General features: G+C 44.6%; 3 protein-coding genes across 6 annotated transcripts; 1 reads left to right on the top strand and 2 right to left on the bottom strand.

Annotated features, from left to right (window-relative positions):
• Positions 1 to 864: 864 nt before the first annotated feature.
• Positions 865 to 45,358, top strand: DDAH2 (DDAH family member 2, ADMA-independent). 3 transcript variants are annotated; one of them, XM_073598961.1, is made up of 7 exons: positions 865 to 955; positions 16,699 to 17,157; positions 29,583 to 29,682; positions 30,958 to 31,031; positions 35,189 to 35,308; positions 36,352 to 36,495; positions 40,950 to 45,358. In XM_073598961.1, exons 2-7 carry the CDS (start codon positions 16,894 to 16,896, stop codon positions 41,064 to 41,066), a joined length of 819 nt encoding a protein of 272 aa, XP_073455062.1. In that variant the 5' UTR covers positions 865 to 955; positions 16,699 to 16,893; the 3' UTR covers positions 41,067 to 45,358. The 3 variants fall into 3 exon arrangements, with proteins under 3 accessions (XP_073455062.1, XP_073455061.1, XP_073455060.1); XM_073598960.1 differs by lacking the exon at positions 865 to 955 and adding an exon at positions 7,418 to 7,600; XM_073598959.1 differs by lacking the exon at positions 865 to 955 and adding an exon at positions 10,161 to 10,316.
• Positions 45,359 to 49,055: 3,697 nt separating this feature from the next.
• Positions 49,056 to 65,163, bottom strand: LOC141107902 (uncharacterized). The gene is made up of 6 exons (XM_073598962.1): positions 64,236 to 65,163; positions 63,191 to 63,505; positions 62,283 to 62,421; positions 57,496 to 57,527; positions 52,531 to 52,604; positions 49,056 to 52,450 (listed from the first exon to the last, which is right to left on the bottom strand). Exons 1-6 carry the CDS (start codon positions 64,309 to 64,311, stop codon positions 52,352 to 52,354), a joined length of 735 nt encoding a protein of 244 aa, XP_073455063.1. The 5' UTR covers positions 64,312 to 65,163; the 3' UTR covers positions 49,056 to 52,351.
• Positions 65,164 to 78,378: 13,215 nt separating this feature from the next.
• Positions 78,379 to 90,633, bottom strand: LOC141107900 (uncharacterized). 2 transcript variants are annotated; one of them, XM_073598956.1, is made up of 4 exons: positions 90,477 to 90,633; positions 85,439 to 86,197; positions 82,519 to 82,613; positions 78,379 to 78,628 (listed from the first exon to the last, which is right to left on the bottom strand). In XM_073598956.1, the coding sequence occupies exons 1-3, from the start codon at positions 90,523 to 90,525 to the stop codon at positions 82,555 to 82,557; spliced, it is 867 nt and encodes a 288-aa protein (XP_073455057.1). In that variant the 5' UTR covers positions 90,526 to 90,633; the 3' UTR covers positions 78,379 to 78,628; positions 82,519 to 82,554. The 2 variants fall into 2 exon arrangements, with proteins under 2 accessions (XP_073455057.1, XP_073455058.1); XM_073598957.1 differs by having other exon boundaries at positions 85,439 to 86,194.
• Positions 90,634 to 117,685: the final 27,052 nt, after the last annotated feature.

Below are 117,685 nucleotides of genomic sequence, written 5' to 3'. Positions count from 1 at the left end.
GATAATTCCTGCACAAGGGACCAGTAAGTCGGAGCCTGCAGGTATGCATGACCAGACCTGGCATTGTGATGTCAACGCATTTCCCCAATGGGTGTATATCTATCAGCTTCGTCAGGACCCCAATTCTATTTTAATTAGGGTAGAAAACGTTGTTTAGGGTAGAAGATGAATGTGGTCTATTTTGTGTTCTTGCTCAAATCCACTTTTATTATTGCATTTTACTACACAATAAAAAGTATCCATTTTATATTTCCTGGTATATCGCATTAGCCCCTTCTGGTAACCGCTTTCTAGTGTGAACCTTCTTGGTCACAAATTCTATTTATTTTTTGCCAAGCTATTTTGGGTTACATGAGACCACACCATTTTGGTGTGGACTGATACCAGGCTCTATATAGCTCCTTTTTTTCTATTAAACTTATTTTATAATAGAGAAATGACCACGCTTTACTCTCATGCCTAGTGTGGTCAACATTTGATAGGAAGGCAAAAGAACTGTCAGGAACACTAGGGATTCCACACAAAGGAAGCAATACAAAGAGAACGGGATACTTTTTCATACAAGCATGGTACAGCAGGCACATATCAGGAATATGGAATGTTGGGTTTACAATATTCTTTAACTTTCAAAAAGTATTATACTGCATTAAACCTTTCCTGCAACCTCTTGCATGTAGTGGTGAGAAAAGCACTAGTGAGTTTAAGCAATCATTTTTTGTGGCCCCCATAATTGTGGGCATAATAGGAGGATGTCCACCTACATACTTTGTGCTATCTTAATGCCATCTCAGTTTGGAGGTATATAGGATATGACTGACAGAGAGCTGGCGATGAATAGGTTAAGGCATGAGGCTCCTCCCTAATGACAGCCCAGGAATGGGGTTATAGGATAAATCAGCAATCTGATCTTTTCCTGGGCAGATCTGTTTAGAAGGCAGGTGATGGTGTTTGTTGTGTGAGTACGTTTAGCCATTGATGTGTCTTTTGCTGTGTTTTCCTGCATGGATTTTAACTGCTCATACTGAATACAACAAATACTAAATAATCTCTGTTTGCAAGTCATATGATTTACTCTGTGGTTCATTTCAGTTAAAAGGGGATAAAAAAGGCGTGCTGGCTGATCCTATGACAAAATGTGATAAATAAGCAGCACTAACTTATTTATCTGATGAGGCCTTTATAAGGAATCCTGAATGTTTGTAAAAAAAAAACAAAAACAAATGCTTCTGTTTGCAAACATTTATTAAACTATGATCTGCTGTTGTCCAATTTAATGAACTGCAGGGGAAGAGCATACCTGTTTGTTATTTGTGGCAACACACATTCAATGTATTGGCGTGATGTGTGCCATTTGTTATAATCATCACATTACCACAATGTACAGTACTGCAGCAGTGTGTGTGTGTGTGTGTGTGTGTGTGTGTGTGTGTGTGTGTGTGTGATGATGGATTGAGGTGTCATTTTTGAATGGCGCCCCAAAACTATGGATCTGTGTTGTAGTGCACCCCAATACACAGATGGCTATACACAGTTAGAAAATTGTGTGAAAAAGCATTTAATATGCTTGAGCATACGACTTCCGAAACGTTAGTGGGCTACTGTTGATTCTGGACATGCATGACTTTCTGGCAAAAAAAAAATGGTGTGGGGTGATTTTTTTTTTTTTTGCGCTGAAATGAACGATCTTAGTAGTGGCATCTATTTGAAAACTGTTTGAACAAATCTATAGGGCACACGCGTGTTAAAATGTAACTCCGATGCTGAAGAAGTGTATGTTGTAGTTATGGTGTGTAGCCCGGTTGGGCTTTTGCTGTACTGTTTTATCTGTAATTGTTACAAAACTTGATCAATAAAATATTTAAATAATCTAACCCCAGATCGTGTGATCGATAACATAAATGGTAGATGATCGATCGATAATTGGGTGACATCAATTGATTACAATGATAGTGTTATCACGTGCACTTCGACAGCTCTTTAGAACTCCCCACTTTATTATTATTATTTTTTTTTTTTTTTCAAACCGAGTATGGCCAGCATTCTACACTACACATTTCGGGTACAATTTTAGGTGCTCTGAAGTGTTCTGACAGCCTACATGGTAAATGACTCCCCAAAATGCCTGCTGATTGACTTGCACTGCAGCGCATGCAGAATTTTTTTATTTATATTTTTTTTTTTGACAGTGCACTGTATAAAATGTTAGTGTGTTGCAACGCACGTCTGATTGCAGGTGCTTTTGGGATGACATTCATAATAGATGGCTTTGCACCACACCGATGCATTGCCACAAATAGATCATATTTATTTTGTGGTACAAACAGTTGGCACTTTATAATTCCTGTATAATAATATAAACGGGCCCTAAGGTGTGTGTGTGTGTGGTGTTGTGGTTGTTTTGTGTGGTTTTTTTTTTTTTTTTCCCATCAAACTATCCACCCACTGACAGAATTACAAAATCCCCGCCCCCCGCACTGACCCTATCTCATGGGCAGAATGGTGGGAGGGGGCTTCTCTCCAGGTTGCAGTCTGCTTGTTTTGCTGCTCAGTTCCCCTGCGTGCGTCTTCTCCCTCCCCTCCTCCGTGCGTCTCATGCCGCCCAACCCGATTGGATCTCTTTTTCAGCCAATCGGGTGACTGGTCTCATGACCCACTTCCTGATTGAACAGGAGGAGATTCAGTGTTACAATAGCAAATTAATATTCACTATTGTAACATAACTGGGTTGGCTCGGAGCGCAGTGCTCTGCGCCCCAAGCCCATCCTTTTTTGAATCCTATTAGAGCCTCTGGCTCTAATCACGTGTTTCAAAACCCACCCCCCTTGGAATCCATGGTCCGGTGTCCCTATATGTAGATCAGGGGGCTGGACCCATGGATAGGGGGGACGGGCTGCCACTGCTTCCTGCATTTATTTTATCTCTGAAGTATAGTGTTTACTTATCAGTTTGTAAGTTTAGATGTTCCATCAAGACTTTTCTCTCCAAGTCATGTGTTTCCATGCAGTTAACGTGTTCAGAATATCTAATCTGCCTCAGACACACAAATTTCTAGTTTTCTTTAAAAAAACAAAAAAACAAAAAAAGTATTTTGTTGTGTGTGTGTGTGTGTGTTATACCATTTAAAATCATTCAATGCATTTATATTCCATTACAAATGTCCTATGAATGCATATGTCATTATATGTGAATGTTGACAATTTTCAGTTCAGTAAATCTCCTAGAATCCTCTGGCTGACCTCATCCTAGGATAGGAGAGGCAGTTTTCGGAAAGGAAGGAAAGCTGGATGAAAACAGGAACCGCTTGAACTTGAGCTGTGTGTGTGAGCCGGTCAATTAAAGAGCCAACAAAGTATTAAAGTAACTATAAACCCTAACTGAACGCCATTCCGATTTAAATGGTGTGTATCCTCAACCATTTGCTACTTATTTTTCAATAAAATATTTAGGGCTCGTTCTCACGTGGGGGCAGTAAAATCCCAAAGTTGAGCTGCAGTGTTTTACTGCCTCCTAGCCCCCCCCCCCCCCCCCCCTTTAGCTGCAGTGGCCTTGATGCTTTGCAATCATAACACGAATTCTACCCCCCGGCCACTTTCAGGGGGTGCTATGCTATTGCCCACCAATCGTGACCCTGGCAAGTGAATGCAGTTGCATTGCATTAGTGTGGGGTCCAAGGGCTTAAAGCGGACAGTGCCCCTACCTGTCAAATGCTCTCTGAAGAGTGATCTGAACATCACCTTATTACAGGAAATGCCTGAACAAGAAACCTTCAAAAGTCATTTTCAATTGGTATAGCTAAAAATTAACTGCACAAGGGATGTTGCTTACTTTCAGTAGGCTGTGTCCTTTGTGGTGCTGTCTTCCTTAGATAACTGCTGCCATTGTCATCTTCTGGTGTGGCAGGGGTTAATAAAGCTGGCAGTCACAGGCTTTCTTCAAGAGACCCTGACTTTGTCCCCCCCCCCCCCCCCCCCCCATTCCACCCAGCTGTTCTATTCATAAAAGCCGCACTACAGCCTCTATGAATGTAGGGGACAGACCTGTCATCACCCTCCCATCCTCCATTCTTCACTCCTGGGTCATTCATAGATGTAGTACAGCTTCAATGAATGGACCAGCTGGGAGTAAAGGGTGGGCATAGTTGGGGTCTCTTGAGAGCCTTTGGCCCCTTAGCTGTATGTAATGTTCTTCTCCCCTTTAGTTTTATTTTTCTCCTCTCAGGCTTTCCTCACATTAATTGCATGATGTGGCTGCCATGAAGGTCCTTGTGCAGGTACATACTGTTTATATAGGGACAATGGTCTGGCCCCGTTTCCCAATTGTGCTCCCGTGTGACACCATGGGCTTCTAAAGGTGTGTAGCGTTTTAACACATTACACAGGCACAGTCCTTTTTTATTGTTCACCATCAGGAAATCCACCCTGAGGAATGTCCTACAACCATTGCTAAAGCACATGCAGACAGGAAATGGCTGCAAAGAGGCTGCTGAAGATATGCTGGACTGAGCTCAAACAAACAATGGTAAGAAAAAATTAAAAGCACTTAAGAGGGGGGGGGGGGGGGACACATGGCTATTTTATTCACAGCACCTCCCCAAACTAAATGCCATTCAGTTAGGGTTAACCGCCTACTTTAATTGTTAAGAGCAGTGTTGTAGTATGAATGTAAGAATTTGATCACTGTTTTTTTTTTTGTTTTTTTTTCTCTAGTTGTATGCGACTAATCACTACTGCATCCTGCTGGTTACACCATAGTGACCGATTGTTAGTCTTAATGGGGTGCTAGTAAACAGCTGGTACTTTGATTAATTAATAATGGTGGCAATAATGAACTTGCAAAAATTATCTACACTACATAGTATTGGGACAACTGCCTTTACACGCACATGAACTTTAATGGTATCCCAGTCTTAGGCTGGCCATACACTATACAATTCTCTTCATCTATCCTTTTTAGCTTTGCCAAAACCATATAATATGAGGTCAAACCTAAGCCCTTTCAATTTGTATGCAAGCCCTTGCACTACATTGTTGAAGGCAAATCTAAAGGAAATTTAAATAAGAAAATGTATATAGTGTATGGTCAGCCTAAGTTCAATATTGAGTTGGCCCACTCTTTGCAGCTGTAACGGCTTCAACTCTTCTGGGAAGGCTGTCCACAAGGTTTAGGAGTGTCTATGGGAATGTTTGACCATTTTTCCAGAAGCGCATTTGTGAGGTCAGGCGCTGAGGTTGGATGAGAAGGCCTGGCTCGCGGTCTTTGCTCTAAGAACACCTTTGCGATGAATATCAGGTTGAGGTCAGGACTCTGTGCAAGCCAGTCAAGTGCCTCTGCCCCAAACTCGATCATCCGTGTATTTATGGACCTTGCTTTGTGCACTGGTCCAAATCATTTGGTGGAGGGGGGGGGGGGGTTGTGTGGTGTGTTTTTTTTTTTTTTTCAAGGAGTTGGGCTGGGCCCCTTAGTTCTAGTGAAGGAAACTCTTAAGGCGTCAACATACCAAGACATTTTGGACAACTTCATGCTCCCAACTTTGTGAGAACAATTTGGGGATGGCCACTTCCTGTTCCAACATGACTGCTCACCAGTGCACAAACAAGGTCCATGAAGACATGGATGAGCGAGTTTGGGGTGGAGGAACTTGACTGGCCTTCAGAGTCCTGACCTCAACCCGATAGAACACCTTTGGGATGAATTAGAGTGGAGACTGTGAGCCAGGACTTCTCGTCCAACATCAGCGCCTGACCTCACAAATGTGCTTCTGGAAGAATGGTCAAACATTCCCATAGACACAATCCTAAACCTTGTGGACAGCTTTCCCAGAAGAGTTGAAGCTGTTATAGCTACAAAGGGTGGGCCAACTCAATATTGAACTCTACGGACTTGGGCCCCTTTCACGCTACTGCGACTTCAAAGTTGTGAGATTTTACCGCAATTTTGACGCAATTTCAGGGCATGCCTATGTAAACTATGGACCTCAACTCGCATGAAAGTCGGACCAAAGTAGTACAGGGGCTATTTTGAAGTTGGCACGACTTGAAGTCGCACAGATATGAATGGTCATCATTGGAAATCATGGGGAAAGTCTTGTCATGCGACTTTGCAGTAACAAGTCGCAGGACAAGTTGCAGAAATTTAAAAGGGGCCTAAGACTGGGATGCCATTAAGGTTCGTGTGTGTGTGAAGGCAAGCGTCCCAATGCTTTTGGCAATATAGTGAGTGTATGTAGCTTTAGTCACGGAATGAGTTCCTGCAAAAGGTAAACGCCCTTCTGTTTAGGGAATAGAGGTTATCACTGCTATTTAGTGATGTCGCTCCAGTAAAGAATTCATTCTGGAATGTAATGTCATCACCTCTATCTGGACAACTGCCTGGGTAACGTGAGTGATCAGAGGTCTGATCAAGTTTATAACTGGAGAAGGTCAGGCATGCCTCATATAAATCACTTTTCGCAGTCTAATCTGTATTCTAATTGGCTTGTACGGGCAAAATGTGTGTGTGTGTGTGTGTGTGTGTGTTGTGTGTGGTGTTTTTTTTTTTTTTCTCTTCAACACTAGAACGCCTGAAGTTCCTTTTATAAAGCCATCATCCTCTCTCTACATAGTGCTGACAATTTACACAGCGCTTTACATGTTTTGTACATTCACATCAGTTCCTGCCCTCAAGGAGCTTACAATCTAAGGTCCACTAATGCCTACATACATACTGGAGCCAAGTAACCTACCAGCATAGCTTTGGTAAAAGTATGACGTCACTGTTCAGTGAATAATTTTCCACCCGGTTTGACATCAGTCAAGCTTGAAGGGCCACCGTGCATTCCTGAGATTTATACAGCTCTGCCACATAGTGCAGCTTTGTCTGACAAGGCATGGCCTGATTTTTTTTTTTTCCATGCTACAGTTCAGTAACACTGGCAGGTCTTATGCCTTCCCCCGTCCTGTGACTGGACAGTGAAAGGAGAAGCAGCAGACCTGATGAGTTAATCTCCCTCACTTTGCTTTCTCCTCCTCTCAGTATCACAACGTAGGCATGAGCATGGCTGTAAGGCTTGTGCTACTTCTACCACCTCCTTCCTTCTTTTTTTTTTTTTTTTTTTTTTTCCTGAGATCTGCTGTACAAGAACTGCAAGGGGTCAATGCCAAGTCAAATTTAGATCCTTGCACTTCTTGAATAAAAAGAAAATTGCATTCAATGATGTATAAATGATTGATTCGTATCTGCCTGGTCTCCTGTGACCCTAAGGTCCCATGGGCACAAATCCTGCTGGACATGGGATGATGAATGCAGCACCTGACTGGGTTGGCAGGGCCTCCCCTGTGATTAAATGGCGATATGGTGCCAGGAATTTTCTGGCTTGTTTTGAAGATTCCTCATACAATGTGATCATGTATAAAATCAGATCAGATCATGTATAAACAGGGTGATTGTCTGCTACTACTGCTCCCATTTTGGCAGGAGAGACCCACAGCTTAGAAAACTAGGTGTGATTTGTACATCTGTGGAAGGAAAGGGTGGAACGAAATATTAGAGGGCTTGGAGCTGAAACCATGTCCCTCTGATCTGCGTATTAGGAGGCTGGTGGCAGCACTGTAATGTGTATAAGGTGAGTAGTGTCCCTGTTCTGTGTATTAGGAGGTAATGCAGAGGACAGGGTCCTGATCAGGAGAGGACATGATCTCCCTTTCCTTTGTATTAGGAGACCTGGTCCCTCTGTCCTGTATATTGGGAGGAGACCCAGTCCTCCTTAGAAGGGGGACCTCATTTTCTGCCCTGTGTATTAAGAGGCATACATTGGACCTTCTGTCCTGTGTATTAGGGGGCACATGGGTCCTCTGCCCTTTGTATAAGAAGAGCATCCCATACCCTGTGTCCTAAGATTGACTGACTGCAAACTCTCTATGGTGTGTGTGTGTGTGTGTGTGTGTGTGTGTGTACGTACCCTGTACTGTGTATGAGTCATGGCCTGCATCCCATATCTCAGGATTGGCTGTGTCCTCCATCCTGTGTATTAGGAGGTGTACAGACCCTCTGTCGTATGTAGATGGAGGCAAGCGTCCCATGTCCTGCATTTTCATGTCATAGAATGTACTGCAGGCCCTGCATCCTGTGTATTAGGAGGTGAGCATCCCATGTCCTAGAATTGGCTGCGGACCCTTCATCCACCCTGTGCATTTGGACCCTCTGTCCTGTGTATTAGAAGGCAAATATTCAATTTTCTAGGCTTTGCTGTAGACCTTCCATCCTGTGTATTAGGAGGTGAGGGTCCCATTACCCTGTGTATAAGGCAAGCATGGCATGTACTGCATCCTATGGGGGTTATTTACGAAAGGCATATCCACTTTGCACTAAAAGTGCAAAGTGCACTTGAAATTGCACTGGAAGTGCAGTCTAATTAAATCTGAGGGGTAGACCTGAAATGAGGGGAAGCTCTGCTGATTTTATCATCCAATCATGTACAAGCTAAAATGCTATTTTTATTTTCCTTGCATGTCCCCCTCAGATCTACAGCGACTGCACTTCCAAGTGCACTTTGCACTTGTAGTGCAAAGTGGATTTGCTTTTTGTAAATAACCACATCTTTTGGTGAGGTGCCAGACCCTCTGTCCTGTGTACTAGGAGGTGAGCATCCCATATTTTAGGATTGTCTGTAAACCCTCCATCCTTTGTATTAGAAGGTATGAGGACCCTCTGTCCGGTGTATGAGGAGACAAGCATCCTAGGTTTCAGGATTGGCTGAGGACCCTCCATCCTATGTATTAGGAGGTGCAGGGACCCTTTGTCCTGTGTATTAAAGTGTTTGCATTCCATGTTCTTGTAATGGCTGAGGACCCTCTGTCCTGTGAATTAGAAGGTGAGAAGACCCTTCATCCTGTGTATTAGAAATCAAGCATCCCATGTCCTAGAATTGTCTGAGGATCCTCATCCTGTGTATTGGAAGTGTGGGGGCCCTCCATCCCTTGTGTGAGAAGGTGAGCATCCAATGTTTTAGGGTTGGCTGTAGTCCCTCCATCCTGTGTATTAGGCGGTATGGGGACCTTCTCTCCTGTGTATGAAAAGATGTGGGGACACTCTTATCAGATGAGCATCCCAGGCCTTTGGATGAGGTGTGGGGACCCTCTGCCCTGTGTATAAGGAGGCAAAGATCCCATGTCCTAGGATTGCATGAGGACCCTCTATTCTGTGTAATAGGAGACAAGCTTCCCGAGTCCTTCATCTCATGTCATAGGATTGTTTGTGGACCCTCTACCCTGTGTATTAATGGGTACGGGACCTTCTGACCTGTGTATTAGGAAGTGAGCATCCCATGTTTTAGGATTGGCTGAGTACCCTCATACTGTGTATTTGGGGTATGGTGACCCTCTGACCTTTTTGTATTAGTAAGCAAGCATCCCATGTCATAGAATTGGCTGAGGACCCTCATCTTGTGCATTTTGAGGTGAATATCCCATGGCTTGCATCCCGTGTCATAGGATTGGCTGAGGACCCTTATCCATTGAATGAGGAGGTGTGGGGGACCCTTCATCCTGTGTATAAGGAGGCGAGCATCCCATGTCATAGGATTGGCTGAGGTCCCTCATCCTGTGTATTAGGGGGGATGGGGACCCTCTGACCTGTGTATTAGGAAGTGTGCATCCCATGTCCTCCATCCCATGTCCTAGGATTGGCCAAGGACCCTCATCCTGTGTAATAGAGGGTATGGGGACTTTCTGACCTGTGTTTTAGGAGGCAAGCATCCCATGTCCTGCATCCTGTGTCCTGTCCTAAGATTGGCTCAGAACCCTTCATCCTGTGTATAAGGTGTGGGGACCCTTCATCCCATGTATAAGGAGGCGAGCATCCCAAGTCCTAAGATTGGCTCAGAACCCTTCATCCTGTGTATAAGGAAATAAGCATCCCAAGTCCTAGGATTGGCTGAGGAGCCTTCATCCATTGTATGAGGAGGTTTGGGGACCCTTCTTCCTGTGTATAAGGAGGTGAGCATCCTAAATCCTAGGATTGGCTGAGGAGCCTTCATCCATTGTATGAGGAGGTTTGGGGACCCTTCTTCCTGTGTATAAGGAGGTGAGCATCCCAAATCCTAGGATTGGCTGAGGAGCCTGCTGTATGGATTTGCAGATCCTGTAGGAGGAGAGCATGGAGCTGCTGGAAGGAGGGAGGGATGGAGAGGGAGGAGAGATAATGGGGGGAGATGTGGAGAGAGGGGAGGGATAGGGGGGAGGCAGCAGGGACGGTCTGGACTGGATGACCCCCAGTGTTCTGCGGTTTGGGGACAAGGGACAAGGACTTATCACGTGCCTGGAGCCTCTCCTCCCTGTGTGGTGAGTGGATTGTGTTTCCCTGGTTCTGGGCCCTACTCCTCAGCCTCGCCCTGTCTGTCACATTCCTCCTGTCAGAATGTGTGCTCCTTCAGCCTGCTTGCACATTGTGTCCCCTCCTGTCTGTCCCTGTGTCACCGCAGGACCCCAGGGTCCCCCCATCCTAAGTCCCTTCCTCCTCTGTCCATCCTGTACACCAGGCCTGATCTCCCTGGGAACCTATGGGGCCCTGCCTGCAGACTGCAAGCTTTTCTGCCCAGGCTCCTGCTAGCTTGGCTAGCTTCCCACGGCTGTCATATACAAAGCAATATAATGTAGTGCAGCTCTAGAAGCTTAAAGCCTGGGGTTAGGATAATGAGTTAACCCCGTCTGCACCAGGAAAATCCTATCATTACAATCCTGGTCCTTCAGCTTTTAAGAACTACAAGACCCAGCATGCTGTGGCTGCAAATACCAGAAACTACAAGTCTCAGCATGTCTGGCTGGGTCTTCAGGTAGCAGAAGTCTAGGCAATGGCATGCAGAAATTTGTTCACATTTGTGATTAGAAGGGTTGAGCAAAAAATTCTATGCACAGCGTCTCATTATAGTCTGTTATGCTCACAAATTCTGCAACAAAATTCAGTTTTCAACACATGCAAATGCTTTTTATTTGTCAACTTTAAAAATGATGGCAATGGTTTGCATTTCATTAATCAGCTTCTGAAAGCTAATACATTCAAGTGTATGTAAGCCCCAAAAATGAATCTTTCTGCTGTATTTGCTTCCTTTTATTGTTAGCAAAATACTTGCAGTGATATATTTACCAATCTGTTCAATAAGTGCACAGGAAAAAGTTGACCCTGCCAGAAATTCAGTGAGTGTGCGCAGCTTCCTGTAGTGTGCTGACAATTGTGCTCTGAATTTTTATCGCCACCTACCTGAGTTTTTACTGTGAACTACAGAACACCTCCCAACTATGTTGGATAAAAGAGAAGGAGGTTGTCCTTACATTCCCTGTCTTGGGCCTCATTCGCGCTGGTACTGTTAAACCTGTGTTTAGAAGACATTTCTCAATGCATGTAATGAAATTTTTTTTTTTTTTTTTTTTTTTTTTTTTTTTAGTGGTGCTATACACACTGTGTTTTAGATGTGGTCAGATTAGCGGTATCGGGGGAGAAAATAGAATTCTGTGCTTTCACATTTATATGCAGCTAAAGCTAAAACATCTGAACAGAAGAAAAAGTGATCTGGGAGGCAAAAAAAGTTGTTTGTACTGGCCAGATGACTTCTGCATTTAATAAAAGCTAAATGGAGTGCCAGAGTGAAGGAAGCCTTCGGGCCCATACACACTTGGCATTTAGCCCCAGTGCATAGAGTTCTGGTGTTTAGCTGCAGATGAAGGGCACTGGTGCACTGGCAGCCTGTCAAACTGACCTCTGCTGTGGCTGGACTGTGCACCTAATGGAGTATGTATGTTTTGGGCAGTATGTGGGCGGGGTCCTCTGTGCACGTGGGGTAACTCTCAATGCCCGGGACCAGGCAAAGACTCTGGTCATGTAAACAATCAAACCTTTAGTTCCCTGAATTGGAGATGAGCCTTTTGTGTGCAGTAATAAAGTGCAGAGTTCCTCTAAAAAGCAATTTGTCCCATGTCACTACACCATACCTCCCAACTTTTGTAAACTTCAGAATGAGGGACACTTGAGGAAGGAAGTAACCTTGTATAGTGCACTGCGGCAAATGTGGGTGTGGTCAAACTTCTGACAGTGGAAGGGGCGTCGTTTAAAAAAAAAAAAAAAACATCCTTGTACCTATAAAATATGCTTTTATTATGCCACAAGCAAGAGTCTCATGGATACAAACAAACCCCAGCACATTCATTAAAAAAAAAAAGGATAAAAGCCTGCATTGTTTGGAGTGCATTAAGTACAGGGTGCGGGGTTCTTGGATGAGCTGTGTACAGGGTGCAGCAGAGGTGTAATTAGAACCTTCAGGGCCCTGATGCAAGAAACCATGAAGAGCCCTCTGACCTCCAACCTGGGCCATTTCCTCCAAGCCCAGAGCCCTTCCCACTGATCCCACCACCCTTCATGGTCCCACAGGAAATCCCTTTCATATGTTGCGCAGTCTTGGGCCCTGCCATGGTGGCAGAAGACCAGGGCCCAGTCGCAAGTGCAACCTTTGCTGGTAGTTCCGCCAATGGTGTCAGTAGGGCAGTGGACGGGATCAGTCGTTTTTAATTGTTTTATTTTTTACCATTATATTTTATTTTACAAAATGTTATTTTTTTTTCAATGGGAGGTGGAGGGCAGTATGATGGGAGGGGGTGGTAGTTGAGGGCAGTATGGGGGGGACTGTACAGCATGACTGGAGGGGGGCAGTGTATGGGAGGGAGCAGAGTGACCATGAGCGTCCTCAGGGCAGTGCAGGGAGCATTTCTCCTACAGTACCTTTCTTCCAGCGGCAGGAACAGCCTTCAGGGAAGACCAGGAGCCAGGGACGGAGCTTAGGCGCGAGGAGGAGGAATCCTCCTTCGGCTCCACTCTCGTGCTTGTTGTGATGTCACTGGTTGTTAGACACCAGGCTGGCCGTGTCTAACAACCAGTGTTGGCAGTGAGCCAGGCAGCATCTGGGGTGAAATAAAGTGGTTCTTGGCCAGAACTAGTACAGTGGGCAGTGAGGGACAGTGGTGATGCGGCGTATTTTTTTTTAGGGGCTATCAGATCGGCCAAGGGGGCAATTCCGGGACATTGTATTGTCCTAAAATGAAGGTGCCTGGGACGCTGGACAGACCTTTCATGGGCAATTCGGGGCTGTTGGGAGGTAAGCTACACACTAACTTTTATCTTGCATTAGGAGGGACATCCTGGGCCTGTGCCCAGTCCAGCAGACCTCTGTTACCCACAATGAGGCCCCATCGAGCAACTAGTGTGGACCTCATGCGTGTTCTCGCTTAACACTTTTCTTCCCATACCATGTGACCAGGACATAGATCTGTGGCGCTAGTCTGCTCCTGGCTGTTATGGGAGGTGGACTGTTGGGGAGGAAGCCAGAACACCTACCTCCCTCACTACTGGAGGACCTGTCATCCTACCGGGCACCACGCCTATGGACTGGTTGCTTGTATCTTGTTCTTTCACTCTGTTACCCATAGCAACTACAACCCTCTTCCTTGTCTTACTCAGTTGACCATTTTTTGCAGTGTTGCTCATACCCCTTAGTGCATTACAGACCGGAGTTCTTCGGAATACGCCAGAGCCAGCATGCACCCCTTGAATAACTTCAGTCCTTGATCTGAACTACCAAAATGAAGGTGTCCAGGCATACCTCCTGAGGTGAGAGTCCCTATAGGAAAGGTCCATGACTTGGAAGCTGTCCATGACTCCTGGTATCTTCACTGCTGCCCTTGTGCTCGCAGGTGGGTCTACCCATGTTCTGTTCTCCATCTGCCAGCCAGCCCCTGATCTCAGCTGTTCCCCTTTTTTATATAACAGATTGGTTCTCAAGAACCAAACGCCCGAGATCAGAGCTGAAAATGTTTAACGCTTTCCCCAGCCTGGGCTGGCTGCTAACTACACATGCATTTCAACCTGTCCAAGTATGCACCCAGGGATGAATTCCCAGAATGTAAGGAGTCTGCATTCCAGGCGTTGCGTTTCTGTCAGTATAAGCACCCAGGAACCAAGTACCGTTGCGTGAACCACCCAGCCCCATGCAGCCGCATCAGCTGTCACACTCTCATAGACTTTGACAGGCCTCCAACAGCGGGGCTGGATAGTGTGCCTATGTCCGGTGCCCATAGCAAAACCCCATGCACCAGGGCTAAACACCCAGTGAGCATGATGGGGCCTTAGAGTGGCATTCCCCAGTGAGTAAATGTTGTCATCCTAGGACAGGAAGTGTTACTGGCAGGATTTACTGGTGAAAAGTGTGTGTGTGTGTGTGTGGGGGGGGGGCTTACAACAATCATCTAACACTGCCCACCCATTCAGATTAACAATGCTGCTGTCTAAAGGTACTGCTGTGCTCCTTCATCCAGAGTGGGGGCACTCTAATACGGGAAGTGTTACTGGTCAGATTATCAGGTGAAAATAGGGAAAAGCCTAAAGGAAACTAATGCACCCGCCACATCGACTGATTAGTAAGCTGCAATATATTTTTGTTTTTTGGATTGAATACCCCTTTAAAGTATAGCTAAAGGCAAAACTCCTTTGTCTGTTTTTAAACAGTGGAGAGCGATTCAAACCCCCTCCCCGTCAGTTTGTATTGCTGTCTGTGCTCCTGTAAAGGAGATTTACCCTCTGTTTATCCTATTTACCATTACTGAACATAAAAGAAAATCCCACATTTTTGGGGTTGTCCCCAGAAAAGTAAGAGGGGAAATTTTGTGAATGTGAAGGTACAAACCGCAATAATTTGTGACGTTCTCCTCCATAATGAAATGTTTTGGTCGGTGTCCACCTTGCAGAATTTTCTCATTTTCTTTTCCTGACAAATAGAGACGATGATTCTCCCTAATAGGGACAGCAATTAAGTCCTGACAAAGGCTCTAACCCTTCCCTGCAGGTTCTCTGGCTGAGCTGCCTGCCCACCCATATGCAGGAAAACTGTAAACCGTGATGGAATCTCGGGTACAGGGTGTGATAACACGGAAAGTTGTTTCCTGTCGGTCATGCAGCTTTTGTTTTTTCCGTTATTAGGTCTTCAGGGTCAAGAAAAGGATTTATGCATACAAACTACTTAAAACCATTTATTATGTATTTAGAATTCTCAGACAGGAAATGTGTCCTTCATTAAGTTTTCTACTGTAAAACCTTCACAACGCCATCCCTACAATTAAAATGATGCATTAACGGACTAATCGAACTCTCCATTAGATTTACCTAATGCTGTTTACTTTGGTAACCCCTCTGGGGACTGTACTTGCTTTTAGGACCAAACATTCATCTGCTGCATCGTATGGGGTGGCCAGATGTGCAGGAATGACTTCTTAGTAATTGCTGACCCTTCCCATGTGACCACACAAGGGGCCTCACATTTAAGAGTTGGAGAGGAACATTTTTTTTTTTTTCTTTTTTCTCTAGAAATGACTGCTGGGAGCTGGCTGAAAATAGTGCATTGTTGTCCAGTGATAACCGATTCTACTTTCATTTTCATAACCTATAAAAACAGTTTAGGGAGAGGCGCCATTGGTCCATCCACTCCATAAACTTCTAGGAATTTAAAGCCACTGGGGAGTATGTATGTATGTAATCACAATGAGATATATATATATATATATATATATATATATATATATATATATATATATATATATATATATATATATATATATATATATATATATATACAGAAATCTGCAAACAAATAGATTAAAACTGTACTGAATGACTGACCTCCCCCCCCAAGAGACCTGTGCATCAAAGGTGAGGTTGAAAAAAGACACACGTCCAGCATGTTAATGGTTATGTGAAATTTTATTGATTGGTTTCTATTGGATCTACTTTAAAGTGACCAGTCGGCACAGGGTCACATGTATATACAACGGCATACCTGTTGAGGGCCCTATTCACACAGGTGCATTGGGATAAAATGCATTTTGTTAGGGCAGCCCATTCATTAGAATTAACTGGCAATGCTGCAAAACGGATCAACAATTGGAAATGTGATTTTTTTTTTTTTTTTTTTTTTTTTTTTTTTTTTCTCTTTGGTGCATAACACTGTACCAAAATGCATGGTAGTACCCTAAAATGCATTATGCTATGTCTAAACACATGTGCATTGGAGTGCCATTGAAAATGAATGGCATCACAATGCACTAATGCATACTCCTGCCCCATCCCTGAGAGGTGTGAAAGGGCCCTGAATATGGTTGCCATTCTGTCAGCACGTCTTGAAATGTCACTGCTTTGCCACCTCCTGTCTGCTGCAAAAATTCAACACTTCAGGAGTGTGGAATATCTGCTTCCCTGCTGCACACTGTGGTGTCTCCTGTTGGGTCTCATTGCTACAGGACTATGAGCCGCAGGAGGAACCACAGCGTGTAAAGAAGGTAATGGGTATTCAACCCTCCTCCTAGAAGTCCGCTATTAGAAGGCACTGGCTGCTAGAAAGGAAAGTCTATTTGAATAATGTATTTATTTATTTATTTTGGGTATGGGGTTTATTTGATATTAAAAGTAGTATTTTATTTAATACAAGTGACCCTGTGGTGACAAGTCCACTTTAAATCTCATCGCTGGAAACAACATTCTTGCACGGAAGAGTCAAAGCGACAGCAAAAAAAATGTAAAGCCACTTGTGAAATCTGTTCTTTTCCCATGAAACTGTTAATTTTTGTCATTGCTGAGTGTTTACATCAAATATGTATGTTGTGAAGATACTTTTCATTCCTTCTCTTGCAGGATGTGAAGCCAGGAAGGAAGCGGGAGACGGCAGGAAAGGGGAATCCATCCAGACTGGAGGAGAAGACAATCGGACCGCTTGACGGTGCAGGACAGTAACAGAGGCAGGAGGCCCCACCAGGACACCATCTGCTGGCCACAAGTGACAGTTCTCCCAATAAGTTGACTTGTACTTCCTAACCCTCTGCTTTAAACATGAGTGGTAGATACACCCACGCAGTTGTAAGAGGGGTCCCTGCCTCCCTGGCGCAAGAAGCTGATGGGCAAGTGGACCTTGCAAGGGCTCAACGTGAGAGTGGTGTGTACTCTGGAATCCTCAGGCAGAAACTCGGCCTCCAAGTGATGGAGTTGCCCGCCAGCGAAGACCTTCCACAAGGGCAGCTGATTGGTGATACAGCAGTAGTGATATCTGATACAGCTTTGATCACCCGTCCAGCCATCCCCGCTAGGAGGAAAGAGGTAAGATCTGCCTCTGATCATGCATGCCACAGGTTCAAGGGATCCTCTGCATGGTAGCCAACAGGTTTAAGGGACTCTGTGCTCATGTGCCAATTCACTAAGTGACCCCCTCAAACACCCCCCCCCCCCCCCTTTTTTTTTTTTTTTTTTTTTTTTTTTTAACGCTAAAGCACCTGAAAAACGCCCCAGTGTGAAAGGGGTCTGAAAGTGGCTGCGACTCATTGGATGCAGCCACTGTTCAGCTGACCACTTTCCACCTGGCTCCATTTTTCAACAGATGCCATGCGGGAAGTGGTCGACAGGGCCAACACTTGTCTTCAGCCAGTTCATCAGGAACTTCGTTTTGTATGGCCAGTTTTAAGAGACTGAAGAGTGAAGGAATGAGACAGACGACTCAGATCACCACACAGGTGAGTATAAAAACCCCTTCTATTGCAAGGATCTGCCATTTACTATATCTGTCAGTCACTTGAAAAAAAAATCTAGAGTGTAATTGTATCCAAATTAGATTAGACTAGGGAAGAGTTACAACTCTAAATGGGGTTTTTTATATTTTTCCATCTGATCTTTTTGGGTAGATTGCTCCATCACTAAGGCCCCTTTCACACTGGGGCGGTAGGGGGCGTCGGCGGTAAAACAGCGCTATATTTAGCTGTGTTTTACCGCGGTATTCGGCCGCTAGCGGTGCGGTTTTAACCCCCCTGCTGGTGGCCAAAAAAGGGTTAAAACCCCTCATATAGCGCGGCTATATCCGCGGTATAGCCGCGCTGTCCCATTGATTTCAAAGGGCAGGAGCGGTGAATACACCGCTCCTTCACCGCTCCAAAGAAGCGGCTGACAGGAGATTTTTTCTTCTCCTGCCAGCGCACCGCTTCAGTGTGAAAGCCCTCGGGCTTTCACACTGAACAAACAGCGGAGGCTGTTTAGGGGCAGTTTGCAGGCGCTATTTTTAGCGCAATAACTCCTGCAAACCGCCCCAGTGTGAAAGGGGTCTTACTGTCCTTTAGAAAAGTGAGAGAAAAAATCTCTACAAAGTGAGGGGAATATTCCCTTGATTTCTGTTTGACAACTCCAGATTTTCCCTGACTTTAGTCCTGGTGACAGCGCTCATCAGTACAGTTTTGGTAAACCTCCTTAACGGGCAGAGACAGCACTAAAATCTGATGGGTCCTAATCCCTCTTCACTCATCCAAAACAAAAAAATAAAAATTTGCCTTTTTAGTTATACTTTAAATCAGCTGCTGAAGGTGCTTAAAAACTGCGGGTTTACCCACTTCAACTCCAGAAAATTTACCCCCTTTCATGACCAGGCCATTTTTTGCGATAGGGCACTGCGTTACTTTGACTGACAATTGCGCAGGGGTGCGACACTACCCAAATTATGTCACCGCCCCCCCCCCCCCCCCCCCAAAATAGACCTTTCTTTTGGCGGGATTGGATCACCTCTGCATTTCTTTTTTTTTTTTTTTTTTTTGTTTGTGCTATAAACAAAACAGACCGACAATTTTGTAAAAAAAAATATATATTTTTTTACTTTTCTGCTAAAAAACATCCAATAACGTAAAAAATCTAATTTCTTCACCAATTTAGGCTAATATGTACAGTATGCTATATATATTTTGTTAAAAAAAAAAAGTCCAATAAGCGTTTGACTTGCGCAAAAGATTCATAGCACCTAAAGACTGGAGAAAATATAGATAGATGATGGTTGTGGTGTGTGGGTTTTTTTTTTTTTTTGTAGCTGGGCTACGATATTGCTGTAGACAGTTGGGACACTGACACTTTTTGGGGACCAGTGACACCAATACAGTGATCCCTGCTTAAAAATATGCACGGTCACTGTAGTAATTATTGATTTTTTTTTTTACTATGCGGTTGAGGCCCTTTCACACTTAAAATGGAAGTTTAGGCAAAAACTAACTCTAATCCTACTCTGCCATATTCGAAGACAAATCTAGCCCTGTAAAGCAAAAATCGTTGTACTTGCCTTGTTCTGCAGCCGATCTGGTCCCACGCTCAGGCCCGGATTTACTCCCTTTGCCGCCCCAAGGCCGGGCCCTTCAATGCCGCGCCCCCCCCCCCCCCCCCCCCCACACACCACCAGAAAGAGCCCCCAGACATAATACGGTCAAAGACTGCAGACATGATACAAGAGATGGTCAGAGACTGCAATCATAGTACAGGAGATGGTCAGAGACGGCAGACATGATACAGGAGATGGTCAGAGACTGCAGTTCCTATGGACATTAGTAGATAATGGCCAATCGGCCCTCTCACCTGACCCAGTGATACAGCAATGCTTCCCCTGATCAGGAGTCAGCTCACTCTGAATTGCCCGTGGCGACTCCGTTGGGTAGCACCCAGATCTGTATTCCTGCAATGACTCCATTCCTTTCTCCACCAGGGATGGCGCCAGGCTGTGTGGCTTTCCCTCTGGTGGCGCAGGGCAGTGGGGTTCTCTCTCTCTGATGGTGTTCCCTCAGCACTGCCCTCTCCCTCTGGAGCCCTGGGTGTACTTTCCTGGGTGTAGACCCCCCCAGGACAAACTACCCCCTTCCATTAGTACAGACCCCCCCAGGACAAACTACCCCCTTCCCTTAGTATAGACCCCCCAGGACAAACCCACCCCCCTCCCTTAGTACAGACCCCCCCAGGACAAACCCACCTCCCTTCATTAGTACAAACGCCCCTCTATTAGTACAACCCCCCCAGGACAACCCCCCTCCATTAGCACAAACCCCCCCAGGTCTACCCCTCTCCATTAGTACAACCCCCCCCCCAGGTCAACCCCTACCCCCTCCATTAGCACAGACCCCCCAAGGACAAAACCGCCCCCCTTCATTAGTACAGACCCCCCAGGACAAAACCGCCCCCCCTTCATTAGTACAGACCCCCCAGGACAAAACCCCCCCCTTCATTAGTATAAACCCCCCAGGACAAACCCCCCCCCCCCCCCTTCACTAGTACAGACATCCCAGGACAACCCCCTCTCCATTAGTACAACCCCCCCCCCCAGGTCAACCCCCACCCCCTCCATTAGCACAGACCCCCCCAAGGACAAACCGCCCCTCCCTTCATTAGTACAAACCCCCCAGGACAAACCGCCCCTTCACTAGTACAGACATCCCAGGACAACCCCCCTCCATTAGTACAAACCCCCCCAGGAAAACCCCCTCTCCATTAGTACAAACCCCCTCTCCATTAGTACAACCCCCCCTCCATTAGCACAGACCCCCCCAAGGACAAACCCCCCAGGACAAACCCCCCCCTTCACTAGTACAGACATCCCAGGACAACCCCCTCTCCATTAGTACAACCCCCCCCAGGTCAACCCCCACCCCCTCCATTAGCACAGACCCCCCAAGGACAAACCGCCCCTCCCTTCATTAGTACAAACCCCCCAGGACAAACCGCCCCTTCACTAGTACAGACATCCCAGGACAACCCCCCTCTCCATTAGTACAACCCCCCCCCCCAGGTCAACCCCCACCCCCTCCATTAGCACAGACCCCCCAAGGACAAACCGCCCCTCCCTTCATTAGTACAAACCCCCCAGGACAAACCCCCCCCCCCCCCTCCATTAGTACAACCCCTCAGGATAACCTCCCCTCCAAGTGTGTACAATAGATAGAACAGATGGAGACCGGCACAGGCTTGGGCGGGACTCGGGAGTGAGAGACAGAGGAGAACACGCCCCCCCCGCCGCACAGAGACCAGCCTCTCCGATCTTCGGCGGCTGCTCTCCTTCTCTGACAGGAGGAGGGAGGGGGGACGGGCTTGAGCAGCGAAAAAGACAGCGGTGGCGGCGGTGACCTGCGGAGGGAGCCGCCTCAGTCTGGACACAGAGAGGATGAGGAGGGAGAGGAGCACTCTAGCGCTTCAGCGCCCCCACCTCTCTGGCGCCCGGGTGCACTGCATGCTGATGTTAGTGTGGGGGGCGGCGCCGCCCCTGTACCACTGCCGCCCCGAGGCCTGGCCTCGGTGGCCTTGTGGGAAATCTGGCCCTGGCCCACGCTGAGCTGTCAGCGGTGGCTTCACTATGTAGGCGTGTGCAGAAGAGGCAACCGACCAATGGAAGCCCCATAGTAATTCTATGGGTGACGGCGCTTCCCAGCCGTTGTCGGTTCTCTCCTGGACACAGCATCTGCACCTGGATTGGCTGCTGAGCAGGTAAGTACAGCAATTTTTGCTTTACATGACTAGATTAGTCTTAGGATGTGGCAGAGAGTAGGATTAGTGTTTTTGCCTAAGCTTCCACTTTAAGTGTTTTGTGGTGCGTTTTAGTACATGCCAGAGCACCAAAGTTGATGCAAAAACATGCATGAATTTTTTTTTTTTTTTTCCCCCTCACCTCACAATGAACAGTATATTGTTTGCATTGTGCACTGGGTTGGGCTCTAATGTACAATGCATTGCCACGTTAAATGGGCTGTCAAAGCAGACCCATAATGTAAAAGGGGGGGGGGGGGGGACTTTTGAGCCCCAAAATAAGAAGGCTGCCATTGCTGACCCCTCCTTCCACAATCTCTGTTGCTGATGCTTTGACTTCAATATTTGTCACTGACCTCCTTGCTTTTCTGACTTATTTGTTTCATGCTTGTTCTGGGTATGACCTTATAAGTGTTGGCTTAAGACACTGCCGCTGCAGCTAGAATTTCCAGATTGCAGCCAGCAATGATCGCATACATCTTTCTCATTATGGGTGTGCTATAATAATGGTAAGGCTGTATCCCAAGGCATTGGTCACATGAACTCCGATATAGAGGATTTCTGCTCTGCTCAAAAAGAGCCAACACCTGACTAGTGCTACCTGAAGGGTGGTCGTATGGAAAAGACCTTTCTGACAAATGTAATGCCAGTGGTCACATGACTGAACTTTGTGGCGCTATTAGAATTACAGGACACTAAAGATTTGGTGGCCTTTCTGTACATTTTCAAAGATCATTTAGGAGGATGGTTGTAATAGCGGTCTTTTTAAATTTGCATGATGGAACACCTCCAACTGGGACACAGACATGTACAACGGGCATCTCCAGGCCTTTATTTTCAGAGCCCCTAAAGTAGTCTGTTATACATAGCTTGGACCCATGCTTCCTAAGGGTTAGTGTCTTTGGGCTTGTGTCCATGGCATTAGTTTTTCTTCTTGTACAATGGGTTTTTATTGAATATAAAAATCAACAAGAAAATTCAAAAATAGCGGTGGACACACCATGTTGACATATTTGCATAAAATTCCGGAATACAGAGAATATGATAGTACTTGACACAACAATTTACACACCTTCCTGAAGGTTCAGGGGTGGTCAGATGTGCTATCATATTATCAAAATCTGAAAGTCACATTTGAGTTCACTTGCGTGTGCTTAAGCTTAGAGTCAATTGTAGTGTGTTGGTCGGAAAATAAACGTAAAATACAACATTTCAAACTAAACTATATGGGGTTAGGTAACATATATTCTCTTATGTAATAAAAGCATTTGCTCAACATGTGTCCAGTCCCAACAGGGACTGGGCTGTGGGTCGAAAAATCAGAAAAGAAGAATATAAGAGGGGGGTGTATAAAGAGGAAAGGCTGAGAGGAGCAGAGGGAATGGTGCAGAAGAAAAAAGGAGTAAGGGGGGGGGGGGGGGGTCCCCGGGGTGGGGGGAGTGGAGACATTTCAGAGCGAAAGTAGCACTGGATCGAATTAAGAGGGGTGGACATGGGTCACCCCGGGTTGCCATGTCCAGAGGAATTTATCATGTGTATCCGATAGCACGGCTGTCAACTTCTCATTAACCATGATATCATTTACATGGTTTTGACTGCTTCAAAGCTGAGAGCCAAGGGTTTTCCAGGCTTTTGCTATGGTCAATTTAGTTGCAGTAAAAATATGCGAAGCCAATTGGCGTTCTGATTGTAGTAGCTCCGTAATCGGTTTCCCTAGAAGGGCCTCATACGGATCCCTCTTTATACTAATATTAAAAAGGTTACGAAGGAGTGCATAGATTCTGATCCACAGTCTGCTTACCCTGGGGCATTTCCACCAAATGTGTGCCATTGTGCCTTCTTGAGCACACCCACGGAAACATAAGGGGGAATGGGATGGAATAAAACTCGCCAATCTAGCCGGCGTGTAGTACCATCTATATAAAACTTTGTAAGCCTTTTCCAGGAATAATACATTCCTGGAGCATTTAGACAGCGCCGCAGTCATGATCTGCCAATCCTCTGGGTCCAGTCGCTTCCCTCTGGAGATATGATCTCAAGGGTGGCTTTTTGAAGCCTATTATTGCTGTGTATATTAAAGAAATTAAACCCAAGGACTGGGGCCGCAATCTGCATAGACTCTCAAAAGGGGTTAATGTATAGGGGGTTGGCCTAGATTTAATGAGTTGTTGGAGAAAGTGTCGGATTTGCAGGTAACTATAGTGCTCCCTAAGGGGGATGTCATGGGAGGATCATAAGGATCCGAATGGGATAATCTTAGTGGGGGTAAACGTGGAGTGGATATCCACAAATCCATTCTCGGACCACCACGCAAATTGCAATGGGTTGTCACGGCCCAGTGGAAATGGACAATGGAGAAGGTGGAGTAGAGGGAGATGCGGGGAGATCAGGCTTGCAGAGTATTTAATCGAGTCCCATAACCTGAGTGAGTGGGCCAGACATGGGCCAATGCTAGATGGGCTCTGGGGAGCCAAGGGAGGGAGGCCAGTGGTATCGGGTGAGAGTCCACTAGATCAATGGCGGCCCACAACAGCATCTGCTGTTTCTCATGGAAATGTCATAACGGGGCAATAGCTGCCGCTGTATAATAGGCTTACAAATTGGGGACTGAGGCCACCATTGATCCTGCGGGCATACATAACCTTTTTTTTTTTGTCCTGGGTCTTGTAGAACCCCAGATAAATTGCATAATTTTATGTTCATGTGTACGTATGATGTGTAGAACATGGACCGGTAATACCCTAAAATAATAAAGCAGCTTTGGAAGATGGGTCATATGAATGGTTGCCATCCTTCCGAACCAGGGCAGTGGAAGGGCAGACCAGGAGGTAAGCATTGCTGCTAATTTCCCAAAGAGCATGAGGAAGTTGGCTTGATAGAGGCCTGAGTATTTTGGGGTAAGCTTAATCCCCAGATAGGGTAGCGAATTTATTCATTGAAAGGAAAAGGCAGGTCTTAAAGCTTCCAGCTCAGGGGACGAAAGGTTGATCAACATAGCTTTAGACTTAGAAGTATTGACTGCTAGGCCCGAGAACGTAGCAAAGGTATTTAAGAGAGATGGTAGGTTGGGGAGGGTGAGTCTAGGTTTAGTAATGGTGAGCAGAATATCATCCGCGAATAAGGACAGTTTGTGAGAGGTACCCACAATTTCCCCCCCCGCTATATCTGGGTGGGATCGGATTGCCTCCACCAAGGGTTCCAGTGCCAAGATGAACAAAAGTGGGGCGAGTGGGCAACCTTGCCGGGTTCCCCCTTTAATAGGGAAGGTGGGCGATTCAAATCCATAGTATTTTACCTTAGCCTGGGGGGTGTCGTAAATGGCTGAAACCCAACTCATAAAGGACGTGCCAAATCCAAAGTGGTTTAATACCTGTATAAGGTAGGGCCAGGACAAGGTGTCAAAGGCCTTATTAATGTCCAGTGATAAGAAAATTGTTTCTAAGGACCTATTGTGGACGATGTGTTGTATTTGTAGGAGACGTCGGATAGCGTCGCTGGCCTGTCTCCGTGGGACAAAGCCCACCTGATCCTTTTTTTTTTTTTTTTTTTAGTCGTGGAAGAAAGGAGTTGAGGCAATTTGCCAAGATCTTCAAGATTTTCATGTCTATGTTGATTAGAGAGATGGGCCTGAAATTAGCCCAGGAGGAATGGTCCCTGTCAGGTTTGGGGATCATTAGTATGTTGGCAGTCAGCAGGTTAGGTGTAAAGGGGTGACCTTCTTTAACTTATACAGTTATACATAGTGGTCAGATATGGGGCAATGACATCTGCCAGTTTCCGATAATAGAGGGCTGTGAAGCCATCTGGGCCCGGCCTTTTACCTAGCTTCAATTCATTAATACATTGAAGGACTTACGAGATCTGTATGCCCCGGTCCATAAGAGACCTGTGAGATTTGGATAGAGAGGGTAAAGAGATGCGTCAGGAAGGTTTTGAGACCTTGGGTGGAAGAGTGGTCTGGGGCTGAATAAAGTTTAGTGAGACGGTGATGAATTCATCCAGAACTCGTTGTGGGTCACCCGAGAGGATATTGTTGCGGGTGCGTAAAGTAATGGGAGTAAGTTTTGGGGTAAAGGTGCGTAATCTATTGGGTTTATTGGCCTTGGCATTCCACTTTTTGTCGAGCCCAGTGTAGGGTGCGTTTCGCTTCGTCAGTCAAGCACAGATCGAGATTGGTGCGGATTTTATCTAGAAGCATGCGATTGTCAGGGGTAGGGGATTGTTTAAAGGTCGTTGTTAAGGCCTCCAATTGTTCAAGTCGCGGCGGACCTGTGCTTGCTCTCTTGAGTTTAGACGCAATACGGATAACGTGCCCCTGAAGGACCGCCTTGTAAGCTTCCCATAGTGTGACCGGGGAGGAAACTGACCCTACATTAAGTCTAAAATATTCCACAGAAGTTTTATGGATATCATTGAGAATCTCTTTGAAAGAGAGGAGAGAGTCGTTCATAATCCAGGGGGAGTGTTTGGGTTTACTGAGGATAGAGTGAAGAACTGTCACAATAGGGTCATGATCTGACCAGGGGGCGGCGAGGATAGAGGTCAAGTCTATCAGAGAGAAGTGTTTCCTTAGGACAAACATGATCTATTCTGGAGTGAGACTGATTGGGGTGGGAATAGGGAGTATAATCCCTGCCTAGAGGATGAAATTCCCTCCAGACGTCCACTAAGTCATGATTTTGTAGGGAGTGTTTAAATGTTTTGGCGGCTGAGGAGGGGGGAGCTTATGTTCCGATGGATAGTTATCGAGAGAAGGATTCCATGTAATGTTGGTCTCCTGCTAGGAGGAGGGTACCTTTCTGGTGTGATTTCAGCAGGGAGCAGATGTGGGTCAGGAAGGGCCCCGGATTCTTATTTGGGGCATAAGTCATAATGGTTACATCATTATCTTGAATGGTGCCCTGCAAAATAAAGTATCTACCATTTTTGGGTCTGCTAATTGTTTACTGCAAGTAAATGGGACCAATTTGTGTATAGCGATCAGGACTCCCCTCTGTTTGTCGGGGCATTGACCAGATAAATGTGTGGGTAATCTGCCGCAAAGTATTTGGGGCAGGAGGAAGAAATGCGTTTCCTGTAGACACGCAATGTCAATTTTTTGTTGTTTGAGTTATTTAAATTCTTTGACCTGTTTTTGAGGAGAGTTCATGCCCTGAACAGGGACAACCAGTGGAGGGTCATGGGATCAGAGGGGTGTTACTATGAAATTTTCTAGTCGCGCACCCCGGGGACCGAGGGGGAAGAGTGGAGGAGAGAAAAGGTAGGGAAAGGCGGGGGGGGGGGGGGGAGAAAAGCAAGGCATGTGGCTTAAGTGTATCGAAGAGAATTTGGTGTAGAATAAGCATTAATAACCTAAATGCATCAGTTTGTGGACTCTGGTGTCCACAGTGGTTTGGGACCTTGACCAAGACAGCAGTCTTAGCCAAGTGTCGCCTTATGGGGGGAGCAGTGGTCCATCGGAACCACCGGCCATTCACAATAAAAGTACATTCAATTAAACCTTTTGTTAGCACAGAATCTGGAAAACTATTAAGAAAATAATCTTCAAGAACCAACTCAAACAGTGTTGCTAAACTTTAAAACCTATAACCTAGTACAAGGTTTAACTGCCTGGGACCCCCGGGCTCCCGGAGAGGACGAGCAAAGGCCCGCCATCGCCGGGCGACCAGGCACACCAGCCCGACATTTCCTTGACCTATAGGTTCCCCAAACCATCAAACAGGGGTGGGGAACCCATGGGCAGGAACAAGGACCACAACCATTCTGGCCAGCCGATTGAAAGGTATACCAACGAGGAACACCTTACCCTTTTACCGCATGATAGTCCCGGAGGTAAATGTAAAAAATGGAAAATGGGGGGTGGGGGGGTTGGGGGGGAGAAGAGGGCAGTTCAGCAAGAAGACTCCTGCTGTCATGAATGTAGCTGTATGGGAATGGATGGAGAAGTTTTCTGCAGTCCGTGTATCTGCTTAGCGCATGGGTGAGGAGGTCTACATCCCTGACCGCCATCTCTCAGGTGGGGCAGTCCATGGTGGGGTGATCACCTCAGTCACTGGAGCAAGACGTAGAGCAGGGAACAGACTTGGCAGGAGATCCATTTCAAAGTACCATATTGTTCTGGGAAAATAAAATTATTGGTGGTCAGACCAGGTTAGTCGGTTGTGGCAGGGGGCCAGGCAGCAAGAAAAGATAAAGTTATACAAGGGTGTTGTAGAAGCATCTTCAGCCATTGTTAGATTTGTGGAACTGTTAGGACTGCAGGTCCCGCAGCGCCTGTGAGCCAGGTTGAGAGCGCTGGGAGGCCTGTGAGGGCTGACGAGGAGGCCGGACGGCTCCAGGTCTGGAGGAGGTGGACGGTGCATCCGTAGGGGGTGAGGGCAAGCCCAGTTGTAGCTCCTGAAAGTGACGTCTCAGGCCCGACATGGAGGTGGCGTGGAACTGGTGGCCAAGGTGGGAGAAACGGGAACCCCCATCTGTACCTGATTCCCTAGGTTTGCAGAATTTGAAGATGGGGTTTGAGGCCCCGCCGTCTGGCAATTGTGACTGGTGAGAGATCAGCGAACAGTTGCAGGGGGTTACCTTGAAAGGAGATGTCTTGCTGTTTCATGGCAGCCTGCAGGAGTTTCTTTTGTACGGTAGTAGTGGAATTTAATGATGACGTCCCTCGGCAGACCGTCAGAGGGTTTAGGGGCCAGGGAGCGATGAATACGATCAAACTCCAACCTATCCACTGGGATCCCGGGGGCCAGTTCCTGAAAAAAAAACGGTAGCCGTGCCTTGGAGATCAGTGATGTTTTCTGGAATACCGCGGATACGGAGGTTTTCCCTGCGGGCTCATTTACTCCATCTTCCAATTTATCTTTCAGGGCTTCAATCTCAGCTGATATTTTGTCTATCTCTTCCTCGTGTCCCTCTAGGACTGTAGTGGCCAGGTCCATGCGTTGCGCAAGCTGATTAGTGCGGTGGCCTATTTCTTTAAGGCCCTGCACCATGTCTGAGGAGAGCTTACGGGAGGCCGCAGTGATCTCATCCCTTACTATGCTGCGGAATCTAGCCAGCATGTTATCAGTCTCTAGAGGGGGAGGACTCGCCAGGTCCATGGGGAAATGTTGCAGACTATCAGCAGGCGATGCTGGATCCTCTACAGAGATCTGTGAAGCGTTATCTGGCTCCGGAGGGTCAGGCGCCATCTTGCTTCTCCTCCTGCTTGAGGCTGGAGAGGGCCTGTGTGATTGCCGGTTCTTTTGCTTGGCTTTAGCCGATTTGTACATCCCAGAGAGCGGCCTGAGATGATCCGGAACCCGCCGAGGTATGTGAGTGGCGTCCCGGTGTGTTCTGTGCTATATGTGTTTTTTTTTTTTTTTTTTTTTTTTTTTTTTTAACACTTCATTGAAGGTTGGCTCTTAAGAGAAACCATAGCTGCCCAAAATGGCAGGGGTAGAACAGTGGAATAGTCATCAGTATTGCCTATAGACTCCCTGCATTGACATGCCATACCTTGTCTTGCCTTGTGCCTCTGTGGAGGTAGAAGGGCAGAGCTTTGGTTCGTTATGTCAGAGCTGTCCCCTGGATGACAGTTGATCTTCTGACTGGTGGGTTAGTATTCAAGAAGAGGCAACAAAAGCACCTACCCACAGAGTGAATGAAGCAGCAAGAACTACAGCTTCTTAAGCAAGGAGAACGGTGAGCAGCACAGTAGTGACATCACCAAATCTCACCCCTAAGAGCCTGAGTTTTTAGTCTTGCCTAGGGCAGAACAAAACAAAAATGCACTACTGATCACTAGTGGGACGTAAGTCCTCCATACTACCTCCTTCTGTTTTAAGACCTTCATTACAGTGGTACTGCATCTGATGGGATGTAGTCACTTTTTGGCCGATTCATTTTCCATCCCAGCTCGTCAACTTTTTGCTTGCGGGGCCAGGCCACCCATGGTTCAAATTTCAGCAGGAATCATCCATCCGAATTTCAATCTGGTCTATGGGCATATGTAGGCTGCTTGCACACGTGTGTGTGTGTGTGTGTGTGTTTGGGTTCTTCTCCTCCCCTCCCTTTTTTTTTTTTTTTTTTTTTTTTTTTGTCTTCCAAGACCTGAGATTATTGTATTTTGTGTTCATCTGAGCATGGCTTCCTAATCTGCCATGTGTGTGTTTGTGTGTTTGTCTTCCTCTCCTCCTGATTCCTCCTCACTTTGCTCTCCCTTCTTTCCCTCTCAGACAGAAGGCCTGCGGAAGTTATTTGAGGAGCTGAAGTTCAGAGTCTGTGAACTTACAGATGAAAAGGCCACACTGGATGCCAGCGACATCCTCTTCACAGGTGGGTGAATGCCCAAGAAAGCAAGAGTCCTTAAAGTATCTAAAGCCTATAAATAAATATGAGGAAAGGATTAAAACCCGTCCATGACTTTTTTGGTTTTTTTTTTTTTTTTTTTTTCTCCACCTGTCTCCCATTGGGGAGACTTCCCTTCACTTATAGTCTTAGGCCCCATACACACTATTAGATTTTCTTCAGATTTACCAAAACCAGTAGTGCAAGGGCTTGCCTGATTGCATAGAAATCAAAACTCTTAAGGTTTGACCTCCATTATATGGTTTTGGTAAATCTGGAGACAAAAATCTGCAGAAAATCTAATAGTGTCTAATGGGGTCTTAGATGGTGGTTTACTGGAGCAAGTGTTCCATTGCAACACCACTGGTCTAGTCAATTGTTATGTGACTGAGGAGGTAGTACATGACTCCTCAAGCAGTTGTAAACAAAGCAGTGCTTATAGTGAAGGAGCTGGTGGCTTTCTCTCTGTATGCACTCTCCCACACTGGTTCTCATGGGTGGGGGGTCATGCTGGAGGCTGCTGGGACCTTACAGGAAAGATAGGTGTACAGGTGAGCCCTGCTCGCCCCCCCCCTCCTCCTCCTCTGCAGCGCCAGCATTGTCACTGTGGGCGCCCGGCTGTGGCTTCACAGCCGGGTGCGTGCTGTGACTGGCCGGGCAATCATCTGGGACCTGTGACTTGTCCCAGATTGCCGAGAGGGAGGGGGGAGAGGTGAACTTGCTTCCGACGCTGCGGTGCCCCGGGAGGCAGTGGGAGCTGGAACCCTCCTAAAAAGAGGGTCTCTGCCCTCCCCTCCAAAAAAAAAAGAGCTTCCCTTTAGAACTAGAGCAACTGCATTTGAAGTGCACTTGCAGTGCACAGTAGATTTGCCTTTAGTAAATCAATCTCATTAAGCCATTAATGCACAATGCACCAGATCTGCAGTGTACTCCCTTAGTGAATTGGGGTGCTATTGCAAATGAATGACGATGCAAAGCACTAACACATGTATGGTACAATAACATACTTTGCTTTTACCACAATGCAAGGTTGTGAATCCAACCTTATTGTTTTCTAGTCATTTGTACATTAAAGAGAAGCCAGGATCATTTATTTTATAGTGTAACTTTAAGTATTTAAAAATTAGGTTGATGGAAAATCAATCCGTGCACATGATTGTCACCAGGAATTCTTTTAATCGGTGTTCATATTTGTTCCTAGCATGTTATCCTTTTTTGTATAGCCCCTTTACAATGTCGCCCACTATGTTTGCTGTATTCCAGGTTCAGAGATCTTTGTAGGCTTGTCCAAATGGACGAATCTTCGAGGAGCAGAGATGGTGGCAAAGACATACCAGGTATTCTGATTTTTTTAAATTTAATTGTGGTTGATGAGTCAAACTAGCTGACAGGCAATCTTTACAATAAGACCTGCTTTGCTCCCCAACTAGAATAGGACTGTGTGGCAAGGCAAGTTCCCTGCTTACTGGACAATATATACAGATCTCTTCTATCCAATGAGCAGGGGGGTGAGCCAGGCAGCCTTAAAATGTATCTAAACCCAAAGACTGAATATATTGCATCTTGCCAGTCCTAGATGTGCTGGCTACAGTAATGTATTTTTTTTTTTTTTTTATTTATTTTTTTTCTTTGGTGAACCTGCCAGTAAGGCCCCTTTCACACTGGGGCGGTGGGGGCGTCGGCGGTACAACAGCACTATTTTTAGCGCTGCTGTACCGTCGTTCTTGTAGCTGTATTCGGCCGCTATCGGTGCGGTTTTAACCCCCGCTGGCGGCCGAAAAAGGGTTAAAATCCCTTGTACAGCGCGGCTATAGCCGTGCTGTCCCATTGATTTCAATGGTCAGGAGCGGTGAATACACCGCTCCTTCACCGCTCCAAAAAAGCGGTTTGCAGGACTTTTTTCACCACCCTGCCTGCGCACTGCTTCAGTGTGAAAGCCCTCGGGCTTTCACACTGAACAAACAGCGGAGGCTGTTTAGGGGTGGTTTGCAGGCGGTATTTTTAGCGCAATAACGCCTGCAAACCGCCCCAGTGTGAAAGGGGACTAACTTAGCATTGTTCTGCTCACACCTCCACTGTATCCATAGTGGAGCAACATAGCCAGCCTTGGACAGCAGCATTGTCAGCTGGTGTGGTGTTTACTGGACATTGCTTACTGTAAGTGACTAAAAAAACCTAAAAGCTGGTACACATGGGCCAAGCCAGTGTGTACAGAAGCCAGTCTAATGCCCGGCTTCTGTCGGATGGGCATCATGGAAATCAGTGACTGGCATCCAGTCAGCACTTGCAGCCAATGTGTTCTGGCAGGGATGGGACAGTCCCCCTGTCAGAACACAATAGCTCAGCTGGAAGATTGCTGTATTAAAATTGCATAGTTAGTATAACGAGCTCCTGGGTTAAACAAAAAATAAAATGCACCAGTATGCATCGGGCTTAACTCCAGCTAAAATAGTACAAAGGAAGGGAGTGCAAATCTGCCCTAGTGTAATACTGCTTTTAATAAAAAAACTCGAGGGTTGCACTCACAAACATCGAATGTAAGCTCGCATGTACAGCTCGATTCAAGCCTCCTCTTCTGGTCTGTATGAATCAATTGGCTCACAAGGACTTGCGGTGTAGTGAAGGGATATTGCTGTTAGTAGTAGAAACCTACTTCCTCATCTCACACACCGCTCAACAATCTCACGGACCAGCCGGCGCTGCGTGACGTCACTCGTGGCCCGAAGGGGGAATTGCGGTGAGTCTCAATCACACATGAAGACTGTTGCTACGACAACATGTTTCGGAGGCGCGGTAACTCCCTCATAGCCTCTCGTGTTCCTATGTACGTGACACCCCACGCCCCTCCTCCTAGTTAGCCAATGGCATTACCACAAACCAGGAGCACGGAGTTCACAGCAATAAATATCTACAAAGAGGATTACATATAAATACATACATGCACATATGTATGTATGTGTGCATATATGCATGTTGGTATTTCATGATTTTAAATTAAAAAAAAAAAAAAAAAAAAATTTAATATAGATTATTGTTAAAAAGGGAGGGGGGACGGAGCACTATGGGGTAATATAATGGAAATTGTCTCATATAAGGGCACCTATTTCAAACTCCTCGTTTAACCCTTCCGGTGTCATGCTATTTAAAGTGAATATCCATAACGATTCGCGTTTACATAAACGAGCAAATCGTTCACCTTCCGGGATAGACCTAGATAGGGGAACGATTTGAAATACTAGCAATCATCATATCTATACCTAAATGATGTCTAGGATAAAGTATTATAATATACTATGAATCCAATGAAATATGTTGATGTTCTCTCAGCATGTTCTATTGATGATACTATAAATACATGTATGCTAGATTTTACATTTTTTTAAATTTATACAGTATATTTTATATAATTTTAAATAGTATATGATAGGATTATTTTATTTTTTATATTAAAGGTAGTTGTAATAAATGTATATACAGTTTTTTAATAAAAAGTTAGTTTAGGATGCTGTTGCTAATCTGGGGGAACCAAACCCCCCCCCCGTAGATATTTCTTGCTGTGAACTCCGTGCTTCTGGTTTGTGGTAATGTCTAACTTGGCTAAGTAGGAGGGGCGTGGGGTGTCACGTACATAGGAACACGAGTGGCGATGAGGGAGTTACCTGAAGGAGGCCGCACCTCCGAAACATGTCATTGTAGCAACCGTTTTCATGTATGATTGAGATACTCACAGCAATTCCCCCCCCCTTCCGGCCATGAGTGATGTCATGCAGCGCCGGCTGGTCTGTACGATTGTTGAGCGGTGTGTGAGATGAGGAAGTAGGTTTCTATTACTAACAGCAATATCCCTTCACTACACTGCAAGTCCCTGTGAGCCAATTGATTTATACAGACCGGGAGAGGAGGCTTGAATCGAGCTGTACATGCGATCTTACATTCGCTGTTTGAGTGCAACCCTCAGTTTATTAAAAGCAGTATTGCACTAGGGCAGATTTGCGCTCTCTCTTCCTTTGTACACTTTCAGATTTATGTCTGCCACCCTGTGGATTTGTGAGAGCTGCAGCACCTAGAGTTTTTAATCTGTTATAGAACCAGTGTTGTGTGGGGTGTAACATGTTACAAATGGACCGACCCCCCCCCCCCTGCACCTCCCTGATCTAGCTGTCACAGCGGGGTTCTTCTCCCTAGCTAGCTGTCACAATTTAAGAAACATGGAGCCGAGCTGAGCTCCGCCAACATCACTGATTGACAGGGCTCTATACATGGGAAAATGACAGGGTCTGGCAGCCTTTGCGGCTGTCAGATTGTAGTTTTTAGTGAACTACCATGGCGCTGTGGAGGTTCATTCATGCTTCCTGGCAGATCTGCTGGAGACCTGCAAGGCATCAGCAGTCTGCTAATCGCTGGTGCAATGCTTATACAGGCTTATATTATATTACTCCTCTTCCCCTTTGGTTTAACGAAAAAAAAAAAAAACGGGTTTGACTCATTGAGCCTTGTGTGTGTTCTGACAATGCCCCCCTGCCAAAATACTCTGGTCAGCGCTCTCAGCCATCACACAGGCTGAATGTGGCTGGTTTCTATTGAACCATCCGATGCCAATCAATATTGGGCCCGTGTGTACTAGGCTTAAAAGTGCCTGTAAACATAACGTGTTTTTATACCTGAACAACTGCTCTCCAACCCTTGCCCAGGAAACAAACTTCCGAAGTCTGATACACATGCAAAAAACACTTGTAAAAAAACAGCTCTGCTCAGGTGCGAATACAGGCTGAACCAAGAAATAACAGGATGACTATTATTGCTGTGCTGTTGCAAATGCAAGTAAGTGTGTGTGTGTGTGTGTGTGTGTATGCAGGTGCAATGCTTCAAATGCAGGAAAACATCGCCCATCTACAGAAGCTCTTAATTCTACTGCCCCGTACACACGGTCGAATTTTCCGATGGAAAATGTTCGATGGGAGCTTGTTGTCAGAAATTCCGACCGTGTGTAGGCTCCTTTGGACATTTTCCATTGGAATTTCCGTCACACAAAATTTGAGATCTGGATCTCAAACTTTCTGACAACAAAATCCTTTGTCGTAAATTCCGATCGTGTGTACACAATTCCGATGCACAAAGTTCCATGCATGCATGGAATCAAGCAGAAGAGCCGCACTGGCTATTGTACTTAATTTTTCTCAGCTCGTCGTACATGTTGTACGTCACTGCGTTCGGAATTTCCGACAAGATTTGTGTGACCGTGTGTATGCAAGACAAGTTTGAGTCAACATCCGTCGGGGGGGGACATGGATTTTGTTGTCGGAATGTCCAATCGTGTGTACGGGGTATGAGAGTGGCCACCCATAATTGCTAATTCTTTAAGGTATTTTAACTGTGTTTTGCCTGTAATTCTGCTTTAAAGTTCAGTTTGGGCACAGTGGTGTGGTTAAAGAACCTGCTATGACCTTGTAACTGTCTACAGATCTTTCCTATAAATGTGTTTCGTTTTCCCTAGGATTATGCAGTTTCTACTGTCCCAGTCTCTGGAGAATTACATCTAAAAAGTTTCTGTAGCATGTGTGGTCCGGATACCTTGGTTATTGGAAGCAGCGACTGTGCAAAGAAAGCCCTTAAGGTAAAATAACTGAGCATAGCACAGGAAAGGAGGGGTGGCTGTTCAGAGATTTATAGCCCTCATTTGTATATCTATATTGACAAAAAATTATATAATATTTTTATTACTTGTGCAATTGCCATTTAGAGATGGACTAGATGGTGGTGCTGCCATAGTTGCACACATTACTGAATTAGGCATCTATGGCAGAACTTTCCATAATGACCAGGACATTTTTGGCAGATCCTTGAAAGTGGTCTGAATTCAAGCAGCTCTCCTGTAGATGTTTTAATGAGCTAAAGTCCACTACTCTTCAATCAGTCCCACTCTGAGTAAGTGTAATTTTTAACTGTTGCAAAACTCAAAGTGCCATTGTAGCTACAAAAGTTAAATTTTTATGCTGTGTAAAGGGCCTCCAAAACATTCACAAAATCAATGTGAATAAAAATGCCCAAAGTGTAATATTTGACCTTTTTATATAAATGCTCTGATGCTTTTTGGCCGGAGATGGCTGCCATTTTAGGCAAAAAGTGACAGCAACATGCCAGTGGGTATCTTTTTTCTTCTATAGCAAAACTGTACAGGAAGTCAGCAAGAAACTGGCTATTTCTGATATACTATATTAATTTTTAAATGCCTTCAGTTATTAAATCCTACAGACATTCCACTTTTATCTATGCATGGGGGAAAAAAAAATTTGCTGTGCCAAAAATATACAGCTTATTGCAGCACTCTATTATTTATTTATTGCGAGGTGTGCATATGCCACCATTTTCGATTTTTGCTTGGGAGTGCAGCACTGTGTGGTGTTTGTTTTTTTTTTTTTTTTTTTTTTTTTTTTTTTGTTTTTGATTTTTTTTTCTGTTTATCAGTTCAAGTCTGCCGTCCACCAATCCAGAATTCAGTCATTCCAAGTTTGAAAATTTAAAATTTTAATATCTCTAAAGTCCTTGTGTGGAATTTTTCATACAATTGTGGATTTTCATGTTAACCAAGCTTATTCCACGAAGTACAAAAAAAAATACCCTTTTATTTACTCCAGTGTTTTAAAATGTTTGTTTCAGATGATGGAGCAGCTTACAGATCATCATTATGAAACATTGACTGTGCCCGATGATCCTGCTGCCAACTGCATCTACGCCCGTGTGGGACCTAAATCCAATATATTGGTGCACCGTAGTGCAGAGGAATATCCCAACAGTATCCAGGTGAGACACGTTTACTGATTTATAAATCTGTTGCTGATCTATAATATCCAAAGACCTCAGAATCCAATGCCTGAACAAATAATAAAATCTTTTGGTTTAACTCATTTAGCCTATGTACAGTATGTCACGAAAGTGAGTACACCCATCACATTTTGTAAATATTTTATTCTCTTCATGTGACAACACTGAAGAAATGACACTTTGCTACAATGTAAAGTAGTGAGTGTACAGCTTGTATAACTGTAAATTTGCTGTCCCCTCAAAATAACTCAACACACAGCCGTTAATGTTTAAATTGCTGGCAACAAAAGTGAGTACACCCCCTAAGTGAAAATGTCTAACTTGGGCCCAAAGTGTCAATATTTTGTGTGGCCACCGTTTTCTAGCACTGCCTTAACCCTCTTGGGCATGGAGATCACCAGAGCTTCACAGGTTGCCACTGGAATCCTCTTCCACTCCATGACGACATCACAGAGCTGGTGGATGTTAGAGACCTTGCGCTCCTCCACCTTCCGTTTGAGGATGCCCCACCTATGCTCAATTGGGTTTAGGTCTGGAGACATGCTTGGCCAGTCCATCACCTTTACCCTCAGCTTCTTTAGCAAGGCAGTGGTCGTCTTGGAGCACTGGAGTATTGGAATACTGCCCTGCGGCCCAGTCTCTGATGGGAGGGGATCATGCTCTGCTTCAGTATGTCACAGTACATGTTGGCATTCACATTTCCCTCAATGAACTGTAGCTCCCCAGTGCTGGCAGCACTCATGCAGCCCCAGACCATGACACTCCCACCACCATGCTTGACTGTAGGCAAGACACATTTGTCTTTGTACTCCTCACCTGGTTGCCGCCACGCACATTTGACTCCATTTGAACTAAATAAGTTTATCTTGGTCTCATCAGACCACAAGACATGGTACCAGTAATCCATGTCCTAAGTCTGCTTTCAGCAAACTGTTTGCGGGCTTTCTTGTGCATCAGCTTTAGAAGAGGCTTCCTTCTGGGACGACAGCCATGCAGACCAATTTGATGCAGTGTGTGGCGTATGGTCTGAACACTGACAGGCTGACCCACCCCCCACCCCCTTCAACCTCTGCAGCAATACTGGCAGCACTCATACGTCTATTTCCCAAAGACAACCTCTAGATATGATGCTGAGCATGTGTACTCAACTACTTTGGTTGACCATGGCGAGGCTTGCTCTGAGTGGAACCTGTCCTGTTAAACCGCTGTATGGTCTTGGCCACCATTCTCAGTTTCAGGGTCTTGGCAATCTTCTTATAGCCTAGGCCATCTTTATGTAGAGCAACAATTCTTCTTTTTTTTTTTTTTTTCTCAGATCCTCAGATTTTTTTGCTATGAGGTGCCATGTTGAACTTCCAGTGACCAGTATGAGAGAGTGAGGGCGATGACACTAAATTTAACACACCTGATCCCCATTCACACCTGAGACCTTGTAACAATAACAAGTCACATGACACCAGGGAGGGAAAATGGCTAACTGGGTCCAATTTAGACATTTTCACCTAGGGTGGAATAACTTTTGTTGCCAGCGGTTTAGACATTAATGGCTGGCTGTTGAGTCATTTTGAGGGGACAGCAAATTTACACTGTTATACGACTTGTACAGTCACTACTTTACATTATAGCAAAGTGTAATTTCTTCAGTGTTTTCACATGAAAAACTATTTTACAAAAATTAGGGGTGTACTCACTTTTATGAGATACTGTGTGCAGTGCTGGGACAAGGCCATCTGGTGCCCAGGGCGAAGATGGCAAACTGCGCCCCCCCCCCCCCCGTGTGTATAAAGAGTCAGTGTCCTTTCAAAACCAGAAAACTCTTGCTACAATACTGTGGCTGCAGCCCCGTCGCAGTATATGTACTGCGGCGGGTCAGCAAATGGTTAAATTGTAAGTTCACTTTACAGAAAATCTGTAAGGTGAACTTACATTGGACCCCCTCCCCATCCCTCCCAGTCCTGCTAACCTGGAGTCCAGCGATTCCCCCTCACTGACCCCTTTACATTACACAGCCCCCTGCACCTCTGGACCCCCTGCATGTTACACAGCCCCCCCTTCAGTGTAGCCCCCACATGTTACACAGCCCATTCTTCAGTGTAGCCCCCGTTCAGTGCAGTGTGCAGACCCCCCCCCTCCCCCATTCAGTACCTCAGATCAGCGCGGTGGCACATGCTCAGCAGATCCCCCTCCCCCTGTTTACACATAAACAGAGGCGGGGGAGGCGGCTTCACTCTGCTCAGCTGTGCCTGTGTGACATCTGGGATCGCACAGACAGCACGTGGTTGCGAGAGGAGGGGATGGTAGGTGCAGCGGTGTTACCCTGCACACCCCCTCCCCCTCGCATCACAATATAGATCGCCTCTCTCTACCGGTGCCTGTCACTGCGCCCCTGCCTAAACCCACGGCGCTGCCACCGCTTCAATTGCGGGGGGTGGCCTGACACCCCCCAGTGTGTGGTACCAGGGTAGCCCGCCCCCCCAGTTAGTACGCCTCTGCACATCTTTGCAAGCAGGCGCAGCTCTGCAGTGTTGTAAGGGCGGCCGGTGATAGTCACTTGTTGCCCAGAAAGTTTAACATCACATTGCCTGCCAGCACTGTGCCCCCTTCCTACAATAAATTGCTCTGCCCAGGGCATCTGCCCACCCCTTGTACCGGCCCTGACTGTGTGTGATCTCCTATTTTGATTTATGAAATGCCTGTTTTGCAAAACTTGAATGCATCCTTTTTAAAGTAGAACTATAGACAAAAGGGGTGTTGGTTTTTTTTTTTTTTTTTTTTTTTTATTTTTTTTTTTTTTTTCATTTTGGATTGAGTAAGGGAGGGTTATAACCCTGGGTGTCTCATTGCAGAGATTTCCCTTCACTTCCTGTCCCATAGCCAAACAGGAAGTGAGAGGAAATCGCTGCAAATGAAGGGAATGCCTTGGGGACTCCCAGGTCACCAGAACTAGTGTCCCCATTGGAAGATTTTCCCTCTATTACTTTTCTGTGGACAACTTAAAGTCTTGGAATTTTCTCTTGCTTTCGCTTGCAATAATGGTGGACAAGACAAATGGAAAAGGTAAATCTTCCTAATGGGGGCACAGATGGCAATAAAAATTGAGAAGCGTTCTAATCCCTTTCCACTCTATCCAAAGCTAAAAAAATTTTTTTTGGTTTTATTTTTGTTATATTTTAAGCAAGCCTCTCATAAATACAGTAGTTTTAAAAGAAATATTGTATAAATGATATAAAATCTACAGGCGGTTGGTTAAGTGTGACACAATATCTAGGTATGCGGTTTCATTGTGGCTAACGCACTAATACAAAAAGGGGTCAAATCCAATTTTTAGTACGTTTAAGGTGCGCTGCCAGCCAAAGGGGGGGGGAGGGGAGAAATGCTTAATAAACGCAATGCATGCTGTCAATGTTTTAACCTCTTGATTTCTAAGGCTGATTTCACACTGAGGCTCTTTACAAGCACTATAGCGCTAAAAATAGCGCCTGTAAAGGGCCTAGCCTCACTCCAATGTGAAAGCCCGAGTGCTTTCACACTGGTGCGGTGCACTGGCAGGACACCAAAAGTTCTGCAAGCTGCATCTTTTGAGGTGCTGTAGGAGCGGTGTATACACTTGAGGTCCCGTATACACCGCTCCTACAGTGCCCCTGCCCATTGAAATAACAGCGCCGGTGCATTTAACCCCTTTTTTTTTTTTTTTTTTTTCGTTAGCAGAGGTTAAAAGCGCCCCGCTAGCGGCCGAAAAGGGCCGCAGAAACGACTAAAGCACTGCTAAAGATGGTGGCGATTTACTGCCAACACCCCAGGGTGAAAGTAGCCTATTGGTCTTTTTTTTTTTTTTTTTTTTTTTTTTTTTTTCTTCTTTTATACCATCCCAGTGATGGCTAGATATTTCTGGCCCAAAAAATCCTGTTTTTCTAGATGAACTAAACTCCTACCAAAAAAATGAATGTGAAGGGCAAAGCAGTAGTCTTCAGTATTGCCTGTGGTCTCCCTGCAGCAATTTTATTCTTCATATTCCTGACCTACAGTACCTTGTTTTGCACTTTCTCAATATGGAGGCAGTTGTTTTGGTAGAGGCAGGTTTTTACTTCATCCCAAACTTAAGCTAGAGGGACAGTGAGCAGCACAGTAGTAGCATCAGCAAACCGCCTGAGCATAGAATTTGGATGCAGCAGTGCCTTAGATCCCACACACAGGAGTGCCTAAATGAAACAGACAAGATTATCAGGAAGGCTGGAAAAGTCAGAGGTCGTTATTTTCAGTCTTTCTGGTTCAGTGGCTCAAAGTATTGAAGGAAAAGGGTCAGGGTTCAACAACTAGCATTTCCAGAAAGATGGTCAGGGGGTAGTGTGTGTGTGTGTGTTTGTTTTTTTAGTACAAAGGTTTCTATCATGAATTTGAATTGCATTTCTGTGTTTTTTTTTTTTTTTTTCCAGGTCTTTCAGAAGCTGACTGATTACACCCTGGTCCCAGCATCCTGCACAGAGATGTCTAAATTAGGAGGCTGCCTAACCGCCTGCACCATACTGATAAACCGCAAGCTGGAGATTTGACTTCTAGCCCCACCCCCCAATGCCTGACCACCAACGCTGGCACAAGGTGGTTGGCTTGGAGGCAGCCTACCCCATTTCATATTCTCATTCTTTCTACAGCATCCATTTCAGCCTACAGGATTTTACCTGTATCATAAACATACACTAATGCACACTTGTAGCACATAGGTTTTCTAGAACAATGGAGGTATAGAAAATAGGTGTTTTCAATAGCAGCCAATTTATTGCAGCTGTTCTTTTTTACAGAACTGAAAATTTGGTTTGGGTTCTTATAGGAAATGTGTGTTTGGGTTTTTGTTTTTGTTTTTTTTCTCTTGGTTCTTCTTTGATTGGCTAGCTCTTCTGACAGTTCGTATGTACATATCTCTAGGACCTTTCCGAATATCTTTGGCTGCCAGTGGACTCAAGTAGTTTTCTGGGGTTTTTTTTTTTTTTTTTTTTTCTTAATGTAGTTGAAGCAATGCAGGTTTTTGCTTGGTTGAGAACTGCATCCAGTTATCAAGCGCTGTATACAATCTGCATTTCCAAAAAAAAAGTATGAACAGTTTGTAAGTAACGTCACAGCACACCCATTGCCACTTTGATGTCCTATACCTTAGGGACCGCTTGAGCTGTGACTTGCACAGAAGGGAAGTTTTAGTTAGGAAGTTTGACATAATCAGTTTATCTAATGTTGTGTACAATATGGCCACTAGATGGTGCACAGACATACCATTTACTAGAAGATGCAATATTTTGTCATTGTTATCTGTCTGGTTCTCATCATTTTTCATATCTTTCCACGGTTTCTTCAGCACAGTGGTACAGACTTGTCTTGCTAACAATATGTTCTATTTAAGGGGAACAAATAATGAAGCTGGACTGCAAATCTTTCTGGTGCTATTATATCCTTTTGTCTGTCTTTGCATTCCCATCATTCCTGTACCCACAGCCTCTTCTCCATCTTTACTAAATTTGATATTGTAGGGCACAGCAAAAACAATACTACTTCCTTCACTCCTTTTTTTTTTTTTTTTTTTTTTTTTTTAATATAACTTTTCAGGTTCTTTAAAGTATCATTCAGGATAAAAAAAAAACTACAGCTGGGGCCTTGGTTCTCAAATTCCAGTTGAAGCAAACCTACATTTTGAGACCAGTGCCATTAAAAAAGAAAAACAGAACAAATTAGTCCTCTATGGCAGTGGTTCTCAACCTTGGTCCTCAAGTACCCCCAACGGCCATGTTTTGGGAATTTCCCTTAGATAAAATAGCTCTTATCATTACCATGTCATTGATCTAAAGCGGCTGTGCAAAGTAAAGGAAAACCTGAAAACAACATGGCCTGTTGGGGGTACTGGAAGACTGAGGTTGAGAAACAAAACTTTGTCCATTCAGGGCAGTTTTTAAAAAGGGGGGGGGGGGGGGGACAAAAAATCCCTACCGTCTCGACTAGTGATGGCCACTAAGTTAAAAATTTGCTGCACTTAGAGTTCCAGCAATTTTTTCCTGTTCATTAAAATGCAGCAGAGGGGTTTCCTCTGAAATGTTTGTTTGCTATGCTATATCAATAGTAAGGGTTCCAGCATAAAATGTGCACCGTAGGAAATACTCAAGGTATGCTTGTGATGTAGATGGAGGGGAGAGATGTGCTGTGCAGTCCATCTGTAGACAACTCTGGATGGAAAGATTCCCTTGTCCATTAATAAGCATGAATTGAAAATGTCTGGCTTGCATTCATACTTCAAAAGCCTGTGCAGACATAATATAACATTGATGGTTACTATTTATCAAGTAACCTGTTTACTGCCCTGTGTTTTAAAAGGTCAAACTTAGAACAATGTTCTGTTTTAATGGGAAACTCCACCGTTGACTGATGGTTGAACCAGTCATTAATTTTTAGAAGCCAAACGGATTTGAGCATTAAAAATTAGCACTATACTATTATCATTTGTACTTTTACTGAGAATTCAGCTTGTGGGCTAGGATCTTTTGAACCAGGACTGTGGCCTTTTCTGAATCCTGCTATCTTTAACCACCCATCCCTCAGGTATCCTGCTCTCCTCCATTTAAGAACTTTTTGACTGCTTAAGTAATGGAGGGGGGGGGGGGGGGGGGTAGCTGTCTGTAAAATTCTTGACACCTGGAAGTTGAGGGCATTGTTTGTTCTGTTTTATATTAATAATGGTAGCCTGCTATAATTGGAGGCTTAAAATTGAATGACAGGTACTCGTTAAAGGAAATGTTGACTACTTCTGTCTCTCAGGGACGTTAGTGCCCAGATCTCTCCAAATGAATTGCCAGGTCTGCCTCAATGCATGGGCCATCGCCAAGACAAGTGCCGTGTCTCACGGTGTGTTGGAATTTTAATATAGATTAAACTAATTTTTAGATTAGTTTCAGCATTGACTGTGCTGTAATCCTAGCCATATTAGAACAGGTGGTGATGCAAAGTGCTGCATGAAGTGTCAGCAGTGGAGCCTTCCCAGAAATAACATTCCCATTTTCAGAAGCCAACAAACTGCATACTGAGTATACAAGGCATGCATGAAGCCTGCTGATGCCCTCACGCATGTAAAATCAGTTTTGGGTGGAATTCACCTCTAAGGACAGTGTAGAACAAAGTGTTTTAAGCACGTATCCTTAGCAGGTGGTTATGAGCTGGAGCAATATCTCATCCCTTGGCTATATCGCCACATTAAGACCTCATTCACATGGCATAAAAAAATACTGTACAGTATATAATAGCATTTTTTAATTTCAGATCTGAATGCAGCTGCATTGTTTTCAAGGGAACCATTTGCACAAGTGCCTAAACATAAGATGCTTTCAGATCTGTAACACAGAATCCACAAATCTGTGTCTAAGAACATGTGCGTATGCATGTGTACGCATTTGTAAGCTCCTAATTTAAGCCTAAACAAAGGGGGGGAGGTATCATAAAAACGTATGTACATGTATGCATGAATGATTACGCAGGAACTTTACTCCTAGAAATCTTACATCAGTAACATTTTTATGGCTGTTAGACTGAAGCCATACTAAATTATATCTGGACCTGCTGTAGGGTTGTTAACATTTTGTGGTGGGCTCATAGGCATAATTATTGCTCTACCTCACAAAATGGCGGCATACATGGTATAAGTGATTCATTGACCTTTTAAGCCTCTCCCAAGTAGACTATAAACCTTTTTCTTTTCTCTACCTCATTCCCTTGCTCTACCTCTACCACTTCTATGTAGGATTACCTTTTTTAGACCTTCCTTGTCCACCTCTCCTTTATTACTTCCCCTAATCTGAAGGGACAGACTCTAACTTTAACATGGTCTTCTTATTTGGGCCTTGCCGTGTGGTAGAGAATGACCTTATTTATCAAAGTGTCTGACAGATGCCTGGTCCTGGCACACAACTAAACTCTTCCTCCTTCATTCTATCCTTTTTAAGAATGAATGTATTCATTTTTGCTAAAAACTAGACAAATTGTTTTTCTCTGAACTGCCTTTTTAAGTAGGTGTGTTAACTCAAGCTTTGGACATATGGAAATGTCTATCTGCAAAACCTTAACTTCTGATCTCTGGATCCTCCTTTGCCTTCTAAGGAATCCATTCAGGTTCTCTGAAAATGGTCCCTACACAGTAACTACTACAAAGGTTTGGGAAAGGGAGAGAGACTGCCTCCATCTGAGGCTTGTCACAGGTATATGCTCAGCAATGGATTCCAAACACCACCAATGGAAAATAATGAGCCCTGTGTTAAACCTGCTTGCTCTGGGCAATCCATGTCTTTACTGATCCAAGTAGATGTGATTTGTATTTTCTACAGCAACTGAAATCTCCTTGTCCTGGTGCAATATGGGAGAAAAAAAAGGAAGTGTTCTCTAGCTATGATCTTCAAACTCAGCCCGGTCTTCCATCAGACATTTTGATAAGTTACCCCACACTGTTCTTTCACAAATGTCTATTTGTTCCACTCAGTCACCTCTTGCGTAGTCCTCCTGAATGTAGCAATTATGATTGTCCATGACGCTTCCTGCTTGCAATGTGCTAGCAGCTGTTATTTCAAAACAGGCCTTCGGTGCTATTTCTGTTATTTGGGGAATATAAAATCACTGCTGTCAGTAAGTAGACTTTTTGGTTATCTGGTAAAACCTACTGACTACCCTTTTGAAATCCATGCCCCCAACTTCCTTCCTGAGCATTAGGGCATCTGTCAATCTCACCATCCCCCCCCTTATGCTGTCTCATCTATTATATGCTGGAAACCAGGTTTTGTTTTATAACCTTTTTGAATTTATAAATAAACTGCTTCAAGGAAAATTCTGAGTTCTTTATTTTGTCAACTTCATCATATGCAAAAAATATAAGTCTGCAACGAAAGCCTAAAATTCTGATTGGATGCCCAAATTACATCAGATTTAGGCCAATTAGGGGTGTGGCATGTACAATGTGTGTATGATCAGCTGCGGCCAGTAAGCTTGTATAAATCGCTGGCAGTTTGCAGGTAACCTTGCATCCAGTGCTTACATGCAGTTAGGGACACAGTCTGCGTTCAGGGTTGCTCATCTGTCCCTTATTCCATACAATCACAATGTGTGGTTAATGGCAAAAAGCTGTACTGCTGTCATTTTGTACAACCTTCTTGGCCCTGGCTGACTGCACACACCTGATCCCCCACCATGGGTGTACGCTGATACTTGCTGCCCCATGGCTCTAATTGGCCTTGTGAATAACCTTCCTAACAGGTGGGTGTAAGTTTTTAATGCTGCTGGATACACCTGACTTGTGTGGAACATCTAGTGGTTGGATGGAATCCACAGCCAGAGGAAGCCATCTGAGAGGGGCTGCATTTCCCACTACAAGTCAAATGTTCATGAGCAGAAGTGGATATGTCTACAATTGGATGGCCATTTACAAGCTTTTGGAGCTAAGCCAAAAATACCAGTGCAGGTTTTAATTGTAAGGGCTTATTCACACGATAAGTGATTCTAAAGGTTAAAAGGGTTGTGGGTTTTTTTTTTTTTTAAACCATAATGCATTGCTTTTCAGAGGTATTTGATGGACAGCTCAGTGGTGATATATGTTGCCTCCTGAATGCCTGTTTTCTCGCCTCACCTTCCAGGACAGCAACACGAGAGATGATGGGCTCCTCCCTACAGGAAACAATCAAATCACAGCTGTTTTATAAGGCCCCACCTTACCCTTGTCCCTCGGTATTGTGTTTCTCCCACAGCGAAACGTGTGTGTTTGTGTGTTGTGTTTTTTTTGTTTTTTTTTTTTCTTTTGACCAGAAGACTAAAAAGAGTTGGATGGTACCCCTGTGAGCCAGGTGTAGAAATGCCGGTGAGGGCTGCACTTACCTGCTGCCTAAGAGCTTCTCACAGGTCGCCCCCAAAACAGCATTTGTGCAGGCGGTCCAGGCGTTTCAATCTCCCGCTGTTGCATGCCGCTCAGCAGCTCGGGTCTCCTCCTGGTCTTCCCCTGGTGTAGCAGGCGGCATTTTTCCAGAGTCCAAACGATCGAAGCACCAAGGGGAGGACTCTGCGTGCTCGAAGCCTTACTCTCAGGATGAAACTTCCTGTCACAGCAGGAAGAGCTGCCATGATACAGGGGGCAGGAAGAGTGACTATGACTTGTTCCCTCCTTTTTTTGTTTTTGTTTGTTTTTTTTTTTTTTTGTTTTTTTTTTTTGTTTTTTTTTTTCTTGAAGATTCCCCAGGCGGAGCACAGGAGGTCTCTAACAAACCACTTTCCTCATCAGCTAGCACCAGTGCCAGTAAAAGGGGTGGTAATTGCAGGGAAAGATTGTCAAAATCCCACACCAAGCCTTTTTGTTATAGGTGTATTACCAAACTGGCTGGGAAAGAGGCCTCAGGATTAATTAAAGATTTTCTCAAGTCTGTACTAAAGGAAATGTTGGCCACTATACAATCTTTCCGCACCTCTACTCGCACACCCCTAGTAGTAGGTTCAGAGGAACCCACCCCTAAAGAGGGTCCCTCATCACAGGAGAGTTTACTATCCAAGCCAGGACCAAGTATCTCTTTACCTTTCTCTCAGGGGCTTCCCCGGCTCAGCTCAGGGAAGAGGATGAGATGGAGGAAGCAGAGGGCCAGGTGAACTCTGAGCTCTCTTCAGATGGAGAGGCTGGCTTAGGTCCAGATAGTGATGTAGAAGACATCAAGTTAAGTAGTCACCTCTTCGGCTTAGAGGGCTTTAAATCCTCCAGGCTATCTATGCCACTAAAGAAATCCCTGAACCAGTTAAGGAAACCTCTGCACCGGATAAGATGTACAGGGGGTTGGTTAAAAGCCAGGCTAGGGTATTTTCCCTAATCCAGTCGCTCTAAAAGATGTGGTTCTTCAGGAGTGGAAGTTTCCTGAAAGGAGTTTGGTCAATCCTAAAACCTGGAAGAGAAGGTTCCCCTTCAAGGAGGCTGAAGCAGACTTTTTTTTTTTTTAAAGGTCCCCAAGTTGGATGCTGCCCTCTCCCAGGTGACAAAGTCTGACCTCTCCTTTTGAGAACTCTGGGAACAGCTGGGATGCAATGGACCGAAAGTCAGAGTCCCTGCTGAAAAAAGCCTGGGAAGCCAATTCCTCGGCTATGGCCCCTGCATTAGCAGCAACCTGCGTTGCCAGAAATGCAGACTTCTGTATAGAGAAGCTTAGTAGACACTCCTCCCAAGGAAATAAGTCTCAGGATATCCTAGATTCCCTTTCAGTGATAGGGAAGGCTGTTGCCGTATCGCCTTATTATAAATATCAGGAACTTAAATTCCTAGAATACAAAAGCTTTTCCATGGAGAGCATTTACTCAGTGCAGAAAAACCTAAACCATACTGAAGGATGTCTTTATTACCACCCTGGATCTACATGTGATTTTTTTTTTTTTTTTTTTTTTTCCCAGAACACCAGGCTTTCCTGAGATTTGCAGGAGTTTACCCAGGAAGGAGTTGCAGTTTCAAGGCACTTCCTTTTGGGCTAGCGGCAAGTCCAAGAATCTTCACAAAGATTCAAGCTGAGGCGGTGACCCATCTCCACCTCCAGGGGAAAGCAGTGATACCCTTCCTGGAAGACTTGCTCATTTACGGTCCATCAGCTGCTCAGGTGGAAACTGATACCCAGAAGTTGATCTCTGTCCTGAAAAGCCTGGGCTGGCTAGTAAACTTGGAAAAATCCTCCCTGGAACCAGCTCAGGTCTAGACCTACCTGGGTTTCCGAGTGGACTCTCGAGCTCAAAAGCTTTTCCTACCAAGGGAAAAGGTGGAAAAGGTTGTCTCTGCCTTCAAAAGCTGATAGGAACCCCCGGTGTGCTCCAGGAGGGAGATCCTTAGGGGCCTGGGTCTCATGTCAGCCAGCAGTTGTCTGGGCGCAACTGCACTCAAGGGATCTGCAATCCTTCCATCTTTCCTCTTGGGACAAAGAACGAATCCCTAGATAAAAAAAAATCTAATCATTACCCATCAGGTAAAATCCGCCATGGTGTTGTGGTCAGTCCCAGGCAATTTGGAAAAGGGCACATCCTGGGATCCGTGGGATCCACTAAAGGTCACCACAGTGCCTGGGGATGGGGAGCTCGCCTAGGGAAAGCCAAAGCTCAGGGCTCCTGGCAGAGGGAAGTAGCTAGATTCGCTTCCAATCTCAGGGAACTCAGAGCGGTGGGCAAAGCCCTAAAAGATTACGAAAAGATTGTGACAGGAAAAGTAGTCCTGGTCTGTTCAGACAATGGTACGACCGTAGCTTAGCTGAACCATCAGGGGGGAACCAGGTCCCAAACCCTTCTAGCCTTAGCGAAGGAGATCCTGACCTGGGCCTAGCACAGGGTAGTTTCCTTGTCAGCGGTCCAAATAAAGGACACAGACAACCAGGAAGCAGACTTCCTAAGGCGCCAATCTGTTAGACAGGGAGAATGGGAACTGAACACGAAAGTATTTTGAGTACTAGTTCAAAAGTTTGGCTGCCCAGAGATAGACCTCTTTGCCAATCAAAAGAACAGGAAGGTAAAGAAGTTCTTTTCTCTCTCTCTCTCAGGAAAGAGTCAAAGGGTTTGGATGCTCTAGCACAAAACTGGACCTTCCAGTTGGCTTATGCCTTCCCCCCTCTTGCACTGATTCTGCGAGTCATTCAGAAACTCAGCCAGGTTTCAGGCCGTGTCCTCCTAGTGGCCCCATGGTGGCCAAGAAGGGCTTGGTTTGTGACCTTGAAGGCACTTTCGGAAGCTCCCGGACATTCCAGACCTTGTCTCGCAGGGTCCAGTGCTGCACCCCCAGACCTAGATTCTTTCATCTGATGACCTGGTTAGTAAGCGCCAGATCCTTAAGAGCAAAGGTTGCTCAGACAGAGTGATAGACACACTCCTTAAGCAGGAAGCTGGTGACAAGAAAAATGTACTTTTAAGGTTTGGAAAGTTTTTGGTCTTGGTCTAAACTAAAACAAATAGTTTCCACTTCTATTCCAGTAATCCTGGAATTTCTCCAGGATGGGGTAGAGGAGGGTATGGTTGTCGACACACGCGGCGATGAGTACAAGTGGCAGCTCTTTCGGTTTTTCCTGATTCTAGAGTAGCGAAGGAACCTTTTTAATTAAAAGATTTCTGGTATCCAGGAATAGGACTACCCCTGTCAAGAAGGATAGGTTTCCACCTTGGGACCTAACGAGGTTCTAGAGGCATTATCTAGGACATCCTTTTGAACAAGTTTCATTTAAGTATTTAACCATAAATCTAGCCTTTCTCCTAGTAATTACTACTGCTAGGAGGGTAGGGGACTTGCAGGGTCTTTCCATTAAAGAACCCTTTTTGGTGATCCTACCAGATAGAATCATCTGCAAGCCAGATCCACTATATCTGCCAAAGGTGTCTTCAGCCTTCCATAGGACTCGGGTAATAACCTTACCATCTTTTTGCGAGCACCCTAAGCGTGAAGGGGAAAAGAAATGTCATTGTTTAGATGTCAGGCGATGCCTCCTTGCTTATCTACAGAGGTTAAAAGAATTTTTAGGAGATCTAATCATCTTTTTAATCTCTGGACCTAGAAAGGGACTCCAAGCCTCAAAATCTTCAGTCTCTAGGTGGATAAGGCAAGGCATTACTATAGCTTACAAGAGCTTAGGCATACCTGCACCAGAAAAGTTGAAAGCACACTCAACTAGAACCCTAGCAACCTCCTGGGCCAAAAAAGCGGGAGCCTCCTGGGAGCAAATTCGCAGCCACCTGGTCCAGTCAAGACATCTTCCTGAATCACTACAGAGGTGGAGGTCCTATCGCAGCAAAACCTAGCCTTCGGTCAAAGTGTTACAGGCAGTGGTCCCACCCTAAGGTAGGCCTGTGGATTTCTTAATTATCCTCTCATGTGTTGCCGCCCTGGAAGGTGAGGTGAGAAAACCGGCTGTTACTTACCGATAACGGTGTTTCTACGAAACCTTCCAGACGGCAGGCCTACTTCCCGCCCTGTTGTGGGTGGAGGAGTATGTACACACTAGGTGGTAAGTGCCTAAATGTTGGAATAATCCTTGTGAATCGGTTGGGAGTATTACTTTACAACTACTGAGGGACAAGGGGTAAGGTGGGGCCTTATAAACAGCTGATTTGTTTGTGTTTCCTGTAGGGAGGAGCCTATCATCTCTCATGTGTTGCCATCCTGGAAGGTTTTGTAGAAACACCGTTATCAGTAAGTAACCGTCTGTTTTAACCCTTGAAAGCCTGCATCTCTGCACTGCAACCTCATTGGCTGTGATAATGCCAGACAACCAAACATGGTCTGTGGTATATTTTTTTGCTGCATCTTGACTGTGGCAGTGTCTACTAACATGGCTGGTGACAGTGGGGGGTGGGAGGGGGGTTCTGTAAAATTGAGGCTCAGCCATCTTTACCACCCCCAGCTGCCCATGTAAACAAGGCCAAATTGTGAAGCCGGCAATAGACTGAGTGAATTTCTTTCCTGCAACCATGGGTTGATGGGGGGAATCCTTCCTGTGGAACAGTTGTGTTTTTCCAGCGGGGAAAAAGGGGAAGCTCCCCTACCGGGAGAACACAGTGATTATTGCTACAGGCTATAACAGCCGCTAGCAATGATCACATGTAAAATCTGACAGGCTGGTTCTATCCAAGTTGATTGATCAACTTGAGTACATTCAGTTTGCCAATACATGTTTTGCATTTCGGCCAGTTCCTGCTGAACTATCTCTGGCTGGCTTTAAGCTGACCATACCTATTAGTCTTGTGGAATAATTTCTGTTCAGTCTATTGCTTTAGTAAGAACTTTTGTAGTGAGGGGGTCTACCTAAATAATTGAGTTAATCTTCTATTCGCTAAACCATTGCACTACATAGTTATTGCAGATAAAAGTGTACAATCAAATTATGTGTAGCTGTATCTTGGGATCTTTCCTTTATTCCAGGTGAGTGATTCATGAAAGTAACAAACATGGGCATGTCAAACATGGATGTTCTAGGTCAATGATTCAATAAGTAGTGAAGCATTTTGTCCACCAAAATCACACCTTTTCTTTATGAGCCCTGCTTCTTTAGGCCTCATGCACACAGAGCGTCTGTTTAAGCCCCTCTGAATGCCTGAGGTAAAAGCCACATGCTTAATGCATATGCAGTTAAGTGCATCTAGCATTTGAGCGATAATGCATTCTATTGGCCAGAATATTAATTCTAGCCACTGGAATACATTAAAGTAGAACTATAGGCAACTTTTTTGTACCCCCCTTTGTTAAATTTTGGAGATTTACCTTCACTTCCTGTCCCATGGCCAAACAGGAAGTAAGGAAATCCCTGCAAATTAGGAGAATGCATTGGGGACCCCCAGATCACCAGAACTAGTGTCCCCCCTTGGAAGATTTCCGTTCAATTACTTTTCTGGGGACACCCCAAAATTTGTGATTTCTTTTACTTTTAATCGTCATGGTAAACAGGACAGATTGAGAGGGTGAATCCCCCTACTGGGGACACAGATGCCAATAAAAATCTGACAAGTGTTCTAATCCCTCTCCGCTCTATCCAAAGCTAAAAAGAAAAAAGTTTTGCCCTTCGTTAATTACTTTAATACTCAAATGATAGACATGTCTAGCATTTATGTAGGTTTAGGCACATTACACTTTTATCTGCTCTTCAGCTCCTCTCCTGAATGTGCATTTTGCTATGGGTGTGTGTTGTCGTTGTTGGTTTTTTTTTCTCTGGCTGTAAATGTTCCTCTTCTAATAAGCCTGTAATAGACACATAAGCTTACATAGAGGTGCATTTAACGCCTGTAACAGTGGCAATTTCTTAAGCTCTACATGCATGAGCCCTATTAGATTCTTTAAATAAAATCACATTATGGTTGCATAGACTGTAGCACGAGGATTCAGCAATTTTTGGGAGGGTGGCTTCTGACTGATTTCCAGCTCCACGTAAGACACTTCTGTACTCTGGGGAAAAGAAAAACAATATTAATATGTAATTCCTAATGCTGTCAGCAGAGGAAGCCATAGATCTTTCTTAAACCTACCGTGTCTATGTTTAGATCAGTTGTGCCTCGGTTTAAATTTTCAGTAAGGGGAAAGTTGTCTGATCTTTGTCTTTCTGCAATATAAATATTGTATTCCATTAACCCACAAAGAAATGGTGCAACATCAAGTGGGATTTCAGTCATTAATAATACATTTTTTTTTTTTTTTTTTACTAGTGAAATAGTGGTCTGGCCAATGATTGGACTCCTGGAAGAATCTGAACATTTACGTTATTAACTATGCAGGCTTACCTATGAAATATTTATAAATGTTTATATTTGTGATGATAGTGAGGTGTGAGGAAACGTAAACTTGTGTTTAATAGCGGAGTAGTACTGAGCACCATGTCACCCTTGTTTTCCCCAGAATTTGCAAGTCTGTTACAAAAACAGTCAGATTTAAATCTTATGTCTATGTTCAGCAGCCAGGGAAGTAGACATCTTTGACAAACTACATTCCAGTTTAGGTCATATTTGATTAGAAGCAGACAAGTTAGAAGGCATCATAAATCTTCACCAGCGCAGGTCTTCAAAAGAATTCTGATGAGACCCTGTTTTAAATGGTCATCTCAAAAACAGCCTGGAGAGAAGCTCAGTGAATTAATATCTATAAGTCTGGTATATGAAAGTTCAGCTCTTGATCAATATGTCTCAATCTGTCATCTTTAATCCATATCTCCTATGGTGATGCTGTTATCTTTCTAAAAAGTGGCTAATGTATAAGAAGATATCAATCTGTTAGTCACCAAAACATGCCTAAATTACAAGGCCCAGAAGGCTAATAAGATCTCCTAAGAGAAATCTACTGGTCATCTGTTCTATATCATGTTTGGTATCTAGCAGATTGTAATTGCATTCTGCTAAATATGCTGGTCTATAGCTTGTGAAACCTTGTTATATAGGAATATAGATGTACCCAGGAGAGAAGGCAATAGGAAGGTGTTCAATGAAACCTTATAAAACACTCCAGCACACCCTCAGACCTTTTCATTAGGTGGGGGTTAGCGCTGCGACAGCATCTCCAAGGTGAAAAAAAAAAAAAAAAAATGGTGTTGTATTAGCCGCTCTGAGCTCTTGTCAGCCATTGCAACTATCAAGGAATATCAAGCGACATTTGCAGTGTGAGGGCCAATGACTCTTGCAAATATCAGATTGGACTTACTCCTACAATTGTGCTGAAAATCGGGCACTCCACTCCACTTCAAAAAGGGTTTTAAATATGAAAAATCTTTGTCACTGTTGCTTTTGTCTGTTTTGTAATATATTTTGAGTAAATATTTACAGCAGTGTTTTTTTTTTTTTTTTTTCTCCTTTAAAAATGTGAAAAATAAAATTTTAGAGCTGAAACGTTGTATGCTTTACCTAGAAATAAAGTGGAACTTCAGTCAGAAAATTAAGTCCCGATAGATCACTTTAGGCTGGTCTCTTTTGAAAGTATAGCTATGTAAAACCTTAAAACGAAGTGCCTATTCTGTTTAAAATCCAGTAATGCGCTGTTTCATCCTGTTTTGCACATGCTCATTTGCTCTCTATTCTCAACACTTTGTCTGAAATGAAAGCCACTAAAGTCCAATTTTTAAGATTTACTATTGCTGAAAGGGGACTAAAGCAACAGACTGTGCTGAGGGAACATAGTTTAGGGAAGGGGAAAGGAAAAGGAGAGGTGACAAGACAAACACTACTGCCAGAGAGACACAAAAGAGTTAAACGTGCAAGGATAGTGTCTTATTAGATCTCCTTAAAATTGTCTCCTTTCTCCCTTGTGGACAGCACTGTACATCTTCAGTCACCCTCCCTCTCTCTAACTTCACCAAGACATACAATCAAAGCTGGAAATGTACATACCCTATTTCAATTGAAAAAAGTGACCAAGAGGAGGGGGAGACTTTTTCGAAAGCAAGTGACTGGTTTTGACTTCAACAAAATGACAGCCCCCAGCAAGAAGAAACAGGCACATTAAAGCACACATTAATTTTAGTAGCACAATTAATAATGTGGAATGTTTTGCTCTTTTGATAAAGAACATTAATTATTAACAAACTGTTATGAGAAAAGTTCCCCTTTAACAACTTTCCCCCCTTGAAGAAGCTTCCATAATGTAAACACTGTTACACTCCTGTCTGGGTGTAGCAGTGATATTGCTGATTGTCACATGAGCTGCACTTTCTCTGCCCAGCGTAAGAGTGTAATTGTCATAATATTTAGATTTACTAAAGGATGACCCTAATGCTGGCCATGCACTATACAGAAAATCGGCCGAACCCATTTTCGAAAAACGAACGTTCGACCGTGACCGCAAACGATCGTGCCATCATATAATGTCCGATAATCTGTTCAGTGGACATGAATAAATAATTTTGTGTTCGTTTTTTTACATATACCTAGTGCAGGCAGTTCGGACGGGAAACACATTAACCTTGCAATTTATCGTACGTTCGGCAGAAATTTTCCAAACATGCCGTTCGTTTTTTTTCCACAAAAACGTCACAAACGATTATCGATTTGTACCCACTAACTTGCCGAAAAACGAACGAAGTGTCCATACGAACGATTTTTCGGCCGATTTTCTGTATAGTGTATGGCCAGCATAAGAACCGAGAGGCCTCCTGAGGTCTGACCTTTTCTGCCTTGTCTACTGCCTAAAGTGGAACTAATGTTCATAAAAAAATTGCAAACAGGCAGGCTCTTTATTGCAGAAGAGACGGGCAATGCCTATCTGCTCAATAAAAGACTAGGTGCAACAGTCTCAAATGATTACAGCTTTACTATAAATCATTTTTAAAGGACAGCTTCACCTTTTAGGTACATCACACTAGTGTTTATACTCAGGGCCGCCATCAAGCGGGTACAGATGTAGGGGGCCCAGTCCCTTGGGACTCCCAGGCCCCAAGTTGGCACCTCTTCTTTGTTCCTTCCCCTCCCCCCCCCCCCCACTACACTAGTCCTGACTCCCGTTGGTGCCACCCGCTGCACTGGCTCCTGACTCCCAGTCAGTGGCTTAGCATGGGGGGGGGGGGGGCTGCTGGGGTGTTTGTGGGGCGTAGAAATGAATGCTCTTCCACCCTGGAAAACCATGGCTCCATCCACCTACTTCTCTCCTCACCCTCCTTTTGATGGCCACTCCCTCCTCTTGATCATCCCTGGTCTCAGTGTGCGGTGACAGCCAGCTTGGAAGGTGCAGCTGTCCTGGAAGGGGGGGATCCCCCCACCTCCAGCATGCCTGAGCTTCACACACACACCCCTCTCTCCCTGTCCATGTGCTGCATCTGTTAAGCGGATGTGGAGGCAGAAAGATTAAACAGGCAGCTGACAGCCACACGAAAACAGAAGCCACTGACTGAGAGCCCCCATGGACCATCCAAGTGAGTGAGCACTGTCACCAGTCTCTGTCCCCCTCTCTTTCTTTCCTTGCCCCTCTCTCTCTCTACCCTTGGCCTCCATCTCCCGATGTGATGTATAACAGAATAACTTTATTAAAAGAGAAGTATGGGGTTTGTTTTTTTGTTTTTTTGAAGGATCATACTTGCCTAGATGAATGCGGCATTGGTCCCCCGACACCTCTAACACTGAGAACCAAGTGATCGAACACCGCATATTGCTTAGTTCTCACAGCACTCTGCTCTGTCCCCCCGCGTGCTCAGTGGATCGCTGGGCTGTGGAGGGAGTGGGAGTGGCTGGCTCGGTTGTAGCTTTTGTTCCTCTCCGTTGTAGCTGCGGATCAGCTGACCAGGGAGAGGGGGAGGTGTAGTGAGGAGGGGGAGAGTTTTTGTTCAGAAAGGACTGCATCTGCGAATCAGATGCGTGCCCATAGAAGATTATGTGCCTGCAACTCGCACCGCAATGCCTAGAAAACACACACATTATTTGGGCAATGCGGAGTGCGAATGCAACGCACATATGTGAACCAGACTCATTGAAACAATTCGCAGAACATTTTAAAATCTATTAGTTTCAATGAGTCTGGTTCACATATGTGCGTTGCATTCGCACTCCGCATTGCCCAAAAAACGTGTGCGTTTTCTAGGCATTGTGGTGCGAATTGCAGGCACATAATCTTCTATGGCAACGCGTCTGATTCTCAGATGCAGTCCGTTCTGAACGCTAATTCTCTCCCCTCCTCCCTACACCTCCCCCTCCCCCTGGTCAGCTGATCCACAGCTACAATGGAGAGGAAACATTGAACAACTGATTTTTTTTCTTCGCAGAAAAACTGGAGCTGCAATTCGCACCGGACTGGTGTGAACCGAGCCTAAAACCCTAAAAGCAAACATTTTATTATATTGCAGCTTACCAGTTCCTAGATTAACACTGACAGAGGTGCTTACAATGATTGGTTTCCATTTATTTATGGAAAACATTTATCCCAAAAGGAAAAAAAAATGTTAGATGTACCTAAAGGGTACATCTAAAAACCCACCACTGCTGTTCAAAGGTGTCTCTGTTGCTCCTGTATCCAGAGTGGGGGCACTCTAATACAAGAGGTGTGTTACTGAACAGATCACCAGGGGAAAACAGAAAATAAAAAGCCTAAAAAAAAAGAAAATGAATGCAGCCACCACATCTAAGTATTGGTAAACTGTAATATATTACATTTTGGTTTTGGGTTTAATACTGCTTTCATTTGTTTCATGATATTGGTAATATTTGCACTGGAAATTGTATTCCTCTGCATTCACAGTGGATTCAGTGGGTGGACCCTGGGGAATGTTGGTGGTCAGGCCCGGGGGCCCAGGCCTAAAGTTGTGTAACCCCAACATTTCTGAAGGCTGCCCTGGTTACACTAAAGGAAAGAAGGGCTGTAAAAGACTTTCACTAAAAATTAGATACTTGGCTTAAAGCCAACTACATAAGAGAGAATACTGTTATTGAATATTTAAAAAGCTTTAAAAAAAAAAAAATGAAATACTCTTTTAACAGATGTTCCGCTTTTTCATTTTTAGGCCATGCATCATCCAAAATTCTTACCTCTGGGACGGTGATGTAAGTTGGATGTTTTCCTAAACAGAAGAAGAAAAATAAATAAATTATTTGAGTTTATACCTTTTAACAACAATTATGTATCTGATTCAAATGCAGGCTTTGCAGGCAATGTGTGAGGTAGCGCTAGGCCTGATTGGTGGTGGATAACTCTCACGGAGGGTCCTCAGAATGGGTCTCTTCAAGCATGAGAATATTATGGAAGTAAGTGAGGAAGGCTGTGCATGAATAGAGAGTTGTAGAAGCTTCAGCTGGTTGGAAAACCATGGCCATTTTATTGATGTATGATAAAAAGCATAGCCACCATGTAGGTGGAGCACAGAGTGATGTGGAGACAATAATTCACACAGGCAGCTGCAATAGAACTTGCATTGAAGGGATGCAACAACAGTTCACAACGAGCCCAGTAAGCCAGCCACCCAGCTGGGCACACCCACAATTCCGTAGCATGACCGGGTATATTGCAGTCGGAATGACAGCAACTGTTGAGAAGAGACCGATTGCGGCCTGGTCATCTGGTCTCAATTGGGAATCAGTCAGAAGAGGTGAAGCCCTATGCTTACCCTCCTCGTCAGGAACCTTTCCCTAGCATGGTTACTGTTAGTTTTACAGATGGGGTACCTGTCCCTACTGTCCATAAACCAAAGTGCACTAAAACCTGGGAGCCAGGGCCTTAAATAGCCTCTGCCTAACCCAAGATGACTGCTTGAGTCACATGGGGCTTCAGCATCCAATAGGATAGCTTCCCCAGCGACCCAGCAACAGTATCACTACAGTCGAGCACCACCCGCTGTGGAGAAAGTAGACTGCATCTGCTTACAAACACATTTTAGCACATTGACTCTCCTCCTTCTGCAGGGCTTTGGTAGTATTATATTATCTGTTTGTCTGAAGAAGGGGAACCCCAATTTCTTGCAAAGCATTTCCTATGTTTTATACCATAAGTCATAAAGTAATCATTGTTCTACAACCAGCTGGTGTTTTCAAGACTATCTATTTACGAACGTATTCACTTACATCAACATGATTTAAATACAGGATATTATTGCAAAGGCTTATTGTTATGCAAACCAGTTGAAATCACAAAATCGAATACATAATCATGGGGGAATGAACATACAGTGCCTTGAAAAAGTATTCATACACCTTGAAATTTTCCACATTTTGTCATGTTACAACCAAAAACGTAAATGCATTTTATTGGGATTTTATGTGATAGAACAACACAATGTGGCACATAATTGTGAAGTGGAAGGAAAATGATAAATGTTTTTTCAAACTTTTTTACAAATAAATATCTGAAAAGCAAGGTGTGCATTTGTATTCAGCCCCCTTTACTCTGATATCTCTAACTAAAATCTAGTTGAACCAATTGCCTTCAGAAGTCACCTAATTAGTAAATAGAGTCCACCTGTGTGTAATTTAATCTCAGTATAAATACAGCTGTTCTGTGAAGCCCTCATAGGTTTGTTGGAGAACTTTAGTGAACAGACAGCATCGCGAAGGCCAAAAAATACACCAGACAGGTCAGGGATAAAGTTGTGGAGAAGTTTGAAGCAGGGTTAGGTTATTAAAAAAAAAAAAAAAAATATCCCAGGCTTTGAACATCTCATGAAGCACTGTTCAATCCATCATCCGAAAATGGAGAGAATATGGTGCTTGTCTTTAATAAATAAAGAATTAAAAAAAAAAGGAAAGAAAGAAAGCCATAAGAAGTCCCATTTGCAGTTTGTAGGAAGCCATGTGGGGTATATAGCAAACATGTGGAAGAAGGTGCTCTGGTCAGATGAGACCAAAATGTGACTTTTTGGCCTAAAAGCAAAACGTTGTGTGTGACAGAAAATTAACACTGCACATCACCCTGAACACATCATCCCTATCATGGAACATGGTGGTGGCGGCATCATGCTGTGGGGATGCTTTTCATCAGCAGGGATCGGGAAGCTGGTCAGAGTTGATGGGAAAATGGGTGGAGCTCTTAGATTGTAAGCTCTAAGGAGCAGGGCCCTCTGATTCCTACTGTATCAAATTGTATTGTATTTGTACTGTCTACCCTCAAGTTGTAAAGCGCTACGTAAACTGTTGGCGCTATATAAATACTGTATAATAATAATAATATTTAGAAGAAAACCTGTTAGAGTCTGCAAAAGACTTGAGACTGGGACGGAGGTTCACCTTCCAGGAGGACAAAGACCCTAAGCATACAGCCGAACCACAAAGGAATGGTTTTGATCAAAGCATATTCATGTGTTAGAATGGCCCAGTCAAAGTCCAGACCTAAATCCAATTGAGAATCTGTGGCAAGACTTGAAAATTGCTGTTTACAGATGCTCTCCGTCCAATCTGACAAAACTTGAGCTATTTTCCAAAGAAAAATGGGCAAAAACATCACTCTCTAGATGTACAAAGCTGGTAGAGACATACCCAAAAAGACTTGCATCTGTAATTGCAGCAAAAGGTGGTTCTACAAAGTATTGACTCAGGGGGGCTGAATACATATACAAGCCACACTTTTCACATTTATTTTTTAAAAAATCTTGAAAAACATTTATTATTATTATTCTTCCAATTCACAATTATCTTCCACTTTGTGTTGGTCTATCACATATAACCCCAATAAAATATATTTACGTCTTTTGGTTGTAACATGACAAAGGGTAGAAAATTTCAAGGGGTATGAATACTTTTTCAAGGCACTGTATGTCCTCCTCCCAAGATTGCATGCGCGGGCCTCAGCAGTCGGGTGCAGAGGTTTAGTGATGCCTGGGCCCAACTCCTTGATTGTATGCCCCTAAGGGCTGGTTCACACCAGAGCGTGCAAGTTCCCATGCGAGTCGAGTACATTTCCTTGCATTGTGTTTTGAAAGCCTATTCATTTGAATAGGCTACAAAATACAGTGGACTGGAGGGGGAATAGCCTATGTAAAGGTAAGCTAACGAGGAGGGAGTTGTAGTGGTCAAGGTGAGAAAAAAACAGAGAGTGACTTAGAAGCTTTGTGGAGTCATTGGTTAGGAAGGGGCATATTTTGAAGATGTAGAGCAGAGGTTCTCAACCTCAGTCCTCACGTACCTCCAACGGGCCATGTTTTGGGAACTTCCCTTAGATAAAATAGATAAAATAGCTCTTATCAATACCATGTCATTGATATTGATTGAGAACCGAGGTTACATAGTAGGTGAGGTTGACAAAAGGCACAAGTCCATCAAGTCCAACCTATGTGTGATTATGTGGCAGTATTACATTGTATATCCCTGTATGTTGCGGTCATTCAGGTGCTTATCTAATAGTTTCTTGAAGCTATTGATGCTCCCCGCTGAGACCACTGCCTGTGGAAGGGAATTGCTGCTCTTACAGTAAAGAACCCTCTACGTAGTTTAAGGTTAAACCTCTTTTCTTCTAATTTTAATAAGTGGCCACGAGTTTTGTTAAACTCTCTTCTGCAAAAAAGTTTTATTCCTATTGTGGGGTCACCAGTACGGTATTTGTATATTGAAATCATATCCCCTCTCAAGCGTCTCTTCTCCAGAGAGAATAAGTTTAGTGCTCGCAACCTTTCCTCATAACTATGATCCTCCAGACCCTTTATTAGCTTTGTTGCCCTTCTTTGTACTCGCTCCATTTCCAGTACATCCTTCCTGAGGACTGGTGCCCAGAACTGGGCAGCATACTCTAGGTGCGGCTGGACCAGAGTCTTGTAGAGCGGGAGAATTATTGTTTTATCTTTGGAGTTGATCCCCTTTTTAATGCATGCCAATATTCTGTTGGATGCAATTCCTGAGCCTATCATCTACTAGGGCCCCCAGGTCCTTTTCCATCCTAGATTCCCCCAGAGGTTCTCCCCCTAGTGTATAGATTGCATTCATATTTTTGCCACCCAAATGCATTATTTTACATTTTTCTATATTGAACCTCATTTGCCATGTAGTTGACCACCCCATTAATTTGTTCAGATCTTTTTGCAAGGTTTCCACATCCTGTGGAGAAGTTATTGCCCTGCTTAGCTTAATATCGTCTGCAAATACAGAGATTGAACTGTTTATCCCATCCTCCAGGTCATTTATGAACAAATTAAATAGGATTGGTCCCAGCACAGAACCCTGGGGAACCCCACTACCCACCCCTGACCATTCAGAGTACTCCCCATTTATCACCACCCTCTGAACTCGCCCTTGTAGCCAGTTTTCAATCCATGTACTCACCCTATGGTCCATGCCAAAGGACCTTATTTTGTACAGTAAACGTTTATGGGGGAACTGTGTCAAATGCTTTGCAAAATCCAGATACACCACGTCTACGGGCCTTCCTTTATCTGGATGGCAGCTCACCTCCTCATAGAAGGTTAGTAGATTGGTTTGGCAAGAACGATTCTTCATGAATCCATGCTGATTACTGCTAATGATACCGTTCTCATTACTAAAATCTTGTATATAGTCCCTTATCATCCCCTCCAAGAGTTTACATACTATTGATGTTAGGCTAACTGGTCTGTAATTCCCAGGGATGTATTTTGGGCCCTTTTTAAATATTGGTGCTACATTGGCTTTTCTCCAATCAGCTGGTACCATTCCAGTCAGTAGACTGTTCACAAAAATTAGGAACAATGGTCTGGCCTTTTAAAAGTGAATCACGGCAGCATCTCCAATATTTCTATTCTGTAGGGTTTCCATTAGGACAAATGGCAAATTAACATTTGGATGATTTAATTGTAAATTCTTATTATATAACAAATGCACACAAATCCATTTACAGTGGTTCAGATGACACAGACTCCTACCTGCAGATTCTCAATAGGCAGCAGCTGGATGTAATGGCTGTCAGTATGATGAGGATTATCAGTAATAGGACTGCAGTCACAATGGTAATGATAAGTCGTGAAGGAACTATAAAAGCTGGAACAGATGTTTCCTCTTTGCCTGGAAATGAATTGCATTTAAAGTATGAGGCTGAAAGTTATAAAAGAATGGTCACTTTGCATGAGGAACAAGCATTCATCTCTTTGTCACCCCATGGGAGGAGGGACATACCCATGTCTCCCTTTTGTTTGTGTCACCCTGCAAGAGGATAACCAGACTCATAGCGTCTGTCTGTGTCACCTTGCAGGAGTGGGGGCAGGCTTAGACCGATTAGCCATAACATTATGACCACCCACTATAACCCTTTAAGCAACCCTTTAAGGCATGGTAGCTGTGGTAGCTGGCACCAAGCCATTAATGGCAGATCCTGACCTGTAAGTTCTTTTAAGTCAAGTAACAAATCAAACTCAAACCAGGCCACCTTCTTCCATTGCTCCGTATACCAGTTCTGATGCTCACCTGCCCATTGTAGCCACTTTTGGCTGTGGATACGGGTCACCTTGACTGGTCTACAGTTACGCAGCTCCATATGCATCAAACTGCGATGCACTGTGTGTTCTGACATGTTTCTATCAGAACCAGTATTAACTTTTTTCAACAACTTTTGAACTACAGTAGCTTTTCTATTGAATCTACATGGGCCTACGTGGCACCTTTCAGATGCCATTGTAACAAAATAATCAACAATATTAATTTTACCTGGCAGTGGTGATAATGTTATGGCTGATCGGTGTATAGATCCCTTCTGTCTGTGTCACCCTGGAGGAGGAGGACAGACTAACAGATTAATTCTATCTGTGTCACCCTGCAGGAGGAGGGACAGACTTACTTGCGCTGTCTTCTGAGGCTGGCGGGGCAGATGTCTGTGGTCCTATGTAGTACACAGCACGAAGGCTGGGATATTGTTCAACCTTGCATTCCCATGATCCATAGATATTCTTCTTGTTGGACAGATAGTACAGTGCTTTTGTGTCTTGTTTTTTGGTTATCTGTACAAGATGTTCATTTAAAAAATATGTGAAGGTGTATTCTTGAGGGGTGTGGATCGTCCAATCAAGACAGAGCTGGCACCTCAAAGCACTATGATTGAATTGTGAGATGCCTATGAACAGTGAAAGGGAAAGAGAGGGGACTTCTGTGCAGCCTGTGGGGGAACAGCAAGGGTGACAGTAAATACAATAATATATGTCATGTTACCGATATTTATAAACAGAAAATAATCAAAATATGAATGTTGTTGCTGTGCTGCCATTGCATGTGACAGTATTCCAAATGAAAAATGTTATATGTCTATGCACAACAATCAAGGACGTTTAGAACAAAACCGTATACTGTCTGGTAGGTAAAAAAAAAAATAGTCACCATCCCACTCACATCATGCTATTCTTAAAGCTGAAACAGAATGACTGGATTCAACAAACATCTGAAGTCAAAGTCTATGCCTTGTTTTTTTCCAATTTAGAAAATAAAGATAAATAAAATTTACTTAAATAATTAGTTTGATTGTGTTCATTCAATTTTTAAAAAACGTCCCAGAGGCATCCAAATGTTTGCACAACACTGTGGGTTTCAACGGCAGCCATAGACATTTAGTGATAGTTGGATGTTTGGTCCCTGACAATATCTTCACTCGTCTACATAGACATGGGGAATAGTGCCTGATCTGGCAGAAATCTCCTGTATTTGGGTAATGCCATCCATTAGTAGGTGTCTTTTATTAACACGGACCAGTCAGTTCAAAGCTTCAAAGCCGCTGGTGTCTTTACCATCTGAATGTTAGGAACCCATTGCTATAAGTAATCAAGAGTTATATGACCAGCCTAGCATGTAACACAAATCAAAATGATTTCAAACAAAGACATTGCATATCTCACCTTCTGTGCAGCTGTGTATGAGTAGAGCAAACCCCAATGTCACCAAAATGTCCATATTCTCTTTGGTCTCTGGCATCCTTTTGGTATTACCTCCTATTACTTCCCTACCATCTGTTCTTTATATGGTCTGTAGGTCTGCTTTATTTGTCCTTTTCTAAACACTCTATCACTTATCTACCTATCTATCCTCCACAGTCCCTGTGCCACTTGGTCCCCTTCACCTTTTTCTCTCATTAGTTTCTCCTTCACTTGTGTCTGTGCGACAGGATCTCCTTTACTTTTCTCTGGATCACTACATTCCGCCTTTACCAGTCTCAGGGTCACTAGATCCTCCTTCCCTCTGCGAGACAAGATCTACTTTACCCTTCCCTGGGTCACTAGATCCTCCTGCACCTGTCTTTTTTGCGACAAGGTCCCCTGCACCTTTCTCCGAGTTACTAGATTCTCCCCTTTACCTGAGTTGCTAGATCCTTTCGTATCTGTCTCAGTAAAACAAGATCTTCCCTCTTACCCCCTCGTTGGGTCACTAGATAGCCCCTTCAACCTTCTCTGTGGGACTAGGTGCCCATTTACCTGTCTTTCATCAATAGCTCCCCTTCTCCCCTCCTTAGATAACCCCCACCTGTACAAAAACTGTTTACCTGTCTAATTTTTTCACTCAATCATCATCAATGGTCTACATGTCAACAGATCGCTATTACCTCCCCCCACCCTCCATGGCACCTAAATTCCATTTAACTATTTTTGCTTTAAAAGATCCCTGACATCTGTTTGCTACTAGATCCCCCCTCTCTCTCTTTCTAAATGTCATTAGCTTGTCTTTGCATCACTAGATTTTCCATGTCACTTGTAATATCCCTGCCTTCTGCCTCAGTGTCTAGTATACCCTTACCATTTTTTTCCCCTGATAGGTTCTCCAGCATCAGGAAAAGGGAAACTTATCTTTGACAAACAGACATTATTTGTCACTCTGTATTTTCAGAGATGTCTGCTTGGCTATAAATGGAAGTGTTTTTTAAGACACTGGGGAAGAATTATTCAAAGGGCAGGTCCACGTTAAAATATAAACTTCCCACTTAAGTCTCCTAGATTATTTTGAGCTAAAAAACAATTCCTGATGCCTACTTACAAGCTCCTTACAGCCAGTGGAATACCTAGCCTATTTGACACTATGGGCTAATGGGGTACAGGGAAAATAACTACATGCTAAATAAAATAAAACAAAAAGACTTATTAGCAGAGCCATGTACAGGGTCAAATGTATACTATTTTCTCTATAGACGATATAGGCATCCTCACAGGGTGGTACTGTGGATGCAAACATAGTTAAAATGGTGTCACATCCCAAATTGAATGGCAAAATTGGTAAGTGAACTCTTAGAAGTACAAGGTAGCTGACCTTGGGGAGAAAATAGCATAGCAAAATTGGTAAGTGAACTCTTATGGACTTTATAGGCACCAAGGTACCAACAATTCTTAAAGTATACATTTTATTACAATTTTGCAAAAATACATAGTACAACTTAAAATTCTCACGAGAATGTACTACCAAGATGGTCACATAAACATCAACGTAGCCACCAATATGGCCCCATCATAACTAAAAAGAGGATGAAGCTCTACATGTTTCGCGCACTTGCGCTTCTTCAGGAGCTTCGGGTAAGTATTCTGAAAGTTTTCTATCTTTACGGCGCAAGGCCATGCTGTGCCTTGGTGGCAGGTTGCTGTATCTACACATGTCCTCGTATCCACTTTGTGCCCTCATACCCTGATGGCCCTAGGTTGTGCACTAGCCAGGCAAATAGTGACTTATGCTGTATGTAATTTCACCCATTGTAAATTATCATATGACTATACGTATACTCATTGTGTTTTTCTCATTCAGAATACTTACCCTAATCTCCTGAAGAAGCGCAAGCGTGTGAAACATGTAGCGCTTCATCCTTTCATACATCAACCCAGTGGCTCATTGATTTAGCTATGATTGGGCTATATTGGTGGCTATGTTAATGTTTATGTGACTGTCTTGGTAGTACATTATCGTGAGAATTTTAAGTTGGTCTTTCTTCACCCCCTTTTCTTTCACTCAGTTTTCCTCTTTTGTTTCACCATCTCCCTTCCCTGGTCTTTTTCTGTACTATCTTGGTTTTTTTTTTTTCTCTCATATTCTATTCTCTCTTTCTTGGAACTTTTCTTTCTTTTCTTTCTTCTTTCCTTCTCTTTCTTTTATTAGTTTTTAACTCCAACCCATTTTCACTGCTTCATATTCTCCCTTCATTTTTTTCACACTATTCTCACCTATTCACTTGGTGTTTTTGCTTTTCAGGTCCTTTTTTTTTCCCCCTTCCACTGAGGTCACCCCGTCACACTCTGACCCAATCTGGGGGTTTCTCGTTGCTGGGTCTGCTGCCTGGACACGCTCCCTCAGCTTCGGACCCTGGCATTGTGGGTGGGCTCTGCATTCAGGGCTGCGCCGCCTTTGCACAGACGCAATTGTAAGTTTATGGTCTTTGTGGAAGAATGTGGAATTTTATGTTTTACATTTGCCCACTCGTCCTTTAAACTACTCTAAATATTGCTAATTTCCCCTATTTATAGGTGATTAATACGGTTATGCTCCTGATGAGTGGCTATAAGGTCCCGAAACGGCGTAGAGCTTACAACTACCGTTATTCATACACCATTATTAGCTATGTATGGACGTTCCATTGTTATTGCATTTTGTCTTTGCCACTTTTTTCTAGTGACACTGCGTGCCACATATTTACTGTTATGCAGGGGCGTTGCTAGGTCTGAAAAAGATCTGGGGCTAGAGCCCATAGCAGCGGTCACCAACCGGGGGGGGGGGGTGCACGCCGGTGGTAAGCAATTTTTTGCGGGCAAAAGAAGGCTGGTGTTGGCGTTTCAATCATCATGGCACCATGGTTGATATGGTGTCAGGGTGATCAAAGCGCATTGTTTCTATTGTTATATTGTAATATATAATGAAGTGGTTCAACTCACCATAATGCAGAATCAGTGGGAGCCCTGGGCGTGTCACTTGCCACATCACCTGCCACCATTTGCAGATTGTCACTTGCCACCATTTGCAGATTGTCACTTGCCATGTCACCTGCCACCATTAGCAGATTGTCACTTGCCACGTCACTTGCCACCATTAGCAGATTGTCACTTGCTACCATTTGCAGATTGTCACTTGCTATGCCAGCCAGTGCCACCAAATGTGCATTCTCGCTGCATTGGTGGCAGGCTGGCAGCACTGGCCCATTTAGTGAGGGCAGGAGAGCGGAGATGCAGGGCGGGCAGTGAGAGATGATTTATTCTCTCTGCTCCCCACCACACCTCCGACATTGAAGAGGCCCATTTAGTGAGGGCAGAAGAGCGCTGATGTGTGGCAGGCAGTGAGAGAGGACATCATCTCTCTGCTCCCCGCCGCACATCGCTCCCACATTGAAGTCCCAGCTGTGAAAGCTGAAGAGTGGTGACGGGCGGGCGGAAAGAGATGATGTCATCTCTGCTTGTCCGCCTGCTCGTCTCCAGGGCTGAACTGAGACAAAAATTTGGCCCTGGACTTCATCCAGACCGGCCAACTTTGACAGGTCTCACCCATGCCAGATCTTCTGGTCCCCCTTGCTCCCGTGGTCCCCCTGTGCTTCTCTGGTCCCCCGCGTGCTGCGCTGGTCCCCCTGTGCTCCTCTGGTCCCTCGCGTGCTACGCTGGTCCCTCTCTGCTCCTCTGGTCCCCCACGTTCTGCGCTGGTCAGCCTGTGCTTCTCTGGTCCGCCTGTGCTTCTCTGGTCCGCCTGTGCTCCTCTGGTCCCCCTGTGCTCCTCTGGTCCCCCGCGTGCTCCTCTGGTCCCCCGCGTGCTCCTCTGGTCCCCCGCTTGCTCCTCTGGTCCCCCGCTTGCTCCTCTGGTCCCCCGCGTGCTGTGTGCTGCGCTGGTTCCCTGCATGCTCCGCTGATCCCCCGAATGCTGTTTTGGTCCCACATGTGCTCTGCTGGTCCCCCCCCCCCTGCTCTGGTCCCCGTGCTCCTCTATGCCCCCCCCCCTCCCAGCGCTCACCTCCTCTCCCTGCTTAGATAGGCATATAGACATGATCCTAGGAGTGGACACTGATAAGCTTATCGTACGATCCAGAAGTCATGCATGCAGCCGCACACAGCTGTGACATGAACTTCCTTGGCACTCGTTCTCTTGTTCTTTCCTTCCCCCGCTCTCATCTAGATTCTCCGCGGCAGCAGACAGGATGAAGAGCGGGGGAAGGAAAGAACAAGAGAACGAGTGCCGAGGAAGTTCATGTCACAGCTGTGTGCGGCTGCATGACTTCTGGATCGTACGATAAGCTTATCAGTGTCCACTCCTAGGATCATGTCTATATGCAGCCGCGCTGCATAACTAAGCAGGGAGACGATGTGAGCGGTGGGGGGGGGGGGTGGGGGGAGGTGGCGGTCCGATGGCTCAGTGCCTGTACATGCCTGATCGTCCCTCCTCCACCTCCAATGCCGTCCGCCGCAGCCGCGACCCGCCGGCTCTTCTCTCCTCCACACCCGCTGAGACTCGGGGCTATGGGCTCCACATTCGGGGCTCCAGCCTCGATAGCCCCCCCCCCCCCTGGTGACGCCTATGCTGTTATGCATTTTTTATTCATATCCTCATATGTTTACATAGAAGTCCTTGTTGGAATGTATTTTATGACTGAATACAAATTATATTTATTGAGCTATGTGCCTACAAATGTAAACTTATGAATTTATGTATTACTTTATATTAAAAAATCGAAACTTTATTCTAGTTTGACTTCTGCTCCCGTGTGCCTCACTCAAAGTCCCACATCCTTTTTCTTTTTTTAGTTTTTAATTTTAAGTTGTATTTTAGCAAAATTTTAATAAAATGTATACTTTTTTAAGATTTGTGTATACCTTGGTGCCTATAAAGCCCATAAGAGTTCACTTACCAATTTTGCTATACTATTTTTCTCCCCTAGGTCAGCTACCTTGTACTTCTCCCACCCACTTTCACAATTATTCATCAACCTAAAGCTAATAGCTAGTGCACATGTTTGAGATGTATTTTAAATGAGTTTACCATTCATTTGCCAGAAATTCCACTTGATGTATAATAAGGAATAGATGGCAAGCACAGGTTGATATTAGACACCCATGTACACCAGCCTTAAAGCTATCAACCAACCATGTGTGACATTTACATACCATAGGGCGGAGAAGCACATTTGGCAAACCTAAAATGGTCCCAAAGTATTACTTTTAGTAAAGCAATTCCTTGGGCACTGTATTTGTTCAGCGTCAACCACAAACTGCCTTCCTGCCCCCTTTCCCAGGTATGCCACTGCTTACGGCAGTGGCCTCCCACGGTGTGTACCGTCTTATTGCAGAAATCTTTTACAACGATGCCTGTGTAAAAACTTTCCATAGACTTGAATGGACAGTACCCATACCATTTGGATAGGGCTCCCCCCCCCCTCCTGTTTCCCACATGTTCTTATTGGCTCATTGCCAGGGCTGCTGATAGAAATCATGGGATCTGAAAAGCCCACCTGACAGGGCCCCACTCCTCCAAAAGTATCTTTTTTTTTTTTTTTTAAAGGGTACATTTTTTTTTTTCAGCACACAACAAACAAAAAGAAAACAAACGTACGTACATACATGTACATAAAACGAACATCGCTAAATCCATTATAAAACATGGCAAATTGGTATACATTTGTTGGATATATAGCCACCTTAGAGATCAAATGATATCTTTGCTAAAATGCCGCAGCTACGATGCTATGATGGAAATGATACCCCTTTAAAAAAAAGCCCGTTAAAATGAATAGCGCTGCTCTGTAAGCGACCACGCACAATACAGGTAGCAAGGAGGCAAAAACTCCACCCTCACAGTGAGCAATCAGTACTGATTGCTTACTGTGTTCATTCAGAAAAGGTGTGTTCATTCAGGATCGTGAGCCCGCTGCTCACCATCCTGAAATATCCCCCCTGTATGCGCTTAGCAGCTGCCAGGCATGAGAGGAGAGGAGGGAAACACTGCAGGGGAAGGGGGCACACAGGGGTCCCAGTCAGCAGGGGGAAGTTGGCGCAGAAATTAGAACCGATCCCCCTGCAGCGTAGCCAGAGGGAGAAAGATAAGTAGAATCCAGCAGCACTGCAGGGGGATCCAAAACAGTCACAAGTGTCAGCAATAAGGCAGTACAGCCAGCACTCCCGAGCCCCGCCTTTTGAATTGATGGAGCCTGGGCCCAGTACAGGAGGGCTGGCTGTACTACCTTATCAGTGGCCTTGTCCATTGCTATAAAAGCCAGCCTTAGTGGCTACAGGAGATGGGAGGGAGTAAGCCCGTCTGTAATAATGCCAGTAATTGTTATAACCAGCATCTTTTTGTGGCCTGGGATTTAGGACACCACAAGTGCCGGAGACATCAAGTAAGGGTCTGTGGGTGCTGCTCAGTACTGAGAAAAGTTTCTATAATATTTTATTCCTTCATATATTTATATAAGATAAACTCAAGTTAAAAATAAATATTAAACCTTGAGTAGACACAGGAAGCACACATTACCTGTTGAGTAGTTAAGTTTTTCACCAAGGTATTGATGTAGTGTACTAGTCCATCCTGCTTCTTTTTGGTGATCCTGGACGACATCTGCTGGTGCTGGTGGAAAGTCCTCCTACTGTCTCTCACACACAGAAAGCCTGTTGTGAAAAAAACTGCGGTACCTTCGAAGTGTAAATGTGATTGGTGATACAGGACGCAAACAGAGAATGGTCCACTCTTCATGGCCTGCTACCGAACCTCTATGGAGGAACGTGCGCTGATTTTACAAAGGATTATACTAGTCAATTTTCTTTACTCCTGAGCAAACTGGGAAATGGATTGAGCCACTGATTTTCAGCACTGTATGTATCCCATGCTGGGCCACCATTAGAAATCATGGGGCACCATACAGACTAACTGACAGCCTACCTCCACCCCACCCTTAGCTATATGATTTTGAGAATCATCGTAAAGTGGAAGTGTTAGGCTGAACTTACACTTACATACAGAACATAGTAGGAAGAAATTATAAACAATCCTTCATACAGAGAGGGGATATTCCAAGGTTTGAATCCCTCATCAGATCCTGAGCTATCCCTCCTCACTCAGCTCACAGTGCTCCTGATCCAGATCATCCTCGCCTTTCATCGGTAGGATGGGAAGAGGGCTGAAAACCCCAGATCTCATCTACATGTGGTCTCATCTTGCTTCTAAGCTGAACCAGGGCCCCCCCTGCTGACCTGATGGAGCCCAAGCCCAGTATGCGAGTACTGTCTTTACCACCTTTTGGAGTATTCAAAATTAAAAAAGAAAATTTTTAGTTTTATACTTATACTTCTAAGGAATCTTCTTATCAATGTTTTCACCAAAATCCACTCAACTTTAACAGAGAAAAATGTGTGAATCTTGGGTGGTAAATAGACCCATAAGTAAAAACTGGGAGCAGCTCATGTAGTACGTAGATGCAGAGATGAAGCACTCACAGGACTTTGCAGGAGAAGTGCTGGCACCCTGCCCAGCCCAGCATTCACCTCTCAAACACTCAGAGACATAGAATAGTCCATATGCTTTGTTTTTTTTTGTTTTATTGAGGGGATTGAACCTGGATGTGGTAAAGGAAATATGGGATGTCCAGTAGAATTGGTAGAACTTGCTTGGGAAAACTATATACAGTCCAGTATATACTCTCCATTTCTCCTCCTGCACATCACTTCCTCTCTAATCTTCACTCCTTTCTCCTCCAGGACATCGCTTCCTCTCTAATCTTCATTCCTTTCTCCTTCAGCACATCGCTTCCTCTCCAATCTTCAGGGACAGCTAGCACAAAGTGGTTAGGCCTGATACTGGCTCAGCCAGGCCTTTAGCAATCGCCATTTGCAGGCAGGGACTGCGGGCCCCTATAGTGTAGCAAAATAGAAAGTCTCTAGTGTTAGCTGTCCTACACGCGGCTACTGAGCTCAGTAACCCATCTTCAAGCCCTGCCAGCCCTCCTGGCTGCAGCTGCCTCTCTCCACTCCCCCTTTCACTACAGTCCACTTTTCTGGTCTTGCATCCATCTCAGACTGCAAGCTCCAAGTCCTCTCAGGAGTGCCTCCCCAGTCCTTCTGACTGTGCCCCATTCACCAGCCCTCTTGGCTGCGACCAGCTGTCCTCCCTGGAGTCTCTTGGTAGTGCTCTCTCCCGCTGTCCTCTCTTTGCTCTCTCTTGTGCCTCTGGTCCAGGACCTCTTCATGCGTTTCTGAAGGTGGTGCCGACTGCACCCGAGCCCAGGCCCAAGGTAACCCCCCCCCCCCCCCCAGACTGGGGAGCTTCCTCAAAAGCCCCGACAGCCTCCACACTCTCTCACTTAAGCTCTTCCAGCTGGGCCGTCCCTGGGTATTTAAGGAGGCCGACCCCCTGCCAATCCAGGGGAATTGTCAGGGCTCCCTAAAACACCCCAGGTAGCTCCACCTCTCCTCCCTCTTCTCTTTCCATAACTTTCCAGCAAACTCTAGAAAGAAAAAGGAGGTCTCAGTGATGCTGTCTGTGAGTCACCAGCTGCTACCCTGAGCCTCTCCAAGCCCAGACCAGATCAAGACCAGACCCAGACCATATTTACCTATCCTATAAAAATCCTACCTCTAGCACCTACCTACCTAGAGGGTGCTACAACTGTATACCCTATTAGACCTCTTCAACTATTATATTTCTTATAGGCTACATTTTTTAATATGTGGAATAATTGTCTATTATGGCTCATTCAGAGGAGTGGCAAACATTCAGATGCAGCTAAACTCTACATCTAGATCCAGCAGCACACTGTGCTATGGCCACTTTCAAAACTAGAAGATTAGCTGCTCTCAATTTGTCTGCATCTATGGCTGGTCAGAAGCCCTATTCCTATGTAATCACTGGTATATGAGCGGTCACACATGCGTGGTCAGGGCCTACTTCACCCTGCACGTGGGGGTACTTTTTGCGTTAGGGCCCGGGACCAGGCAAAGATTGCGGTCATGTGAATAGTCAAACATTAAGGCAGTTCCCTGATTAAGAGATGAGCCTTTATTGTGTGCAGTAATTAAAAAACAGAATTCCTCTGTAAAACAACTTGTACCATGTCACACTGTAACTTGTTAGATGTCGCATTAGGAGGGACGTGCTGAGCCTACGCCCACTTCACCAGTCCAGCGTACCTCTGTTACCTCACTCCCAGTAACAGAATGGGGTCCTGCTGTGCATCTAGCACAGACCTCATGCATGCACCTAATACCGCTTTCACTTCTCGTACCACATGACCAGGCCAAAGCTCTAATGCAGGTTTGGATCCAGTTGCTACTGGATACTGACCACTATGGAGGGAGCCATATAAGGACCCCCTCGTTACCAGAGGACCTGTCAACTTACCAGGTACCATGCCTAATGACTGGTTGCTTGTGGCTTGTTCCTTCACCTGCTTACCCAAAGAAACTACACTCCTCTTCCTTTCTTGTCAAGTTAATCCTTTTGTAACAGTGTTACTTCATAACCCATAGTGCATTACAGACCCTGGTTCTTCAGATACGCCAGGAACCAACATTCACCCCTTTGAACAACTTCAGACCAGGCTCAGAATGGTAATGTAACTTTACTGAACAAGCTGCAGCCTTCAGAAGTTACCTAATTAGTAATTAGAGTCTACCTGTGTGTGATTTAACCTCAGTATAAATACAGCTGTTCTGTGAAGCCCTCAGAGGTTCTTTAGAGAACCTTAATGCACAAACAACATCATGAAGGCCAAGGAAGACACCAGACAGGTCAGGGATAAAGTTGTGGAGAAGTTTAAAGCACAGTTAGGTTATAAAAAAAATCCCATGCTTTGAACATCTTACACAGCACTATTCAATCCATCATCCAAAAATGGAAAGCACAACTGCAAACCTGCCAAGACATGGCCGTCCACCTAAACTGATAGGCTAGGCAAGGAGAGCATTAATCAGAGAAGCAGCCAAGAGGCCCATGGCTCTGGAGGAGCTGCAGAGATCCACAGTTCAGGTTGGAGACCTTAAGGGCCCCCTGTACTCTGTCCAATAGGAGGAACGGCAGGGGCGGCTGAGACCGAGCTCCCCAATCGTCAGTCAAACTGTAGTCGGCACTGACTGTGTAGGGAGCTTGTCAAAGTGAAAGCACAGTGTGTGTTGTGCTCTTTGTCTCCCCCTACAGTGCAATACCCGGCAGGAAGAGCTAAGGTAAAGAAGGTCTGCCATTTTTTTTTATAAGACTATCTACTGTATGTGAGTGTGCATGTATGTATGTATGCATATGTATGTGTGTATGCATGTATGTATGTATGCATACGTATGTGTGTGTATGTATGTATGTAAGTGTGCATGTATGTATGTGTGTGTATGTGCATGTGTTTATCAGTGGCGGTGCGTCCACCTATCCATCTATCCATGGCTACAGCTACCACCTCCATATTTAGGTGTCCGGCCCCTTTTCAGGCGCCGGGCGCCTGAATTACAGCGGCGGGGGGGGTTTGAAGCATCTGATTAGAGCCATAGGCTCTAATAGGCTTCAAAATAGGTGAACTGCGAGTGCCATGCTTGGCACTCACAGTCAACCCAGGTGTGTTAGAAAAGCAAATTAATATTCACTTTCCTAACACTGAACCGCCTTTCCGCCAATCAGGTGTGCGGGTTTGTTACCCGCCACCTGATTGGCTGAAACGATAGGCGCGGCTATTGGATGCCTATCAGGAGGAGAGGACGGGAGATGAGGACGGCAGGAGAGGCATGGAGGACCCCACTCGTGACCGTCACCTGCTGCCCCACCGAGACAGGGTAAGTGCTGGGCAGACAGCAAGCGGGCTGGGGGGGTGGGGGGATTCACAGTGGCAGCATTTAATGGCACAGTGGAAAACTTTGATGGGCACAGTGGCAGCATTTGATGGGCAGACTGGCGGCATTTGATGGCACAGCAGCAGAGTTTGATGGGCACAGTGGCAGCAATTGATGGGCACAGTGGCTGCATTTGATGTTTTTTTTTTCTAAATTTCTCAGTTTGCTTGCGCCTCCCTAAAAATTTTGAGCCAGCCGCCACTGGTTTATATGTTCGTGCATATGTACATATATACTGTATATATATATATATATATATATATATATATATATATATATATATATATATATGTGTGTTTTTATATATATGTGTGTGTGTGTTTACATGTATGAATGCACATTTTAGGTATACGCTTTTAATCCTGACCCCCTATATGTGTACAATCAGAACCATTTTTTTAAATTTCTTTTTGCTTGTTCATAGTGCCAGCAAAAAAAATGCTGTTCCTCTGAAAAGCAATCCATGCTCAGTTCGCTTTTCAGAGGCATTTGACAGCCGGTAAAGAGGCAATATGTTGCCTACTGACCGCCTGTTTTAACCCCTTAAATGCATCATCACTATCCCGCAACTGCATGCAATGCACACAGTTGCGGAGTGGTTGCAGTGCAGCCCCATTCACCTAGGGGTATACTTCAAGGGTGGCCTGACTGGAAAAAGATTGAGAAACACCGACCTAGAGGAACCCATCTCTCCATTTTCCTCCTGCAGCCGCTGAATGTGGGAGGGAGAGGAGGAGAAGTGGAGGGGAGGGGGGAGGGGAATTGAGATATCGATTCCTTTATATGCAGCCACCCAATTGTGACCGGGCCTTGTTGTTCCGCCATTGGGCTCGGAGAAAGGGGCCCTGTCCAGGGGTCAGGGGGGCCCTCCATGGTTTCTTGCATCAGGGCCCTAAAGGTTCTAGTTACGCCACTGCCCAGGCCCCTTAGGTTCAATGGACTAAATAGACCCAGGGCTGCCTCTATCCCCAGACAGTTTATCATTAGATAAAGGGTGACAGGTTCAGAAGGTTAGGTAAACTATTTATGATCTCCTCCAGCCTCTTTTACCCAATTTCTGTACCCAATGTGGAACTGCTCCAGCATCAGCTGCACATCATTGCTCTGGATTAGTGTTCTGATAGTGACAGTGGTAGAGAATGTTTGTACAGGGTGTGTCAGCACAACCACTAGTAGTCCCTTCTTTGAGGTACATGTGACAGAGTGACAATGCAGGCAGGCAATTGGGAAACAGTTGTCACCCGATAATGAGCAATGCCTGAAAAAAGACCTTCAAGTGTTATTCTAATGAAAGCTGCATATTTTAAAAAAAGATTAAAAAAACTGTGGAAACTACATCAACATATTACAGCCCAACTGTGGGAAACTTTAAAATTATCCCTTGCAGTCGGGCTGCGTTTGCACTGCAAGGGTTAATTGCTCGATTTGTCTAGGGCAAAGGAGAACCCATTCACACTGCTCTGTATTAAGCTTTTGCTGTGTTTTAGATGCATCTCTTACACGTTTCTGGTGTGTTTTTGGGGTGCCTACATCTGTGAAAAATGGACATGTGACTCAAAAATGCACCAAAAACAAAAATCGTGGTGCGTTTTTAAGCACGATTTTACAGCGATTTCCGTTAATTTTAATGGGAAGCTGCATTTTTGGTTCAGTTTTTAAAACCTCATCAAAGATGCAGCATGCAGGGCTTTTCAAAACACACCACAACTGTAACGCAGTGGTGTGAAGAGTCCCATAGACTTTAAAGGGAAACATTTTTCTTGCTTTTTTCTGTGTTTTGCCAAGTGAACATGAAACCTTACTTACCTGATCCTCCGCTCCCCTGGCAGTTGCCCTCCTCATGCTCTGGTGGTGGACTGTCCCTCAGCATCATCATGTCCATGATGATTACATCATCAAGACCCTAGACTGCTGGAGAGTGGGGAAGAAGATGCTGCGGAGACTGGTCTAACAGCAGGGAGGATTGGGCAAGTAAATCTTCTTTTATTGTTTCCCTAGACATAAATAAGACCTTAACCCATGTAGTGCAGGTGCAGCCCCACTGTATAATTTCTTAGTTGCCTAGAGTTGGGCTTTATTGTTTATATGAGATTTTAGTTATTGGGTTTAAATCTACCTCAGCTTTCTCTCAATTTCCACAACCTTCACTTTCATGTTGCTGACCAAATTGTAGTTATGCATATAAACAAGAGCGAGCCTCCGGTCCCACCTGATGCCTCTTGCGAGCCGGGTGGAGCAGCATTCCTTAGTCATCACCACGATCAGCTTGTTGGCAAGATCCACGCCTGTGTTACCTATGTGATATTTATTGCTTTCTTGAATGTGAGTGCTACATATTTTTTAAAATAAATTTTGTATGAAGTACTACACCATGAAGTCTTTTTCTTCCATTACTCCCTTTGTCTAATGCCACGTACACACGAGCGGACTTTACGGCAGACTTTGCCCGGCGGACTTTTCGACGGACTTTACGACGGACTTTCCTACACACAATCCACCAAAGTCCGTCGAATTCATACGTGATGACGTACGACCGGACTAAAATAAGGAAGTTCATAGCCAGTAGCCAATAGCTGCCCTAGCGTGGCTTTTTGTCGGTCGAACTAGCATACAGACGAGCGGACTTTTCGACCGGACTCGAGTCCGTCGGATAGATTTGAAACATGTTTCAAATCTAAGTCCGTCCAACTTTTGAGAAAACAAAGTCCGCTGGAGCCCACACACGATCGAATTGTCCGACGAAATCCCGTCCGCCGGGCAAAGTCTGCCGTAAAGTTCGCTCGTGTGTACGCGGCATGAGATCATCCAGAGACAGATAATTCATATCCTAGGAATATCCCTTATTCCTAGCCTGGTCCCATTGAGGAGGTGCAGTGTTCAGAGGACTACTAGGAGGGGTTTTCTATGCTGGATTCTCTTGTCTGAGTGCAATTGATCTCTATAATTTGAGATCCAACAGATCTGGTAAGCAGCTTTTGATTTTATTTGAAGCAGAACACAGTAAATATTGACTCTCACCTTGTTGATTTTGAACACTGGCTGGACATTCATTTTGAAATATTTTTTCTTTGAAACACAATTTTTTTCTTAATTGATATTTCTACATGTTTATTTTTATCATATATATATTTTATGTTTTCACTATTTGACACAATTGTTTGTTTTCATTTTGGGTAAAGCTCTTATACCTTTCCCACATGCATATAAACAACATTGTACATAATGTCTGGGAAAGGAATGATGGTTCAAATATGTTTTATTTGTACTGAGAATATTTAGACACCGACATTTGACGATTTATTGCAGATTTACAAAAATACTAGGAGATAAAGTAGCATTAAGCCTTTTTTCATTTTTTATCTCTCATAATCCTTCACAGTGACCATATATGCAGGAGCAGTGAAGAGATTGACAAGGGTCAGTTTGACGTCTTGTGGTCTGGTTCATAGTGTAGCAAGTCACCATCATAACCTGTCTCTGTGTACAGTCTGTAAATAAAAAAATAGAACCATTAATATTTTTTACTTGATAGGCTGCTTTGATATTATAGAACAACTCCAATTTTGTAGAGCAAAAAAAAAAAAAACACAATCCCTTCTAGGTGATCAATGTACATTGCAGGAAGTCTTTAACACACTTTGTAGCAGGTTCCTACCTTAAAGTGGGGTTCCACCCAAAAAAAAAAAAAAAACTACATGAAAAATCCTAAAAAAAAAAAAAAAAAAAAAAAAATTACAAAAAAAAATTTGGATTTTTTTTTTTTTACTTACCTCTAAATGCCTGTTGCTAGGGGGTCCCTCGTAGTCTGCCTCTTCCATTGCCTGGGCTGGTGACATCACTTCCCCCTCGGCACAGGAAGGGCTCAGCTCTGCTCCCTCCCTCCTGTCAATCATCTGGGACCCATTACAGGTCCCAGGTGACTGAGCGGCCAATCATGGCACGCGGCGCCGCTCGTGCATGGGCAGTGGGTGCCAGGCTGTGAAGCCACAGCAAGGCGCCCACAGTTGCAATGCCGGCGCCGCTGAACGGAGGGAGAGACGAGCGGGGCTTTGATCCCCCACATCGCTGGACCCTGGGACAGGTAAGTGTCCAATTAAAAGTCAGCAGCTGCAGTATTTGTAGCTGCTGACTTTTATTTTTTTTTTTTGACTGGACCTCGGGTGGAACTCCTCTTTAAGTTGCTTGAAGAAATATCTGTTTGTTCTTTACAGACTGACTTTGATTGGGATGGACTGGCTCATTATAATCATAACTTCCACATCACTGGTGCAGTCCCAGTGTTCTAATGGGAAAAGTTAAAGGATCTACATCCCTTTAGAAGTATTTAACCCTTGGGGAGTATATAACCAAAACTAAAATTCCTATTGCAGGGGGTGCCTTAAATTTGACTTGCATCTTAGGGAAGACTCTTGGGGAAATATATCAGCCAATCACACAAGCAGGAAATGACATTGATGGGGGCTTTCTGTTCCCCAATGGTGTACAGAACACCTCACAGAAAATAACGGTAACTGCAAATTAGCTTGTGTAGCAATTGTATAAGCCTAATTATTTTTTTACTTGCTTTATTTTTTTCCCACAAAAGTGGAGTTACCCTTTAAGCAATATTTAGTGCACAGATTAGTATTTTGTAATATATAGCATTGATGCAATTTACAGTGCATATGACATTAATGTGACATAAAAATATATAATACTAACTATTTTCTGTTTTGAGAAATGTGACTCCTAAAAATAAAGTGTCCATAGGAGTGATATACAAGTATTTCCATGCTTCAGCATGAGCAAAAATTTCAATGATAGTTTTGGGTGAACTGAATGTTTACAATAAATTAATCCCAACCATTTATTGGGGAGGCATGCTGTTCAAAAGGCTCTCACATTGCTCTAAAGCTGAAGTGCAAATGTGCAAGGCCGTAGCAGGAAAATGTTAATGGGTAGTATGACGGTGGCAGTCCCAGATCCCACTGTTGCCACCAGAATGTGACAATTGAACTCTCAGCTTCACAATGTGCAGAGACCTTGCAACTCGCAAAACAACAATCTAAGTACCAACAAACTAAGAGTGATTGTCACTGGAGCCAGTTAACTCCACAGTTATCCCTTTACATACACAAACAAACACCATGCATAGCATCTGCTGTAGCTGTTCTGAACTTTAAGAAATGTCTGTGACACTCGCTGCCATGCCCAGACAGGAGTATTTAAAGATTCTACCATAATATTTCAAAATATAATCCTAATGAAAAAATAAATAAAATGGTGCAGAAAAAATATTGACAGAAAAAGATTCTACAAAATAGACAATAACAGTGAAAATTAGAGGTTTCTGGTTTGCCTAGTCCTTGGTTCCTGTGTAGAGTCCACATGATTTCAGAATATGTCCCACTCTGACAAAGTCATTGGCCCCCCAGAAATGGCTCAGAAAAGACATTTCTTAGCTGTCAATAGCAGCAACATTTGTTGACCCTCTAGAGGATGCTTACCAAAATTACATGATCAATCAAAGGATCTGGGGGATGTTGAAGTGTTTTTTATTAATGAAGCACTACTCCTGCAGGGGCCACTTGGTAATTTGGGTTCACTGCTCTACACCTCAATTCCAAGAACAACCTCAGCCCCTCTGACACACCTGGTTAAATGAAAGTCACCGCAAGCACTTATAAGAATACAAGTATAGATACTGTTGGGATCAGAGGGGTGAACAGCCGGCTCAGAGACAGTTCGATTAAAGTAAAAGATGCTTTATTCAGCATAAAAGCAAAACAAAACGGACGAAACAACAGGTTTGTCTTTAAATTCAGTCCCGCACATGGGTAAAGTTCAGTTTCTGCAACAGACAGGCTTATAGGCAAGAATTCACAGCTCTAGCCAAAGCTACAGTCCTTTAGGTCTGGTTCACACCTATGTAGGTTCCAGTTCGCATATTGCAGGTGCATTCTGCATTTTTCAATACACGTTTTTGATCCATTGAAGTCTATGAAACCAAAAAACAGAAAAAAGTTCCTGTCCCTTTCCATAAAATGCACAGATATGAACATGACCCATAAGAAACCATGTTAAGTGGACTGTAGTGTGTTTCTGCAAAACTGAAAATGCACTAAAAAATGCATAGGTGTGAACCAGGCCCTACACAGGTTAGCTCACCCAGCAGGTCACAGTCCACAAGTGGAGCCTTCAGACAGCATACAGATGTCTCTCTCACTGCTAGCAAACTGCTCCACACACACTCTCAGACCAGCTGACTAATAACCAGCCCAGAAGGGAAAGAACCTGCCCTCTTCAGTTAACCCTCTCTTAACCCTACCCCAGGCTGATTCTCTACAATACCTTTAAAGCAGTTGTAAAGACAGAAGGTTTTTTTATCTTAATGCATTAAGATAAAAAACCTTTTGTGTGTAGCAGCCAGTCCAGCACCCCCTTATTACTTACCTGAGCCTTTGCTCTCTCCAGCGATGTTTACAAGTGTCTTAGCCATCTGGGACACTCCTCCTGATTGGCTGAGACAAAGTAGCGGCACCATTGGCTCCCATGGCTGTCAATCAAAGTCAGTCAGCCAATCAGGGGAGAGAGGGGGGCAGGGCCAGGTCAGAGCCAGGTCAGGGCTCTGTGTCTGAATGGACACACGGAGCTCTGACTCAGCTCAGGTGCCCCCATAGGAAGCTGTGGGCTGAGGGGGCACTCGATAGGAGGGAGGGGCCAGGAGCAGCAAAGAGGAGTCTGAGAAGAGGAGGATCCAGGCTGCTCTTTGTAAAACCATCTGCCATTGGGAGGTAAGTAGAATATGTGGGCGGCACAGTGGTGTAGTGGACAGCACTTTCGCCTAGCAGTAAGAAGGGTCGCTGGTTCGAATCCCAACCACGACACTACCCGTCTGGAGTTTGCATGTTCTCCCTGTGCCTGTGTGGGTTTCCTCCGGGTACTCCGGTTTCCTCCCACACTCCAAAGTGTGGTAGGTTAATTGGATCCTGTCTAAATTGTCCCTAGTATGTATGAATGTGAGTTAGGGACCTTAGATTGTAAGCTCCTTGAGTGTAGGGACTGATGTGAATGTACAATGTATATGTGAAGCACTGCGTAAATTGATGGCGCTATGTAAGTACCTGAAATAGAAATAGAAATAGATGTTTGTTATTTAAAAAAAAAAAAACAGAGACTTTACAATCACTTTAACTCGGCTATGGATTAGCACCAGGAAATAGACACAAGACTATATAGCAGTAAATTAACTCAATGTATGAGGGCCATTTTACACCATAGAAAACCAGTCCAGATATGTCCCAGATGATTTTCTGAATGCACGTTTTCTGATGCATTTTTGATGAATTACGTATGTTGTAGTTAAACAAATACAAATACCCTTTCTTCAAAAAGTTACCTTTCAGGATTTCCGGAAGAAACAGGCACTGGAGAATCAGTTCAGAAATATTTGCTTCAAAACCAGCAGCACCATTCCCCACAAGGCTTCATGAGCTAAAGAGAAAGTATAAATAAATTGCTTTTAGAGTTGTAACTAGGTTACAAAATATGTTGAGGTTCCCATTTTTTAAGGAACAAAAACAAAAGACAAAATGAAAAAAAAGAGAAAGAGAGAGACTTGATCTACCACCAAGATGTGTTTATGAGGGATACAGGTTCAGCCATGTACACTGTGGTAACTTTATTTTGTAGCTGTATTTGCCAGCACAGCTACATACTCTATATACCAGTATGTCTCAGGAAATGCAGAACTTGCTGTTACATTAACGTGATCAGTGGTTGATCGTTAGTGGGGAGAGGAGCCATTTAGCTCCAAGAGTGCACTGGTGATGATGGAACCCTCAAGTGACATCAGCACCTTTCTTATTAACCCCCCATAGAGGCTTACTGATAGTTTATTACCTCTTTCCATGCCTACTAAGTGTACTGCAGAGTAAATGTCGTGTGTGTGTGTGTGTGATTTGTGACTACATCACAGGTTACCAACTTGAGCCTCTACACTTATTTCAGAGGTTCCCCGAGATTTCAGACTGTTTGCCAGGGGTTCCTCAACAGAAAAAGTTTGAGAAACACTGCTCTGCAGTCATCACTTTTTCTAATACAAGGTAAATGTTTGCAGTGTCAGTCAAAGTGTATCACATAAAGCCTCCAATGAATACTTCTGCAAATGTCATACAATTCACAAAGTGAAAAAGCCAAATAATAAGATTAAAGATTATGATACCCAGTGCAAAATTGTAAATATTCCAGTGCATACTGTGTATATGCATTAACACGTGTGCAAAAAGACAGTCCTTTCAAATAATGTTCAATGTGTGTAACAAAAGTGGGTCCTCCACCAATAAATCCAAAATGGTGCTAGATTCTCCAGTGTATGAAAACATACCATCACCCTACACAGTAGACACTCACCAAAATTAATGCTACAAACAGTGTAGCCAACACAGCATGTCTTTTCAGGTAAGGAATGCAACAAATGCAGTCCATATCAGCTCACATTCACCCCTATTCCTCAGCACTGGATGGCGATATGGGCTGTGGCAACAAAGCTCTTCTCACATCAGCAGAGCTGGTATGAAGAGTCAGCTCAAAAAAATCCCATCAGTAATCCAATTGGCAGAGGAGCCTGAAGTGGTTATTCTAGTGATAGGCTCAAGTCGTTTACTTTAGTAAAACATCCAATTATTTTATTTCACAAAATAAAATGCATTTTGTGGCTTTAGATTTGCCTTCCTCAGTTCAAGGTGATACAATTGGTGTCTATCTGCTGGTGGTGTGCTCCACTTGGGAAATATTCTTTATCAGCCACTAGGTGGAGTGTAGAGTTTGTGGCAATGATGTCATCTAGGTGGATCACATGTAGCCTATGACATCATTTTCTTGTAACGGACGGCTCTGCTGATGGAAGAAGAACTTTGTTGCCACAGCCCGTGCTGGGGAAAAGAGGTGACTATGAGCTGATGTGGACTGCATTTATGACATTCCTTACCTGAGAAGACATGCTGTGGATGCTACATTGTTTTTTGCATTATTTTGGACAAGTGTCCATTGCATAAGCTGGAGGTATGTGTCCATACACTGGAGAATCTACCATCATTTTGGATTTGTTGGTGGAGGATCTGCTTTTGCTATACACTTGGATGAACTTTGAAAGGACTGTCTTTTTAAACACGTGTATGCATATACATGCACTGGAATATTTACAAATTTGCACTGGAAATTATCATTTTTACTCCTATTATTTTGCTTTTTCACTTTGTGATTTGTATGACATGTGTAGAAGTATTCACTGAAGGCTTTATATGATGCACTTTATTTGATTGGCGCTGCAATTTACCTTGTATTATAATTTTAGGATCTGTATATCAATCCTTTTTGTTTTTTGCTGGCAGCCCGCTTGTACCATAGTGCAGACTAGAGGTTTATATTATCTAGATCCCTTATTCTTTGCAGCTTTGAATTAGGAAGCAGTATGGTCAGGTCATGTAGAATCCCTAAATACAATAAACAAACTCTACTGCTGGTGATGCTATCCAAGGCTGAAAACCAATGCTCGTAGCTGGGAGGTGCAGTCCCTCAGTACTTTTAACTTTGCTAGATATAGGCTGGCAACTTGATGGACTTAAAAATCTTTATTGGCTACACAAGTACATCCAGCAAAACAATGCTAACAGTCAAATTATGTAATCAAAATGTTATGACATGTTCAGAGTATGACTTTTGAAGTGGGGGCTTTAAAAGTATGTATATGGGAAAAGAAGGGGGTAATCAACTTAAAGCTCAATTCTAGTTTTGCCTCCCCTTGTTTGTTGCCCCCCGGTAAATCTTTGGGAGACAGTGCCAGGGATATTGCATATTGCAGTGAGAGCTACCTATTATTTTACACTGCAGGGCAATAAATTTAAACAAATAGACACTGGAGTTCAGCTTGAACTATGGGCCTCATGCATCAATGTGTTTTTTCTAAAACCTGTGATTCCTAATTGGACACCAATCAGAAATCGACATACAGTGGATGTTTGAATCTGATTGGTTTCTCTGGGTAAATAACTCCAGTTTTTAGTAGTAGACAGGTTAACACTCAAGCCCCCTTTGACTATATTCTATAGCGTTAACTTCCATTTTGCAATACCACTGTCTCCAAAATGGCCACTAGAGCTCACACTGATCGAGTTTTCAGTTCTGGGGTTTGAACCGTTTGTCTCTAGTTTGTGGTAGCTGTCACTAATTCAACACATTCTAATGCAAAGAAAAGCTGATTCAATAAAGTTGTGAGGCAGTAGTGGGAGCACACAATTCCTCAAAAAGATCCAACTTACCCAGACTGGATGCTTTGCTGATAACTGGTGCCACTGATGGTTTCTTATATATTGGTTTGGCTGTAGAACTGATTACCACTGGTTTGTGGCTGGTTTCTTGGGTAATTGTGCTTTTTCTCACTTTTGGATTTGTGGTCTGTTTACTGGTCAACTTACTAGTGGTCTCCACAACTACTTTTTTAGTAGTTGGACTGGTAAAATGTATGGTGGCAGGAACAGTGGTGGTGGTGGGAATCCACAATTGTTTAACGTTAATGGCAAAGGACACTTCAGAATCAGCTGAAGAAAAACTCACGCTATTTATGCCCTCTGTGACAACATCTACAGAAGCCAATGCGCTGTTTAATGTCCCTGGATTCTTCATTGGTGTTATAGAGATCTCACTAGTGCTGGCACGTATCATCAAAAATAAGTTCTCATTTGTAACATTGATGGAAAAAATTAACAGTTGTTTCGGATCTTCTTTGAAAACATACACAGCCAGCTCTGGCAGTTTGTCTAGCAAACAAGACGTAATGTTACATGGAGTTTTTGGTCCAGGCTTTGCAGCTGCTACAATAGTACGTAATGTGTTTCCCGACATTATTTCTTGACTTGTCGTAATAATCTTTGTATCATTGTTTTCATATTTTGGAATACAGATTGTAACATTTAGTGTGATGGTTCTGTATTCAGGTGACAGATCGCCAGCTTTTGTTTTCTTCTCAATGGCCAATGCCTCTTGTTCTTCTAGTACATTGTTTTGTTCAGTCTTTGCTGCTGGGATAATGTAACATTATTAGTTAATATATAGTTTACAGTTAAAAGGGATTTCAGCTTATTCCATGTCGCGAACAAACTATCATGATGTAATGTACGTGATTTTGTTAAATGAAGTTCTAAGGAGGTATAAGAAGAGTTCGAAAGCAGCGGTTCTTGACTTTAAAGTCCTAGATGCTAAGGACCAACTTATGCCTATGTCCACCCTTTAAAATTACCTTTTCAATGCACTGCTTATTGTTCAAGCTGTTTACTTTTTGCCCAATTGCTTTTTTTTGAGGCTCTACCAAAATTTTGAATCCAATGTTTTTTTAAATTTTTTTGAAGCCACATCTGGCACCTTAACCTTTCTTACCAGGCCCTTTTTAGACCATAGACCAGGACTTCAGACCATTATAAAGGTGTTCTAGTTACTAAATGGCATTGAAAGTGTGAGTATGGTATAACAGGAAGTTAAAACTCAACTCCAGGAATTAAGAAAATCTGTAGAATCTGCTGGCATGCTGTAAGTTAAAGTGGCTGTAAAGGCTGGAGGTTTTTTTTACCTTCTTGCATTTAATGCAAGAAGGTAAAAAACCTTCAGTTTTCAGCTTCTCCATCAGCACCCCCCCCCCCCAATACTTACATAACCCCAATCCCGATCCAGCGATGTGCGCGATACCCAAGGCTCTCCTGAGTCCCTCTCTTCTTACTGGCTGAGATGCAGCAGCAGGAGCCATTGGCTCCTGCTGCTTTCAATCACAGCCAGTGAGGCAGGAGTGGGAGGCAGAACTGAGCCATGCTCTCTGTGTCTTATAGACACAGAGAGCTGCTGTTTCATTAGATTTGGCAACCCGTCAGAATTTGTAACGGAAGTGACGTTCCGTCGCCGCTATCTTGCTACACTCCGCACTCCTCCACAGTAAGGATACAGTGAGAAGGGGGCAAGCGGACATCTTGTTACACCCACCAGAGTTTTGCATTTCACACTTATTTTTAACAGTAAACGGACCTTATATGGTGAAATACAGTATTTAGAAATCCGTCTGACTACATGTTAATTTATAAAATCAAAGGTGTTCTGTCAAATTAGCAAACCTGTGATATCAGCAGGTTTGCCGCTGCTTTTAAAATTAAACATCTAAACAGTCCATCGGATTTCTAAATAGTGTATTTGACCTTATAAGCTCTGTTTACTGTTAAAAATAAGTGTGAAATGCAAAACTCTGGTGGGTGTTACAAGATGTCCGCTTGCCCCCTTCTCAGTGTATCCTTACTGTGGAAGAGTGCAGGGTGTAGCAAGATGGTGGCAATGGAACGTAACTTCTATTACAAATTCTGACAGGTCGCATAATCTGACAAAACAAAGGTTCAGGAGTGAGCACACATGAGTGCCCCCACAGAAAAAGGCTTGCTATGGGGGCACTTGGCAAGGAGGAGGGGCCCAGAGCACCAGCGGGGGACCCGAGAAAAAGGAGGATCCGGGCTGCTCTGTGCAAAATCACTGCACAGACCAGGTAAGTATGACATGTTTGTTAGTTTGTTAAAATAAAAAAAAAAATCCTTTACAATCACTTTAATTTCAACAAGGTGCATGCCACTTTGTGAATTTATCCCTTTAATTTACATCTGACAAATTTTACGGTGCTCCAGAAGTACATTACACTCCCAGAGCTATAACAGAGAGACACTGCCTTCTCACACACAGAATTGCTATCCCTGCTGTCCATTCACAGGAGCCTTTGTATTTTGTGAATGAGTTGACATAACACAAAGTGCTCTGTGATTAGGCAGGAGAAGGGGAGCTGCGGGCACAGCGGCTACATGCGACGCTGCAGCTTCTGGAGCTGAGACCAGAAGGTCCAGCATAAAAGCACTGGAAATATAGTGAGAGCTATGCTCCTGGTAAAAATCTAAATTGTAAATTAAAGAGAAAAGTCCACAGGGTTGCAATGCACCTCATTGGACTTAATGCCTAGTAATCCAGAACATTTTCCAAAGTGTCTGAATTCCTAAAGTTCGGCTTATACAAGATGTGCTGGGACTTTGTGGGAATTCTATGTCAATTGTAGATAGTGTAAACTAGTTGCCTATCACTGGTGTAAGCAATAGCCCAATCCTGCACCAAGATCTCAGCATTAAACTAAACTACACAGCATGTAGCAAATGTGTAAGTGTCTACAGTTTGTACTGTGTGATCATACTACTTGTGCATTTGGCATTTGAAATTCATTAAATGAGTGCAAAAATTATGCCTAAACTGAGATGTAGGACTAGGGGAAGAATTTTGTGCCACTTTTGCACCAGGTTCTTTCATTTGTTTTATTTTTATTGTAACAATCAACATTAACAAAACATTCAAGTTTGCCATTTTAACAACAATGATGAAGATGATATAATAATAATAATAATAATACTAAAAATACACTACGATTATAAGGTAGGAAGGTTGAAATATTGTCTCTTATGCCCCGTACACACGGCCGGACTTCCGAATGGGCTAAACTCCGTCGGCATTTCAGACAGAAAGATTTAGAACATGTTCTACATATGAGTCCGTTGGAAATGGCGACAGAAAAAGTCATGGGGCATACACACGGTTGGAATGTCTGACCGAAAGCTCCCATCGGACTTTTTCTGTCGTGAAGTCCGGCCGTGTGTACACGGCATTACAGCTAAATTCCAAACAAACAGCTGAAGACAGAGATGAAATACACATATGTGAACTGACGTATGTACCCCATGATTTTTTTATTTTGTCCATCTACATTTGTGATTCATACACCTCTGCCAGATATTATAGCATGAAGAGTGACACCTCGTTCCCTGTTTAGTTGGGGAATACGGTGGGTGTCTCCTCCTAGCCCCCACTCTGCTGATTGGTTAGTGAAGGTAAAACAGGACACCCATGTCATCAACTCCACTCCCTTCTCTCGTTAAAATATTCCCTGCCAGCAGGCCAGCACACACTCCGTTAAATCTCAGTGCTACTGTGCTGGAGTTGAAGCAGGGTTAAATAAAGACAGATTCAGGTACTTATGTTAGCTGTATGTAAAATGCATTGTATTATTTTGAAAGAAATTCACAATTTATCTTTAATATCTACCTAGAATTCAGCTATAGGCTCTGCTGAATATGTCACAATGTGTTAAATTTAAGCAATAAATCTATCCATAGATGGGCAGATGTCTCTCCAAGAACAATACGCGTTGGGAGGCTGCTCCCTATTACCTATAATACCTGGAGCCCCCACTCTTTCGGAACTTACCTGGCACAATGAAGAAGAACACAAAACTAACACTTTCCTTATGAGGGAAGGAATGGGACATGTTGGAAAGCTGTAAAAAACGTATTTGAATTGTAATCAGTTGGCAATATGTTGGAAGAGTTCATTGTCACCCTCTAGCATAGCGCCAAACTTCCAAATCTTGACTGAACATCAGATTGGGTGGTATCAGATCTGTTCCTCCCTGTTTTTCCACCATAAATCAAATAAAATCCCTAAGAAGGCAAGGTGGTTGGCTAAAACTGATCATACACTGAGTGAATTCTAGACAGTTCCTAATTTACCAGCCAAAATTCAATTAGTGAGTGATCCTGTCAGCATCACTCTACCCAACATCCTTTAATTGAAAATTTGAAGAAGCCAGATGGAAAATTGCCATCTAGGTGCAGGAACTGTTGGGGTATTTCTACAGCAGGAGGAGATTTCTGTCCGATAGCCATATTTGGAGATTCATTCCTTCGTTCTGTTTAGCTTGGCTGGAACAATATGTTAGATTGTGTGTATGTCTTTCTTACCTAGTAAGCTCTTATGCCATGCAGCTTTGGATTTTAGTTAGATTGGGGACAATATCTGCATGTTTTCCCCCATGTTTGTGTAGGTTTCTTAAATCCTGAGTGTAGTACATACAGCACATTATAATCTCCTTCAAGGGGAATAGCTGATGTTCTAAACACTCTAAAATACTGTAATATTTTATGTCACAATATTTTACACAAAATAAATGCAAAATGAGCAGAAAGTAAAAGAAAATTTGTCCTGACTTCTCAATTAAAAACATGAGAGGTGCATCAACTTTTTTAGGTTCATATGAGCCAGTGCAAAGTTCAATGAGTATGCAAAGTGCAGTGACTGGTAGCCACCAGTTGGATTTTATCTCGCACTAAACATACTGCGGTAAACTGATATTCCATTGGTTACTGCCCTTTGCTTTCTAAAATGTCATGTCATTTTTTTCATTACAAAAAAAACCCAACAATTACTGCAATCAATCTATTGAATTACAAATGACCTTACCAAGAGTGCAGAGGGCCAACAGCAAGAGGGTTTTCAGTCCGTAGTCCATCTTTCTATCCCTTTCACACACAGTCAGCTCCAGAATATCCAGTTATTACAGAGGACAAACTGGACTGACTCTCTACCAGACCTTTATATCAGCCTTTTAGGGGAAGGCTTTGCACTCCTACACAATGCTGATAAGGTCTGTTTGCACAGTAATGAACAAGACTTTCTTACAGCATATTAGATCATGTGCACAACTCTTTAATGCATTTGCATTTTTTTTAAATTGTACACTTAACGTAGGGGTAGGCAACCTTGGAAAGGTGAAGATCTACCTGAACAACGTGGAAGAGATCAAAGACAAAACAAAAGGACAAAAACTAGCAATGTCCAAAAGTTAGAAGGTTTAAAGAGAACTGTCACATATAAAAAACTGAGGTCACAGATCCCAAACTCAACAGACCAGATGAGAAAAAACATATAAAAAATGGGGAAGCGCTGATCCAAAGGGTGATAAATATCCATGATGGAAGTCCCAAATATAATGAAAATTCTTTATTGGCGAGGAGACAAAAAGGTGTTTGACTACCAGAAAATGCGTTATAAATCCAGAACAATGATCAACGAAAAGGTAAAAGTACCAAATAGAAGTAATAGGGTTAGAAAAAAGGCTTGCTTTGGCATTCATAGAACTTACAATGACTGCAGGAATGCTCAGGGTCCAGGAGAGGTGGAGAGGAGACTGTCCTGTCTCCAAGGGTGGAATAAAAACACAAAGGGTATGACGGAGCCTGGAGATGTTCAGAGAAGACACTGGAACTGGAGTGCCAGGAGCGAGGGATTGTCCTCCAGCCCCAAGCCTCACAGCACAGACCGCCAGGAGATGGAACAAAGAGGGCCACCGTACCAGCTTGTTGATCCCTGGTGGGGAAAGCCTGAGCATATCGGGCGAAATCTGTCACAACCAGGACATTATTCCATCCACTCAGAGCAGGTTCCAGGCACAAGAAATCAATGCACACCAACTCCATTGGCCCCTGGCTTTGTAGATGGCCCATTGGGGCTGCCCTGCTGGGTAGAGTCTTTCTCTGGATACACCGGACACAAAAACGGCAGTAGCTTTCCACCTCTGTTCTTATGGATGGCCAGTAGATTCAAACCCTGACCAGTATGAAAGTTCTATCTGGGCCTAAGTGACCATGATCATCATAGAGAGCGGTTAGCACAGTTAAACAATGTTTCTCAGTAAGGAACAGCTGACTCACACCTTCTGCCTCTTCAGTGGGACCTCTCCGATATATGATCCCCTCTTCCAGCGTCATTCATTCCCATTCTCTATGAATCACCTTGGCTCCCTCAATGGGGCTATTCATCAATATTTGAAGGTCTTTAGTTGACAGCGACTCCCTTATTAGATTCCCTAGCGGATCTGCTTGCTGATCCCTCCTCGTGTCCTCCTTAGTCAATTGAGACAGTTCTTGGCTTTATACTTGGGTCAAATTGCAGTAGTGTTTTGGTACTCCCGCATGGGCGACTTCCACTGCTTCAGTCCCTATGGCTCCACTGCCACTGTGGCTCCACTGTGTTTTGGGGCTTCCACTCCCCAAAACACAGCCTGTACTCCTTTGGGAGGCAAATGAACCCAACTCCTCTGACCATTCTGGGTGAAGTGAGGTCTTTGGGAAAGAGCGTCAGCGTCTATATTTCCCACTCCCGGTCGATATTTCAAACTGAATTGGAACTCGGACAGAGCAGCTAACTATTGATGCCCAGTGGCATCCAGTTTGGCAGTGGATAGCAAATAAGTCAGGGGGTTGTTATCAGTCTTCACCACAAAGTTGGCTCCATACAGATAGTCCCGTAGTTTATCCACTACTGCCCACTTTAGGGCCAAGAACTCCACCTTGTGCACAGGATCTTTCTTCTCAGGAGGGGTGAGGCTGCGACTCACGCAGGCCACTGGAACGAAGTCTCCCCTCCGACTCCTGGTACAACACTCCCCCAATACCATCTCTACTGGCATCCACATGTAATTCGTATGGCTTTGAGGGATCAGCGTAGGCCAGCATCGGGGCTTCAACCAGGCTCTCCTTCAACAGCTCGAAGGACCTGTCACACTTGTGTCCATTGTTCCTGGATAGATTCCCGAGGCTTCCTGGCTCCCCCTTGCTGGGTTTTCTGCTGTTCCCCTTCCATTTGCTTCTGTAACATCTCATTCAACAGCCGAGCAATCTGTGAGAAGTTCTTCACAAATTGTCTGTAGTAGGAGCAAAAACCCAAGGACCACCTCAATTCGGTGACAGTAGTTGGGCGAGGCCAAGAAGTGACCACCTCCAGCTTTTGTGGGTCGGTGGCTATCCCTTCGGCAGATACCACGTGTCCTAGGTATGTGACTGAAGTCTGGTAGAATTGGCACTTCTCTAATGACAGCTTCAACCCCTCATCATGTAGTCGCTGGAAAACTTTTTCCAATCGGGTCTCATCTACCAAGTTCATATCACCCACCATGTTCTCCATCAGTCGCTGGAAAGTGGTAAGGGCTCCAGTTAATCCCTGTGGAATTCGATCAAACTTGAAGAACCCCAGTGGGCTAATGAAAGCCGTCTTCTCTCGGTCTTCTGGGTGCATAGGAATCTGATAGTATCCACTCTTTAGATCCAACACACTGAACCATTTAGCCCTCTTAGCACAGCCCACATCAAAGTCATTCTTGGGGAACATTTTCTCCCATCGAGCTATCTGGGGTTTAATCCTTTCCTCCCAAGTGGGGAGACTTGGGCAGTGGACAGCGATGCCTCCGCCATCTCCCCCTGGCTACCTAATTCCTTGCTACCGGAGTGGCAGCACTTACTTTCCTGATCACCATGCGAGGCTTTAGGCTGATCGGATGGCCAGTGACATTCCGCACACTGATAGGAATTTGCCCTCCACTTCTTAGCAAGGCCTGAATGGATACAATCTCTGGAACCAGTTCTATCCCAACCTCCTCTTATGTGGGATCAGCTTCTACCAGGCTGGTCCCAAGACAACTTGACTGTGGCTTTAAGACAGGCCCTTTCTCCAGGTTGCAGCACTCTCTCCTGGGTATTCAGTCGCCACAATCTCCCCACTCCTTCCGCAGGTGCCTTCTTTTCTTGCAACACCCTCTGCTTGTCTCAACTGGGGATACATTTTTCCCAACAGGAGCACCCTCTAAGGCCAAGAGAGTGAGTAACCTTCTCACTAGGTTGGTGTTAGTGCCTATCAGTAGGGAACCAGGCGATTGGGGGCATACGACAGCAAATGTGTCAAAGGTTTCCGGTCTTCCTGCTAGAGCAGAGTCAAAGGTTATTTTAATGGGTATGTAACCATCATAAGGGCACTTTTGGGTCCCGATACCGCAAATTTCTATCTAGTCAAGTTTGCACAAAAGAATATGCTTCAAGTATTTGTGATAAAAGTCTCAATATAGCAGTGTTACTTGGGCTCCAGTATCCAGCAGTGCTTGTGTATAGATGCCCTCTACCTGTACTGATACTATGGGGGAAGGCCCCACTAAGTTCTTGGGTAGGTTTCCCACTTCTAAAGTTTAAGCCCTAACCGGCCTCGTTGGAGGCAGTGGATTTGGTTTAACTGCTTGTTTAGCAAGGTGTGCATTAATTTCCTGTACCTGTCTTCCACTCTCTGAGGGTTTTAATTTTGTAGCGTGCTTAGGCACCGGAAGGTTAGAGAGGACTGAAGACTTACATCTCCCATTCTCTTTGGCTCTCTTCTGGTCTATTCTCTTGTCCTTGGAGTGCATTCTTCCTATGGGACTCTCAACTAGCTCCTTCACTGAGGTCCCTTGAAGTTTTCTGCCAACTTTGGAAAGAGCAATTTCTGTAAAGCTCTTAGGACTTTGTTAGGAGCTGAGGGCTGACGTTGGATTTTGGGGCACTTTGCTCGGAAATGTCCGACCTCTCCACATCCGTAACATCTCCTGTCTCGCTCTGGGTACAGTTTCTGTTCACTTGCACGAGTTCCTTGCTCCTGAACCTTCGCTTTTGTCTCCATCACGTGCATCAAAGCATGATATATTCGAGTTTGAGCCTGAGCCACCTGGGCCATCAGTTCGGTTGGCCTGAGTTCTGCGACTCGTTTATGGATATCAGGGAGGACCGGTCCCTTTGGTTCAGACTCAGTCCTACTATCGTCGTCGGAGAACTCCATCTCTGCATGGACGACGTGTGCCACCACTTCCTCTTTGTTCCCAGTAGCAGAATTCAAATCTCTTGATCATTGACTTTTCTCTTCCAACAAAGCCTCTTCCTCTCAAACTTCCCTTATCTCAGGATAGGTGGGTACCACCTGGGTTCTTTTCAGCCATAATTTCAACACAATAGGATGATTGGACCGGGCCCCGTGCAGAACCCAATCCGACGGGCCTGGTCAACATCTTTAGGGTCAAGGCCCTTCTTGAGGATGATTTGATGTAGCATCCGGTCTACTCAGGAGATGTATTCGGACAGGCTCTCCCCCTTCTGCTGGTGAGTGTGGTTGAATTTATACATCAAATCAGCAGTAGTTTCAACTCTTCCAAAAACAGCACACAAGGCATTGATGTAGTCCATGGCAACACAAGTTCTCTTGCCCATCCTCAGGTTATGGATTACATCAGCCGCCGGGCCTCGAAGGCTCTCACTAAGCCAATGTTGTTTCACAGCCTCTGAAACACTCCACTTTTCCATAGCCTTAAAGCTTGGCTCATGCATGTTTAAAACTCGTCTTCTCCCACAGGCGTCGGTAATTGTCCTAAGAAGAATCTAAGTCTTCGATAACTCTGATTAGCATTCCCAGACCCATTCTTCACCAGACTATCGACTAAGCGACTCATATCTGTGTAGAAAGAGAGGAGGGGCACTGGCCTCTTGTGAGTCAGCTCCCACAAGTACAGGACTTTTCTCGTGAGTTTTTGCCAAGGGTGGCTTCTCCGTCTGTCCTCTCTTGAATTTTAGTGGGAACACCCTTGCAGTCACTTCTTCCATCAGACGGACCTCTTCCACCTGAAAGCACACTGGCACCTCTTCCTGCCATTCTATTAGTGCCCTGACTTGAGCCAACTCCTCTGAGGCTTCACGGTCCCATGACTTCTACCCCAAGCAACTGCGGCCATGGAGGCGGCTTCCCACGCAGATTGAGGCTCCAATCCTTGCTGGCTATGGCCAGCTGCAGATAGCATCCTGGACAAGCCCCCAAATGTAGCACAGCCCCCTGGAGGACTGATTAGAATTACCTGTCCATCTGCATGGCCGTGACCTGGTGAACTTTCCAACCCACCTGACACTCTGGGTTCAGACATCCTTGTATCACTGTGCGGCAATAATGAAACAACTCAATTGATGTAGGTTATATGAATATTTTACTTGAAACAATCAAAGGGGAAGTTGTGACAAGAGGAGGTAATGAATCTGCTGAGTCCTAGGCAACAGCGCCAACTCAGCAAAATAATTCCTCCAAAAGGCACAAGACAATATGTTAACAATGGCAACACTATATGCATATATGTACACTTTCTTTAGATGTAATGTTACCCCCTAGTGGCTGTTTCAGTTAACTGCATATACTGCCACACTATAGACAATGGAACCTGGCCTGCCTACGCGCTATCCTAGGAAGGGAGAGAGGGTCTAGAGAAGAGTAATATAGAGGCCTTTCTATAGGTAATGGCAATAAAGTCTACCTTGCAGATCTGATGTTTTTCCCCGGCTAGTCGGAGCTCATTAACTGTAATCCGTTTGGGTGTGGTGGGAACAGTAGATTCCTTGTAGTGAAGAAAACTAAAGGTGTCTGAGCAGTGTTTAAATAATGCCATAAAGTGTTCTTGCAGTAAAGATGTCTATGCAAAGAATGGATAAAGGTCGAGCAATTTACCCTCTCACCAACGACCAGACCGTCCCGATGTCCTCCGAACAGGAACTCATGTAGCGACACTCGTGCAGCGGATCCGCTGTCTCGATCTCCCGACGTGAAGCTTTCCACACACACTGACAGGCAGGTGACCGGAGTGGTGCTGGAAAGGATGTCCGACAGAGAACACCAGAGCTAGGCCCCTCAGGCCACAGGTTGGAAGTAAGACTCCACGTGGAAGGCCGTGACCTCTCTCTCCATGTTGCACAGAGAAGTCCGTCTTGTGTCAGGCCCAGGGGGAAGAGACCCTCCGCGCTGGCTTCTGCTGCTTTTATAGCTTCTCCCAGCAATCTTCAGATGGCAGCAAGGATCCCTTGGATATGTAGTCCTGGCACACAATCGTGACGGGGGACTATTCGTCCCACAATCCTTTTATTTGGCACACAGCTATGATGTCACTGGATACATTGATCACTAAAGGGATAGGCAATACCTCGAAATGCTAGAAGGTATGGTGCTTTATGTTTGTAGTCCATATTGCTACAGGTCTTTTTAGACTCAACCTCATATGTCCCCATCTGTCTTCAAAGCTTAGTAAGAGGGAACTGAATTACTGGAATAACTTATGTTTGTGAGACTTAACTAATGCAGCAAGTCCATAACCCACCTAGTGCCCAACCGTCCAAACCGTTTCAAAGGGAAACTTTGAAAAACGTTAGTGATGTGTCTACAAGTATAGCACATGAACCTTTAGCGGATGATTTTATGTTAAGGCTTTAATACAAGTACTGGTTTGTGAATATATTCACCTTTGTTTTATTCAATAAAAACATGAATCGAGCACAATGCACTAGGCTTATGCGCCATCTTTTTCCTTTTTTGCTTTAAGTGTTTTCGGACTTCCCCGGTCTTTGGAAGGCAGCAAGATGTGCACTATCCCCAAACTTGAACATGTTGAAAAAGAAGACTGTTACTGTTTTGGAACTTGCTGCACAGCGCAGGAGATTGATCATTATGGTATTTCTTAAGAAACATAAAGGAAGCTCAGACATTTGAGTGCTCGTGAACTTCACTGAAAACTTCTCATATTCAGAATGTAACAACTCCTTGTTCAACAACCCATCTTGACCAAGCATGCAACTTGGAAGACAGTACAATTACCCTTATTGGTTGATACACTCCTTTACTACTTAACAGTTTTTCTGCATGGGAATTTCTTTGCATCACACAGGATCTCTTAATTTTCCAGAAGGAACACTGTCACCAGCTACATACAGTATTATCCCAGAGCAGGTGGTCATACAATAGGCCTGTCCTCTCATCTACATGTGAAGGGAAGATGTTGCTTCTTTCATTGCCACTGCAGACTGACCTTCACATCTCAGCAACAAATGCCTTTTTTTTGATTGGGGACAACTTTCCACCAATCAGAGAATACTGCCTCTCTAACCATGCTGTAGTGGGCTGGTAGGATCAGTTCTCCTAAATTAGATGTACACCATAATTAAATGAGGATTTTTATGTAGTGTATAGTGCATCATAAACAACTGCCATTTCTTTAAAAAAAAATGTTGTACCTTCTATATTCTTTGCGAGAGGCAAGATGGTGGCACTCATTGGAGAAATACTTGATAACAGACTGAAACAGAATTTTTATTATGTTTTTGTAAGTTATTTATAAACTGCACAGTTTATATTTGGCAGTGATTTTTGTAAAGTTTGGCAAAGAAAGAGCTGAAGGTAAATTAAAGTGGTAATCTACTTAAGACTTATACTTTACATGGCCATAAGTTTAAGGACAACTAGATATCACACCTATAAAAGCTTGTTGGATATTTCATTCCAAAACCATGAATAATAATATGGGGTTGCGCCCATCCTCTTCTGGGAAGGCTTTCCACAAAATTTTGGAGTGTGTCTGTGGGAATTTATGCAAATTCTGCCAAAAAGGCATTTGTGAGGTCAAATACTGATGCTGGACAAGAAGACTTGGCTTGCAGTTGACTTTGCATTTTATCTTAAAAATATTCAGTAGGATTGAGGTCCAGGCTCTGTTTAGGCCACTTGAGTTAATCCACAAAAAACTTTTAAACCTGGTTTTGTTCACCCAAGCTCATTTATTATGGAGAATGTAACAGGAGGAGCTGGAACACAAAAGGGTGGGCAGGAACAACCAAAACTTCCAGGTAGACAGGAACAGAGGCAGCAATACTATTTGAAAAGTTGTTCAATTAAAGGCTCTGCCTTACAATGATATATCCGCCAGCAAGGAGGTTGAGTTTGAGTGTCAGCGTGATAAGGAGGTAAGGAGATCTTTTTTTTTTTTTCACAAGGTGAAATACACGTTGAAGTACACAATCTTGATATATAAGAAAGGTGTTACAAGCTTAGGGCAACATGTTAATATATAGTATTAGGTACAGTAACATTTTATAAATGTGATTAAACAGCAATGCATATTTATATAAAGCAAGTTTAAGAAAAAGAAGGAATCCTAAGTCTATAACCAGTAACCAAACACTCAACCGGGGCATTGAGCCCTTTATTTAGGTAAATAGATAAATCAATGCAAGGATTCCTTGTTTGGTATGTGTAATGTCTGTAGCGAAATACCTTGGAACGTTCTGCATAGTTTACTAAACTATCTATGTTATTTTAATCATGTGGGCTGGATCCGCCGTAATGGCGGGTTTGGGGAATTTAGGCCTATAGAAAATATGGTGACCATGGCTTGAGAGTGTGAGCTCAGTGTCAGAGATGTAAAGATGGGTGATATTTAATTGGGGTTGTTATGTGGTTGTGCAAGGGTGACAACTGTCAATTGCCAATATTTGCATGATATCTCAAAAGACGTCTGGTTTGCGGTCTCTGGACCACTAGCAAACCATATGAGAGGTTAAACTGGCTGGAAGAAAGTCTGAGGTATAAGGAGACTCGTAGAATGTGATTTTGTGATTAAGAGTGGAATAGGGACGGGTTTGGAGTGAATGGAGGTATTAAGGTTTCAGGGGTTGTATAACGACCTTCTTTATTTTATGGTGATGTTTGAACCGACTGATCGGGATGTAAGGGAGTATAAAGCGAAGGTTGTGAGTGATGGATTGTGCCTCCTTCTTTTTTTTTTGAGGGGCCTTTTGGGTCCTATCCTATCCTTGTGCGAGTAGACGTGCATATTCGTCTGTTGTCTGATAGTGTTGCCAACACGACCAGATTTTCCTGAAGTTTGTGGGTGTGTCTCTGGTCTGATGTATCAATTCCTCCATTTCCGCTATTTTTGCTATACGTTTGAGCCAAGCCGCGGTGGTAGGGGGCTTGAGGGATTTCCAGAGGGGTGGGATGCACATCTTTGCAGCATTCAATAAATGTAGCACCAGGGAATGATGGTAGTGTCCTTTTGGGATAGAGGAGTGGTGTAAAAGCATTTGTGCTGGGGTAAATACTATCTGGTAGGTGGTGATGTTGGAGGTGATGCGATGAACTTCTTTCCAGAAAGGCTGGATAGATGGGCATGACCACCAGATGTGCAAGAGAGAACCTTCTTCATCAGAGCATCTCCAACAATTAGAAGGTATGGCGGGGGTGATTTTGTGTAGTCTTGCCGGGGTTTTGTACCACTTAGAGAATATTTTAAAGCTATTTTCTTGTGCAGAGACATTAATTTATCCTTTATGAATATATGTGTAGATATTTTCCCAGTCTTCTTCCGACAAGTCAATTGCCAACTCTCTTTCCCAACTACAGTTTGCTATATTTGACTTAGGATTGTGTTTAGAAAACAGGAGAGAGTATATTTCTGAGATCATGTGTCTTTGTGGTTCTGTTTTGGTACACATTTGTTCAAAAGGTGTGAGTTGTCTGGCATATTCGAAACGTTTGTGGGGGTGGTTGAGAAAGTGTCTGATTTGGAAATATGTCCACATCGGGAACGGTCGGTCATTCGTTTGTTTAGGTAAATTTGAGAGAGATAGAAATACGTTTCCAGAGAAGAAGTGTTCTGCGCGTATGTCAATGTGAGGCCAAAAATCTTTAAGGAATGTATCGGACATACCATTTTGGAATTCCGGGTTGTTTCGTATTGGCGTCAGCGGGCCTTGTGTGGAGGAGATGTGGAGGTTTCGACATACCTTCTGAAAGGTTTGGAGAGTGCAACCTATTAAGAGGTGTTGTGTGCAGGCCGGGGGGGATATGGTGTGAGGTGATCCAGGGCAGCTGTTGAACTGGGATTTGGGAGAATTTGTGTTCAATTGTAACCCAGGCTTTAGTATGGGAGTGTAAACACCAGTCTACTATTCTTGTCAATTGACAAGCCTCGTGATATTTTGCAATGTCTGGTAGACCAATGCCTCCTTTTAGTTTGGGCAGAGTCAGTCGTTCAAAGCTGAGCCTGGGACGATCTTTGCCCCATAAGAAGTCACTACAGGCTTTGCGGTACAAATTATAAAAGGCTTTCGGTAGTTTTATGGGAATAGTTTGAAAGATGTATAGTATTCTCGGGAGAATGTTCATTTTAAGAATGGATGCCCTACCAAACCAAGAGAAGATTCCCATCGACCATGCCTTTAGGTCCTTTTGAATTTTTTTGAGAATAGGAAGGTAGTTTTTAGAATATAGGAAGGAAAGTTGGGATGGTAGATTGATTCCTAGATACGTGATGGCGTTCTGATTCCATCTAAACGGGAAATTTGTTTGGCAGTGTGCAAGAGTCTCTTTACGTAGAGATATGTTTAGGGCTTCTGATTTCGCAAAATTGATTTGTAGGTTTGAGAGGGCATTGAATGTGGCAAAATCTTTAAGAAGGTTAGGTAAAGTGATGTGCGGGTCTATCAGAAATAGGAGAATGTCGTCTGCGAAGGCAGAGAGCTTGTATGTAGTATTTGAAATCGACACTCCTTTGATGTCCGGATTGGACCTTAAGCGCTGGAGTAGTGGTTCTAGGGTAAGGACGAATATTAAGGGGGACAGCGGGCAACCCTGTCGAGTCCCATTGGATATGGAGAAGGCGTCCGACAGGTGACCCGGACTCTCGCGGTTGGGGAAGAGTATAGGGCCATAATGAATTGAAGCATACGGTTTCGAATCCCTATCATTTTGAGCACTTCATTCATGTAGTCCCAGGCCACCCTGTCGAACGCCTTCTCCGCGTCCAGGGATAGAAAGAACCCCTGTTGTTGGGTGGAGGTTAGCCATTTATGAATGTTAATGGCTTTGATCGTGTTGTCTCTTGCCTCTCTACCTGGTATAAAGCCTACTTGATCTAAAGAGACGAGATTGGATAATAGAGGCAAGAGACGATTGGCCAGGATTTTTGCATAAATTTTGAGATCTACATTTAATAATGAGATCGGGCGGTAATTAGTCACTAAGGACGTGTCTTTGTTCGGCTTAGGGATTACCGTGTGTGCTGTTAGTAGATCTTGCGGGGGGGGGGATTTTCGGAGGATAATGAGTTAAATGCAGACAAGAAGTGTGGCTTAAGCGTGTTAATGAAAGTTTTGTAATAACCCGACATTAGTCCGTCTGGGCCTGGGCTTTTACCGGGTTTCAGTTGTTTAAGAACCAGATCGATTTCTGTGGATGAGATAGGTTGTTCCAGGTCGTTTGCCGATTCCTCCGATAGGGGCTTCGGACTGTATTTACTGAGGAAATCTCTAATTACTTGTAGTCTACCGGTGTTATCAGTCTGAGGGTCGTTGGGGTGTAAGTTGTACAGATGGGTATAGTAGCGAATAAACTGGTCTGCTATTTGGTCGTGAGTGGATAGTCATGGAGGCTTTTTTTGCTCGTAGAGCCCTTGCCAGGAGTTTGCTGGACTTGTTGCCGTATTCATAAAAAGTTTTTTGGGAGAGTATGTAGTTTCTTTTTATTTGTTTATTGAGTGTCTCTAATAAATCATTTCTAGCTTGGATCAGATTTGGAAGGGTCCCTACTGCATGGGAGTTTTTGTGAGTTCGTTCTAACTCTTGAATACGGGTTGTCAGTTTTACAATATGAGCATTTCTTTCTTTTGTGCGTTTGGCTGAAATTGCTATAAATTCGCCGCGTATGGTACTTTTGTGCGCCTCCCATCTCAGCATAGGTGAAATCTCTGGGGATTGGTTTTCATGGAAGTATAGTACCAGTCGTTCGTCTATGCTAGAAGCGATGGATGTGTCCGTGAGAAGAGAGGGGTCTAGGCGCCAGCTTGGGACTCTGGGAGGATTGTCTGTGAGTTCTAAAGTCATAGAAATGGGGTGATGGTCCAAAAGATACATGGGGTCAATAGAGGCCGTGGTTAGAAATGGTAAATCTCTTTGCGAGAGGAAGAGATAATCCAATCTCGAGTGTTGGTTATGTGGGGTTGAATAGAAGGTATAATCTTTCACGTCTGGGTAGAGCGTGCGCCAAGAGTCGTGTAATGATAATTCCTGGAACTTCGTTTTAATTGCCCTTAGTGCTTTATATGGCATGGTAGAGGTGCCCATTATCGTGTAAGGGATTAAGGGGGAGGGCTGTTGTCTATAGGTGTTCATTTTCGGAGATTAGCAAGAGCCTGCTTGCTAATCCACGGATACTGTGTGTTTGTATCCAGGTATAACCGAAGTAGGTCAGTGGTGGTCAGTGAATGGATAAGTGTGTTTCAGGAGAACCAATGAATGTAAATAACCACTGAGTGGGGTGGGACTCGAGACGACGGAGAGTGTAGAAGTCCAAGGGGTAATCACTACCCGCCATACAGAGAGAGAGGAGTGTGAATGTGGGAGGGGGAGGTCAGGTATGAGTTCTAATTGTTGTATTGAATATTTTTAAGGCAAATGGGTGAGAGGACGTGTGGTGGGATATAATAGTACAAAGGATTGCTAAAATGGAAATGTATAACGGTCCTCATGAGGGATAATTTATTGATAGGAAAAAGGAGTAGTAGTCTGTGTTCTCTTCCAGTGTATGTATTTGAGGTGTATGGGTTATAGTGGGCTCCTTTAAAAAGTTTGAACTATCGGAGCAAAATGTCATGTTAAACATATAACAATAAATAACATATTGTACCCATCATAAACGTGGTACCAATTATGAAAGACCCAAGGAAATAAACATTGTATAAACAAACTAGACTTTATCCCCTAGGATTGACGTGAGAAGTGCTTTCTTAGCCTGCTATAAATGCTTCAGAGCGTGTTTAGGTTGAGGGGAGAGCGAGCAAAAAAAAAAATTTTTGCTTGGAGCCATGTCGGAGCTGCAATGGATCGTACATGGTAATTAAATCTAGGTACAACTAATGTTTATGTTATCGATGGGGAGGTGGGGTGGAGAGTCAAAAACAAGAAAAACACCCCTGGTGAGTTTGACAGGTTGGTTTCGGAGTTCGTATGCCATAGCAGCTATAGAATCAAGTAATTAATATTCTATAAACTCAATGTCTGTGTACAAGCTAAAGGTCTATCCGTGTCGTAGAACACGCAGGGTTGTCTGAATAAGAAGAAATGTAGGACATGCATGCGTACAGTTGCTCGTAAGCTGAGTGTCCTTTAAGTTATGAGTGTGGTAGAATGTGGTGTTTTTATGTAGTATGTATGTGTAGTTTTGGAATTGTAATATAATATATGTGTCTCTTTTTGGAGGGGTATTTCAACAGTCTCAGGCTCTGTGTTATTCCTATAAGAGTACCACATAGCTTGATTGGAGTGGAAGGTGCTGTGTTTGAGTGAAATAGTGCATTATGGTGCTCGGTAGACGAGGATTGTCGTATATTCAAAATATGTGTGAGTGGTACCAACCAGGCTCAGATCTTATTGCATGCACAGCGTATCTGGGATCAGGAATCTGAAATTGTACCTTGGAACTCAGAAAGTTTAGATAAGGTTTAGATCTATGTGGGAGACATTAAGCGATAGGAAATATAGGTTTATAGTAAGCGTTCTGTATCGTGATTCCCTTAATCTTAATGTTTACATAGTGGGGAGATGATGATCCATTGCGGTCACTCTGCTATACTCCCTATGTATGGGAGTCTGTATTGAAAATATAGAGCGAATTGATGGTGGAATACTGAGGATGACCAAATCTAGTATGAGGCTAGTGTGAAATGATGTGGCTACGTGAACCAGCGAGTGATCTGGTATTCAGAGTAGGTGGGCTATTACCGTTTGGATCTATAGGCTGGGAGGGAAGTCTATATTAGGTAGAGTTGAACAAATTTAAATTGCCGAACGGATCATCATCCCAACCTCATAAAATTAGGGTTAGCTAGAAGGGTAACAAGCATGCTCATATATTTAGCATCAACAGAGGAGCTGGACTAAACAGCGAAGAGAGAACTGGAGAAAAAATCAGAGTACAATAAGGATTCCTAAATGGGAAGTGGGGATTACCAGCTGTTACGTCAGTATTCTGCTGTAGACATCAATAGTAGATCTTAGGAGCAATACTGTGGAAGTCTTTCGGTATTCAGCGGCGATCGTCCATAGTGTAGTGAGTGTTTATATTCACATGAGAGACAAGTGTGATTCTTATGAAAGAACATAGAGTCCGACATTGGGCAAGCTGTATGTGACCCGTTAGAATGGGAGAGTGTTTGACATCACATGTAAAAGGAGGACAATGTGGCATCGGGGAGAACACGCAGGCTGTGGGAAGGAGCAGGGGGGATAAATGAGGAATCCAGGGAGAACTTAGCTGAGGGTGTTGAGATGCTTACTGTCAGTTAACGGTCACGGAGTGCTCTCCTGGATTGCGGGGCTTTCGACGGGCTGGATCTGTGATTCTGGCCAGGGTTTAGGTGATGATCTCTGGTTTCGGACGGTGATCTTTGCCTCCTGAAATGAGGTGCTTGAGTTTCCATGGGTTCTCTGCGGGGCGCGATAGGTTTGTTAGCAGGGGGCCGATATTCCGCGTACCATTCAGGTACTTCCGTGTAGGGAATATCCAGAGTCTCACAGAATCGATGTAGCTGTTCCGACACTCGGAGGAGTGCAGAGCGCCCTTGATTTGAGGCTGAGAAGCCGAAGGGGAACTTCCAGCGATAGGGGATTCCGTTGGTACATAGAACTTCCAGTAGAGGGCGCAATTCTCTTTGGCGCTGTAGTGTTATGGTGGAAAGATCCTGGAAGAGACGGATGTCTGTACCGTTGTGTGTCAGCGGGGCATTATCACGGGCATTCTGTAGTATCTCTTCCTTTAGTTGATAGTCAATCACACAACATATCACGTCTCGGGGAGCATCAGATTCCCTTCCCCGTGGGCGAAGAGCACGGTGTATGCGTTCCATATCAATTGGTGTAGTGGCAGGTTTCCCCAGCAGGGTATTAAACAAGCCGGTCACCTCTGCCTGTAGGTGTTCTGCGTCAACTGATTCCGGTAGTCCTCGTATGCGGAGGTTATGGCGTCTTCCGCGATTGTCTAAGTCTTCAATGTGACGATTCAGATCGCGCAATTGCATGGTGTGAGTGTCTATGACTTGGCAGGAGCGACGGAGTACAGAGGAGTGGGTAGCCGTAACTTTTTCTACCTCATGGACTCTGCCAGCGATCGATTGAATGTCAATCTTGAGGTCCGAGATCGCGGCTGTAAGAGCTGCCGTGAAGGTATTTTTTATGTCTGTCGCCACAGAATGGAGATCATGGAGGCTGGGTTGCGGTTGGGGTGAGAGGACTTTCCCTGCATTATCCAGATGGATCTGTGAGTTGGGACTAGATAACGGGCCTGTGGTATGGGGTAGGCCTCGTGAAGACGCCATGTTGCTGGCCTGTGTACGGAACATTTCTGGGATGTTCTGGCTTACCCGTCCAGTTAGATCACGGGGAGACCTGGATCGGGAGGTAGAGGAGCTTCGGGATGAGGTCCCCATAGCGTGTGGGGGTATTGGTGAGTTAGAAACCTCTGTTTTAGTCAGATGAATCTCTCTGTCAGCGGGAGCTGTCGAGTTAAGCTGCCATTCTCCGTCGAGGTCAGGCCACGCCCCAGGTAAGGAGATCTTGCTGCTTGATTCTCCAAGCCATATATGAAGCCAGGGACTGACTCATCCAACACATGTTCAGTTGGTTACAATATATAGCCAGGGATAAACTCTATCATTCGCTGTTTAAAAATAGATCCTACAGCTAGGTAATTAGCTTTTTTAAACTAGTATTTAAATGCTGACAATATTCCTTTAAACATTTTTCCCTTCATTAACTGCATGGCATGGCATTGTACAGGATGTGAACACAAGATAAAAGTGGAGGGCATGTAGAGGGTGTATGACCAGAAAAAAGCTCTTATTCCACTTCAATCATTCCAAAAGAATGTCCCCTCTGGAATATGTGCACCAAAACCCTCACTTTATCTACACAGTGCAATTCAGATAAGCACTGCCTATTACAATGACATGTCAAGGAGGATTTCATGGGTAAAGAAACCGATTGCACAGCGGCACATGCCGAAGCAAACATAAAAAACAAAAGACAAAAAATTGAAATATATTAAAGCTAAACCCCAGCCAAATAGCTGAATACAGACTACAAATACGTATACACAACATACCTTATGTCTCTGCTCTCCCCTCTGTACAAAACCGTAGAGGCTTAACTGGCTCAGAGTGTTGGCCCTTCCTCTCCCAGTTTTAGTGTTATTGTGCAGACAGGGTATTTAAAAAGCTGAGAATAAATTTGGAACAGTCGCTTATATTACCAACATGACTGCCTTCATAATGTGTACCAAAACCTAGAGCTGAAGGGGCTGGCAGGGATACATTGTCGGAAAAGGGGGAAGACAAGAGACAGGGGCTGATGGAGCAGTGAGCATTTTCTATTGCAGGGAGCTCGAATTTGAAATGTTTTTAACAGACTGACAGGGCCACTTTTTAAAGTAGACGTCCCAGAGCTCTCCCCTACAGCAAATCATTTCCGCCACTGGATATTACCAGTCTTCCAGGTTGAATGATGGCCAGCTTCATTCAACCCACTTCCTCTTAGCCAAGGCTATCATTACTGTACCCCTTAGGGGTGCATCAATACACCGACCTGAACTCAGAATACTCACACATCATTACATGCGCTCCTAATGCTGCTGCTGGAGGAGAAGAGGAAGGACCTTAGATGTCACTAAATTAACCAGTCTTATCAATATTCCTATTGCATACATTCCTGGCAAACAAGGCTCATACAATGGTGGTTCCTGCAGTGATTACCAGCTGGATCCTGGAAACGTCAAGCAAGTGTACATATTCCCCATACCTGGCAAAGGGGTCCTGCGCAGCCCCAAAACGTTGCACTTACCTCTGTGCTGTGATCTCTCTCCTGTACATAAACCTTAGATCAGTTATTGTTGATCCATGGTGTGTTGGTGAATATGTACACTTACTGAATCAACCAGAACACTCTTAGAAAAAAACGGAAGTTCTGCTTCCAAATAAAACAACTCAACAATATTTTGTAAGCTACTCTAAAATACCAAGTGTGTTAGAGACTCGTGCTACACCTTACAGTGAACCTGTTGGGCATAGCAAAAGGTTTGCCTGGTATTCCACCTTTTTTTATTGCTGATACATCTCATCCTCAAGTCCCACCACCACCCTATTGTTCTGCTAAAGCAACGTGGAAAGGACCTGTGTTGGAATGGCTCAGTCTGCTTTAGAGCTAAGTAACAAGTTTACATTAAAAGCTTAAAGAAATAAGGAGGCCATTATTTCTGACCCCTGAAAAGGCTAGCTTTTTGGGTCTCATGGTGAATCGCCGCCTTTAATACTTCCTAAGCCACTGACTTTGAACAAGTATACAGCTGTAGTACCCTGGAGTTTAGGCAGGGTTTCTCCTCACAAATGTACTTGCCAGGAGTAGTTATCCTGGTTGATTGATAGAGATCTATTGATTTCTCCCTAAGTTTGGCCTTGTTGTACTTTTCTCTTCTACCACTAGGTGGCCAGGTACTTGGTGGTACTAGATATGAGAAGGCCAACGCAAGGTCAGGTTATGGGTATACGGGGTATCTAAGCCAATGGGCAGGGGTTTTTTTTGGATCCCTTGGCCTGCCGAGAGAGCCTATATATTCGGGTGGAGTCAAGTGATCTATGTTCTGTGCCACCTGGACGGCTGTTTGGGTCGATGTGTTTTGTGTTGCCCGGGCTACTAGGCCAGAGATTGGGCCTTTCCCAGGCACATCTGGCTGCTAGGCTATCTGAGGGCCTATCAAGAAGCAAGAGAGAACAGCGCAGGGTTTGGGATTGCGGCTTGCAGTCCAACAAGAAGTGACGGTTCTTCCGGCCGGAGAACTTGCCGTGGTCCGAGGTAGAGGGGAAGCTGTCGCCACTAAGAGACCATCCACCTTATTACCAGGGACCACAGTGAGTAACTGAAGCAAGTACCGGAGCAGCATTCTCACCAACCGGGGATGGTGAAGAATCGGGAAACTTTAGTGAGTATCAAGCTAGGGACCCAGCCAGCGGAGGTGACGCTTGCAGAGCATCTTTGTGTGTCAAGCCAGGGACCGAGCAGGCCAGTGGGGTGACGCTTGAGAGGTATCTTGAGTGCCAAGCTAGGGAACCAGCAGAGAAGCGGGGGTGACGCTTGAGGAAGATACCACTGTGAAGATTGGAGGAGCTCAAGGGATTCAGTGGCAGTGAATCATCGGGTCTAGTGAGAGACTGGGAGCTCAGTTGGCTAAAAAACTACAAGGAGCAATTGTAGTGAAGGAGAAAAGAACTATTACGTTTGTGTTAGGAACTGTTAAAGACTGTTGCCATAGAAGACAGCATTCCTGCACATGCAGATGTGGCGTCTTGCTGGATGCCTTTCCCTGCATGACTGTCCTCCTATCGAAGTCTGCCAATTGATCTTGCAACTACCTAAGGCTGTCCTGGCCCTAACCCTCTTTCCCCCCAAAAAGATTGTTAAGAAAAATAAACTTTCTTTTGCATTCAAGAAGTGTCTGGCGCCCAATAACTTTAACTACTCTGCACCCACCACGCCTCACAACCCACTACATACAGAAGGATGTCAGCTATCTCTGGCCCTGGAGGTTCTCATTAGACCGATGGAGGCCTGAGACCTTGCTACACAGCATTATGAGTTCACTCCGGTGGCGGAAGTATAGGGGTCGCTGAGGTCGCCATGGCGACTGGGCCCCATGCTGCAAGGGGCTCCCTCTTTATCTTGATAGGAGGAGCGGCTGAGATCGATCTCCCCGATCGTTAGCCGAACTGTAATCGGCACTGTGCAGGGAGCTTGTCACACTGTTCTAAAGTGAAAGCAGTGTGTGCTGTGCTCTTTGTCTCCCCCTACAGTGCAGTACCCGGCAGAAAGAGGTGAGGTAAAGCACTGCCGTTTTTGAAAAGGCTTTCTGTATGTGTGTTTATATGTGTGTTCATGTATGTGTTTGCATGTGTTTATGTGTGTATTTATATATGTATATGTGTTTATGTGTGTATTTATATATGTATGTGTATTTATATATGTGTTTGTGTGTGTATATACAATATATGTGTGTGTATATTATGTGTGTGTTTATCTATGTGTGTGTGTGTGTTTAGATGCAGTGGTGGCCCTTGCATTAAGGGCGCACAGGCGCCGCCCTCTCTCTCCAGCCGCCCCTCTATCACCAATAGATAGATTCATGCATTGCATGAATCTATCTATGGCCGCCGCTGCCACCCCCTATTCAGGCGCCCAGACCCTTTTTGGGCGCAGGGAACCTGAATTACAGCGGCGGGGGGTGTTTTTGAAGCACCGAATTAGAGCCATAGGCTCTAATAGGCATCAAAAAATGTGACCTCACAGGTCACTCAGCTGTGTTAGAAAAGCGAATGACTATTCGCTTTCCTAACACTAAACTGCCTCTCCACCAATCAGGTGCTCGGGTCTGGTACCCCTCACCTGATTGGCTGAAACGACAGACGCCGCTATTGGACGCCTATCAGGAGGAGAGCACGGGAGATGAGGACAGCAGGAGACGCATGGAGGACCCCACTCGTCGCAGTCACCCGCTGCCCTTCCAAGACAGGGTAAGTGCCGATGAGCGGTCGGGGGTCACACTGGGGGCATTCAATAGCACACTGGCAGCATTTAATGGGCACACTGGCAGCATTTGATTGGCACACGGGCAGCGTTTGATGGGCACAGTGGCAGCGTTTGGCACAGTGGCTGCAATTGATGGCACATTGGCTGCGTTTGATGGAACACTGGCAGCATTTAATGGGCACACTGGCAGCATTTAAGTGGCACAGTGGCAGCGTTTGATGGGCACACTGGCAGCGTTTGATGGGCACACTGGCAGCGGTTGATGGGCACAGTGGCAGCGTTTGGCATAGTGGCTGCGTTTGATGGCACACTGGCAGCATTTAAGTGGCACAGTGGCAGCGTTTGATGGGCACAGTGGCTGCATTTGATGATTTTTTTTCAAAAAATGTTTGCGCCCCCAAAAAATTTTTTAGCACCAGCCGCCACTGTTTAGATGTATGTATGCACATTTTATGTATGCACGTTTAATCCTGACACCCTATATGTGTACAATCAGGACTCATTTTTTTTTTCTTGCTCGTTCAAAGTACCAGCAACAAAATGCTGTTCCTCTGAAAAGCGATCCATGCTCAGATCACTTTTCAGAGGCATTTGACAGCCGGTAAAGAGGCAATATGTTGCCTCCTGACCACCTGTTTTAACCCCTTAAAGTGATTGTAAAGGTTTTTTTTTTTTTAAATAACAAACATGTCATACCTTCATTGTGCAGTTAGTTTTGCACAGAGTGGCCCCGAACATTGACTTATGGAGTCCCTCGGCGGCTCTCGCGGCTCCTCCTCTTATCAAACACCCCCCTAGGAAAAGCGCTGTCCAGGGGTCAGGGGGGCCCTTCATGATTTCTTGCATCGGGGCCCTGAAGGTTTTAGTTACGCCACTGGTTCACTCTATGTCAGGGGTGTCCAAACTTTTTTCAAAGAGGGCCAGATTTGATGTAGTGAACTAGCGTGAGGGCCGACCATTTTGCCTGACATTCTTTGAATCATTAAAATTCGGTCTAAGTGTGTTTGTCCGAGCACTAATACACTGTCCAACAAGAATTCTCTTGCCTTTGTGTGTGGTGAAGAGATGAGCTTGGGCGTGTTATTTGCATATACCATATTTATCGGCTTATAACACGCACCTTCACTTGAAGAGGGAAGTTTCAGGAAAAAAATCTTACATTTTAAATAAAGAACTGTGAAGAAAAATAAGGGTCAGTGCCCATCAATGCAGCCTAATTAGTGCCCATCTGCAGCCTCTCCATTGCCATGAAAGAGAGTCCCGGAGCTAAGGACAGGAGAAATGGGCACAGGGACGGCATGACAGTGCTGGACAGCACAGTTGCCGTTTTAAGAGCGGTGTTTCCCGTTTTGGAAAAGGGGGAGGGTCTGTGTGAGGGCGGGGCTCAAAACTGGAGAGAGGAAGGGAGAGGGAGAAGTGACGTCAGTCATAGAGCGGAGGAGGAAGCGAATGGACGCCTCACCCTCACCGCTACTTATCCTATCCATTCTACAGGGCAGTGCACAGTGGAGCCAGAGGACCAGGTACGGGGGAGAAGAGAGGGACCCGGCAAAGAGGCAGGGGCGCGGCGGGGGAAGCCTGGTACAGTACATGGCTCTGCTCCCCTGGCTTGTCGCAGACGCACAGAGCAGGTGGCGGGGGCTGCGGGGGAAGATCGGGGGCAGCCAGCTGGCCCACCGAGGGAACACCGAACCGCAGGATGGGGGCCAGACAGCCAGCATGGCCCACAGTCTCACGCAGTCCGGAAGAGGGTCCACAAGGAGCCCAGGGTCAAGGGGGAGCGACGTCAGAGATCAGGCGGGTTCCAATATCTGCACCATCCTGTTGGGGACGTTACAACATCTGGCAGGACGTTTCGGGGTTCCTTTAGCTCTGGAAAAAACAGAGGGCCCCACGGCAAACATTACATTCCTGGGAATTGAAACAGATTCTATGGGGATGGAATGCAGGCTGCCGAGGGACAAGCTAGAGAGGCTAAAAGACGAGGTGCGAGGGACCTTTAGAGTACGCAAGTTACAATTACGTCAACTACAATATTGGCTAGGGAAGCTGAATGGTTATTGCCGCATAATCCCCATGGGTAAGGTTATTTTGCCTCCGGCTGGCGGCAGCAACGGCGGGATTACAGCCTCCCAATCACTTTGTGAGTCTTAACAAGGAGCAGAGGGAGGACTTGCGGGCGTGGCAGGATTTCCTAGAATCGTTCAACGGGCGTGCTTTTTGGATGTCTGGTCCCAATCGGCGATTGTGACTTGGAACTATTCACACTTTTTTCAGGGGACTATGGAGTGCAGCTCGGTGGCCCCCAGCTTGTGGCGAGGCTGGGTTTCTGCAGAACCTGGTTTCTTTTGGAATTGTTTTCAATGGTAGGGCCTTGAAAATTTGGGGGGAATCCTTCCGCAACCTAAACGTCTGTTGTAACTGGGACGATCTGGGGGTGGTACAGGTGGTTAATCGACTTACAGCGGCGTCCTTGCTGGTGGTCAGGTTGTTGCGACATTTGGTTCTGCGCTGCTTACAAGGGAATGCATTCATGTACGCTGTACACTTAGCAGGGATTGACAACACTTTGGCTGATGCTTTGTCTCGTTTTCAGTGGGACAGGTTTCGGGAGTTGGCACCAGAAGCGGGCTTTGCTTTGGGACTGCAGCAAAGTGGATCAAGCAATCAGTAAGTACGGCTACTTGGACTGCCTACTCAAAAGGTATAGCAGGAATGGTTTGCTTCTTAACAGGATTGGGATGGCCCCAGAAGGTCATGACGCAGCCCATGCTAGCCCAGTCCTCTATTTTATTAATATGGTATCAGATAGGGGTATCTCGGCAGCTGCCATTGACCGCAAGTTGGCAGGTTTGGCCTTTCTTTTTAAGTGGCAAGGGCAACGGGACCACACCAAAGAGTTTTGGGGTAAAACAGACGGTGAAAGGGTACAGGAAGGGTACAAGAAGAGGGATGGGAGGCGCCCGGTCTCCTTTGTGATGTTACAGGTTTTGTATTCTTGTTTGGAAAAGGTCTGCAGCTCTCTTTATGCATGGGCTTTATTGCGGGCAGCATTTGCACTAGCTTTCTTTGGTCGGGACAGGCGGCCTGGGGTCGCAGGTTCCTTTCTAATACATGGGGACAGGTGCGTCCTTATTAAAGTTACAGCGTATAGGGGTGTCAGAAGATGCGTGTCAGCAGCGGGGTATGACCCTAAGAGTTTCTCTTCTCATTCCTTTCGGAGGGGGGCAGCCAGAGAGGCGTCAAGGGCAGGTCTGCGACAGGAAGCAGTCTGGCGCATTCGTAGGTGGGACTCGGATAGATGTATGTGGTACATTCGCCCACATCTGATGCCGTAATATGTCTCACATGACTTTTGGGTTGTTGTTATACTGTATTGGTGATTGATATGTTATGTGGTTTGTGTTGTCATTTATTCTTTTTCACAGGTCGTGAGGTGGGCCTAGTTTTGATACTTGGTCACTCCCACGTTTATTACGGGGTCAGAACAAGAGGCAGTCACGTATCCCCAGGCTGGAGGCTCAGGTCAGGAGTATCGGGGTCCCAGGCATGCGGTGGAACAAGATGTTGGGGGAAGTACACAGGTTCTCCCGTTCGCACAGGGCCCCGTATGTTTTGCTGTTACATGTGGGGGGGGACGACGGGACGGTATGGGAGCCAGATCTATGAGGGACCTCATTCGTAACGTAAAATGTGATTTTTACGTTTATGAGCGGCTTACCCAGGTATGGTTATAGTATGGTCTGATATGGTAGGCAGGATGTCATGGCAGTGGGCATGGTCAGATAAAAAAGGGGGCAGGGCCCGTATAGGGAGGTGAGCAGGTTTTTTTGTCAAAAACGGGGGTTTGGCCATTACGCCATGGAGAGCTGGAGCTGTATACATGGAGGTATCTGAGGAGTGATGGGGTACATCTTAATGATGTGGGGACTGTTTTGTGTGCACTGGACCTTCAGGAAAGCATACAGCGAGGGCTGAGGGTGTGGGGGTGCATGCAAGGGTAAGGGGTTACCCCTTTTGTGCTGTGGCAGTGTTGGGTCGCTGGAGGAGAAGATAGAGGTTACATGTATGGAACATGTTGTACCCATCCATGGGATGGGGGTTGTTTCTGGTACCCATCCATGGGATGGGGGTTGTTTCTGGTACCCATCCAGGAAAGCATGGGGGTTGTTTCTGGTACCCATTCATGGGATGGGGGTTGTTTCTGGTACCCATCCATGGGATGGGGGTGGTTTCTGGTACCTATCCTTGAAAGGATGGGGGTTGTTTCTGGTACCCATCCTTGGGATGGCGGTTGTTTCTGGTACTTTCAGGTTACGAGGGGTTAACCTGGAAGGGTTAAAAATGGTAGGTCACTGCGAAGGTTAGGTACCGCCTTTGAGTCAGGGGTTTCCGACTGGAGGCCTAAAGTTTAAAAGAAGTTGTTCGTAGTGACCAGTGGTATGTTGTTTCCCTCCATGACACTAAAAAAGTATATTAAAGTTTAATGGTTATTTATGAAGATGTTATTTATTTAATTTTATAATTTGTTAATAAAAAGGCTGTCAAGGCCATTTACTTCAAAACCTGGTCAAGTCATTTGTGAGGGATTTGGAGGGGGGAAGTTTTGGGGATAAAAGGTGTGATCAGGATACTGGGCTTAAGTCCTACAAATGTCATGCAGCCCCACCATTGCCATGAATGCAGCCCAACCATTGCCATGAATGCAGCACCCACATTGTCCTGAATGCAGCACTCCCATTGTCATGAATGCAGCATCCACATTGTTCTGAATGCAGCACCCACATTGTCCTGAATGCAGCACCCCCATTGCCATGAATGCAGCACCCATATTGTCATGAATGCAGCACCCCCATTGTCCTGAATGCAGCACCCCCATTGTCCTGAATGCAGCACCCACATTGTCCTGAATGCCGCACCCCCATTGTCATGAATGCTACACCCCCGTTGTCCTGAATGCAGCACCCACATTGTCCTGAATGCAGCACCCACATTGTCCTGAATGCAGCACCCCCATTGCCATGAATGCAGCACCCCCATTGTCCTGAATGCAGCACCCCCATTGTCCTGAATGCAGCACCCACATTGTCCTGAATGCCGCACCCCCATTGTCATGAATGCTACACCCCCGTTGTCCTGAATGCAGCACCCACATTGTCCTGAATGCAGCACCCACATTGTCCTAAATGCCGCACCCCCATTTCTTACATTTTAAATAAAGAACTGTGAAGAAAAATAAGGGTCAGTGCCCATCAATGCAGCCTAATCAGTGCCCATCTGCAGCCTCTCCATTGCCATGAATGCAGCCCCACCATTGCCATGAATGCAGCACCCACGTTGCCATAAATACAGCAACACCCGTTGCCATGAATGCAGCAGCCACATTGTCCTGAATGCAGCACCCACGTTGTCCTGAATGCAGCACCCACATTGTCCTGAATGCCGCACCCCCATTGTCATGAATGCTGCACCCACATTGTCCTGAATGCAGCACCCACATTGTTCTGAATGCAGCACCCACATTGTCCTAAATGCAGCACCCACATTGTCCTGAATGCAGCACCCCCATTGCCATGAATGCAGCACCCCCATTGTCCTAAATGCCGCACCCCCATTGTCATGAATGCAGCACCCACATTGTCCTGAATGCAGCACCCACATTGTTCTGAATGCAGCACCCACATTGTCCTAAATGCAGCACCCACATTGTCCTGAATGCAGCACCCCCATTGCCATGAATGCAGCACCCCCATTGTCCTAAATGCCGCACCCCCATTGTCATGAATGCAGCACCCACATTGTCATGAATGCAGCATCCACATTGTCCTGAATGCAGCACCCACATTGTCCTGAATTAAGAACCCACATTGTCCTGAATGCAGCACCCACATTGTCCTAGGCAGGCAAATGAGGGTGCCTATACTGCATTTAGCACATATTAAGAAAAAAATAAATACATTGTAGGAGATTAAAAGTGATTTAACAAGCCAACGCACTTTTGAGGTTTCAAGCAGCCCACTTTATCAGGTTTTTAAACTTTCAGGAGACATGAATAACTGAACTCTGATTTGAAGATAAGCTGAGATGGTGGGATTGCGCCAACAGCTGGTATGACCCCCATAGCGCTTGGGCTTGTTGACTTTTTATCAATAAACAACCTTTCTTACTTGGACTTTAACTTTGGTTTGCAACTCTCTGTTGTTGGCTATTTCCTGTAGCATGCCTGCAGTTTCTGATCATCTCCTCCCCTGTAGCATGGATGCAGTCTCTGGCCATTTTCATGTAGCATTGTTCACATTACCTGATTAAAGTTACCATTTCTTTCTTAATATAGATGTAGATTGAATTGAAATTTCCTGCTATTGCTGCAGTTATTTTACTCTGATCCCCAGAAACTGACCACAAACTTTCTTGTTATGGCTGTCCTAGTAAACAATTTTTTAACACTACTATTCTATATTGTATTCATTTTACTTCTCTATTTCAGAATTATTCTGCAAAATATATATATATATCTATCTCTATCTATCTATCTATCTATCTATCTATCTATCTATCTATCTATCTATCTATCTATCTATCTATCTATCTATCTATCTATCTATAGATAGATAGATAGATATATATAATATTACAGTGGCGTAACTAAAACCTTCAGGGCCCCGATGCAAGAAATCATGAAGGGCCCCCCTGACCCCTGGACAGCGCTTTTCCTAGGGGGGTGTCTGATAAGAGGAGGAGCCGCGAGAGCCGCCGAGGGACCCCAGAAGTCGGTGTTCGGGGCCACTCTGTGCAAAACTAACTGCACAATGAAGGTATGACATGTTTGTTATTTAAAAAAAAAAAACCTTTACAATCACTTTAAGGGGTTAAAACAGGTGGTCAGGAGGCAACATATTGCCTCTTTACCAGCTGTCAAATGCCTCTGAAAAGTGATCTGAGCATGGATCACTTTTCAGAGGAACAGCATTTTGTTGCTGGTACTTTGAACGAGCAAGAAAAAAAAAAAGAGTCCTGATTGTACACATATAGGGTGTCAGGATTAAACGTGCATACATAAAATGTGCATACATACATCTAAACAGTGGCGGCTGGTGCTCAAAATTTTTTTGTGGGGGCGCAAACATTTTTTGAAAAAAAATCATCAAACGCTGCCACTGTGCCACTTAAATGCTGCCAGTGTGCCATCAAACGCAGCCACTACGCCAAACGCTGCCACTGTGCCCATCAAACGCTGCCACTGTGCCACTTAAATGCTGCCACTGTGCCACTTAAATGCTGCCAGTGTGCCCATTAAATGCTGCCAGTGTTCCATCAAACGCAGCCACTGTGCCATCAATTGCAGCCACTGTGCCAAACGCTGCCACTGTGCCCATCAAACGCTGCCACTGTGCC

This window comes from Aquarana catesbeiana, linkage group LG09 (assembly GCF_042186555.1).
Source record: "Aquarana catesbeiana isolate 2022-GZ linkage group LG09, ASM4218655v1, whole genome shotgun sequence".
NCBI lineage: Eukaryota > Metazoa > Chordata > Amphibia > Anura > Ranidae > Aquarana > Aquarana catesbeiana.
This window is presented reverse-complemented; position numbering and strand designations above follow the sequence as displayed.

Coding starts and splice junctions, on each gene's coding strand:
- DDAH2 (XM_073598961.1), top strand. CDS start 16,894: ATGAGTGGTAGATACACCCACGCAGTTGTAAGAGGGGTCCCTGCCTCC. Junction 29,683..30,957: donor CAGCGACATCCTCTTCACAG/GTGGGTGAATGC, acceptor GCTGTATTCCAG/GTTCAGAGATCTTTGTAGGC. Junction 31,032..35,188: donor TGGTGGCAAAGACATACCAG/GTATTCTGATTT, acceptor CGTTTTCCCTAG/GATTATGCAGTTTCTACTGT.
- LOC141107902 (XM_073598962.1), bottom strand. CDS start 64,311: ATGCCAGAGACCAAAGAGAATATGGACATTTTGGTGACATTGGGGTTT. Junction 63,506..64,235: donor CATACACAGCTGCACAGAAG/GTGAGATATGCA, acceptor GTTCCCCCACAG/GCTGCACAGAAGTCCCCTCT. Junction 52,451..52,530: donor CTGATCTAAACATAGACACG/GTAGGTTTAAGA, acceptor TCTTTTCCCCAG/AGTACAGAAGTGTCTTACGT.
- LOC141107900 (XM_073598956.1), bottom strand. CDS start 90,525: ATGGACTACGGACTGAAAACCCTCTTGCTGTTGGCCCTCTGCACTCTT. Junction 86,198..90,476: donor GTTGGCCCTCTGCACTCTTG/GTAAGGTCATTT, acceptor ACATTATCCCAG/CAGCAAAGACTGAACAAAAC. Junction 82,614..85,438: donor CAGCAAAGCATCCAGTCTGG/GTAAGTTGGATC, acceptor CTTTCTCTTTAG/CTCATGAAGCCTTGTGGGGA.